At 43.0% G+C, this 144,179-nt stretch overlaps 1 protein-coding gene and 1 non-coding gene across 6 annotated transcripts; one reads left to right on the top strand and one right to left on the bottom strand.

The window, feature by feature from the left end:
• Positions 1-5,456: 5,456 nt before the first annotated feature.
• Positions 5,457-85,358, top strand: Galnt1 (polypeptide N-acetylgalactosaminyltransferase 1). Of its 5 annotated transcripts, none has more exons than XM_039097137.2 (13): positions 5,457-5,597; positions 40,682-40,736; positions 44,717-44,958; positions 51,942-52,116; positions 58,174-58,340; positions 63,337-63,544; positions 66,286-66,456; positions 68,144-68,261; positions 70,419-70,599; positions 71,505-71,644; positions 78,914-79,012; positions 79,842-79,976; positions 83,236-85,358. In XM_039097137.2, the coding sequence occupies exons 3-13, from the start codon at positions 44,820-44,822 to the stop codon at positions 83,380-83,382; spliced, it is 1,680 nt and encodes a 559-aa protein (XP_038953065.1). In that variant the 5' UTR covers positions 5,457-5,597; positions 40,682-40,736; positions 44,717-44,819; the 3' UTR covers positions 83,383-85,358. The 5 variants fall into 5 exon arrangements, with proteins under 5 accessions (XP_038953065.1, XP_038953064.1, XP_063133671.1 ...); XM_039097136.2 differs by lacking the exon at positions 5,457-5,597 and adding an exon at positions 6,004-6,143; XM_063277600.1 differs by lacking the exon at positions 5,457-5,597 and adding an exon at positions 6,698-6,803.
• LOC120098426 (U6 spliceosomal RNA) lies at positions 35,033-35,139 on the bottom strand. The gene has a single exon (XR_005496587.1). It is a non-coding gene; the product is annotated as a U6 spliceosomal RNA (small nuclear RNA).
• Positions 85,359-144,179: the final 58,821 nt, after the last annotated feature.

The following is a 144,179-nucleotide window of genomic DNA, read 5'->3' on the forward strand; positions in this document are numbered from 1 at the left end:
CCTCCTCCTCCTCCTCTTTCTCCTCCTCTTCCTCCTCTTCCTCCTCCTCCTCCTCTTCCTCTTTCTCCTCCTCCTCTTCTTCCTCTTTCTCCTCCTCCTCTTCCTCTTCCTCTTTCTCCTTCTCCTCCTCTTCCTCTTTCTCTTTCTCCTCCTCTTCCTCTTCCTCTTCCTCCTCTTCCTCTTTCTCTTTCTCCTCCTCCTCTTCCTCTTTCTCTTTCTCCTCCTCCTCTTCCTCTTTCTCCTCCTCCTCTTCCTCTTTCTCTTTCTCCTTCTCCTCCTCTTCCTCTTTCTCCTTCTCCTCCTCTTCCTCTTTCTCTTTCTCCTCCTCTTCCACTTCCTCTTTCTCCTCCTCCTCCTCTTTCTCCTCCTCCTCTTCCTCTTTCTCCTCCTCCTCCTCTTCCTCTTTCTCCTCCTCCTCTTCTTCCTCTTCTTCCTCCTCCTCCTCCTCTTGCTCCTCCTCCTCCTCCAGTGTATTGAAGGGACACTGCTGTTCTTCCATATTTTGGTTTAAGAAGGTGTTCCAAGCTAACTGGGCTTTCTGGGTAAATGATTCCCATGGAAGTCCCTTAGTTAAATCCCATCATAGGAAGGAGAGAAAAAGAAATAAGTTTGCAGGTTGGACTCACTTCACCAAGCTTAATGCTTTTGTATGCTACTTACATTTTCCTTCTATTTCAACTATTGCTTTCTTTAAAATATCATATTGATGACTTGTCTGTTTATTTAGTGTGTGTGTGTGTGTGTGTGTGTGTGTGTGTGTGTGTGCATGCACACACGTGCAGGAATAGCATGTTATGTATTTGGAGGTCAGAAGACAAGCTGCAGTAGTTAGTTCTTTCTACCATTCCACGGGACTGAACTCAGGCTTGGTGGTGAGACCTTTACCCTTTGAGTGATCTCAACTGAACTTTCAGTTTCTAGGGTTCACTTTTGCCAGTGACCTTTCTCGCCTTCACTTGTCACCAGACCAGATGTTCTAACTTTATCAGTGCAAGCTCTGATTCCCTAGTGGGGTCTTTGGCTTTTTATTTTCACTGATTGTGCCAAGTTAGCCATTGCTTCATACTTGGGTCTGCAGTCCCTAGTCAAATACCTTCTCTTCCTACTAAAACGGATTGTGCATATTTCCTATAGTAATAACAACTCTCTCTCTCTCTGTGTATTGCACAAAACAACAGCAGTGCACAGTTTATATTACCCAAATACATTTAACTATTTTTTACATATAAAAGGCTAGCCCCAAAGCCTTGGCTATTTCATATAAAATAAACAGAAGATTCAGAAAGGGAGAGAGAGAGGGAGGCAATTGACTACGGATCTTGGGACTTGAGGAAGAACCAACTGTCTGAAAGCTTCTTTTTTGCCTCAGATATTCTGAACTATTACAGGAAAAGCAGACAGATTTCTTTAAAAAGAAAATCTAAGAAGTGCTTGCTTTTGCCAACCAGAGGACCAAGAAAAGGGCAAACACAGATTTCTTTTGGACAATAACTGCCTACCAGGCAAACATTGAAGGAAAAACAAAAAAAAAGTCACTTCATTTCTTCTAGCTCAGTCAACAGAGGTCGAACTGAGAGCCCAGATTCCCACACCTTCACCAGGCACCCTTCTCCCACTCCCTCCTGGTGGTGGGGAGTGTCAGAAAAGACTAACTGGGAAGCCAGGATTTTACAACCTGGGCAGACAGAGTAGATGGCACAAAAGCATACCCAACTATTTTCAGCTGTTTTATTTGTTCTGAATAAAAAGGACAATCTCCAAAGCAGACTATGTCTGCTTTCATTCATGTATATTCTTAGAATGACAAAATTATAGTTAGAGAGCAGGTTAGTGGCTGCTAGGGGTTGGAGATCGTAGAGGGGGTGTCGATAAAAGGCTATTTTGTGGTGATTAAATAGTTCTGTGTCTTGATTCTGGGGGTAGTCACAGGAATCCATAAGCAGTAAAAGGACAGAGGTGCGCATGCACACACGTACGTGCACCCTGTATTAGCCTGCTCGTTCTGCTGTTATAACAACAGTTATACCAGAGGCAGTGGAGCTAGGCAAGGACAGAGCACAACCCCAATTTCACCTCACATAAGTTTAGGACTACCAGGCCATTGATTGTCAACAATAAAAATATCAAATTAAAAAAGATCAAACGGGGGGTTGGGGATCTAGCTCAGTGGTAGAGCGCTTGCCTAGCAACCGCAAGGCCCTGGGTTCGGTCCCCAGCTCCGAAAAAAAGAAAAAAGAAAAAAAAAAAAAGATCAAACGATACTGTGTGTTTGTTCCATATTATGCACTTTGGTCATTTGGCTTTCTGATTATCTCCCCATAGGTACACCTTAAGCCCTTCTGTTTCTCATATTGGATCTTGATAATTTGCTAGGCTGGCCTTGAATTTGCCACCCTCCTGCTTCAGTCTGGAGTAGCTGGGTCTAAAGGCATGCAACAGCAGACCAATTGCTGGCCCTTTACATACAGCAGACCAATTGCTGGCCCTTTACATACAGCAGACCAATTGCTGGCCCTTTACATTCATCCTCCGTGTCATTCCTCCCGACCCACTGGTGCTTGATGCACAACCGGTGTAACCAGTAACATCTCCCTTTCCTCATCACTCTGGTCAAACTTGGGCAGTTTACTTTGCAGCAGGCAGCATCCTTGGAAGTTTTCTAGTTTATGATAAAATGCCTGGTAAAGGTAATTTAAAGCGGGTTTATTAAGGGAGGGTGGGTTTATTTTTGGCCTACAGTGAGATAGGTCAGTTCTTCGTGGTGGAGAAGGCATGGCTGCTGCCATAACCAGAAAGTGGAGATAAGGGCTGGAGAGATGGCTCAGCGGTTAAGAGCACTGACTGCTCTTCCAGAGGTCATGAGTTCAATTCCCAGCAACCACATGGTGGCTCACAACCATCTGTAATGAGATCTGGTGCCCTCTTCTGGCCTGCAGTCACATATGCAGGCAGAATGCTGTACATAAAATAAATAAATCTTAAAAAAAAAAGAAAAAAGAAAGTGGAGATAAACGTTGATGCTCCAGTATTCCTGTTTACTCGGTCTGGGACCTCAGCATGTAGAACAGGGCTGCTCATAGTCAAGGTGTGTCTTCTCATCTTAGTCACTTCTCTCTGGAGAGACTCCCACAGACCAGAAGGGTATCAGTCTTCTAGGAGATTCTGAACACATGTCCACAGGAGCCATTTTCTTGCTTTTTGGGCTGGTTGAGAACAAATGGCTAGGACTAATTTATAGTAGAAATCACATAGATTCACTTGAAACTCCATCAAATTAAGAAAACAAAAGCTGACTTGTATTGTTCTCCAGTCCAAAGGCAGTCCTCCTCCTCAGACTCACCCGGTGTGATGGGGAAATCTGAGTGCTGGTGCCCAGTGTAAATGGGAATTAACGACACAGGAAAACATTGGCTAAAATCATGTGAATTATTCCTGACTTTGGATTCCCTGTCTGTTATTTCAGATAACCTGATATGTGTCTTTTCACATACTCCTTGACAAATTTTGACCTTGGAGCAATATCTAGTTCTTCTTGTTCTTAAATATGTCCCTTTCTACCCCGCTTAAATGATAGAGTCAAGGCACACTGTTGAATGATTAGTATATACTGTGGTGACGAGGGAGTTATATGTACTTGATTGACAACCCGTGGAGGAAAACTACCTTTTACTACACTACACAACGCCAACAAGCACACAGCTTCTTTTTTGACTTCAGGTACTTTTAAAATCATAAACAATTTTGGTAAGGAGATATAAAAGATATTGTTATTTTAGGCTTTTAGAGGACCACAAGAAGTCTAGAAAACTTGTTTTATTGAGGCAATTTGAGACGAACATTCACCCTTGCACGTTCGGTTATTTTTAGCTCATTCACACATGTGTACAGTCATTTCACTCCGTCTTTCTAACACTTCAAAAAGATCTGCACGGCTTACGGTCAGTCCCCACATTTCTACCCCAAGACTTAAGCAACTGCCAATCGCTAACTGTGATTTTCCTAGATATTGAAGTTGAATCACGTCCTCTTTTGCATTGGTCTCTTCCACTTGTTAGTATGCTTTGACACAGGATCTCCTTCGGCCCACATTGATCTCAAACTAGGTATATAACTAGGCTGCTCTAAACTCTTGAACCTCCTGTGCCGTGAGCCCTACTGCTGGTTATTACAAGAAAGGAACCATTAGGCCCAGTTTTGGCTTACTGATTCTGAAGTACCTCAGGGTAGACGCTGAGTACTCTGCTCCTTTTCATGTACATTTTGTCGATCCTTTCTGAAACCTTTGGACATCTGGATAACAGCTATTTTGGCCTTTATGAATAATGGCATTGGGACTATTTATGAACAAGCTAGAAAAACCACTTCTCAATTTTCTGAGGGAAGTATCTATAAGTGGGATTCTAGGGTCCTGTGTTTAACTTTCTAAGAACCCAGAACACTCTTCCAAAGTGGCTCCTGTTTTATAGTTCCATAATAAATGAAGACTGTAATTTGTCTACCTCCTCACCAGCCATTCTTGTCTGGGTTTGTACTTTTTTAATTGCAGCCATTGTAGTGGGTGTGAAGAGTTTTCCTACTGTGGTTTTAATTTGCATTTCCCTAAGTGACTAATGATGCTAAGCGTCACTAGTAATCATCTAAATATTTTCTTATAAAATGTTATTCTTCACTCCACTTGTAAATGAATTATTAGCCTTCTTTACTGAGTTCGAGGAGCGCTTTAACCTAGTCTGAATACAAACCCTATTATGAGATACATGGCTTACAAATCTACCCTTCCAGGCTAGTGAATCTTCTCCTTACATTTTAAAGTCCGCATTTTATTCAAAAAATAGTTTCCTTGTCGACCATTAACAGGCCAATTGCCTTGGTTTCAAAATATTACATTAGTATTTTAAGAACGGCACCTTAGGTCACGCAGGCACTCTCCTGGATTTGCTTTCCAATGAGTACTTGGAATATGTAGATAAGAAGATAGTAAAACTGTAGAGCTGATTTCAAATGTCATTTTCTGAGGAGACTGATCCTAACTCAAGGTCCCACTCACAATCTATTGACAACAGAGATCTAAAAGATTAAGACGGAGTCATTAACACCTATAAGAGACTTCATCGCGTAGTTACAGCTCGTGGTTGGCAAGTAGTAAGACACATGCCTCTCAATGTGAAGCTATTGAGAAGCAAGCAAAGGCGGTTGGTTGGATGCACCTGGATGACTGAGGCCCAGGGTTCTTTCTGTCAGGGAGGCCAAGCTGATTCTGAGAATGAGTAGTGAGGTCTACTTCACCAGGGAAAGGGGTGGAAGGCATGGGAAGGGGGAGGTTGGCAGTATTTTTTTTTTTTTTCTGGTCCCCGAGGTCCGGCGGCCTCTTCCGGCGGTGCGGGCCGGTGGCCTCCCCTCACTGCCCACCACCCTCGGTCGTGCATCCAGTCGCCGGGCTCGACGGAACCACTCATCCCGCCACAGGTGGCTCCGCATCAGGCGTGGCCTTGTGCGGCGCCCCGGGCCTGAGGGCGGCGACGGCGCCTTCGTTTTCAGCAGCCCGCGACCGGCTCCCGGAGGCTTTACTTGCTGCCGCCGTCTTTGTCCGCACACAGGTGGGCACCCTCTCCTGCCCGAGGCCCCTGCCTGGACAACCGGATCCTGCGCCTCTGGGCGGGTGGGACAGGAAGCGACCGCACGGCGGAACCAACCGCGGCGGGGGCCAGGGGGCGCAGCCGGCGGCGGCCGAGGGGCGCCCGCTGCGGGGGAGGGGTCGGGCATCCGGTGAGCGCGGCCCCGGCCTCCCCCGCGCAGCCGCACCGGCCGCCGCGGCCGAGCTCGTCCTGCCAGGACTGCGCCCGGGCCGCCTTGCGCGCGCGCCGCGCTGACGGAGACGCCGGGCGAGCGCGGACCGCGGCTGCATGAGGCACGGCGGGAACTAGCGCGCCGAGCCCGCGAGGCCCGGCACGGAGGCTGGGGGCGGGCGCGGCGGAGGCGGAGCTCGTGCCGGGCCCGCCTGCCCGCGGGGGCGCCGCCGGCAGAGGCCGAGGAGGCGGCGCGGCGGACGGCGGCCCGAGAGGAGCGCCCGCGCTGCGGCCCGCGGGAGCGCGCCGCCACCGCCCGCGCCGGCCTGAAGAGCGCCTGCCGCCGCGCGGGCCGAGGTGAGTGCACGACAAGCCGGCCGGTGACGCCGGAGCGGAGCGGGGCGAGGCGGAGGCCCGGGCGCGCCCGCGTCCTCGGCCCTTTGTGGCCGCGCGGCCGGGGCGCGGAGTCCAGCGGCGGGGACTCCCGGGCAGCCCGGCGCGCGGCGTCTCCCTCTGCCGGGCAGCCGCGCAGAGCTGCGAGTTGGCGTCCTAGTTTGACATTGAGTTAGAAACCGTTTTTCTTCTGAAGACGGAAGTTTGTTTTATTGACAGAGGTAGAGCTAAACATGGCTCCTGGCTTCGGCCGTGTGGGACTTGCTGCTGCGGTACCGGGTTGACCCCGGCTGGTCTGGAGCGATGGGGGAGGGCGCACAGGCCGGGGCCGAGGTCTGTACCTGGGAAGTAGCGGGCTTCAGGCAGTGGGAATGAATGAAGGAGTACAGCACAATGCCGAGAGAGACTGACCAGGAATCGGGATGACTTGCAACCATCACTACCTCTCAGTCAGCCTTGCAGAGAGGACCCCTTCCGACCCCCCACCAAATTTATGACCTTGGCCTATTTCAGAGCCACTGAACCAAACTCGCTTGCCATTTCTGCTATCTGTGGGCAAAAGGTGCTCTTGAATTGTTTCTGGAGGACAGATAATGTCACCTACACCACACTTTGTGTTTAATAGTAAGTACGTTTCTTTACGATCGTATCAAGAACTATGGAAAGTAGGAGATCTTGTACTAATCTTCATAGATGAAGATGAGACCCCCAAGAAGTTCAAAGTTTCCGGGTCACACTTAACCTGCAAAGTTGCGATTCAGAACTAGACTTTGGTTGTCTAAGTGCTCTTTGCTTCGAATTTGTGTCCAGATCTATATCATCCATTAACCACATGTGAAATTGTTTCAATTTAAATTTTAAAAAGTTCAGCTCTTCACTCAGTAGCCACATATCAAACATTTAAGAGTGTTAGAGTTGAATAGAGCTCGTCTTGACCATTTATTTATCTGGCAAATATTTATTGAGTGTTGTCTGTGTGGTGTTAAGTCTTGGGACTATTGTGGTGAATAAAAGACACAAACTGTACTTGCCTTTACGGAGCTTGCATTTTACAAGATAGCTTGAAGATCTTTACATGGTACCTCAGAGTCTTGTTATTTCTTTCAAGTGTAGTTCATAGATTAGAAATATCTCCGTTCTCTGGGGAGTCTCGAAGTACTTTTCAGTCACCCATCCACATCGACTGAATTAGTGTGTGGTTTGAAATCTGAGAAGCCTTTATTCAAAAGTCAATAATAACTGGGTTTAGAGAATATTACATGTTTTATTTTATTATTATTTTAAATGTCTATGGGTATTTTGCCTGCACATTTGTCTCTGCACCTTGTTAGTGCCAGAAGATGACTTCAGATCTCTTGGAATTGGAGTTGCAGATAGTTGTGAGCTGCCATGTGGGTGCTGGGAATCAAACCTGGGTCCTCTGGAAGAGCTGTCAGTGCTGTTCATCACCAAAGCATCTCTCCAGCTCCATTTGTTTTAAGCAGCAAACTGTACAACTTTCAAATCTCATTATCTATGCGAACACTTATGTGTGTGACTTCCTCGATGGAGCTTAAACGTAAGGAGGGCAGAGATTGCCCTAGCTTTCTTTCCTGGTCAGGTGTTCTCATAGACTATTGATAGGCTTTCAGTAGATGTGCTTTGAGCAAATGAATGAGCATAACGAAGATATTTGTAGTTTTTCTTCTGGAAATCCTAGCTACCTGGTAGAGTTTTGCTCCTGGCATGACTTACAGACCTAACTTTCTTACTCCCTGTTTTTGTTTTGTGTTGAGGCAGCAGTTCCCACTCTGGCCTAGCTGGCCTCAGCTCACAGAAGCCTTCAAACCTCACCCTTCCAAAGGCTGGGATTATAACATGAGCCAACAAGCCTGGCTTCATTATGGGGTGGGGCATGGGGTTGATGCAAGGCCTCACTATGTAGCCCCTTTTCAGTGTAGATCATTGACCTCCAACTTGGAGTACTCTTGCTTCATTTCAGCCCACCAAGTGAGATATTATACAGACAGTGTGTTCACCTATCACCTGAGTAACGGACGTCCTGTTAATACATCTAAATTCCAATCATGTTACTCTGTGTGTGTGTGTGTGTGTGTGTGTGTGTGTGTGTGTGTGTGTGTGCGCGCGCATGCACGAGTGTGTGTACATGTACCTGTATATGTGTTTAGATATTTTGTATTTATGTGTGTGGGTGTTTTGTCTTTGTATGTATGTGCCCTTAGTACATACAGTGCCTTGGAGACCAGAGGGTGTCAGAACCCCTGGGACTGAATGAACCCCTGGATCATTCAACAGTCCCAAAGGTTGCAACCCACAGGTTGAGAATCACTGGAGTAGAGGCAAGGACCACTGTGCCAGGCTTTTGCTGCTGCTTGTTTATGGATAACTCCCACAGACCAGGTAGAATCATCCAGTCTTCAGAGTAGACTTCATTCTGTGGAGAATAACAGCACAACAGGCGTAATATTCTTTTTACACTCCTTTCTGTACTACATATGCTTCTCATATGTGGGTAAACTGGAAGAAAGAAATGCATCTGTGTAGGCTAGGACTAAGAGTAGATACTTACTTGCATGCTCATTTATTCAGTTCACATTTATTGGGTGATTACTGTGTGACAGACCCCAAAGTAGAGGACAGGACAGCACTAAACAGTACAGCTGAGTCCAGACTGGCAGCGAGTGCTGTAGAGGATGGTGGAGAGATTGGGTGCTATTCGGGTAAGTAGCTGGAGGGGAATCATTGCGTTTGGTCCCTAGATTAGTAGGGAACTTTTCTCTGAGTGGCAGTTGAATTGTCTTTGGCTTTTGGGTACCCTCCTCAATGACTTCTAGGCTGGCTTATCCCATCTCTGTTACCTCACAACCACATGTATCTTTCTCCAAAGGTACCGTGCTTATTTCTGGCTTTGTACCTTTATATGTTACTTCTTTCCAAGATTACTCTTTAAAGTGCTGCTGCTTGTTCAGAGATCGGATCACATCGCTTGTCCTGTATGAAGCCCTTCCACTGGTGATCTGTTGTGCCTGTCTCTACTGAAGTGTTTGGTGCTTGAGGGTTGGTATGGCATCTGATATTTGTCTCTGTGTGTACTCTGTGTCCAGGGGGAAGGATTGATAAAAGGCTGAGTGAAGCGTGCTCTCTCCCCGCTCTTTTACATTAAACTTTCTTTTAATTTTTAGTTTATTATTTTATGTGTATGGGTGTTTGCCTTCATTTAAGTCTTTACTCTTCTTGGGTGCCTGGTGCCCACAGAGGCCAGAAGGCATGGATTCCCTGGGCCTGGAGTTACAAATAGTCATGAGATGTCATATGGATGCTCAGAATCAAACCTAGGTCCTCTGAGGAGCAGCCAGTGCTTTTAATTGCAGCGCAGTGCCATCTCTTAAGCCCCTTAAACTTTTTTTTTGGGGGGGGGGTTTGTTTTTCAAGACAGGTTTTCTCTTTGTAGCCCTGGCTGTCCTAGAATTCAGTCTTGCCTTACACAAGTCCTGCTTCTTCTTCCTGAAAGCTGGGTTTAAAGGCATGCTCTACTACTGCCCAGCTAAATTAAACTTTTCATTGTGTGATTACTGTAGGTCCACGTGCAAACTAAGAAGCAATTCAGGAAGGTCCCTTGCATCCTTTATCCAGTTATTCCCATTGGTGTTATCTTGTAAACTATAGCACAGTGTTAAACTACAATACACTCTGGGACAGTGACATTTCAGAGGATTTCCACCTCAAAAGATTTCCTTATGCTGCTGTTTTTTACAAAAAGCTTTATTTTAGTGTATGAATGTTTGCCTGCCTGTGTGCTACTACATGTGTATGCATTGCTGGCAGAGACCAGAAGAGGGTGTCAGATTCCCTCTAACTGGAGTAATAGCTGGCTGGTGTGGAGCCTTGTGAGTACAGGGAACCAAACCAAGTTCTCTACAAGGGCAGCAAATCTCTTTAACAGCTGAGCCACCTCTCCAGTTCTTTATATCGCTTTTAAATCATCCTTTTATCCTGCCCCCACTCTTCATAAACTCTGGGATCCATTATTTTGTCATCTCAAGAGAGGTTTATAAATGGAGTTGCTTACTGTAGTAAGTACCTGTGAATTGACTGTTTGCACTAAGCACAGTAGAGATTTACCTAGGCTGTTGACTGTATCAGTAGTTGCCTCCTTATTGGTGAATAGCATTTCATAGTATGAATGAACTCTTAGTCCAGGTTGAGGATTGATGAAGAGCTGACAGTGAGATCTTGGAACTCTAGAAAAGTGTACCAAAATGTGGTATATTTTTATGATTCTTTTAACCATTTAAAAGTTTTGGGCATCTGGTTACTTCTAGTTTTTGATATTACAAATGAAAGCTGATAAATTTTCATGCTCAGGTTCTTGTGTTCTGTTGGGTTCTCTTGTTTTTCTGAAATGAGGTCTTAGTTAGATTAGGCTGGTGTATGTGGGGTGCTAGTTAGTTCCGACTGGCCTGGACCTCTTGATCCTACTGCCTCTACTGCCCAGGCACTGGGATTATGAGCCTCTACCATGTGTTTGGCTTCTCGTACAGGGTCCTACCTGAACGTCATTGGGCTGGCTGGGTTGTGTGGCATCTGTGTTCTAAGGTGACTGTAACAGTCCGCGTTTATTACAGTGGAGCATAGGTGATCAGCTTTTCTGATCCTCGCCACAGTATATGTTGTCGTTGCTCTTTGCACTACCCGTTCTATAGGTTTGCAATAGCTCATTGTGGTCTTAACGTGCTTTCCCTAATGGGTAATGGTGCTGAGTATTGTGTTTGGTTTTAAATGGTCACTGGGATGAAACTCAGCACCTCCCTTGTGATAGGCAAGAGGTCCACCACTGAGCTGCGGCCCTTCAGCATCTTGTAAGGTGTACATTTTCTTTAGGGAAGTGATCTTTGCTTGTTTTCAAACTGGGTTGTATTTTTTAACGACTGTGCTTTGAGAATTCTTTATGTAATTCTAGATACTAATCTTGTCAGAAGATTTATCTCTAGATTGTCTAATCATTCTATTCATCAGATTTTCGTGGAGCAAAGGCTTTTAATTTTGTTGAAATCTGGCCTTTCTATTTTGTGAACCATATTTTTGGTGTCAAGCCCAAGAACTCTTTGCAGAGATCTAGATCTTGAGGATTTCCTCCTGTGTATCTCTGGAAAGTGACGTGTTTTATACGTGATTCACTTTGGGTAAAGCATGAGCCTTGGGTCCTGGTTTATTTACCACGTATGGATGTCCAGTTGCCTCAGTACTATTTGTTGAAAAGATCACCTTTCTTCCTTGAATTGCTTATGTGCTGTCAGGCAGTTATGTATGTTTATATATGCATGTTTCTGAGGTGTTTATTCCGTTAATGTGTGTCTCCACAAGTTACCACACAGTTTGATTATTGAAACTGACCCCATCCAGCGTATCCATTTTCAAAATAATAGTTACTCATGTTTCTTTGCTTTTTCATATAAACTGTAGAATAATTTTTATTTACAAAAACATCTTGTTGAAATTTTGATAGATTTTGATAGACTCCAGTCAGTTTGGAACAAACTGTTATCTTTACTATAGGCCCTGTATCTGTTTATTGAGATCTTTGTTTCATCAGCATTGTGAAGTTTGCCAAATATTCTGTTACTGCATCTGTGTCTTAAATTTTGTTGGGTGTTTTGGTTGGATTTATATAGATATGTGCTTAGCAATGGTAAGTGCTGGTTTTAAGTGTCCCTTTTTTGACTTACTGCGTTGACTGAAGTTTTTGTTGCTGTGTTGAAGAGGATGGTGAGAAAAGGCATCTTTGTAAATGTTCCTTCTTTCTCTTTTGTGTGGAATGCTACCTATATGTTTTCCATGGGTGCTTTGTCAAGCTGAGGAACTTTGTTCTGAGAGTTTTGATGAGTGAATGTTTAATTTGGCCAACTGTTTTATGCATCAGCTAATATATGACCTTCCCTCCCTTTTCTTCTCTCTCTTTCATATCCTTTCTTTTACTTCCTCTCCCCCTTTTTTCCCTCTCCTTTTCTCTTGGAAACTCTTGGAATTCTTACAATTCTTACACATGCTGATTATACCCAGTCATGGAGCTACACATCAGAGCCTCTTAGATATGGGATAGATTCTATTGACTGATTTTTTTTTTTTAAATAATATTGATCCGCTTTCATCCTGGAAGAAACTTCCTTGGTCGTGCTATATAATTTTTTAACCTTTTATTTATTTTTATGAAAAGTAATTTCTTTACAGCTGGATGATGTTGGTGCATGCCTTTAATCCCAACATTTGGGAGGCAGAGGCAGGTGGATCTCTGAGTTTGAGGTCAACCTGTACTACAGAGTGAGTTCTAGGACAGCTAGAACTACACAGAGAAACCTTGTCTTGGAAAAAAACCAAAACCAACCAAACAAACAAACAATAACAACAAAAATAACAAAATTCCGTAAAAGTTTCTCCTCCCACATCCTCCCCGATTGGCCACTCATTCATATCTCTTAAAACAAACAGGCAAAAACCAAAAACTAAGGAACAACACAAATCAATAAATAAAAAGAAGACAAATAAAAAGTAGAAGAAATACACACAAAATCATAAAACCACAAAATTAGAAACCATAATATATAAGCAAATGACCAATAAGATTAAAAAATGACTAAACAAAGCAAGACAGAAAGTCTCTACCAGAATCTCATTGAGTTGCTTTTATGTAGACCAATTACTGGTGGGCATGGGGTTTATTTGGATGTGGTTCTTTTCTTCTGTGGAGATGGGGAGTAGGTGGTGGTTTGAGACAGGAAGCCCAGCCTGGTTTCAAGTAATGAAGTAATTTCTGATCCTTCTGCCCCTACCCAAGTGTTTGGATTATAGGCATGTATCACCATGCTCAATTGTCTGTTACTGATTTTTTTTTAACATTTATTTTATGTATATGAGTACACTGTAGCTGTCTTCAGACACACTAGATCTCATTACAGATGGATTTGAGGTGGTTGCTGGGAATTGAACTCAGGACCTCTGAAAGGGTAGTTAGTACTCTTAATCATTGAGCCATCACTCCAGCCCCTGGCTTATTGTTTTTAATATGTTTGTCTTAATTACTGTTCTGTTACTGTGAAGAGATACCATGACCAAGGGAACTCTTATGGAAAAAAAATTAATTGGAAGCTTGCTTTACATTTTCAGAGGTTTCGTTCATCGTCATCCTGGCAGGCAGCATGGAGACATGCAGACAGGCATCGGAGCAGAAGCTGAGAACTACATCCTCATCTGTAGACAGAGAATGAGGCTTTAGGCTTGGCATGGGCTTTTGTAACTTCAAAGCCCATCCCCAGTGATCCACTTCCTCCCACAAGGCTCCACCTCCTAATCCCTTTAATCCTTTCAAATAGTGCCACTCCCTTGTGGCTAAACATTCAAATATATGAATCCATTTTAGTCAAACCACTAGTGTTATATCTTTATGTTCTCTCAGTTCGGTGTATATTTTTATTTCTCTTGAGTCTTTCTCTTTGACTCATGAGTTATTTTAAAGTGTACTTTGTTAAGTGGTTAGAGGGTTTTTTTTTTTTAATCATTCTGGTTTGGGGTTTATAGTTTAATTCCACTGTAGTTGGAGCACTTACTCTGTGAGTTAAATTCTCGTATATTGTTGGAGTTTGTTTTATGATCCAATGATCCAGATAAATTATGTTGAAATCCCATGGGTTCTGCTGTAGTTGGGTCAAGTATGATCTTAGTTCCTATTTAGATCCTGTTATCGGAGGAATTGTTGACTTAATTTCCTCCCTCCATTCTTTTTTTCCTTGGAAGTTGAACCTAGGTCTTGCTCTTGCTAAGCAAACATTCTCCCACTGGGTTACACACTTCAGTTCCTTGCACAGACTTGAGTTTAACGCGCACACACATGCACAGATTTAGCTGTTGTGACTTCTGGATAGATCTGCTTTTCTGTTTTTTTGTACACGTTTGTCACATATTATTTGATATTATCAGAACTCCTGTAGGGTATGTCCTTTTTTTTTTTTTAAAGATTTATTTATTTGTTTACTCATTTACTTATCATGTGTAAGTACACTGTAGCTGTCTTCAGATGCACCGGAAGAGGGCATCAGATCTCATTACAGTTGGTTATGAGCCACCATCTGGTTGCTGGGATTTGAACTCAGTACCTTTGGCAGAGCAGTCAGTGTTCCTAACCACTGAGCCATCTCTCCAGCCCAGTTATATCCTTTATAATTTTGATATTATCAGAACTCTTGTAGGGTATATCCTTTATAGTTTTGATATTATCAGAACTCCTGTAGGGTATATCCTTTATAGTTTTGATATTATCAGAACTCCTGTAGGGTATATCCTTTATAGTTTTCATATTATCAGAACTCCTGTAGGGTATATCTTTTATAGTTTTGCTTTCAACTTGCCTGTATTGGTTAAATATTTCAAGTAGGTTTCCTGTAAAGAGCATATAGTTACATCATTTTTTTTTCTTTTTTCTTTTTTTCGGAGCTGGGGACTGAACCCAGGGCCTTGTGCTTGCTAGGCAAGCGCTCTACCACTGAGCCAAATCCCCAACCCCTACATCATGTTTTAAAAATCTGTTCAACTAGGTTCCATTTTCATTGCTGTATTTAGGCCATTTATATATAATATAATTATTACTATATTAGGCATACCCTTAGCACTTGACTTTTTTTTTTTGGGGGGGGGGGTTCTTTTTTTCGGAGCTGGGGACCGAACCCAGGGCCTTGCGCTTCCTAGGTAAGCGCTCTACCACTGAGCTAAATCCCCAGCCCCAGCACTTGACTTTTGCTTCCTAATTTTTCTTTTTTCTTTTTTCTTAAAACAAAAATAAACAAAAAAATCCCTCCTGGCTCCAGCTGCATTTGAAGCAAAGAATGGCCTTATCTAGCATCAGTGGGAGAGGAGGCCCTTGGTCTGTGAAGGCTTGATGTCCCAGTGTAGGGGAATACTAGGGCGCTGAGGTGGGAGTGAGTGGGTGGGGGGTGCACCCTCATAAAAGTAGGGGGATAGGGATGGGATAGGGGGGCTTGTGGAGGGGAAACTGGGAAAGGGGATAACATGAAATGTAAATAAATAAAATATCTAATAAAAAAAAACTTTTCTGGGGACAGAGTGGGATAGGACAAGAGCAAGGAGACTCGGGTCTCACTTAGCTCAGAGTGGCCTAGAACTCAGTATGAAGACCAAGCTGACCTTGACCATCCTCTTGCCTCATGCTTGGCCAGGATTTTTTGTCATCATTTTAATGTAGGTCTGTGATTCAAACCCTTTTTTTCTTTGTATGAGAATATCAATTCTCTTTCAGCTTTGTGTAGGTAGAGGTTTTTTTGTTTTTGTTTTTTAAATACTAATAACTTTTTCTTCCAGTTTTTGAAAAAACTGGCTTCCCTTTTGATTCTTGTGGTTTCAGGTAAGAAATTTGCTCTCATTAAAGTCACTTTTCCTTTTTGGGAATGGCTTTTCTCTCATTATGTTTAGAACTGTGTCTTTTGGTTTTACATCTGATGCTTGTGATACTTTGGTGTGGATTTTTTGGGTTTATCTGGTTTGGTGTTTACTCAGCATTCTGAATCTTTAGGTTTATGTCTTTTGCCAAATTAAGTAGTTTTCCACCATTACGTTTTGAATACGTTTTTAGCTTTATGTTTTTTTGTTCCCCTTACTTACAAGACAGACAGCTTGAGTGACAGTTGAAGAATGTTGATTTGAGTTGGTTTTTAGTCTTTCTGGTCTTTGGTTGGACACTTTTTGCTACTATGGCTTCCTGTGTACCTCCTCCATCCTTTTATTTTGCTCTTGAATCTGCCCACCTAGATTTTTCCCCCCAGCTTTTTAAATTTCTGTTTGGGTCTTTATCTGCTACTTACGCTTTTTCACTTTTAACTTGTGTAGAGAGTTCTTGTAATTGTTAAAGTGTTTCTGTCAAGGCTATTGTGAAATGGATAATTTTAACATCTATTGGTGTTATATCAGTTGAATTCTCCATCTTTTGGACGTGTGTGTGTGTGTGTGTGTGTGTGTGTGTGTGTGTGTGTGTGTGTGTGTTTATGTTTAAGACCTTAATATTTCCATGTTCTCCAATGTTTTAGTTCTTTGTTTTGTTTTTTCAGTTAAGCTTTCTGTTTTCAGAAAGTGACTCTTGGTGTTTGGAGGGGCATCACTTCAGCAGTGGAAATGAAGGGAGTACAGTATTAGAACACTCTCAACCCAAGAGAGCTTATTCTGTACTTGGATGGGTGAGGTGGTATGGAAGGAGTGTTGCCTTGTTACAAGCTGATGTGGGTGACAGCTTTGGCCCCTGTTGTGGTTTGAATGTGAAGTGTACCCATAGGTTCATGTGTTTGAGCTTTTGTCTGTAGCTAATGACACTGGGAAAGCTATAGAACTTGAAGGAGGTAAAGCCTCAGTGGGGGAAGTGGGTCACTGGGGCTGAGCCTTGAGACTTCATAGTTCAGCTCCACTACCTGTTCATGTTCTGCCTCTTGAGTTTGGTGCAGTGTGACCAGCTAGCCTATCTGCTTCTTGCCATCCACCATGCCTTCCCTGCCTGTTGCTAAGTGTTCCTCACCACACTAGACTGTAGCCCTCTGGAACTACAAGACAAGGTAAATCCTTTCTCTCATAAGCTGTTTTTTGTCAGGGTTCTTTTTCACAACTGCCTACGTTCACTTCTTAAATGCTGCCCTGGTGTGGAGGACTTAGGATCTTGTTGCAGCTGGTGAGTAAAGTCTACCCTTCTCATCTCAGGTGTTTCGTGTAATTTCTACTTAAAGTCACTGTATTGCTGGAATATCTCTTTCTAGTCTTCTGGATAATCCAGGCAGATTTCGGCTGGGGCTTTATTTATGTCTGTTTGCATTTCCAGTTGTTGGTGTCTTCTACTTCAGACCTGGGGTATATGAAGCAAAAGCAAATCTCGGAAATCATTTGCATTGCTGCCCCTCTCTTGCTGAAGTTCATGGCTTGTCTGCCTTCTTTCCCAAGCCCTACCAGATGAACAAATAACAACAAAATCTTGTCTTCTCATGTTTATGTGTGATATCCCCATTTTTATATATCTACTTCACTGTCAGAAGCAAAATCCCCGAAGAGCCAGTACTTGACATTCCACTTCCCGTGGAGTAATTTTTTTAGTACATGTAAAATATGAATTGCAGGTAAGAGAGAGAGCTGCCATATATAGTTCTTACCTTAAACACTGTTTGATTTTTGTATTTGTTTCTGAGTGTTTACTCTGAGTCTCCTAATGGACCAGGTACCAGGTTCTTGTCTAGGGACTATTGCTTGATGGTAGCTACTTCTTTTGAAAACAGATTTTAATTATTTTAAAATTAGTTCATTGAGAAGTACACTGTGGGACATTTCAGGGCATGAGATGTATAAACACTGTTGGAAAGAACAGCTTCTGACTGAAAGTGCAAAGGGTTACAGAACTGGCAACTTATCAGCTGATTTTTACCCTGTGGTAAACGGACCTCAGAAGGGAAAGGCTGAAGAAGAATTGGCACAACAGTCAATTAGTTTTGACAGATTGGATGGAATGCAGGTTATTGATAATTGAAAATGTGGCAGAAAACCACTGTAGACAGTATTGGCTGTGTATCAGGCATTGTTCTAAGTGATCTACATACAGTAACTTGTCTGGTCTTTATAAGATTAAAGGACGTGGATGGTTTAGTGCAGAACCCTGGTCTCACCTTTTTGTTCTTTTTTTAAAACTTTGTTTGGATGTTTCTTTTGCATGTATATCTTCATATCATTTGCACATCACTGCTAAGGCTAGAAGAAGTTGTTGAAGTTACAGGTGATTATGAGCCACCATGTGGGTGCTGAGAATGGAGCCCCTGATTTCTAACCTCTTGAGTAGCCAGTGCTCTTAACCACTAAACCAACTCTCCAGTCTCCTTTTCATCTCTTTTAACATGTGAGTCTTGCTCCAGAGTTTATAGATTTGACTATCAAACTAGATTGCTTTGCTAAGGTAGTTTAGGCAAGACTGAGAGGGACTGGAAGGGACGCCTGCTTGTTTGACTTTGAACTCCTGGTGTTTCTGTCTCCACATCCTAAGTGCTGGGCTGACAGGTGTGTGCTGCTCCATTGGGTTGGGAGGGCCTTTGAGATCCCAAGTAGAAGAGTATGGGTGTGTGAAGGAACCACTGAAGAGACCGATGAAGACATCGAATGATATGGTTGGAATCCATTTTGAAAGTACGTGAGATAAATATGTATCATTATTTCAAAAGACATGTAAGAGGTGAGGTGCCATGTGCAGGGACATTCAGAAGCATGTTTAGTCTGATTGGTGGTGAAAGAGCATGTTATCACTTGACTTCTGAAGGAAACATATCAACAGCATGGGAACAAAGTAAGAGCATTACAACTAGAGCAATTAGAAAAATCAGATTTTCTTTTTTCCTAAAGGTGATGAGAATCAAACCCGGAAAGTGCTAGGTAAACAGTGTTGTTGAATTACCACCTCAGCACTCAGGGAGTGTCTTGAGACATAGCCAACTGTAGAGCCAGAGAAGGACTCCTATCTGCAGGTGTTGTGGGAAGGATCGGAGGTCAGGTCTGGAGTTTGAAGTTAGAATCTTTAGCCTAGACATAAAAATAGGGAGAGATTGAGAGGGCTAAGGCATAAATCTAAAGGAATACTTGTAGTTGGGGCCCATGAGAATGAAAAGATTGAAAACATTTTTATTTTCTTCTGTGGGCCAAGTGCTATGAATACAGAGTGAACAAAACATGTTTTCTGTCTTTGTTGGTCACATAATCCAATGAAACATACAAAATAAGAAACAAGTAAGTAATAGAAATGGCATCTCAGTGGAGACCCAAAAATCAAAACATTATTATGTGAAGGGTAGTGGTAGGAAGAGAATTCTCAATGGAGGAATAGCATGTGTAGAGGCTGTAGGGCAGGGCAGGGCAGGCATGGTGTGTGAATGGAACTGGAAGATCACTGCGGCTGATACGCTCTGGGGCAAGAGAATGGGGTAAATGGAAGAGTCGTGGCCAGCTATGCAGTACCTCGAGTTCAGGGTTGTTCAGGGTTGTTCAACGTCGGTGAGCAGAAAGACTGAGCTTAAGTGTGTATACTCAGGGTAGTAGAGTTTGTTTTGCTAGAGAAGCCAGAAGGAAAGAAATGAGTAAGGGTCTTGCTTTGTAGTGTAGTCTGACCTTGAGCTTGTGATCCTCCTGCCCCACCTTCTAAGGTCAGGGATTATAGGTAGTGCTACCGAGGCTCAGAAGTCTTGTTTTTTTGAATTTTGCCTTGAGTTTTAAATATTTATAATTTAATCACAAATCTTTTGGGGTGAGAGGGAGGAAGGTGTATTTTTGCACAGATTGACAGTCTGAAATTTGCCTCAAGAAAATGACTTGGTATAGTCAGTTGGTTAGTGTGAGAGGAAAAGAATAATTTGTGGATCTAGGAAGAGAAAGAATGTAATTGTATTCTTGAAAGTCATTCTGAAACCAATGAAAATCAAATCACTTTAATTTTGTTATCGTTTTTTCTTTAAGTACACTGTAGCTGTCTTCAGACACACCAGAAGAGGGCATCAGATCCCATTACAGATAGTTGTGAGCCACCATGTGGCTGCTGGGATTTGAGGTCAGGACCTCTGGAAGAGCAGTTAGTGCGCTTAACCTAACCACTGAGCCATCTCTCCAGCCAGAGCCTTGTAGGTATACAGTTTTGTAATCATAGTATTTGAATGCCAGTGAATAGGACTAGCTATATAATTTGTAAATTCAGAATTACATGAAAAATGAGTCCCTTGGGGGGGGGGGGACCAAATGCTTCAAGACAATAACGGAGAGATTGTTAAACCAAAAGCAGAATCCCTTCTAAGCAGAACCCTGCATAACTAAGCAGAACCCTGGGTAACTATATATTTTATGAGTCCATAAAGTCTGTCCTGAAAGATTCTAGAATTTATATAGAACAGAAATCTTATTTTATAGAAGAGGATGCTATTATATACAATTATATGTTAATAATTATCATATTATTTTTAATGAAATTAACATTAAGCACTACATGCATCTTCGTTTTCCCCCGTGGGGATGCTGAAAGGATAAGTATGTGCGTGCTGTGCCTGCACGTTCGTGACTGTTGCAGGCAGGTGTGTGATGTGTGCATGTTCCTGAGAGTGTGGAGTTTGCCGTCTCTGGTGAGGTGGTCTCTTACTTGAACCCAGGGTAGCCAGCCAGTTTGCTGGAGACCTTTGTGCTTACTATGAGTTTCCCACAGTGCATGTAACAGTAATGACAGATAGGTGGGATAAGTCTTCCCACAGATATTTATACTGATGCTCCTACAAGTTCAGCAGTAGAGACTTTGAGGAGCAGTATCTAACATCAGAATAAACTATCCCATATGTGCTGTCTGCCCTACTATTGAATGTGCTGCTTTGTTCTTATTTCCTTGTAAGTTCTGAGAGTTCAGAATTTATTGGTCCTGTGCACTTATTTGAGAGCTGTCTGTCTGGTCACTGAGAATCACAGAATGAAGACAAGCAGTAGACCTTTGCAGCAGTGGTGATGGACTCTGATTTGACAGCTGAGGGTGGTATCTGTGTTTGTAGACGTACATACACCCTGTTGTCTGTAGGCACATGGAAGAGTAGCCAGGTAGCATGTATGCTGTTAAACACCTGCTGTATACATCCCTGTTTGTACAGGTTTTCCTAGTTTTTAAGTTAATTTTAGCAGCAATTAGGATTTTTTTTCCTGCTAAATAACTTAGGTGAAACTAGTAGTGATCACTGATAGAAATAAATTGAAGAAGCTAGATGATACTCAGTTTTGTTGTATTAGTTGGACTAGTTTGTAGCTGGTCCATTGCATATTAGCCCGTGTCTTTCGGCTCAGGTGAACACATTGAATAAACAATTAAAGAGAAAAGAAAGATGAGGTATTTGGGCAGCAGGAGTGGTTAGCTGTGAATCGAGAGCCAGGTTCTCTCTCTCAAAGGCCTTCACAGAAACTTCTGTGGCTGGCTCCTTTCTTCCCTCATTTCATACACGGCTTCAGAGAAGCCGTTCCTGAACACAGTGAAATAACCAGCTGTGCGGTCACTTGCTGACATGGCAGTTAGAAAATTCTTCGTGGCCTGCTCCTTATCTGTCCCTTTTTTATTTCTCAGCTTTGAATTACAGACAGTTTCATGAGACTGAAAGGAAACTGGTCCTTAAGGAAGCTGCCCTGTGTTTTTGCACCTGTGCTGGGGATCGAGGAGGAGGCAGTCCTTTCTCCTCATTCCTGGCTTAAATTGGAGTTGACAACTCAGGGCAGGAATCTATCGTGTGAGGGTCAGAGAGGTGTTTGAGCATACTATTGGGACTTTATTTCCTCTACTATGCTTTCATTTACAGTGTTTGATTTAGTGGATTTTTAGTATACCATAGCATTGAAATATTGGTATTGATATTTTATCAGTTATTATTCTTTAAATAAGTGATTATTGGTTTGTTTTCACAGGAAAAAAATTGACCATATAACAAAATATGTTAATTTTGTTTCTGAGATTTACTTTTCCAATTTTGTGTATCAGTACTATAATTTTCAACAAGCTTATAGAATTATTTTTTAATTAAATATCTAAACTATACATTTTCTTAAGGTTTTGTTTTGATTTGTTTTTGAGATCAAGGCTAACTATATTGCCTTGGCTGTTGTAGAACTTGCTATGTAGGCCAGGCTGTCCTCAAACTCAGAAATCTCCCCATCTTTTCCTCCAAGTGCTGGGATTAAAGGTGCATGGCACCATACCCAGCCAAAGGAGACTTCTTTTTAATTAAGGGGCAAGGATATGTGCAAGCATATGCAGATGCCAGTAGAGGCCAGAGGCATCAGATCCTGTGGCGCTGGGGTTACAGGCAATTGTGAGTCCTGGAAACCTACCTCTCCAAGAGCAATACACTTTAGTCACCAAGCCATCTCTCTAGCCTCCAGCAGGTATTTAGAAGGATACTTGTTCTGTGAACATCTGAAAGTTTATGAAATTGAGGAAGCGTGAGGAGACAAACTTAGGGAACAGGGAATGCTCGTGGTCTGGACCGGATGAGGGATAGTCTGGCTAGGGCGAGACTACAGCTTGGAGGGGTTTAAGTTCTGGTACTGTTGCTAGTTTTACTACATGTGCTGTGTTAAGATGCTGGTATGTCTGGCTTAGTTTACCTTCAACTTGGTCTGTTTTATTTCTCTGTGAAGGTGTTTCTAATGTTTTTGTTTTAAAAAGGAAATCACAGTAGAAGTTTCCTATAAATTTGCCTTTTTAAAAGGATCTAAATACTTTAGATCCTGTTCTTTGATCTTCTATCTGACAAAAAGTTCCTTTATTATTTTGTCGTCATTAAAAAGTGTTAATGTGTGAGGTTTAGTTTTATTATTTAGATTTTGAAAACGAATCAAAACTTGAAAGATAAAGAGAGAAGAGCATTAAGAGTAGGGGCTGCAGAATTCTGTCTTGGGTCTGGAGTATTTTGGGGTTGGGGAACAGATTATGTGGAGGCCAGAAATTATCATTGAATGTCTTTTTCGTTTTTCATTTCTTTTAAAAAAATTTTTGTGTCTATGGGTGTTTTGTATATATGTACCATATGCATTCCTAGTGCCTGCATGAGACCAGAAGGTGTTGAATTTCTTGACCTGGAGTTGTAGATGGTTGTGAGGCACCATTGTGGGTGCTGCAAATTCAACCTAGTTCTCAGGAGAAGCAGTCTGCACTCAAGAGTCCCCTCCTCTTTTCTCCCTCCTTCCCTCTGTCCCTCCTTCCCTCTCTTTCTTTAAAGTTTATTTTAATACCTTGATATTCTAATGCTATACAGGGAGAAAAGAAGCATGATTCTTTTTAAAGAGTTAATAAGTAATCCTCATAAAAAGTAATGAGAAAATTGGACAAGTTGCCTTGCAAGATGAGAAAACCTTTCAAAGGAACTAATAGTGACCTAATTAAATTCTAATTACCTTTAGAACTATGAAAGTTATTTCTGTTCATTTAACCATTATTTCAATAAATATTAAGTAATTTGATCCTATTATATATTTTATCATTTGTTTTAAAATTTCAGGTACTTGAAATTTTTGGATAGGAAATGTCTTAACTTTTTGAGTGGCATCTCCAAGTGTTCCCATTTGAAAGTGCCCTGATTTCTTTGAGGTGGATGGGAGCCATGCAGTTAGCATTTCTGTGAACCCCCTCCCTCTACTTCATACCAAGAAACAAATTACTTGTAGTCGTTACAATCTTATGTTTAATTTAAAAAATTAGTAGTATGTTAGGAGGAAGTGCTTCAGTAGTAGCTGTTAGTGTAGGGTCACAGTCCTACACTGTCAGTGTGTGTGTGTGTGTGTGTGTGTGTGTGTGTGTGTGTATCAGTTATGAGCATGTGCGCACTCCTGGAGCTTGAACCCAGAGACTTGCACATAATGTTCTGCCATTGAGACTACAGGCTCAATACAAATATGTGATATTGTTTCCTCGTTTGACCACTTGATACTTTTTCCTGTTGTTCTTAACAGCCTTCTATAGTATAGTCCAAGTTCGTTATGAGTTGGTGTTCCGCTTTTATCCGGAAATGTATGAAGTTTTGCTCAATTTACTGATGTATGCCAACTGCCTAGAAGTTTGTTTGGCACATAATTGTTAAACAAACCAGTTTCCTCTGTCTTTTAAGTAGAGTTGATACATTTCTTTTGGGATAAATACTTAGTGATTTAACTGTTAAGAGCTCATAGATGCTTCTGTTTTTTGGCAGTGTGGCAAATGTGAGACTTAAGTTTTTTAATTTTTTTTTTTTAAGATTAAAACTGTTGGGTCAGAGAGATGGCTTGGTATAAAAACATTGGCTGCTCTTCTAGAAGATTTGGATTCAATATCCAGTACCCACATACATGTCTGCTCACCACTTTCTTTAATTCTAGTCCCAATGGATATCAAAGGCTAGTCTAGCCTCCTCAGAGATCAGATAACACAAATGGTATGCTGACATACTTGCAGGCAAAACGCCCATACACTTAAAAATAAATACAAATTAAAAAATATTGGGCTATTTTAAATATTTTGTAAAAGTTCATTGTTGAGCTGACATGTAAGCAAGTAGACTTTTCAGAGCGTCTTGGGAAGAAAACCGTGAGCTCCAGAGGAAGTAAGCACAACAGCCACACTTGTTGTCCTGCTGGTGTTCTGAAGGCCAAAGAAGCCTGGAGTTTTGGTTTTTACAGAGTAGCCATGAAAGGCTGGACAGTCCAAGGGTTGAGTAAGGTGAGAATATCCACGGGACCTTCGCGTAAAGCTGAAATTCCCTAAAAATAATCAGTGAATATACTAGGAAGAAATAGCAAACCTGTTGGAGGATACAAGGATTGGAAGTGAAGTGTGCAGAGAAGAGTGTGTGAAGTCCTTTTCTTGTTCCTGTTAACAACATATCTGACAGAAGGAACTTGAGCAAGGATCATTTGACTCCTAGTTCAATCTGCATAGGACAGAGACAATGTGACTTAGTTCCTTAGTGATGGCTAACTAGAAAGTACAGCACTTGGGCAGGCATTGGAAGAGATACAACTTTTAAGGCCTGCTTTAGCTTCCCACTCAGTTAGGCCACATCCTCTACAGCTGGAGAGCAAGTGTTCAAATACTAGAGCTAGTTGGGAACATTTCAAGACTCAAACCATAACATGTTTGTCTTACCTTGTGTTCACTGGGAGTCTAAAATAGTAGGTCCACTCTACCTGGAGATAGAGCTCATACTATGGGAATGGTACAAAAAACCCAAGATAAAAATTTAGTGGAAAGTGGTCTCAGGTTTTGGTCTTAGGACTAATAACCAATCAAGCCAAACCCTTTGTTCATTCCCTTTCCCCTTTTATTCTTCTCATTTCCTCCTTTTCTTTCCCCAGGCTCCCTCCTTTGCCTCTTTCCCCTTTCCTGAATAGTGTCACATGTATCTCAGGCTAGCCTTAAACTCACTCTGTAGACAAGACTGACATCAAAGACTTGATCCTTTTATCTTCCCTACACTTAGGATTGCATTAATCTAGGTGCTTTCTTCAGGAATGTTGCATTCTAGACTTAAGAGGCTTAGGTGTAGCCTTAGAAAGTAGAGTATGAACTCACGGTCAAAGAAGTAAGAAAAAACTCATCTTCATCAGGGCTTCTATTGCTGCAATGAAACACCGTGACCAAGAAATAAGTTGAGGAAGAAAGGGTTTATTCAGCTTACACTTCCACATTGCTGCTCCTCACCAAAGGAAGTCAGGACTTGAACTCACACAGGAAAGGGACCTGGGGGCAGGAGCTGATGCAGAGGCCATGGAGAGGTGCTGCTTACCGGCTTGCTTCCCCTGGCTTGCTCAGCCTGCTCTCTTAAAGAACCCAGAGCTACTAACCAGCACAGGGGATGGCACCACTCACAACTAAGTGAGAAAATGCCTTATAGCTGGATCTCACGGAGGCATTTCCTAAACTGAGGTCCCTTTCTCTGTGATGTTTCCAGCTTGTGTTAAGTTGACACACAAAACCAGCCAATACAAAACTTGAAGTCAGTGATGTTTGTCAGCAGAGCAATGAAGACTGTAACCAAGCACTCTACAGTTATAGATACGCTGTGTCAGGTATGGCACATGCAATAAGTACATATTTTTTTTTTTTTTGGTTCTTTTTTTCGGAGCTGGGGACCGAACCCAGGGCCTTGCGCTTCCTAGGTAAGCGCTCTACCACTGAGCTAAATCCCCAGCCCCATAAGTACATATTTTTAAAAGACTTGTTTATAGTTACTTGTGTGTGTAGTGGTTGGAATAAGAATGGCCCCTATAGGCTCATATGTTTGAATGCTTGGTCTCCAGTTAGTAGAACTAATTGGGAAGGATTATGAAGTGTGGCCTTGTTGAAGGAGGTATGTCACTGGGCTTTAAAGTTGCAAAAGCCCATGCCATTCTCTACCCCTCCTTCTGTCTTCAACTTGTAGATAACTGATAAAAGCTCCCAGCTACTGTATCAGCACCATGCCTGGTTGACTGCTGCTGTCTTCCTCACCATGTTAATCAGAGACTAACCCTCAGTTAAGTGCTTCCTTTTGTAAGTTGTCTTGGTCATTTAGTTTTATGTCGACTTGACATCAAAGAGAGGAACCTCAATTGAGAAAATGCCTCCATAAGATCAGGCTGTCAAAATTAGATAAGCTGCATTCAGTAAGGTGTAAGGAAATAATTACATTTAAAAAAAGGTTTTAACAGGCAAGTTTGGTTTTGCATTTTAAAAGAATACTAATATAATTATTCACAGAAGCAGTTTAAATGTTATTTCCCTTGCTTTTGGTACCTGGATTGAGCCCAGGGCCTTATACTAGGCAGTGAGTGCTCTGCCACTCAGCTATGTCCTCAGCACATGAAAAATTTAAGAAAAATGGCAGTGCCTTTAAAATGCAGAAAATTAATTTATGAAGTCTAAAAACCTATTACAAACTTAGGACAGAAAGGAGATTATTTGACCTGATAAAAGATATCACTTTAATGATTGTCTTAGTTTGGGGTTTTATTACTGTGCAGAGATACCAGTGACCAAGACAAACATTTAGTTGGGTCTCGGGTCTGACAGTTTCAGAGGTTTAGTCCAGTATCATCATGGCAGGAAGCATGGCAACGTGCAGGCAGACATGGTGCTGGAGAAGGAGCTTAGAGCTCTCTATCTTGATCCAAAGGCAGCCAGGAGAGACTGTTATCCACACTGGATGGAGCCTGAGCTTAGGAGGAGACCTCAAAGCCCACCCCTAACACACTCCCTCCAATAAGGCCACACCTACTTCAACAAGGCCACACCTCCTAATATTGCCACTCCTTATGGTCAAGCATTGAAACTCATGAATCTATGGGGACCAAATCTATTCCAACCACTACATTCCAATCCCTGGCCTCCATAAATTTGAAGCTTTAACATAATGCAAAAATGTATTTAGTCCAACTTCCAAAGTCTATCACAGTCTCAATAATATTTAAAAGTTCAAAGTCTCTTCTGAGAGTCCTGTAATCACTTAATTGTTATAATTACTACAATCTCCTACAAAATCAAAATCCAAAAGCAGCTCACATACTTCCAACATCACAGGATATCCATTATTGTATTGGTCAGGGTTTCTAGAGTTACAGAACGTAAGCAATGTCTCTATATGACGGGAATTTGTTGGGATGACTTACAGTCTGTAGTCAGCTACTCCAATAATGATCAGCTGTGGATGGGAAGTCCAAGAATCCAGTAATTACTCAGTCCCATGAGGCTAGTTGTTTCAGCTGGTCTTCTATGGAAGTAGGTTCCAACAAATAATACTGGCAAGTAAATGCAAGCAGGCAAAGAAGATCGAATCTTCCTTTTTCCCACGACCTTTTGTTAGTCTCCAGCAGAAGGTGTGACCCAGATTAAAGGGGTGTACCACCATGCCTGGATCTGGGTCTTGTTTTGTCCCAGGCTGACCTTGGACTCAGAGGTCTCCTTGCCTCAGTCTCTTGGGGTTAAAGGCATGTACTACCTTGCCTAGGCCTAAGCTTTTCATAGCCACTTTGCCTCAAAATCTCCATGCCAAGATCCAGGTCAGAAATTTGTGTCTTCCAGACTCAAGATCTGGATCACAGGTGAGCCCTCCAGTTCTGGGTTGTAGTTCATTTTAGATAGAGTCAAGTTGACAACCAGGAACATCGGGAACTTGAGGAGGGGGGGTGAAAGAATGGGGGGACAGGAGATTCGAAGAAGGAGAGCAAGTCGTAGTCTGATCAAGCTCTCAAACTTTATTTCAGGGCAGTGGCTTATAAAGACAAGCAAGTGGGAAAGCCACTCAGGGCCCAAGACCCAATTCATCACCATCACCACCCTTCCATTGTTCTTTGGGTTCCTGTGACCATAAACCGCAAGTTGCAGGTGTACTAATAAGAACAGATAGCTGGCTAGGCTTCCCAGAGACAGTGGGCCTGAAACAGTCCTGAGAACAATTCCTGAAACAGAGGGTGTATAAGTGGGCTTGGCTCCCGGCACAATTATTATTCCATATCGTCATAGTGAGGTAATATTGGACCAGAGCATGACCAAAAACCAGCTGGGCAAACTCCAAACTCTGTGTCTTCATGTCTGATGTTCAACTCCTTTCAGCTTTGTTACTATAACACAGTTTTTTCTCTTGGCTGGTTCCACTCCCTGTTGCAGCCTTCTGCAGCAGGTATCCATGACTCTGGCTTCTCTAACATCTTATGGTCTCTAGGACAACTTCAACTTCTCAGTTCTTGTTCCATTGCCTGGGATCCACACATGGTTTTGACAAAGGGCTTGCATCACTTTTCCAGCTCTGTCTTCTGAAGCACTCTAGGCTCTGGCTGACTCCAGGCCATTGTTGCTGGTATTTTTAGTGGCCATTCCTATGATACTGGCATCTCTAAAACACTGGGGTCTTCCACTACAATTAGGCTGTACTTTTACCAGTAGCCTTTGTGGTCCACAGAATGGGTGTGGCCCTCATAGATGCATGTGTTTGACTGCTTGACCCATAGGGAGTGACACTATTAGGGGGTATGGCCTTGTTGGAGTAGGTGTGACCTTGTTAGAGGAAATGCATTACTGTGCTGGTGGGCTTTGAGGTCTCACATATATGATCTAGCTACACCCAGTGCAGAAGATAATCTCCTAGCTGCCTTCAAATCAATATGCAGGACTACCAACTCCTTCTTCAGCATCATGTGTGCCTTGACACTGCTGTTTCTCACCATGATGGTGCTGGACTGAACCTCTGAAACTGTAAGCCAGCCCCAGTTAGATACTGCCCTGAACCTAAGCATCTTTAAAATTTCCTTTTCACAAGATCTTTCTTTGTAAACATGACTACTATTCCTCAAGATCTGGATCAGAAGCCTGTGTCTTCCAGCCTCAAGATCCGGATCACAGGTGTGCCTTCCATTTCTGGATTGTAGCTCATTCCAGGTAAATAATTAGGTTGACAACCAAGAATAGCCATCACAATCCATCCCTTGTCAATTTGACATACAATCATATTTTCTCATGTCCAAATAAAAACAACAACCAGGTCATAATAACACCTAATATGATAATTATCCCTGTTTAACTGCAGACTCAGAAATATGCTTAGCTGGGTGGAATCTTGCCCTGAGGTTACCACTCCCTTAGTCCATTTAATATCCTTGAACATAGGATTTAGCTCCATTTCACTTCCTGCCCCTTTAATCTTTGAACTGTACATTTTGTATTTTTCCTTTCTAAATTTGCTATGTCTGGTCAGAAGGCTCTTCAGAAGAGAGAACCACAGGATGGGCAGAGTCTGTGCTAGGCTGTTCTGAGATTACCTTCATCAATGCAATTAATCTAAATCTCTTCATTTTAGCCTTAGGCAGACTTTTTAGACAAAGGCAAAAAGCAGCCACATTCTTCACCAAAATATCACAAGAACTGCCTCTAGGCCACATGCTAAAATTCTTCTCTGAAACCTCTTGAGCCAGCCCTACAGTTCTAATCACCCTCAGCACCACTGTCTTCCATGTTTTTACGGAGGTCTATTAAGCCCCACTTAAAGCATTCCCCTGCTTTCCAAAGTCCCCAAGTCCACATTCCTCCAAACAAAAGTGTGGTCAGGCTTATCACAGCAATACCCCAGTCCCTTGTACCAACTGCTGTACAAGCTGGAATCCTGAAGAAGTAGGCTTCAGTAGATGTGCTGGCCAATAAGTGCAAGCAGGCAAGGAGAAAAAAAACCTCTTCTTCCATTGTCCTCATATAGGCCTCCAGCAGAAGGTATGGCCCACATTAAAGGTCTGTCTGAAGACCTGGGTTAAAGGTGTGTGTTGATCCAGATTAAGAACGTGTGTCATCTCTTTTCTACTATTGTGACAAAGCATCAAGAGCAATGCAGCTCATAGAGTAGAGTTTATTCGGAGCTTACAGCTCCTCAGGGAGAATCCGTGACCATCATTGCAGGGGATGTGGTACTAGACAGACATGGTGCTGGTGCTATAGCTGAGAATTTACATCCTTATCTGCAATCAAGAGGCGGGGAGGGGCGGGGTAATTTTAACTGGGAATGGTGTGGGCTTTTGAAACCTCAAAGCTCACCCCTAGTGACACACCTACTCCAACAAGACCATCTCTAATCTTTCCCCCAATATTCCACCAACTTCAGACCAACGTTCAAATGAATGAGTCTTTGGTAGTCATTTTCTTTTCTTTTTTTTTTTTTTTTTATTAACTTGAGTATTTCTTATATACATTTCAAGTGTTATTCCCTTTCCCGGTTTCCGGGCAAATATCCCCCTCCCCCCTCCCCTTCCTTATGGGTGTTCCCCTCCCAACCCTCCCCCCATTGCCGCCCTCCCCCCATAGTCTAGTTCACTGGGGGTTCAGTCTTAGCAGGACCCAGGGCTTCCCCTTCCACTGGTGCTCTTACTAGGATATTCATTGCTACCTATGGGGTCAGAGTCCAGGGTCAGTCCATGTATAGTCTTTAGGTAGTGGCTTAGTCCCTGGAAGCTCTGGTTGCTTGACATTGTTGTACTTTTGGGGTCTCGAGCCCCTTCAAGCTCTTCCAGTTCTTTCTCTGATTCCTTCAACGGGGGACCTATTCTCAGTTCAGTGGTTTGCTGCTGGCATTCGCCTCTGTATTTGCTGTATTCTGGCTGTGTCTCTCAGGAGCGATCTACATCCGGCTCCTGTTGGTCTGCACTTCTTTGCTTCATCCATCTTGTCTAATTGGGTGGCTGTATATGTATGGGCCACATGTGGGGCAGGCTTTGAATGGGTGTTCCTTCAGTCTCTGTTTTAATCTTTGCCTCTCCCTTCCCTGCCAAGGGTATTCTTTTTCCTCATTTAAAGAAGCATTCACATTTTGATCATCCGTCTTGAGTTTCGTTTGTTCTAGGGATCTAGGGTAATTCAAGCATTTGGGCTAATAGCCACTTATCAATGAGTGCATACCATATATGTCTTTCTGTGATTGGGTTAGCTCACTCAGGATGATATTTTCCAGTTCCAACCATTTGCCTACGAATTTCATAAAGTCGTTGTTTTTGATAGCTGAGTAATATTCCATTGTGTAGATGTACCACATTTTCTGTATCCATTCCTCTGTTGAAGGGCATCTGGGTTCTTTCCAGTTTCTGGCTATTATAAATAAGGCTGCGATGAACATAGTGGAGCACGTGTCTCTTTTATATGTTGAGGCATCTTTTGGGTATATGCCCAAGAGAGGTATAGCTGGATCCTCAGGCAGTTCAATGTCCAATTTTCTGAGGAACCTCCAGACTGATTTCCAGAATGGTTTTACCAGTCTGCAATCCCACCAACAATGGAGGAGTGTTCCTCTTTCTCCACATCCTCGCCAGCATCTGCTGTCACCTGAGTTTTTGATCTTAGCCATTCTCACTGGTGTGAGGTGAAATCTCAGGGTTGTTTTGATTTGCATTTCCCTTATGACTAAAGATGTTGAACATTTCTTTAGGTGTTTCTCAGCCATTCGGCATTCCTCAGCTGTGAATTCTTTGTTTAGCTCTGAACCCCATTTTTTAATAGGGTTATTTGTTTCCCTGCGGTCTAACTTCTTGAGTTCTTTGTATATTTGGATATAAGGCCTCTATCTGTTGTAGGATTGGTAAAGATCTTTTCCCAATCTGTTGGTTGCCGTTTTGTCCTAACCACAGTGTCCTTTGCCTTACAGAAGCTTTGCAGTTTTATGAGATCCCATTTGTCGATTCTTGATCTTAGAGCATAAGCCATTGGTGTTTTGTTCAGGAAATTTTTTCCAGTGCCCATGTGTTCCAGATGCTTCCCTAGTTTTTCTTCTATTAGTTTGAGTGTGTCTGGTTTGATGTGGAGGTCCTTGATCCACTTGGACTTAAGCTTTGTACAGGGTGATAAGGATGGATCGATCTGCATTCTTCTACATGTTGCCCTCCAGTTGAACCAGCACCATTTGCTGAAAATGCTATCTTTTTTCCATTGGATGGTTTTGGCTCCTTTGTCAAAAATCAAGTGACCATAGGTGTGTGGGTTCATTTCTGGGTCTTCAATTCTATTCCATTGGTCTATCTGTCTGTCTCTGTACCAATACCATGCAGTTTTTATCACTATTGCTCTGTAATACTGCTTGAGTTCAGGGATAGTGATTCCCCCTGAAGTCCTTTTATTGTTGAGGATAGCTTTAGCTATCCTGGGTTTTTTGTTATTCCAGATGAATTTGCAAATTGTTCTGTCTAACTCTTTGAAGAATTGGATTGGTATTTTGATGGGGATTGCATTGAATCTGTAGATTGCTTTTGGTAAAATGGCCATTTTTACTATATTAATCCTGCCAATCCATGAGCATGGGAGATCTTTCCATCTTCTGAGGTCTTCTTCAATTTCTTTCCTCAGTGTCTTGAAGTTCTTATTGTACAGATCTTTTACTTGCTTGGTTAAAGTCACACCGAGGTACTTCATATTATTTGGGTCTATTATGAAGGGTGTCGTTTCCCTAATTTCTTTCTCGGCTTGTTTCTCTTTTGTATAGAGGAAGGCAACTGATTTATTTGAGTTAATTTTATACCCAGCCCCTTTGCTGAAGTTGTTTATCAGCTTTAGTAGTTCTCTGGTGGAACTTTTGGGATCACTTAAATATACTATCATGTCATCTGCAAATAGTGATATTTTGACCTCTTCTTTTCCAATCTGTATCCCCTTGATCTCCTTTTGTTGTCTGATTGCTCTGGCTAGAACTTCAAGAACTATATTGAATAAGTAGGGAGAGAGTGGGCAGCCTTGTCTAGTCCCTGATTTTAGTGGGATTGCTTCAAGTTTCTCTCCATTTAGTTTAATGTTAGCAACTGGTTTGCTGTATATGGCTTTTACTATGTTTAGGTATGGGCCTTGAATTCCTATTCTTTCCAGGACTTTTATCATGAAGGGGTGTTGAATTTTGTCAAATGCTTTCTCAGCATCTAATGAAATGATCATGTGGTTCTGTTCTTTCAGTTTGTTTATATAATGGATCACGTTGATGGTTTTCCGTATATTAAACCATCCCTGCATGCCTGGGATGAAGCCTACTTGATCATGGTGGATGATTGTTTTGATGTGCTCTTGAATTCGGTTTGCCAGAATTTTATTGAGTATTTTTGCGTCGATATTCATAAGGGAAATTGGTCTGAAGTTCTCTTTCTTTGTTGTGTCTTTGTGTGGTTTAGGTATAAGAGTAATTGTGGCTTCGTAGAAGGAATTCGGTAGGGCTCCATCTGTTTCAATTTTGTGGAATAGTTTGGATAATATTGGTATGAGGTCTTCTATGAAGGTTTGATAGAATTCTGCACTAAACCCGTCTGGACCTGGGCTCTTTTTGGTTGGGAGACCTTTAATGACTGCTTCTATTTCCTTAGGAGTTATGGGGTTGTTTAACTGGTTTATCTGTTCCTGATTTAACTTTGATACCTGGTATCTGTCTAGGAAATTGTCCATTTCCTGAAGATTTTCAAGTTTTGTTGAATATAGGTTTTTATAGTAAGATCTGATGATTTTTTGAATTTCCTCTGAATCTGTAGTTATGTCTCCCTTTTCATTTCTGATTTTGTTAATTTGGACGCACTCTCTGTGTCCTCTCGTTAGTCTGGCTAAGGGTTTATCTATCTTGTTGATTTTCTCAAAGAACCAACTTTTGGTTCTGTTGATTCTTTCTATGGTCCTTTTTGTTTCTACTTGGTTGATTTCAGCTCTGAGTTTGATTATTTCCTGCCTTCTACTCCTCCTGGGTGTATGTGCTTCTTTTTGTTCTAGAGCTTTTAGGTGTGCTGTCAAGCTGCTGACATATGCTCTTTCCTGTTTCTTTCTGCAGGCACTCAGAGCTATGAGTTTTCCTCTTAGCACAGCTTTCATTGTGTCCCATAAGTTTGGGTATGTTTTACCTTCATTTTCATTAAATTCTAAAAAGTCTTTCATTTCTTTCTTTATTTCTTCCTTGACCAGGTTATCATTGAGTAGAGCATTGTTCAATTTCCACGTATGTGTGGGCATTCTTCCCTTATTGTTATTGAAGACCAGCTTTAGGCCGTGGTGGTCTGATAGCACGCATGGGATTATTTCTATCTTTCTGTACCTGTTGAGGCCCGTTTTTTGACCAATTATATGGTCAGTTTTGGAGAAAGTACCATGAGGAGCTGAGAAGAAGGTATATCCTTTTGCTTTAGGATAGAATGTTCTATAAATATCCGTTAAGTCCATTTGGCTCATGACTTCTCTTAGTCTGTCGACATCACTGTTTAATTTCTGTTTCCATGATCTGTCCATTGATGAGAGTGGGGTGTTGAAATCTCCCACTATTATTGTGTGAGGTGCAATGTGTGTTTTGAGCTTTAGTAAGGTTTCTTTTACGTATGTAGGTGCCCTTGTATTTGGGGCATAGGTATTTAGGATTGAGAGTTCATCTTGGTGGATTTTTCCTTTGATGAATATGAAGTGTCCTTCCTTATCTTTTTTGATGACTTTTAGTTGGAAATTGATTTTATTTGATATTAGAATGGCTACTCCAGCTTGCTTCTTCTGACCATTTGCTTGGAAAGTTGTTTTCCAGCCTTTCACTCTGAGGTAGTGTCTGTCTTTGTCTCTGAGGTGTGTTTCCTGTAGGCAGCAGAAAGCAGGATCCTCGTTGCGTATCCAGTTTCTTAATCTATGTCTTTTTATTGGGGAGTTGAGGCCATTGATATTGAGAGATATTAAGGAATAGTGATTATTGCTTCCCGTTATATTCATATTTGGATGTGAGGTTATGTTTGTGTGCTTTCATTCTCTTTGTTTTGTTGCCAAGACGATTAGTTTCTTGCTTCTTCTAGGGTATAGCTTGAAAAATATGGAACGCTTCACGAATTTGCGTGTCATCCTTGCGCAGGGGCCATGCTAATCTTCTCTGTATCGTTCCAATTTTAGTATATGTGCTGCCGAAGCGAGCACTTTGGTAGTCATTTTCATTCAAGCCACCACAGGAGTCTATGAAAGGCCTACAGCAAGTGTACTTGATGGCAAGACATTCCTAGTGTTCCTTTAGACCTTAGCAGCAGTAAACACCTACCTTTTCATTTCAGTACATTTCTCTTGAAGACCCTAGGCGGTAGAAGCTACCAGGCTAAAAGAAACAGTGATCATCCTTGAGAGTCAGTGTGGATGTTTTCATAGAAAATTCAAGGGTCTCTAGAGAATTTTCAGATTTATAAGTTTACTAGCTTGCTTTATATACAGTTACAACAGTAAAGTCAGTTTTGTTGCTCTAAACTAGCAACATATAACAAAATTTAGTAATGTCTCAGAATAGCTAAAAATCCACCTAATTGAGTATTTAAAAGAAAATATGTGTCTTTAGGATTGTGTTAAATCAGCTTTTCATGCTGTAACACATTAAGATAAACTGGCTTTAAGAGAGGAAAGATTTACATTGGCTCATGTTATCAGAGGTCTTAGTCCAGAGTTGATTGTTCCTGTATTGTTGCATGTGGAAGCAGAGTTGGGGGCACGATACAGGCAGCCAGTCTACCTCATAACAGCTGAGAAGGAAAAAGAGAAATAGGAAGTCCCAATATCCTCTTCAGAAGCACCTTCTCTCTGTGACCTCCTGCCTTTAACTAGGCACCCATTTTAGAAAGATTCCACCACTTTGTAATAGCATACTGGCTTGTGGTCAAGATTTAAAGTGTGGGGCGTTGTGGGAATGTTTAAAATCCAACAATAGCAGGCAGAGCAATATCTTTAAGTAGGTTCTGAAGTTCAGTCCATTATAATGGCAGGAAGCATGGCAGTTGAGAGTTCTGTATCTTCATCCAAAGGAAGGCAGGAGCAGACTGTTTCCAGGTGGCTAGGAGGAGGGTCTCCAAGCCCACCTCCACAGTGACAGTTTCCTCCAGCAAGGCCACACCTCCTAACAGTGCCACTCCCTGGGCCAAGCATATTCAAACGACCATAAGAACCAAACCCAGGATTTTCACATATGTTAAAACATATGTCACTAAGCTACACATACAGGTTTTATACTAAGTCTTAAAGCTCTCATACAGTAAGCATTGGCTTCTGAAATAGCTTGACAATTCTTGACCTTTTTCCAGATAGATCTGGAATTAACTTGTTAGTTCCACAAAAATGAACTAATCAAAATATACCCTACACAACTATCTAAAATTACCAATAAATTTATACATTAATGGAAGTTCGTTATTTTCAGCTTGTATCTTTTTTTAAAAATATTACCCCATGATTGCTAAGAAAATCCATTTTTGCACAGTTCTTTCAATCATGTCTCAGGCAGCAGGAACACTGTGGGAGTCAGGGTTACAGGGCTGTCCTCCAGTGCCGTCAGGCTCCTCCGCACCCAGCTGGGCAGCCCTGATTTTTCTGAAGGGTAAACCTGCCGCTGCAGTCGCGTAGCAGTTTGATTGGATGAAGAGCAGGAAAGTAAGTGTTGACGAAGTGGGCAGCTGCTAGTCTCCAAAAATTTACATTCTTTGTATAGAAAAAGTTCCAGTATTTTTGAAGCCCTTCTTTCCTCCCTAGCAGTAGTCACTAATGTGTCTTTGGTGTGTAATTCTGTGTTTGTAATATAGTTTGGGGCCTAAGCAGTGTGTCTTGCTTTGACTTGTTAAATGGAATAAGCTATACCTGCACTGAAAATGGTGTCTCTCACTCCTTGTACTCATAGTGACACAGACATAGTTCTGGTTTATTCAGTTTATCTGCTGTCTAGTACTTTGTTATATATGTCATTCATTTTCATGTAAAATAGTTTTATTTAATTTGCATGCTTGCCTGTACGTGTACACCTTTGGAAGCCAGAAGGAATCCAGATTCTTTGGAGCTGGAGTTGTGAGTTAGAACCAAACTAAGTCTTTTGTGCACCCATGTCTGCAGTGTGCCTGCGTCCCCACTCCCATTTTCCTCTGGATGTACCTTCAGGTTGTCACTCTTTACTTGGCCACTATAGACTATCCTGTAGTCCTCATACTCAGTGTAAATACCTTCAGACTGTGAACCTGGGGTTGGATTATGAAGGGCTGTGGGGTGCTTTCTTGAGCTTTACTAGAGATCACCAGTTCCTTTCTTCACTGGTTGTCATCATGTTCCTCCTGCTTTCATTATTCATTCTTCCTCTTATTCTGTTGGTGCTGGGGATTGAACCCGGGGCCTTGCCATCCTAGACCAGTGCTTACCATAAAGCTAAGTTTCCAACTCTGCCTTCTTTCTTCATTTGGAGAAGTTTTTATATGTTCTAATACTAAAATCCATGAGCTGTTCTGTGACATTTTCTCTCTGTCTTTGGCTAATCTTTTAACTTCATACAGTACATTAACGGTTGAGTATTCATTCACTCTTGTGCCTTGTAGCTCACCTAGTTCAGCTCCCTCTTTCCAGGGTCGCCATTTCTCTAGTTTCTTCCTGTTTGTTTGCAGATAATTGTTCTTGTTTCATCCAGAGACCAAAACTGCTCATGGCAGATTCATTTATATAACTTTGCACTTTGTATGCACACATCTACTGTGCTTTTACCAATAGGACCTTGTGGAATCTTTATGGTTTGTCCACATGCCAAGTACATGCCACGTCATTAAACTTCACACCTTTTAATGTACACATTTTGTCTTTTTATCTTTATCGGTTACTCATACTTGGTTTAATTTCTGTCATTTTATACTTTCTATTTTGGCAAATTTTCTGTGATTTTTTTTTTAAATCCCATTCCTAATTCTCTTTTGAATAGATGTTACTTTTTTCTAAAACTTTGATTTTTTTTCCTTCTTTCTCCTCTCCTCCACTTCCCTCTCCTCTCCTTCCTTTTTTTGTAAAGCTATTTGTTGAATATTCTCTCTAACTCTGGGCCGCACTCCACATCTGAACTCAGAGCATTGAGCTTCATGGCAGAATTCAGAGTAGTAAATATTAACCTAGGAAAGGACCACTAAGAAAGTCTAGAGGAATTACTGGCAGAGAGCCATGGACATTGTCCCTACCTCTCCACTTAGATGTTTTAACAATCTCTTTTTACTTGTTTTCAGTGTGATACTTAAATAAAAAGCCCAACATAAATTAAATATCTGTCCATATAAACATGGAGACCTTACATTTTATTTTCAGTTCTCAAGTGTGTTGTCTAGTATTTTTATTCTTGTAATAATTATTGAGTTTCTTTCTCTGTCTTGTGCCAAGAACTGCCAGATACTGTAATGATGATGTTAGACAGAATACAGGCTTTGCAGTTCACATGACAATACGCTTAGTAACTATGTTGACTAGAAAATACTGTGGTGCTCTCATCTGGGGAAGTTCCTGTTGGATTCTTTACTTCCCAGAAACTGCTCCTCAGAGTGATGTTTGATGTTGTTTCCTAGTAGCTTAGGTTTTGGTTAGAGGAAACCGAATATAAAGTCTTTAAAAAAAAATAGGCATTTGTGTTGAAGACATAAAAGTGACAGAAGAAATTAGTAATTTACTCTGAGTATCGCTTAGTACTGAGTGAGGCCTTAGAATGTAGTTAACAATTCCTGTTCACCATGTGCTGTTGACCTGTGAGCTCCTATGCCATTGACAGGCAATCCTGTATTTTCCTGCTTCTGTGTTTTAGCTCAGTTTATGTAAATATATTTTTGGCCTTTTTTTCTATTATAAAACAAGTTGGTCTTTCTCCTCACCAGTTTTTTCCTTGTAATCTCCATCTTCTCATACTTTTGAACCCTTTGCAAAAATACGAAGTCACTTTGTAAGTTATTCTGTGCTCCATCACCTGATCCCATCCAAAGTTAGATTTGTTAAGGCAGGATCTGATAGTTCGTTTTGTGTTTCTACCACAGAGTCTTGAAAAAAATGAATCAAATAAAAGCCATGTATTGTCTGTCCTAGTTTTGGAGGCTAAGAAGTCCAGTGTCAAGTAGTCATCTCTGATGAGGACTTTCTTGCTGTGTTACAACAAGGTGGAGGAGCATCACATGGTGAAAGCCAGCAAAGCAGGCACGGCAAAGGCGCATGCCTTTATTCCTAGCACTAGGGAGGCATTAGGCAGGTGACCCATGAATTTGAGACTAGCTTGGTCTACATAGTGAATGCTCGGTCAACCAAGGTTACATAATGAGACCCTGTCTCAAAAAAAAAGTCAATGGTCTCTCTTCTTTCTGTAAGGACACTGATCTCATCATGAGAGTCCCCATTCTTTATGGCCTCAGATAATATCAGCATTCAAATTTTGGGTTTAAGTTTCTAACATACAGTCTTTGGGAGGAGCACATTCATGCTAACCAGAGCCTAAACTTTTTCATGTTTTAGTTTTCTCTGTTAGCATAGTGTCTGGCATGTAATTGACAGTGTTTGAACGTACTGTGGATATATGATCTTCAGTTGATTAGCTGTAGCCATGTACTACATAACAGGATTCAGACAGAGTTACCAAATATACAGTGATATATACCATAGAACCTAGAGTCATAGTAGGCTTTGCTGCTAGGATTTTATAAGTAACACTTGTAGGTTCACATAATAATGATTGTACCTCATGACATGTTTCTCAGAACACAGTCTTGTTAAATGGCACCTGACAATAATACCATTTCTAAGATGGGTGTGTCACAGCGTACTTTATACTTTATTTTTTCCTTCACAGGATCCATTCTGATCTGAATAATAATTGTGGCTTGCAGGATGTTTGGGGTGGGGTGTTGACTGTAGGAGTACAGTACCTCATTCCTGAAAGGTTAACCTCTCACAGAGAGGTTCATATCATACATGGAAGGAAGTTTCAAGGTTGGTCTGATTTCAGGATGCATCCAAGCTCCACTGCTTTCCACAGTTTCTTTGCCATTCCCGGCATGATGAAGTCTTCCTTAAAGCTTCGAGATAGCTTCAGGACTTGAAATATATGTTGATTCAAAGAGGGAAGAAGATACTATTTTTTCTTTATCATTTTTTTTCCATAAAGAGAAAATGTTCTCCAATGCTTTCTAACATCTTTCCTTACTGGTTTCATTGACCATGACTTAGTTTTGTACTTGTGTAAGATATAATACAGTGACTGTGGTTGTGGTTGGCCTAGGCCAGTCAGGTGTAGGTGGCCTAGTAGAGAATTATCACAGGAATTCTCTGGAGTCTGCTGACACGGTGAAGAATAGTGGGTGTGAAGGAAGGAGTGAACAGTATCTACTGTAGGTGTTGTCTGCTGGTCCCTGGCCTTCTCCTCTGAAAAGTTGAGGCCGTTCTAGGAGGAGAAAAGATGAGGTACACTGTTTCCCCTGAGGTTTTGGTTAGTGACATTTTATTAATTAACTCACTTATTCTTAAAATAGAAATTCAGTGGAGTGCCCATGCCTCTTCTGCCATACTTAGTTTTGGGGAAGCAGCTGAATAATCAGTGGCCCTTGCATTCAGGTGGGCAGCTGGCCTACAGTCTGTGTACAGGTAGTGGAAGTGTGGGGTGAGAAAAGAGTTAACTCTGAAGTTCACTGATTTTAGGCAATTTATTTTTTAACAGATGGTTTGAGACATGTGGATTTGTGATATGAAGTCATTTGAAAAACTCCTTTGGGGTAAGTTGATAATAATTGGGAATTAATGATTTCAAAGTTATATTTCTCTGTAGATATTGAAACTTATACCATTGATTTTATGACTTATGGTCATGTATTAGAAAGGACTTGTTGTTTTAGGTTGTTTTTTTTTTTTTTATAGTCCTGGCTAACCTAAAACTCACAGAAATCCACTTCCCCCTCATTCCCAAGCTGAGATTAAAGCCGTGTGTCACCATGCTCAGCACTAGAATGATTTTGTACTAAGTTCTTACTTTAATAAAATTTGAGAAATATAGCAATCAAGTATAGTCAGTACTACTTTATTAGTATGTTTATTTTTGTTATTAGCAAGTCAGTTTGAAGACCAAGCTCAGAAAAGAACTTTTAGCTAGGACTAAACTTAAATCTTCTTATGTGACCGGAAATCATTGACAGTACCAGTGTAGAAGATACTGGAGTAAAGTTTGTTTTGAGCTTCTGTGTTCCAGAAGGTCATTTCATTGCATCAGTGCGAATGTAAAAGAATCCTGATTGTTTTGTCTAAGAAAGCAGCTTTAGAAATACCACTTACTGTTTACTGAGTGCGTTTTTGCAGTCAGACTGTAAGGGGAGTGTACAATGAGGCCACATGGGTTTTGGTGTTTGTTGCAAATAAAATAACTGACACAGTTATTTTCTGTATAAAGAATTTTACAGAAAGAAAAAGACAGAACACATTATTACCTAGTAGAGTATTGGGGCAGATTTCAGTAGGTATGTGAGAAAAGAAATGGAATGATCCCCGGTTCCAGCAGAGACAGAACACCCAGGACAAAGCTGGGTGTGGTGCTGCACAGATGGACTCCTGGACGGTGGGAGATGAACAGGAGGGTCTGCAGTTGGAGGCTAGCCTAGGTTAGACGGTAATACCCGCTCTCAGCAGACAGACCAGACATGTGGCTACAAATAAAGTCTCCCGTCAACAGAGTTGTTAATGTAAATACAACAAACTTCGGAAAGTATATGTTTCTTCTGACTGGGCACCCAGACTGTGTGTTGGAGATCTGGAATTCTTGTGATGATGACTTAGGAGCCAAGAAGAGTTTTCATATCTTTAAGTGGATTGTTAAATAAAAATTATTTGTAATATGAAATTGAATTTCAGTGTTTGTAAGTAAATGGTTGGGATGTTGCTGGATTCATTTATGGCTGTTTTCTTCCTACAACACCAGAATTCAAAAGAAGTTTACCATCTGACCCTTTGCCAAAACAGTTTGCTAATCACTGCCCAAAGTAATTTCTCTCGTACCCATGCTGAGATCTGGTTGCCACAAAGTGCTCAAAATAACAGAAACAGGTATTGAAGTATGGTCCATCTGTCCTGAATGACTATAAAAATACTTGAGCACTAACAGTGGGATATAGCTCTGATAATAGTTTATGGCAGTCGTGAGATTTTACTTTACAGTGTTTGAAGAGGGTTTTTTTTTTTTTTTTTTTTTTTTTTTAGATTTATTTATTTGTATGTCTGAGTACATATGAGTGCTCTATCTCATGATGCCCAGAAGAGGGCATCAGATCCCATTACAGATGGCTGTGAGCCACCACCTGGTTGCTGGGAATTGAATTCAGGACTTACAGAAGAGCAGCCAGTGCCCTTTACCGCTGAGCCATCTCTTCAGCCTCCCTGAAGAGTTCTTTACATTTAGCATATATCATTTTATAAGTTGAGATATAAATTTTCAAGATAGTTAGAAGCTAAGGCACCTTATCACCTTTAAAAACTGGTAAACTAGTCAGTGTGCTCAACATTGCATGCCCCAAATAGACACACTTGATCTAGTAAGCTCCGTTAAGAGTCTACCCATATTCCAAGTTTGGTTTGTTCTCCTGACCTCTAAACTTGGGATAATAACTTGGAGAAATAGTTTAGTGATCACAATAGTGACTTTTTAAAATTCTTGGTAGTGTTTCTCTCTCTCTCTCTCTCTCTCTCTCTCTCTCTCTCTCTCTCTGTGTGTGTGTGTGTGTGTGTGTGTGTGTGTGTGTGTGTCTGCGTCTGTAAATCTATAATGCTCTCAAGTCTGAAACATTGAATGTAGATGATATACTCAAAATGTTTTAAATTTTGGAATGTTTCAAATTTAGTATTCTGGAGCTCAAAAAATTAGATCTGTGCAGATATTACAAATCTGAAAAGTTCTAAGATCTGGAACTGTTAGTTTCTGAAGCATTTTATTTAAAGGATGCTCAAAGATACTTTAAAAAAAAATTGCAGACAGGTTGTTAGGTAGACCTGCTTTTCTTTCTCCTTAGCTGTCTCAATGTGAAAAGACATGGTTTTTAGATATAAATGAACTGACAATAATATATATTAGTATAATGGTCAGTAGGTCTTAAAGAATGGGTCTGGGGAAGTACTTAGTTGATAAAGGTCTTGCCTAGGATGCATGAGATCCTGTATTTGATTCCTAGCTCCATATAAACCTATTGTGCCCACTTACAATCTCAGCACTAGAGTGTTAGAGGCAGGAGGAGTAGAAGTTTAAGGTCATTCTTGGCTCTTTAGGAGTTAGGCCCTCTTGGTCTACATGAGACCCTGGTTTGTTAGTGTCTTGGGTTTTGCCGTCCCCCAACCCCCAACCTGTGGTCCTCTACTACATTAGCAGTCAGATTCTTGGCCAGATAGTCTTTCATGTGAAATGACTCAAATATAAATCTACATACCTAGCTTCTGTGGGGAGAGCCATTGTTTTGTGACATTGTGTTCTGTAATCCTTTGCTTTTTAAAAGTCACTACTCACTGCATGTGACATAATCAAATGTCATATTGGATAGACATGATGTTAAGGCAGAAAAAGTCTGAAGCACCCTTGATTTCTCTCACCTTGCTGTCAAAAAATGGTGTTCTGATGATGTAGGAGATCAAAGTCCCCAGAGATGTGAGCAGAAGTAATTTTATGTTGCAAGTATCATTTAGTACCTCTTTGGGTGACTGTCTGGCTGTTGTCCAGCAGCCTTGTAAAGAATCACTAGGTGTTTCATAGGTGAACAGCTCACATGCCCGGACTGTTCAGCTCACTCACCTTTGCTGCCACCCTTCCCAGAAGCTGCACAGCACCTGCCAGTCTTGCTTACATGGCTTTCAGTGTGGGTCCATGTACAAAGTTCTCCTCAGTTTTCTTGATTGAATACACTTGATTTGTTTCTGTCCTAGCCAGTGCAACACTAGCTTTTGTGTTAGTTATTCAGTGACATGATTCTCAGACTGCTCCAGGACTCTCCAAGGTAAACATTGACTTGTTAGAAACAATGTAGTCAGGGTATCCCTGTCACTCTCTAATAACAATAGAAGAGTGTGGTGCAATGTAGAAGAGAGGGAAGTGGAGTTTAGGAGTAAGTCAGAGTCCCTCCCCTCCCCTCCCCTCCCCTCCCCTCCCCTCCCCTCCCCTCCCCTCCCCTCCCCTCCCCTCCCCTCCCCTCCCCTCCCCTTCAGTGTGTTCTGGCACTGTTTTCTAGGTGAGTAGTAAACTTGAAGTTTGTACATAGAATTTGGTGGGGGAAAAAGAGGACAGAATTAGCCTGAAAGACTGCAGTACCAGCTGGAGGAGAACTGGATATTCAGATTGGCAGCATTGTTTGCTGCAGATCTTGGCTGATTAATTGTTACTGCTTTTGAGTTGCTTAGGATTCAGTAAAACAGTTGGAGAGGAAGGAAGTTAGGTCCCATGTTTCGATGAAACTGAAGCTTACTGCTGCTTTAGTTTGCATACCCAGCTATAAGAAAATAAGCACAGTTGCACATTTTTATTGGCTATTTAGATTTCTCTTCTGCAAATGCCTGTTTATACCCGTTTGCCCTTTTCCTGTTGGATATTGCTCTGTAAGAGTTACTTATATAATGAATTTTCTTGTTAATGAAATTAATTCATATCTTAATATATAATGTTAAATTAATTATATGGTCCGTTTCCTAGGTATTGAGTTTAAGAGTCTTTTCTCCCTTTTTCTCTTTTTAGGATATGACTGTGATTTCTGATGAAACCAGATTGGAATAATTTTCATGATATTTGTATATTTATATATATATATTTTAAAATTTTACATTTGACTTAAAGTGCCATGAGAAAATTTGCATATTGCAAGGTGGTTCTAGCCACCTCCTTGGTTTGGGTACTCTTGGATATGTTCCTGCTGCTTTACTTCAGTGAATGCAACAAATGTGAAGAGAAGAAGGAGCGAGGGCTTCCTGCTGGGGATGGTGAGTGCCTGTGCAGCTGCTTCCTAAGTGTCTCGGTCGCCTGCACTGTGTTTAAAATCAGATCTGTGAGATGAGCAGTAACCCACCACCCATGTGGTGATTGTATCTCTAACAGTATTGTGGTTGGTTCTTCTGACAGTTGAATGGTAAAAGTGTCAGTTGACCTGCTCAGTTTAGTTTTTTTAATTTGATAATAAATGTAATTTCCTACAAATTACATTTCCAAATGACATAGGGAATCTCATAGTTGGAACTACTAAAATTGTGCTGAAGATGGTCTAATGCCATAATGCAGAGTGAAACATTAAAGTTTGTTTGCAGGTATCAAATCTTCTGCTTGACTCTCATTCTCTAGAGCAGTGGTTCTGAATCGTCTAATGCTGCACCCTTTTAACCCAGTTCCTCCTTCTGTGGTGAACCCCAACTATAAAATTATTTTCATTGCTACTTCATAACTGTAATTTTTATATTGTTACGAATCATAATATAAGTATCTGTGTTTTCCAGTGGTCTTAGATGATCCCTGTGAAAGGATTATTCAGTACTCTCACTTTATTTGTTTGCTTTAGTTTTGTTTGTTTTTTGAGAGAGTTTCTTTGTCCTGGAACTCTCTCTGTAGACCAGGCTGTCCTCAAACTCAAGAGATCCACCTGCTTCTGCCTCCCAAGTGCTGGAAATAAAGGTGTGCACCACCATGCCTGGCTTGGCATTTTACTCTTTGAAGAAATGATACATAGTTATTCTTCCAGTACTAATTTTCTTTGACTCTTTAATTTTTATAAGGAGGAAGTTATTTGGTTCTCCAAAATTTGTGATCTAAAAGCTATTTGTGTTAGGAACTGTGCCTGTTTAGTTGTAATTGTTATAGGTAGGTTTATATAACCAGCTCTGCTTAGTTGCTGGAGCAGGATATTAGTAATACCTAGGTTAGTCCCATCAATCTGCTTATAAGTTCACAAAATGCTACCTTTGTAGTTCTTCTGCTTCACAACATTTCTGAGTTACAAAACACTGCCTTCTTCCCTGGCATTAGAGCCGTGTACCCTGTTCCCTTGAGACCAGAGGGCAAGTGTTACCTCCCACTGGTAAGAGCTGCTGTTCTTTGTGTTTTGTAAAGATGTATTTATTTATTTTATGTGAGTACATTGTCTTTAGAGACCAGAGGATCTCATTACAGATGGTTGTGAGCCACTATGTGATTGCTGGGAATTGAACTCAGGACCTCTGGAAGAGTAGTCAGTTCTCTTAATTGCTGAGCCATTTCGCCAGCCTGAAACTGTTGTTCTTTTCCCAGATTGGCTTTCCCCTCCTTTACCCTACTTTGATGTTCAGTTAGAGTTGGAGCTTCTGGTTTCTGTCTGGAATGCAGAGGCTTAAAAGCAAGAGAAAATAGACTCTGTAGCACATCAAAACTCTCTTGGAGAATGTGTTCAAATTCTCTGATAGGTGCTGGACAAGAACAGAAAAGGTTTGAGCTGGAGAGGTGGCTTGGCAGTTAAGAGCACACTAGAAGCTCCTGCAGAGGACCTGAGTTCAGTTCCCTGCATCTATACCGTGACTCACACCATCTGTAACTCTAGTTCCAGCGGATTTGACACTTACTGTAATGCAAAGCACTCATACATATAAAATAAAATAAATACATCTAAAAATAATTTCTACCTTGAAGAAGCTTGTCAAAGGTGAGCATGGTGCCTACCTAGTAAGCAGAACGGGGGTCTTGTGGCATGCGGCAGATTCTGGCTCATCGGCAGACAGTGGCACACCCTCAAAGGAGTTCAGACAAGATGTTAAGTCTTCTAACAAGACTGGGATTTTTGAATGAATTAGTGGTTGTGTGCTAGAAGAGAACTGTCTAGAAGAGACATGGGTGCATAGACTAGTTGCAGCCTATCATGAAAGTTTGAAAGAAAGAAAAGTTTAAGTTTACCCTCATGTCTCCTTGGTCAAACAGATTGGTGATGCAGACTACCTATTGGAGGAGCAGCTTGGGTGAAACTCTGGGTCTTAGAAGGTTAGGAGTAGGTTTTGTGCAAGTATTAGTGAGGTGCAGTTTGCTTTCCTCTCCCTCCCTTTGCACACATCTGCACACAACGCTGATTTTTCATTCTTTCTTGTTTGTTTCTTTCTTTCTTTCTTTCTTTCTTTTCCCATTTTCTTCTTTGGTCATTTAAATGCTGGGATGTTTGGCAAGATGAATTGTTTGTGATATGTTTGGTAATAAGGTTTCTGATGACCCTTGTAAATGCCATTTCAAAGACTGCAAACATGGATGGCAGTGATTGGGTGCAAACATGGATGGCAGTGATTGGGTGCAAACATGGATGGCAGTGATTGGGTGCAAACATGGATGGCAGTGATTGGGTGCAAACATGGATGGCAGTGATTGTGTGCAAACATGGATGGCAGTGATTGTGTGTAAACATGGATGGCAGTGATTGTGTACTATTGAAAAACAGAAGTTCAGCTTCTTTAGGACACTTCAGCATGAAGGAAGTGGAGTTAAAGAAATATCTGTGCACATCTTTATGTATGTACATTGAGAGAGGATTTTTGTAAAAGGGGGGAAGAGGAAATTATCAACAGGTAGGACAGTGTGGTATTGAAATCACAAAAAAAGGGTTATTCTTGAAGATCCTAAGGTTAATATGGTTTTGAAACATTAGCGACATAGACTTTAAAGAAAAGGAACAACTTTTGTACAAAAATTCAAAGTAATGGAGTAATAGGTTGGAAATAACAGCATGAAACAAGGTGTTAATACCTTCCTTATGGAATAAACACTGAACAATCTCAGAAAAGGTGATGGGGTTCGTGAGCTCTGGAGGAGAGCTGGCTGTGAGTCAGATCCTAAGGGGTATAAGTTTTGTGATGGTGAGGGAGTTAGTGTCAGCATCACTTTGGAGAAACATGCTAGCTTTCTGCCACTGTGGCAATATGAAAGGTAACTCACTGTTCTTTTAGCCATGACGAGGCCAGTGCATCATGACTAGGGTACAGTGTGGAGTTCACTGTGGAAGCTGTTCACCCATGATGGCCAGGAAACAGTGAAGGGGTGGGGTGGGGACAGGATGTGAATATCCCCTTCAAGGATACATACTAGATGCTAGTCTCATCTCTTAAAGGTTCACTTGCTTGGCAGACAATAGTCAGGATTCATTTTTTAAAAAACTATATTATTTGAGACTCCTATGATTTCAAATATTTTAATCTCTATCTTAAAATCACAGCAACAATGAGAAAAAAATTTTTTTTCCTTAGTGAGTTTGTGGATACATTTTCTATTCTTGAGAGCTGTTGGAAACACACTGAATAACTTCATAATTTGCAGCTCTGGTGTTCTTTCTGCTCTTCTGCTCTTAAGATCTCTGCTGAAAGAATTCCAACAGAACAAGCAGACTAGTGTGAACAGTCTGTTACAAAGTGAACTGGGCCACCCTCAAGAGATGAGAAAGTGCAGTGGCCAAAGGGACCGTGGCAGAGTAGGACACTCAGAGTGGCCAGTGAGACCATTGTGCTCACCTACAGATTCTCACGGGCCTTGTACTGTTTTTAAAGTGTCTGTACCATGTTGTTCTTGTCTTCGGGTTACTGACAGACCCATCTTTCAGACAGTTTAGAATGTTACAGTTCTACCCAGAACCAGGGATATAACTCATTCTTATGGATGGTAGTCATTTAATAGAACAAATTGTTTTAAAAAGTGAATTTATAAAAATCACGTTTATAAATGGAGGTGGGAGTAGAGGGAGCACCTTTCCTTCATAAAGCCCTACTATGTCTCATTCTTTCTGTTCCTTTGTGTTTGTGTGTGTGTGTGTGTCCTTTGTGTGTGTCCTTTGTGTGTGTGCGTGTGTGTGCCAAGGTTGTGTGACAAAGTCGGAGGACAACTTTTGGGAGTTGTTTTTAACCTCCCCTGCTCTTGTTTGAGGGTGTTTTTTGTTTGTTTGTTTGGTTGGTTTCTGCTGCTGTGCTCCGTGCTGGCTGACCCTTTACGTGTCTGGGTGATTGTCCTGTCTTTTTTTTCTTCCCAGCTCTCTTTAGGAGGGCTAGTATTGCAGATGTGAGCTACATCTAATGATCCAGGGTTTCAGGGATGGAATTGTGTTATCCAGCTTGTGTGGCAGGCACTTTAAACACCTGACCCTGTACTGTCTTTCAGTGATATTTTAGAATTTAGTAAGGGGAGCTGTGGTCATGTTTCCTTCTTCCACATGAGATTTCAGTTGTGGGGAATCTGGTGCATATGTGTGTGACGTCTGTATGTGACACACAGAAACCCAAGTTGATCTCTGCTGTCTTCCTTTATCACTTAGCATCTTAATTTTATTTTATTTTTTTGGCTTTTGGAGACATGGTTTTTCTGTGTATCCCTGGCTGGCCTGGAACTCACTATGTAGATCAGGCTGGCCTTAAACGCAAGAGATCTTCCTGCTTCTGCCTCCTGAGTGCTGAGATTATAGGCGAGTGACACTACTGGCCCTCAACCAGGGCCCTTATTTTTTGAGACAGGGTCCCTTAACCTGAAGTTCACTTATTGGGCAAAATTATCTGGCCAGCAATGCTCCAGAGCTCCCGTTACCTCCCCAGCACTGAGAGTGCAGCCACATGCGAGCCGCTCCACTTAGCTGACTGGCTGACGTTACCACTTTCATTAACAGTTCAAGGAGAGTCACTGTGATAGTTCTTTCTTATCACTGTTTATCACTCACTAGTGTGCTAAAAGATAGGGAGAGAGTGAACAGGGCTGACTTTTAAGGAAGGATGAACAAACCTCTGCCCTATAGATCCTGTGGTCATAGAACATGTCCAAGGACAAAGACAAGAACAACAAGCCATGGAGCACGTGGTCTTCTGCCCATTGTCCACGGAATCCCTAAGACCAAACACGAATACAGCTCACTAGGAGGACCTTCAGGAACCAGGAACAGTTTTAAGTTTAGTCGTATTTTGCACCAGTGTTGTATGTGTCGTGTGCAGTGTACATGGGAGGTGACTTCCAGGACTGGGTCACTCCCTACTGTTCAGGTTCCAGGCATCAGACTTCCAAGACTGTGAGCTAAGTGGTGAGTGCTTTATCTGCTGAGCTGTTCAGCAGCCATGACAACTGAGAACCTGCGGTTTCAGTCCTTGGTTTTATAAGCTGCTTATTATAAGAGAGGCTCTCTTAGTGATCTGCAGGCCTGCTGCTAACGTCTGCCTGGCTGCTCTACAATGTTGGTTGTTGCCTTGTACTATCCCTCAGGCAGTCCCTGCTGACTGTAGTACGTGGGCAAATGCTGTCAATCCAAGACAATTCTGTTCCCTTAAACTCACCTTTATTGTGTAGACACACTTTCAGAAAACTTAAAAACTTACTGCTAGATGTAAAACTTTTGGGCGTGAAATAAGCAAATGAGCTGGAGAGATGGCTCAGCAGTTAAGAGCATTGCTCTTGTAGAAGACTGGGTTTGAATCTCAGAACACACATAATGGCTCACAACTGTCTGTAACTTCAGTCTCAAGGAATCCGATGGCTTCTTCTGGTTGCCTGGGCACCAGGCATGCTGGTAGTACTCATATATACCTGCAGGCAGAACACTCATACCCATAAAAATAAAAACAATAAACACATCATACCCAAAACTTAATTTTATGCCATTATTGATCTTATGCATTCTCTTATTTATCCTGTGTAGATGAGAAATTTAATACAATAACTTCAAAGTCTAGTGTATGCTACAACCCAGAATTTCTTGAAATATTTTTTATCTTAAAAGCATAGAAGACAGAAGTTTGAGCAAAAGCTCCTGGTCTGGCACTGTCCTTACTCACAGTACATTCACCACCATATCACAGTACTTAAGATTGGTTATTCAAGGTGCTCTCCAACATCTGTTATAAAGTCCAGCATTTTCATTTGAACCTACATATTAGTTAAATCTACATAAAACTCCTGTAAAACACTACTGAACTCTTGTAGAGTATACATGTCTGAGTGATGGTTTACTGGGCTGTGCCTGCATAGAGATTAGTAATCATAAGAGATAGTGGCTGATGAGAGACATGGAAGTCCTGGAAGGGCAAAGTATGTGGCAGTGGAGAGATGATTGTTTGTTCAGAGTCAAACATAAGTGACCATGCCCAAGAACATGGATTCGTGTTGCCCCAATTGACATGTTTCACTGTCACAGTGGTGACATGAGCTTCTCTCAGTCTCAGAACCAACAGAAGTTAGGTCAGCACACTTAGCAGAGTTGTTGGCAAGCAGGTTACCACAGAGTGGGGAGGCTCTGCAGTGCCCCACGAGTCTTAGTTGTTAGTGGTGTGCTTAGATTACGTCTCAAAGATACTGGATAGTCAAAAAGTGACTAAAAATAGCCAAAGATAGTTTGGCTCTGGACCTGCAGCATTCCAACTCCTCATAGTCTGATCAGTCAGACAACATTGTAATCTTCAAAGTAGGTTTGGCTTTTGGGGACTAAAGGTTATAAGAATAACAAATGACTTTTTTAGAAAGGAAAGGGAAGCCATTTCACTTGCCTTTAAAAGGTGGACTAGTAGTTTCCTGTGGTAAAGAAGATAGAACCAGGAAGCGGGATATCTGAGGAGGCAGCCTGCATGAACAACGGCAAGAGAGGCACAGACAGGCACAGATGGAGGGAAGTGGCCGACATTAGGCACATGGAGGGAGTGCTGAGGAGTGGCTAGTAGGCTTGGGAAGTTAGGGTCATTCTAGCAAGTGCAGTGAGGAGCAGTGAGGACTGCTTCAGTCTAGGAAGACGGGAGGAGTGGTCTCCCATACCTGCAAAGTTTAGCACCAAATGAAGAGAATAAGGCTGAGAGGCCAGATGCTTCCTCAGCGTGGGCAGCCATAGATTCTGGGAGCCCAGGTGAGGCTGCTCTGCTTGGTGAGGGCAGTTTTAACTTGAACGTTGTTACTCAGAAGCATGCATTAGTTGTTATGAAGTTGGTTTTCAGCTACGCTTCTTCTTTCTTGTTAGTTCTAGAGCTGGTGCAGAAGCCTCACGAAGGTCCTGGAGAAATGGGAAAACCAGTCGTCATTCCTAAAGAGGATCAGGAAAAGATGAAAGAGATGTTCAAAATCAACCAGTTCAACCTAATGGCGAGTGAGATGATTGCATTCAACAGATCCTTACCAGACGTGAGGCTAGAGGGGTAAGTATGCAGTTGCTGTGGATGGACTCATGCTTGTGTTCCCAACAAGTACTGCCTTAGGCTGGCAGCTCTGTCACCGTTGCATTCTAGTGAAGCCTGAGTTGAGTGCTGATGAAGTAACCCCCTGGTCATTACTGTTCTGCTGACTCAGGAACTAGGAAAGCAGTTACTTTTCTTAATGAATTCGTAGTGGGTCCTGAACACTTTCAAAAATACTTTTACGAAAGATTTTAGGTGTCTGCAACTTGAGGCAGTGAAGTGTATAGTCCCACATGTACATTTTACTGAATTTTTATGTGGATGTACATAGCTGTGTAACATCATCTAAACCAAATAAATACCTCCTCACTTGTTTCTCCCACTTCCAGAGACAGCCTTATAAGTTTTGACCCTTATAAACTGAGATGATACACTTTCTGCATTATGGAAGACAAGAGTCTGACCTCTGCTGGAGAACACGGTGCCTATAGACAGCAGTACCAAATGGCATAAACCTCTGTAAGGGAAGCTGGAAGTGCGGCTCAGGAGCCTGCACTGCTCTTGTGGAGACCACAGTTCACTCCAGGCACCTACAAGGGGCATCAATTCTAGCTCACTTACAATTCTAGCTTCAGGACGATCTAACTCCGAGGCACTCACGTGTACATCACACACACACATACACACACTCTCTCTCTCTCTCTCTCTCTCTCTCTCTCTCTCTCTCACAAAAAAATTTTTTTGTAAAAGAAAAATCTAATAATTTAGATGTTATGTGCCTTTATAAGAAGATATTTTGATGTCTTTAATCCCACAACTTGGCAAGAATATCTGAGTTCAAGGCCAGCATGGTACACATAGTGAGTTATATGAGACTGTTTCAAAAACATAAAAACAACCAAACAAAACCCAGAAAATTTAAATTACCAGTTCCTACAAAATATAACTTGTTGGCTTATTTATTTCTTTTTTTCTTTTTTTCTTTTTCTTTTTCTTTTTTCTTTTTTTCGGAGCTGGGGACCGAACCCAGGGCCTTGTGCTTGCTAGGCAAGTGCTCTACCACTGAGCTAAATCCCCAACCCCTTATTTTTTTTTTTAGTGTATTTTATTTGGGTTCTTTTATCTCCACCTTCTGACCCTGATTCTTTCCAATACCCCAATACCAGGTAGAGAGAGAAGTTTATCGGGGAAAGGCGGCATAGATCTCTTTAAACTATTTCTTGCATTGAGTTCCTTGAGGCAAGTCTGTTTTTATCTAGTCAGGATATCTCCAACTTCTTGTCTCTTTTCTCTCAACCATCAGCAGTAGTAGTAACAGGAGCAGGAACCACCAGGAGAAACAGCCGCACCTTTTTTTCAGAGCATCCCCTCACCCTGTCTGGGGCCTGGCATTTTACCTTCTCCAGAGACCTCAGAATTAAACTGTCTGCAGCTGGCAGAAGCACGACCCTGTCAGAGCAGCGTACAGGAGGCAAATAGTCTGCTGCCTTAGAGAATATGAAGCAGCCCCATATCCCACACCTAGGATTAAATCAAAAACATGTTTACATAACATAGCTGGGTTTTTAAAGAAATCAAAACTCTCACTACAATAACTGGTGTGAGAGCAGAAGCTATGAAGTAGTATACCTATTAAATCTGTACATTATTTAAGGCCTTTATACAGAGACGTACATAAACAGTAACAAACTTCCAGTTATGCAGAGTCTGTCACTGAAATAAATTTTATGTATATCTAAGGAAGAAACAAAGCTAAGCTTTTACTAGAAAAAGAAGGAACATACCAGTGTCCATCATGAAGTCAGAGTGGTCAGTAAAATTAGATGGCAGCATACTAACCAGGAGTGTTAGCCTTACAAGTGAAAAGTTAATTGAACCTAACAGTATGTAAATTCATTCATCAAGCCAAACTGCTATTCATAGAGTGATGATTGAGCCATTTTAAAGTCATTGAAATTCACTACAGGGACCGAAAAAGGATGTGTTGATATGAATATTTCTTTAAATACAAGAAAATATTTTTTAAAATTTATTGCTGTCCTAATATCCTTAGGAACTTCGAAGGGCACTTTTTTAATCTGATCAGTAGGGTATCGGAACAGAGCAGCAGGCAAACCGCTACAACAAATAGCTGTTGAACTTTGCCCGAAAGATGAGGGGCATGCAGAGTGCTTATGTCATTACTCTGTTCAGTGTCACCGGAGGTCTGCCAGGTGTGCTGTACGCCCAGCCCTCAGGAGCCTGAGGCAGGAGGGTTGTGAGGTTGAGAAAGCCTGGAGAGAGATGCATAGACTCTGCCTCAGCCTTCTTCTCAGCCTCCCGTCCTCAGATGGTCACAGTAGAGGATTATAATCCTTACGATTATAATCCATCCAATCCTATCCATCAACGAGGCAGATGGTTGGCACGTGCTGGTTAGGCAGAATCTAGAAGATACTTTAAAATATCTCTTTAGATAGTATTAGAACATAACAAGTGTGTATGTGTGTGTGTGTGTTGTATAATTTGATTAGCTGATTATTGCTTGTTTCACTGGAAATACAAAGAGCCAGGGATTATTGTAAAATTATCAAGATTTCTCTAAAAGCTGTAGTAATCAAGATATCATAAAGTTTTTTATAAGAATAACATAGATCAGTGGAACAAAATAGAGAGTTTATCTCACATCCCATTCATACATGAACATTTCATTGATGACTGCAGATCACTGTGTAACCCTGAAAGGATGATCTTTTAAGCAACAGATACCTTTGAGTAAATCTCTTGTAATTAAGGACAAAAGAGAAATTGTACTTTTGCTTCCAGCATAGAAAACAGTTCGTATTCTGTGTATGATAAATATAAATACAAAGGCAGAGCCGTGAATGATTGCATGTGATACCTCTTTAACCTTCGAAAAGATTTTTTTAAAGATTCATTTTATGTATAAGAGTACAATTAGAGATGAGATAGGGACCAAACCTAAGGATGTGTTCATGCTAGGCCAAGTGCCCTACTATTGATTAGGACAACCAACCCCCTTAAAGAGTTTCTGTTTATTGAATAAGGGGGTATATTAAATCAAGTTATTGCTAAGGAGACTGTTTGTGGAATTTATAGCTAGTAAAGTGCTCAAATCCAGAAGTACAGTTCCTACATATCAATAAGAAAAATAACCTAGTAAAAAGATGTGAGATTTGAGCCAGGTGAAGGCAGGCAGATCTCTTGAGTTCAAGGCCAACTTGGTCTACAAAATGGGTTCTAAGCCAGTCAAGGCTACCCAGAGAAACCTTGTTGTAGGGTGGCTGGGGTGAGAGATTTGAGTATCATTTCACAGAAGGAATTATTCAAATAACTGAGGATATGACAAGTTACTCCAACTTGTAAATAATGATTTTAAAAACCAACTCAGTGGCAAATCATTTGATACTCTCATATACTACTGGAAAGTAATTTGGTATAGCCATATTGAAAATGTGGCCATTTATGCTAAAATTAGCATTTATATCCTTCACAGTTCAATAGATATCTTAGGAATACACACACATACACACACACACAAAGTAGTTGCACATATATATATTACACGCATGTAATAGTTCTACGTCTATATTATATACACACAATAGTTGTATATAATGTATTATATACACACACATATATGCACACATATACACATATTTAAAATCTAAATAGAAATCCAAAAATTAAAATCTCGAACTTCTATTAGTGAAATAGAAGGTCTGTCATGGTGGTGCTTGCCTTTAATGACAGCATTCAGGAAGCAGAGGCAAAAGGATCTGTGAGTTCAAGGCCATCCTGGACTACAGAGTGAGTTCAAAGCCAGTCAGGGTTACACAGTGAGACCCTGTCTTCAACAACAACAGTAAATAGGATGGGATACTTTATAGTAGTAGAAATGAGCAAAAGTCACATGTCTATACCAACATAATAGCAATAACTGTATAATACAGAGAGTACTGTCTGTGAACAAGACAGAACAAACCAAGGAAAGCTCCTGTAGGGTCACCGTAGCTTTTCTTCAAGGACAAATGAGATGGTAGCAGAGCGGTTGGTGGGACGGTGAGTGCTCTTCTCACTTAGTAGCAGTTAGGTGGTCATTGCTCTCTGCCAGTGCATTCTGCTCACAGATACTGAGTGTGTTTGCTTTGTTTTGGCAGTTCCGGGAATTGAGCGCAGCAGATTTGTTTTGTGCACTGTGCCGTATTCCATGGTAGAGTCACCTTGGGGTTGAGTGAGATGGGAAGCCCTGGATAGCAGTGCACGTGAGATAAGGCAGGTGTGCTGAGGTGAGGCCTGTGGGGAGGAGAGGGCAACACTTGATGGACATGACCCAGCTGAGAGGGACACAGTTGTAAACAGTGTAAAAGGCAAAGGTTCTGGACATGAGTAGGTGAGAAGCTGTGGAGACAAGAGTAGATCATGGAAGCCCTCTACAGAGTGAAAAGCAGGTTCTATGGTCTAAACACTGATGGGATGCTGTTGGTGGCATTATAGAAATTCTCTTCTGGAAGCTTTTTATTTCTCTTGTGAAGTTGGAAACAAAGTTGTAAATGAGGAGGGCAAGGGTAGTTTTAGAAATCTGAGGTGTTAGAGTTTGAAGGAGTTGTCTAGGAAAGCTGAACGGCAGCTCGAGTGTGAGGAGAGCCCTCGTGAGGGTTGTACTTAATTTAAATGGAGACCGTCCTGCCCTTGGATTTTGTGAGCTACATTGAATAACCCAAGGGCAGATGCACAACTAGGACAAGGTTGGTCAGAGCGAAGTTTTCATGAAGTCTGACTTCTTCTAGCTTTCTGTTTAATAGAGTTTTTATTCTATTCCCTCCTCTCCTGGGCACAGTCTGAGCGGATACAAATCTCAGCTTCCAGCTGGTGCTTTGGAGCTGTACATTTTGTTTCTGTTCACATAGCACAGCATCTGAGTACGCTGTAATGGGCAGGGTAAACTGACTTAGACTTGTTCATAGCTGTACAGTACTGTTTCGATTGAGCATTCATATTTCTCAGGTACAGCTGGTTCACCATTAGCTCTGGTTTGGTCTTTTGGACCAACTTATATATGATAGTCCCAATCTACCACTGGGGTTGGCATAATGGAATTCGATGCTTCCCTGGGACCTGTAGTAGATGCTGCTCAGTTACAAACATGGCTTTTTGCTCACCCTTAGTTCTCAGTTCTCCTTGTACACATTGCAGATGTGCATAGTAGACACACACAGATTGTATTAATTGTATTAGTCCTTTATCAATAATGACGATAATAATAATAATAATACCACCACCACCACCACCACCACCAAGGCTGGTTACGAGGTTTATTTACTTTAGCGTTTTTGAAGGTTCAAAGTCTACAGCATGGCAAAGGTTCCCCATCAGAGTCCACCATGGCTGGAGTACATGTGAGAGGGATAACTCATGTGCTGAGACAGGAAAGCAGAGGGATTTAGGGTTGTCTCTCCGTTTTATAGTAACCTTGGGACCTCATTCACCTGAGACTGGTGGCTCCAAGTGTCTGCTTTACAGAGTGACTACCAAGATTAAAAACATGATACACAGGAGGCACTTAGTAAAGGCATCTTTTTTTTGGAAAGCCAATTGGTCTTGGGTGCAGTTTGAGCTTTATTTCATTCTTCATTAAAATGAATTAACCTAGCCACATGTGATAAACACCTTTAGCTCCCAGTTCTGGGAAGATCTCTGAGAGTTCCGGGAGATCTTGGTCTGTATATCAGGTCCCAGGCCAGCTAAGGCTGTATAGTGAGACCCTGTTTCAAAAAACAAGCAAACATGAAAAAACGACAAATAAGTAAATAAAATGAATCAAACCAAAAGTCTGTACCAGGAGAACTTATTTTAAGAATATAGGTAATACCTTTAAGATAATTTTTATTTAACTCTATTACTCTATATTAGTCTTACTTATTATGCATGCAACATTAATCAGAACTTAAATGGAAAACCACTTACAGCCTCACCATTAGCACAGACTTTCTGTTGTTTTGTTGATATTCCCAGTACAGAGTCATTTACTGTAGTGTTTTAAGGTCATCTTTATAAAGGCATTTGCTTTGTCTCTAGGTGTAAAACAAAAGTGTACCCAGATAGCCTTCCTACGACAAGCGTGGTGATTGTCTTTCACAATGAGGCATGGAGCACCCTCCTGCGAACAGTCCACAGTGTCATTAACCGCTCACCAAGACACATGATAGAAGAGATTGTTCTTGTAGACGATGCCAGCGAAAGAGGTAAGTCCTGCCTTGTGTGTAATGCCAGTGATGTCAGACTTTGACCACTAACAGCTTGCAAACTATTGCTGTAACTTTATCCTAATAATAATTGTACGTAAACTTACAAGTTATCTAAAAATTCTTGCCATTTAAACTCACTCAGGGAAGTGTACATTGCGAATCATAAAAGTATGATTTAGTGTTGTGCTGCATCCTAGTCTGAGTGGAAAAAGAAACAATGCTTTAAAATGTGGTATTGATGCTGAACAGGAAAAACCCACACAATTTAGTTAGAGTTTTCTCCATGGAAAGCTGCATTTCTGATCATGAGGGGAGAAATTTAGTTCTTAGTGGCAGGAAGAACTTTTGACAGCAAAATGGAGTTCAGACTGGAGTTCTCTGGATTCTGCCTGTTTCCTTTTTTTCTAAATTTCAGGAATGATCTGTAGTTAGGTGCATAAAATAATTAAGCACGATTAGAATGTGGTGTGTACGCTGGCGTTTTTCTCACAAATGCCTGTCACATCTCTTGCTTCGATACCCTTCTGAGAATATCAGGGTTTTTATAGATTTAGAATATCCTAATCTGTTTCATGAGACACTCTGAGGAAAAGCTACACTAATGGAAAAGTAACTTGGAGCACAGCTGTTGATTCTGAATCCTCGGAGATTTCACGTTGTGAACACTGTAGAAAAGATGGAACTTGTTAAAGTCAGAACCCGGTATGTCCCGATTGTCTTTCTTCCCACCTATCTATTTAGCACGCAGTGGTGTCATGTGTTGTGCTAGTATTTCTCTGTTTACATGGGAAAGATTTGGTAAGAACTACAGGAAATAGATTCTCATTGCTCTTCATTCCTTTCTATGTATTTTTTATTTTATTATTTAATTATGTCTGTACTGACTTGTGCGTGTGAGTTAGGTGTCCAGAAGAGGGCATCAGATCCCCTGGAGCGAGAGGTATGGGCAGTCCTTACTCTCCCAGTGTGGGTTCAGAAACTGAACTTGGACCCTCAGAAGAGCAGCAAGTGCTCTCTTAAGCCCTGAACTGTCTCTCCAGATCCTCATAGCTTTCCCAATGAACATTAAGCTTCTTGGCCCATCATTTTCACCTCTTGGATAGAATCAGCCTTTTCCCCTGTTATCCCATTGCATTTGCTGAGATAGTTACAGGTGAATATTGTGCCCTTTCCACTGTGCCATACTATAATTTAAAAGTAGTTCTACTTAAACATACCATATTAGTTATTGGAAATAGTTTATGTTTTAATAATAATTTAAATCTTATTATTTTGCCAGCTTATACAAGTGCAAGTGAAAAATAGGAGTTTTCAAGTGTCCTCATCTTACCTCTTTAATCAAACAAATAATTTGTAAGCACAGATGATATTTAAATATGCAGTATATAATTAAATGTCAAACTGAGAGCTATTACTAATTAAGTAGACCACACTGTAGGCATAATTTCTTGTAACCTTTTAATAAGGGTTCAACCTCTCCTCTCGCCCACACCCAGCAGAGATAGTGGAAGAGAGAAGTTTCTAGGCTATGGATCTGTTTAGCGACAGGTCTTTGGGGGCAGCTCCATGTTCTTTGGCAGCAGTTCAGTCCTGTAGCAAACATCAAATATGACTCAGCAGCTGCTTACCAGTCCTCTAGGCAGGCAGACCCCAGGCACGAACCAGCAGCTACACACCAGTCCTTTCAGCAAGCAGACACCAGGCAGCCATAGTTCAATTCTGAGGAAAGCAGGCTTACCAGCCAGCCTGAGGAGAGGCCACTGAAGCGGCAAGCTGCTACAGGAACCTCACAAACAGTTCTTGGGTGAGTTTCTGTCAATGGCAGCGTTGCCACAAGTTGAACTCAACAGGTCTATGTAAAGTGAACCAATACATGTGTGTCTTTAGCAAAAAGTAATGAGGCGGAGCAAACCAAACCTATGCTCAGTGCCCGTCTCCCACTGTGAGTGTCTGTGAGCTCATAGTTAGACTCCGTCATCAAGCCCCTTTCAGGTGTTTGCTATATCAAAACAGCCTTTCACATGTTTGCTTTAGCAAGACATGCTTTCACCTGTGTGTTCCAGCAAGCTATCATTTGACATAACTTTGTGAAGAACTGTAAGTTTGCACTTCACCACACTTAACTGTTGCCTGGCCAGGCGAGTGCTTGAATTCAGTCTCAGGAACCGTCAGTAGAAGAAGACTGAGTCTCTGTAATTAGAACACAGGGCCTTGTGCATGCTGGGCAAATGCTCTGCCACTGGCCCACATCCCCAGATGAGAACTCACTCTTGAGAGGGGTACCTCAACCTCATGTGTCTGCTGTGGTGTCTGTGTGTCTGCACTCACATCCGCATCCCATATGTTATTAATAATAATAATAAAGTGATAAAATGAAGCTTTTTAAAATGCCAAAATAGAAGAACTGATGACAATGGATGTAAACCATATGTTGATAATTTTTAGTTAGGAGCCAGTTCTTTGAGAAAATTAAGTTAAGGGCTAGTATAATGATATGCATAATGATATGGACAGTTCTGAGAAATTTAATCATTAGAGAATTTTTGTCATTGTACATATCACAGTATAATTAACACAAATTAAGATGGCTTTGATGTCACTAAGCAGTACCATATATGTTCTCTGCCATGGACTGAAATGCCATTCTGCAGCGTGTGACTGTGTGGGAAGACATTGATCTTCCCAATAACTTGTGCTCGGTTTACTTATGTGTGCAGTGATACTTTTCCCAGACAGAATAAGGTTTTTTTGTCCTCACCCTTGAAGGTGTTCTTATTCTGTGAGGGCCCAAGAAGGCTGTAGAATAGGATGTTTTGTAGAATGCGGTTGCGTTAGAAATGTGGACATACCCACAGCTCTGAAGCAACGTAAACTCACACTTAGCAGTTCTCTCTCCCCCTTTCCTAATGTGGGCCTTTCTTAGCACTCTCATGTGTATGGAAACTCCCGTGGCAAATTCCTACTTTGATGCTGAACTGAGGCTCGTTGTTACTGGTGGGGTCTCTTGAGTGCTACCCCAGCTTCCCTGATTAGGGTCTGGGTCTCCTTTATCTTCCTGCCCGGAAAGTCTTGAGAATCCTTTTCACTGTTTCTGGCATCTGGAAGCCACCAGTTACTGCATTCTGCAGTTAAGAGTGAATGCAGGTATCATCCAGAGTTACCGAATGGAGTTTTATTTGGCATCACTGTCTAGAGGATAATTTTGGGTCTCAGTAACCAGAGCAAACTTTTTACTTTTCTGTAACTCTGTGCGTTTGCTTTTCCCTGTTCTAGACACAATATTTCTTACCTGGACTCTAGACCAACCAGTCCTGCCTGTCTGTATTAGCGTTCACTTTCCCCGTCTGTTCTCCATGGAACAGTAGGGCTCAGCAGTTAGGTGCAGTAGCTGTTCTTCTGGAGGACCTGGAAGAATGCCCACGTGGATGCTCACCACCGTTTGTAATTCTATCCTGCAATTCAGGACTCTCCTCTGACCTCCTTAAGTACTCAATATACATAAAATAAAAGTAAATAAGATTTAGAAGACAAAAGTGTGATGTGTGCAGTGCTCTAAGACAAGGATGACCTAGCCCTACTCTAGTCATATGAGCCATACACTGCTCCGTATTCCCATACGCCCACAGTTTCCCTTGATTTTCTTCAACGCGCCATCCTCTTTGCTGCTGCCTAGGCTCTTCCCCTGTGTTCCCATGCCCGGAATACTGTTCTCTAGGAAATGTTCTCCACTATCTTCCCAACTTGGTTACCATCTAATCACCCTCAGTGCTCAGTAACTTATTTCTAGAAGCTTTTTTTGACCTTCTGAGACCTGTACAATCACAGAGACTGCCATGGCCTCACCCTACCCCCACTCCACCCAGCCCCATCCCCCAGCACACCTGGGAACACAGTTCTCACCAGAGTTTCAAAACATCCTATCCATAGTCTCTGGAGAAAGACTCTTCTGTTTGGGCTGCGGCACAGCATTGTGACCAAAGCTGGCTTGGCCTGGCCATCTGGTTTTTCATAGTGTTCTAGCTAATGTTGCTCAGATGGTCCTGAATGGCGCCTCCACCATGGAGTCAGTTGTGCTAATATCGGGCATACTAAGGTCTGGGGCCCTGTTACACCTAGATAGGTTATACGTACTAATAACTCACGTTGGTGAGACAGACATGGTCCTATCAACAGTTTGTAATTCACACTTGTCTGACAAGGATCTTTCTTTACCTTTCAGTTCCTGTCTAGCATTTCTCTTACCAGATTTTTACTTTTTGCCTTCTGCTAAGTCTTTAGTCAGAAACTATGATGATCAGTGAGACACTTTGTTTCTGTCTTGGAAGAAATTTCACAATTTTAAAAAGGAATAGTTGTGACATAGTAGTTCTTTTCTCTGCTCTCTAGATTGAATTTTTTTTCCTTTTCTTTCATGTACATATGCGTGTGTCTGTGCAAGGGAGGGAGGGAGAGAGAGAGTATGTGTGTGTGTGTGAGAGAGAGAGAGAGAGTGTGTGTGTGTCTGTGTGTCTGTGTGTCTGTGTTTGGGGGTATTGGCATTTTAATTTTTGAGATAGGATCTTAAAATTTCCTGTGTAGCCTTACACTGGCCTCAAACTCAAAATCCTGCTGCTCCTGCCTTCCAGATATTGGGATTACAAGTGTGCACTGCGGTGCCTGGCTCAGCTACTTTGGTTCTGTTGCAGATTCTTTAGCATGATTAGGAAGAGAGTTGTGAATCCTGATAGATGAGGCATCTATCCTGACGTGCCTGTCCTGGGCGATAATTGAGCCGTAGATACTGTGTTGGCGTTGAGGTGGCAACTTAGAGGCAGCTAGTTCGCACCTTCGTAAAATTAGCTTCCTTTCGAGACAGTGGTGATGGGACAAGGAGCCTCACCTAGTGCTCTGTCAGTATGTGTATGTCGAAGGAGCTCTGCAGATCAAACTTGCTTTACATTTGGGTGATGCTGGTTCATGCCTTTTCATTTCATTTGTTCTGTTATATTTTCAGACTTTTTGAAAAGACCTCTAGAGAGTTATGTGAAAAAGCTTAAAGTGCCAGTTCATGTAATTCGAATGGAACAACGTTCTGGGTTGATCAGAGCTAGATTAAAAGGAGCTGCTGTGTCCAAAGGCCAAGTGATCACCTTCTTAGATGCTCACTGCGAGTGCACAGTAGGGTGGCTGGAGCCTCTGTTAGCCCGGATCAAACATGACAGGTAATTTTCTGGAATTTGTGGAGTCATTCTTAGTACTTTTATCTTAAACTGTGTGGAACATTGCAAATTTCTGTTTTTAAATAAGTACAAAAATACCATCCTTTCAAGTTGCCTTTAAAACGCCTCCAAGAGTGCTCCAAACAAACACAGACAAGACCATATTCTTAAAGTCTGGCAGGTAACACGTTTGCAAACTGTCCTAATGGGGATGGATTAGGTATCATGTTGTAGAATAATTACTCTGTGCTCTGTTGAGTAGGTCTGGACAGGTAGACAGTGAACTCAGGGAAAGTGTTCTTGTCCCTGCTTTCAAAGGAGACCACTGGGGCAGGCAGATTATCTCATCTTTGTTGATGTCTTCCCAGGAGGGACTGTAGATCTCATCTTGTAGCACAAGGCTGAAAGAGGCACATTGGGTCCTGTAATACTCAGTCGTGTGTGGAACAACTTTGTAATGCTATTTATATAGAGTGAGCAGTGCTGCAGCACATCAGTGGTTGTCAGCCTTCATGTGGCACACTTTGCAAAGAATTGTCTGATTCTGTCTCAGTTCCTAAGGATCATGAAAGAACTAACGTCAGTCTGCCTGACCCCTGTTATTAGTTAAATCTCTATTTGCTATGGCAATTTGACCTTGAAGCTGTTACATCAACTTTAAGGTTTAGGTTTTACAGAGGAGACTTTTACTAGCCCAGTGGAGAGTGGAGGGGGTAAGGCCACCTCATTTATCCTGTTTGTTAGCAAATGGTGGCATACAGCTATCTGTTCTCAGAGACACAAAACCAGCATTGGACCAGAGGACACCCAACAGTTGAAAGAAAGAAACCATTGCCCTCAAGAATCAAAAGAATAGACTCTCTAAATACTTTTCTGTAAGTAAAAGGTTTAAGGAAATACTTGCATAAAGATAATAAATAAACTTTAGAAACATGATCCTGGACCTGTACAGAGAAGGCAGTGTGTGATGTATAAGGAATTGACTAAAACAACAAAATAATTTACAGTTTCGGCTGTATGGTAGATAATATATCCTAAATAGTTTCCAACGGATACTATATATTTTTTTAAATACACTACTGAGTTGTCATAAAGAAAAAAATGTATCACAAAGTGAAAGCAAGCAAGCTATTCATTCACTGAAGGCAGCTGGTATTTGTGGTTTCTGCAATGAATTCTGGGTATTATTTGTCCCTTGATAAATGTAAAGGTTGAGAGTAACAGGAGCAAAGCCTGATCCCAACTCATGGTGAGGCTGTGAGTCTTAACAGGGAATCCCTAAGTAAAGCTGAGGCACTGGAATCTACCCAGTGAGCCTGAGACCTGGATCACACACATCAGAGGAAACCTCGCTGCTTCACCTTTGCTGTGGGAGCGGGTGCTCCCAGAACAATGTTCAAGCAGGACATGCAAAGAATAGGAGAATGGACTGTTTCTGTGAAGCTACGATAATTGTAATTAAAAAAATGAAGACCTATACTTTAATCTTTAAAGTGTGTGTGTGTGTGTGTGTGTGTGTGTGTGTGTGTGTGTGTGTGTGTGTGTGTGTAAGGCCAGAGGACAGCTTGCAGGCATTGGTTTTCTCCTTCCACCATGAGTCCAGCACTTTTAGCTATTGGGACATCTTACTGCCTCAGAAACATGAGAAAAAGATCATGGTGTTCATGGAGAGAGGTCAAGGGACAACCTTCGGAAGTCAGTTTTCTCTTCCTACAGTGTAGATCCGAGGACTGAACTCTGGTGATCAAGTTTCTTTACCCCCTGAGCCATTTCACAAGCCAAAAGATTGCTTTAAACACCAATAAAATGTAATATGGTATCACATTCTGTAAACTATATGTACTAAAGGCTGTACTGGGGACATTTTTCCTTCAAAAAAGCTGTTATTATTTGTTATTGTTTTTAGTTTTAAAAAGAACCAACTGGAAAAAAATTATGAATATATGACCACACAGTCTATACGGAGAAATATAAACCAGAAAGAAAAAAGTTTCCTTTGTAATTAAAATAATAATTTTCATCTGGTGGTAATGGTGTGTACCTTTGGTCTCAGAACTCAGGAGACAGAGGCAAGAGAATCTCTGCGTTTGAGTTCAGCCTGGTCTATGTAGTAAGGTCCTGGACAACCAGGACTATATAGAGAGACCTTGTCTCAAAGAACAAACAAAATTGTGTGTGTGTGTGTGTGTGTGTGTGTGTGTGTGTGTGTGTGTGTGTGTGTCTGCGTCTGTGTCTGTCCTGAGCTATTATTTTTAAAATATAATTGAATTAAAAATGTAAGAAATCGACTTCAAAGTTAATAGCAGTGTGCTACAGCTGTAGGGAGAATGTGTCTGTAACTACATCACACGACTAGAAAGCAGCAGTGAGTGTTGCCAGTGATTGAGTAACAGCAGTGCTGGACAGTTCTTCTGAAAGCAGATTGTGGACTCCCTTTACCACTAACACAAAAATGAAGAATAGGAATGCAAAGAGCTGTTTATAAAGAAAATTTTTGCCTAAAAAGGATTAAGTATGTATCACTAAAATTTAATTTTTGAAATACTTTATAATATTTCCCTGTGGCAGATAGTAAAGAGTGTGTGTAAAAGAGAAAGGTAAAAAGAAGGTTCTCGGCCAAGAAATGATTTCGATGCTGGCTCGGTATGGATCTTAGCATGAATAAACTTTACCATGTCTATTTGTATAGTTGTGACAGTAAGTAAGTACAGGTGAAGGTTTTAAATTTGCTTTTATGATCACAGGAGGACAGTGGTGTGTCCTATCATCGATGTGATCAGTGATGACACTTTTGAGTACATGGCGGGCTCTGATATGACCTATGGTGGATTCAACTGGAAGCTCAATTTCCGTTGGTATCCTGTTCCCCAACGAGAAATGGACAGAAGGAAAGGTGACCGGACTCTTCCTGTCAGGTAATTTGTCAGACGTTTTCTTTATAATACGATGGACAGTTGTGACACTTTATCATGGGGTTAAAGGTGTACTTTGTGAAACAAAGCAATTGTATACTTTGTATGTAGTCAAGAATCGTATTTTATATATTTTTTAAAGAAAGATTTTCCCCTCCAGTTAACAGTTTTTTCCATTTTTAAACTCCTAGTACACATGATAAGTGCTAACATACCTATGTTCTTTCTTTTCCTCATGAAAACTACAGATCTCTAAACTTCAGTCTGTGTGTAAATCAGGCTACTCCTCAGTCAGTTGTGTCCTTACGTTAAACACTCGCTCAGAACTGTGCCTTGCGCTGCAGCATTTTACTAGCACACACCGCCTGGGTGGGACGAACTGACTTTTAAGCTTACAAAAGTTTGGTCCTCATAATGCTAAATGGGGATTATGAGAAACACATTCAATTTAAGGAGTCTAAGATAGAAAGTCCATCAGTACTAAGAATCAAGAAAGGTGCTAAAAAAAATAATGAGAATTAATGGGTATAACAGAATTTCCATTAATGTGTATTTTTTTATTACTGTACTTGATCACATGTAGCTTTATTCAGGAATACATAAAAAGCACACTGGTAGGGACATAACCTGAGACTTAACTGCACAGACAGATACCTTAGTATATATTCTAGGTGCCTCCACCTGCAGCAACACAGTACCACGATTCTGAGAGTCTCTGTTCTCCCCTGTATTCAAATGCTATTCTTGAGAAGTCAAAGAGATTTTTTTTCCACTCATATTCTTTTTCAGCCTGAGTTCTTACCAGTACAAGGAAGATCTTAGTTCACTTCAGTGTTAAATCAAGATCAAGGATTGTTAGGCATTTGAAAACTTTGTAAACTACAGCGCTCATTGGAGAGACACTGCTGCTGCCCTAGAGGGGCCTGGAATGTGGGTGTCAGTGACTTCTGAACTTTGGAGCTTTATCTCTTTGGAGCCAAGAACTTGTATTTTCTCCTGCTCAAGTCAGTTTCTTCCCCTTCACATTCATCCTTCATGGAAACCAATGGTTAACTGAAACCACTGTTACCCATTCATGTAAACTCTCTGCTTAATTCTACATGCTTCTTCCTCTACGCCACCTAGACTTGTCTTCTGCAGAAAACATGCGTGGGTAGTCGGCATGGGTGGTCAGAATGGTAGTCCCTTTGGAAGGGGTGTGCTAATGCTACTCTGTACTGTGCATCCTCTCCTTTAAGAGTTTTGTAAATCTAGGAAAGGGTCTCTTGGGTTTCATCCTGCTCTAACCTGCTGTTTTCTGTAGTATTTGCCACTCTTTAGAACTTGGCCTTTTAACCCTAACCCAAGTCTAGTTGAATAAAATAGTGAACTACCTTTTTACTTGCTAAGATTTTGGAGCCAAGTACCTGGTCAAATGGAGATTATAAGAAATGCATTCATTGTAAGGAGTGTAAGGATCAAGAAAGATGCTAAGGACAGGAAGCATGCTTACGGCTTAAACAGAGCATGCGCAGGTACAGATCATGTCTGACATAGAAAACCCCACAGGCATAAACTTGCAGAAGAGGGTAAGAGTATGCATTGTTCTGTAGGTGTAAACAACTGTAGAAGTATAGTACTTTTAAAAGAATACTGATTATAAATTTTAAATTCTTAAAATTAATGGCATAGTATTATGATTGAATTTCAGAACACCTACAATGGCTGGAGGCCTGTTTTCAATAGACAGAGATTACTTTCAGGAAATTGGAACATATGATGCTGGAATGGATATTTGGGGAGGAGAAAACCTAGAAATTTCCTTTAGGGTAAGTTCCCTTTGACAAAAAATAAAATCGTTTATTTAACTACAAATATGTGTTCATTATTCTTGTTGTTTGTGTAAGAAATAAAATGTAGTGAATTTAATCTGACTCCAGAACCTTCAGCCTGTAACAAGTCTGATGACATTATGGAAGATTTGTTAAAACCAGTCTCAGCCAGTAACGCAGTTATCTTTAACAGTCTAGCTGTTAAGCCTGTGCATGACCCTTCAGTTCTCAGTTTCTGTTATTTTAAGGCAGTGATTCAGATGGCAGCAACTAAATAGAAACAATTGTAATTTAAAGAGGCTGCTTTGATGTGTAACTAGAAACAATTTTATTGTGTTAAATACTTACCTACTTGAAAATTGTTCTCTTATTAAATCTGTTTACCTTACTGGTTTTATATTTTTCAATAAAAGACGACAACAGTTTTGGAGATGGCTCAGTCAGTTAAGTGCTTGCCATGTACACTAGGAGATTTGAACAGGATTAGACTGTGCGGAATTAGAGCTAGAGGGCACTTCCCACAAGCTGTCAGACTTCCCTTTACAAGTGGGCAGTCTTGTAACTCCCACTTTACAAAAAGCTGGACATAGAGCTGCTGAGGTGATGTGATCTGCTCAGTGGGTAAAGACACCTCCTGCAGTCTGAGTCCTGACAGAAGGAGAGAACTGACTCCTACAGGTTGTTCTCTGACATACTAAATAAATTAATTAAAATTTATTTATTTATTAAAATTGCTTAATTTTTTTAAAGGCTTGGCATGACAGTTAATGCATGCTATAATTCCAGTGTGGGGGGCATAGAGACAGTAGACTCTATAGCTAAGTCCGTGAACTCTAGTTTCAGTGAGAGAGCCTGTCCCCCAAAATAAGGTAGAGAGTGATTTAAAGACACCCAGCATTAGCCTCTGACCACCACAAACACCTGCGTACACAGACACCACAAGAAAGAAGAAAAGGGTAAAGCATTCTGGAATTACTCTTCAGTTCATTCAACCTTTCGTTTCGTATTCACGACTGTTAGCATGTTGGATGACAATGTATGCTGCTAATGGCTTCTAACACACAGCACATACACTAGAGACAAATCTGAGTGTGCTGTGGTGGAAGCAGGAAGCCCTTCTACCAAACACTCTGCCCACTTGTAAAGGGAAGTCTGACAACTTGTGGGAAGTGCCCTCTAGCTCTAATTCCGTACAGTCTAATCCTGGGAAACCTGGAGGTAGACACTGAACATTTAACAAAGGCAAGCCTTTCTTCAAAATGTGAGTGTTAATTGCAAGTATGATACTTTTCTTTATGATACAAAAATATATTTTGAAAATAATTGCATTGAATCAAGAATATAAGTCTATTGCTGATTTTCCATTTGTTCCATGTGTTTGTTTACTGGTTGAGCAGAGTAGGATGTTCTCTTTTTCTTGTTAGAGAAATCATGGTGCTGTCTGTTTTATGTTTTGTGTCATTAGTGGCACAAGTTTGGAGAGGCAGAAATAGAAAAAGATTTGCCTGGATACTCCATGCTCATGGGTGTGTATAGTGTAGTGTTAAATTACAAGCCGCATCAAACGTGTTTGAGCATTTCCTGAAATAGGTGACAAGGGCTGATTGTGGTTCAGCAGTTTGAATTTGTGATGCTGTGCATTTAGAGAATTGCTACTATACATCCCACTCTTCTGTGTCTAGTTCATAATGTATCTATTCTGTATTTTAATCTGATTTTGACCAAAATTTTGTAAAGCACTTGATCCTGTTGGCTATTTACCAGAGCAAAATGTCTGAGCCCCGAACTCTGTTGTTTCTTTTGAGATAGTTTCACTGTGTAACACTGGCTGGCTTAGAACTCTACAGTTAGACCAGGCTGGCCTTAACTTACAGAGATCACTGCCTCTCCTTCCTCAGTGTTGGTATTGAATGCATAGCCCACCATGGCTAGGTTTGTGCTCTGAATTTTAAACTGCATGTCCCAACACTGTCTGCTTTGCTCTTTAATTCAGATTTAGTGATTGGAAACCTTTTAGGGAAAATCTACCAGTAACTATAGCTTTTTCCATTCAAGGTTATAAATAAAGGCCAAAGCCCTTTCCATTGAAAAGAAAAATGCAGTGTTACAGGAGCCTTGGTTAGGAAGTCACTAAGCGTGTCCTGATCTTCTCAGATTTGGCAGTGTGGAGGGACTCTGGAAATAGTGACGTGCTCCCACGTTGGCCATGTGTTTCGGAAAGCTACGCCGTACACGTTCCCGGGTGGCACGGGGCAGATCATCAACAAGAATAACAGACGGCTCGCGGAGGTGTGGATGGATGAATTCAAGAATTTCTTCTACATAATTTCTCCAGGTTAGTGTATATTGAATAATACACACAAAAGTGTACTTTGCTTTTTGTATGTATATAATTTTTCTAATCTGAGTGGGGTGGCACTTGTGCCATAGCCCATGTGTGAACTCCAAATTTAACTTGTGGGAGTTGATTCTTGTGCCACCACATGGGTGCCAAGGATTGAGCTCATGTCTTCAGGTTTTGTTAGCAAGAATCTTTATCTATTGTATCATCTCACTGGCTCAAGATTGTATTATTGCAGGACATATTCCCAACTGAGCCATATTACCTCCCCATGAAACAGAGCCACCTCAGCAGTGTGTTGTTAGCAGTCTTCATAAGCGGGCTCTCTGCTGCTGTGTAGGGCTTTCGTGAAACCATCTCGTGTAAAGCCAGCACAGAGCCCATAGCATTCCTCAAGAGGGTTCTCGACAGAACAGTCGGGCTTTTGTGCTTATCTACTTTCTCTTCCTCAGGAATAGGCCTGTCTGAGAGTAGTGCTGTTCTACCTTGGAGTTCAGTTACAGTAGCTCCAGGCTCGGATGGGTGCGAACATAGACCAGTGAGTTAGGAGAGAGAAAGCTCACTGGAAATAGTTGTACTGTTTAATATTTACACCAAATAGATCTTTATAGAAAATTTTTTACCTTAGTGTACATTAAAGATTTTTGATCCTGTGTCGCTTTTTGTTGTTTAATTAGTATGTGTTACATTCTCACATGATTTTTTTTTCTTGGAAAACAGTTAAAATACATGCCTTCTCTTTGCTTTCTCCTCTGGGAGGTGGATCCGTAGCATATCACTTGTAGTTCATGTATCCCTTAATAACTCCCATTTCCCAGTCAGCTGCTTTGTGAGAATGAGCATATACGCAGACGTGCTACCAAACAGAATTCTGAGAAATCAGTCATTTCTTTCAACAGGTGTTACAAAGGTAGATTATGGTGATATATCATCAAGAGTCGGTCTGAGACATAAACTACAGTGCAAGCCTTTCTCTTGGTACCTAGAAAATATTTATCCCGATTCTCAAATTCCTCGTCACTATTTCTCATTGGGAGAGGTAAGCACAAATTTATATATATATTCTGTATAGTTATTATGTCTTTAAGAAGTTACCAACCAATAAGTACCTTCATTATTAAAATGTATTTAACCTCAAGTATGGGTGGTAAGGTCTTGTTAACTAATAGTCTGCCTCATAATATGAAATCTTGTTAAATTTTTGCCCCCCGCCCCCCCCACACTACTAGGACATGGATCTGAGAACTTTGACATGCTAAGTAGTTGCTTCACCACTGAGACTTTCCCAGAAAAGTTTCACTGTTTTTTTGTTTTGTTTTGTTTTTTTCCTTTTTCCTTTTTTCTTTTTTTTTCGGAGCTGGGGACGGAACCCAGGGCCTTGTGCTTGATAGGCAAGCTCTCTACCACTGAGCTAAATCCCCAACCCCAGTTTCACTGTTTTTAATCACATTGTGTTTTATTAAAATAAAATGCTTGGGACTAGAGAGAGCGCCCAGCAGTTGAGAACACTTACTGGTCTTGCACAAGCCAGAGCCACCTCAGAAGCCTGTTGTGAGCAGTCTTCATAAGCGGGCTCACAGCACTCATTCGGTAACCCAGAACCATTTATGTGTAACTCCAGTTACAGGGGATCTAGTGTCCTCTTCTGGCCCCCGAGGGTACTAGGTATATTTATGTACACATGTATACGTGCTGGTAAAACATACACATACATTAAATTAAATAGATTTTTTTAAATAAATGTAGCAGTGCCGTCAGTGTATGTATTTTAACAAGCTAAGCTATTTACTTGAAACCTGTACCTTCTAAAGCTAATACCCTTGAATTAGTCCAGGTCAGAGCCTGAGAAATTTCAGAGTGAAGATAGCTTGACAAGGAGGGTTGAAACATTTTTCTGTGTATGCATTTGGGGTATGTGTTTATTTTCCTTTGGAAATTTTGTTTCATGTTTTAACAGGGAAACAGGGAAAAACATGTTTGTCTTTCGTGATGCCCTATGTTGCTTCTCTTAGAATTCAGCATTATTTTTCTTGAAATAATTGGCTTATTAATCTTATAAATAAGACAAATTGGCAATTAGTTGTACTTTTTAATCCTAGTTCAGGCCTGTACTAAAGGCTCTGAAGAAGGTGTTGCTGTCTGTTATGATGACCTCGACAGTGAACAGTTTCTTGTGTCTTGTTTATATTATGTCAGTTATGTATTTATTAGCTTCTAGCCAGACCACTGTTCTGTGTTTTAAGTTCAAATTGGAACCAGGCATAGCGACACATGCATTTAATCTGAGCACTAGGAGACAGAGGCAGGTGGATCTCTTTGAGTTTGGGCTGTATAATAGAGATTACACCACCACTATCCCCCCACCACCCCAAAATCAGTTTGGTCTTTATTAGTCTAGAATTCTGGTCTTTGTTTAAAAGTTCAGTCTCTAAGTCAGAACTCTCCTCCAAGACTGAGTTATTTCTTTTCTTGGAAGAAAACCAACTACCTTCCATATAGTTTTATTAACTCTTTTCCTCCATTCCAAGAAGGAGTTGTGTGTTTTTGTTTTTGTTTTGGGTTTTTTTTTTTTTATATTCAACTTTACTCTTATCTGTTGACTTCTTGTTAGTGGCAGCCATGTCTTCGTTTCCATGGCCACCCTAGAGATCTTACATGCATCACTGAATTACTACTTAGAGAGTGCTTTAGTTTGGCTACTCCCGCCCCAAGTTTCTGAAGCAAAAACATTGGACTACTCATGCGTTAGAGTAGAATACTCTAGCCTATTAAACCACAAGACTTGAACGGTCTTTTCCTGGTATCTTCTAACTTCCCAAGGTCCTGTTTGTTAGTTTAGGACGCTATTTCCCACAGCCTAGCATAGGTTAGCATCAGTTTGGGTGCCTATCAAGTAATGTAGGAACGAATGTATTGAGAGTATGTTAGAGGGATTTGTTTTTACTGGACTGTGGGGTAAAGGACATTTTATAGTTAATCATGAGTTTGAAAGTTGCTGACTTCGAGGGTCTCCCTTGATAGCATTGTGTTATAGGAGTCACCGAATGTTTTCTGGTTATCGGCCTTCTGTATTGTCTACGTGTCTGTCTGTTGCAGGACTTCTACCTTGTCATACTATAGTTAGTCATTTCCTCCCCTTCCTTCTCCCTCTAATAAACTTCTGTGATTGGGATTTAGCCTGATTTTCTTCTGAGACACTCTTAGAAGTTAGAGTCTCAGAAGGATTTCAGAGAGGGCACAGGGACAGCTCTTTGAGAAGCATAGGCACATGTTGGCTGTCTGTCTGGGATGGGACACTTGCGTCTAGGCTAAGTCCAGTCTCTTTCCATGCCTGTGCTTTATGACTGCCTTGGGTCAGTTTTATACTACTGTACTAGGGTCCAGCGGTTATCCTAGCGACCAGGTTGCTCACAGACTGAAAATATGTATCCTCTGGCCCCTGGGATGTGCAGTTAGGGGCAGTCATTTGTGCTCCTCATCCTCACCAGTTGGTGCAGCCAGTCTTTGAAGCGTTTTCCTTCAGATGACAGAACAGACCTTGTGATACTCACATCCTCCTTTTTACTTGTTAGTGTAATACTATGCTTTCCTCCTCCTCTAAAAATGTTGTTTCCGCTGGGTTGATATGTCAGAAAATACGTCTGTGTTGCCTGTTGCTGCCTTTCTTCCGCTGTCACAGTGGCGCATCGGCCATCTGTAGTTTGCTGCAGATCTCTATGCGCTTTGAATCACAGAACTCATATAGAACCATTACACACGCAAGTACAGGGAAACCCAGCTATTTTGTAATAGACGTCAGTGGGACAGCTTTCCTTTGTAAGTCATAATTGCACATGGATATAAGAGGGCCACAGCCATCTTTGATTTCCGTCTCCCTGACACTCAGAGTATATAATCCCAACTCTGTAAGTTGGGATTTCTTCACTGACTTTATTTATTCAACAATTGTTTGAGTGCCTACATGGCAGAAAATAAAATGAAAATTCCATTCTTGTTGATCTTATACTTGGGGGAAAGTTAATGAATAATATAGGGTATCTCAGATAGGCTAGAGCAGATGAGACAGAGGATGACTGGTGAGTGTGAAAATCATGCTGTGTTATGTAGGGCTGTTGAGGAAAGCACCCCAAGGGGATTTGTGAGCAGAAACCTCTCTGAGGTATAAGTTTCAGGCAATGGAGGCAGGAGTGCAAAGGTCCCTAAAATGAGCGGATATGTGCCAAATTCCAGACACAGTAGGAGGCCACTTGCCTAGAGGAAAGCAAGCAGGCAGGTAATCAAACCATAGTAAGGGAAGCTGGGGCAGGGGGCTCAGTGGGCGTGGCATTTGAGTCACAAACATGAGGACCTGAGTTCAGATCCCATGAACTCATGTAAGGCTGAACACAGGTGTATGTCTCTATAATCCCAGTGTTTCTAGGTGAGATAGGAGAATCCTTGAAGTTCCTGGGTCAGTTACCCAGGTTTATGCAGTGGCAGGTAGCAAAGAGAAAAGGAAGACTCCATTTCAAAAATGAAGACTCGACAACCAAGGTTGTCAGCATTGTAAGTATAAACCCTCACTCATACATACATGTAAACCATATAAAGGATCAGATAATAGAGGACCCAGCCATAGGCAACTGGAACAGTTTGGAAGCCATAGACATTACTAATCCTAGTACTTGGAAGGACAGAGGCAGGATTGCGTGTTTGAGGCCAGCCTGGTCTACATAGTGAGTTCCAAAGGTACATAAGGAGACCCTGTCTCAAAAAGCAAAACAGAAAAGAAGATAGTAAAGTTAAAAGGAGAGCAGGAGAGCGATGTCTCAAAGACTTGAGTGAACACAGAAGTGCTCAGCTAATGTTGAATGCTGCAGAGAAGACCGATAACAAGAGTATGGAGACTTGGTTAGATGCTGTCAATACCTTCTGCCTCAGCGTTGAGAGGGGCCACGAGAGTATTAGGGACTCTGGTGCTTCAAGATGTGGGAGAAACGTAGGTCCTGCATGTGTACTATCATGCAAGGCAAGGTGTTTTGCTGTAAAGTAGTGCAGAGAAGTGAATAATAGGTAGAGAAGAATATGGGAGAGGGGAGAAATTTACTTATTTTTATGAAACTAAAGCAATATGCCAAGTTCTTCCTCATTTTTCAGGGTCTGGTACAGCCTGAGGCCTTGATTGGAGCAGGATTCTTTTAAACTTTATTAAGAATGTCTGGGTCTCCTTGGAACCATGCTATACCTAGGTTACAAGGCAATATATGTAAGATTAGGGTTGATGACCTTCTTCATTAATAAAAATTAGGAGTAATGGTAAAAGAAGTAAAACTTTGGGTGGAGAGTAGGCTTAGTTACAAGCATTCGATGTCTGTACAGAGGACCTAGGCTTGATTTCTAGCACCTACATAGTGGTTCACAACCATCTAGAACTCTAGTCCCAAGAGATCTGATGCCCTCTTCTGACTTACATGGGAAGCAGGCACATACATGGTGTACAGAAATAGAAAACAAATCTTTAAAATGTAAATGCAGCTTTGAGAGGCTCAAGTCTTGATTCTGCTTGCGGCCATCATTAGCTTCCTAAGTCCAGTCAGAATGGCTAAGTCTGCCAACCTATAAACTTAAGCAAGTTATGTTAAGTGGAATGATGGAGCCTTGCTGTGTACTTGTCTAAGTGCTGTTTATAATGTGGTGTCAGTAATTTCATGAGCTGCACTTGTGGGCACTACTCTCTGCGTCTTGAGGAGATCTTTTGTGATCCCACAGGCGCCATCAGAACCGTACTGAGATGCTGGCCTTCCAGCCTGAAGAATGACGAGCCGTCTTTGTTGCCTAAGGGATGGTGGTCTTGGTTAGGTTCTGACTTAAATTCTAATATTGAGTAAATATCTAAGTGGGTTTGCTATTTTAAAAGGAAGGAAAGAAACACCTGTGGTGATGAGAATAACCTAAAAGAGAAAATTTGACCAAGCCAGCCTCCCACGCCTTAAGATAATTTTTGTCAAAAATAGCAGCAGGTATAGGCAGAGATGTGGGAGAGTCAGGACCTCTGTGCACTGTTGGTGGGACAATAAAATGGTACACGTACTCTGGAAAAAAATGCAGAGTTCCTCAGAAAATTAACACTGTATTACTGGGATCTGACTCGGTGATGGTGCTTTTGATCAGCACTGCTCAATGTAAACTATAGCCATACTTAGGGACATACATGTACCATGGCAGCATTGTTAACAAACCTAATGGTCCGGGCGACTTAGATTTCCAGAGACATGAGTGGTAAGCAAAAAGCTACATGTACATAAGTGGAAAATTAGCCTTCAAAGAGATGAATGTCCCGATGTATATTACCTCATAAATGAACTTTGAAGGTATTCTGCTTAAGTGAAGTAGGCTGGTGACAAAAATAATGTGTAATCCCACTTCTGTGAAGTACCTACAGTAGTTGTGTGTGTGGAAACAAAGTAGAGGCTACCAGAAACAGATGAAGGTCGAAAAGATGCTTTGTTTAGTGGCTAAAGTGGTTCAGGCTTGTAAGCTTGAAAGTGCTGAGATCTGTCTCACAACAGTGTGCGTGTGCTTAACCCTTCTGGGCTGTCTGCTAAGACCTGGCTATGGTGATAGATTTTATGTCCCATGAGCAAAAGACCCAGTGTAAGCAGAATGCATTTTAATTGATAGGAAGGGGACCCAGCACCGAGAGGAGAGGAGGAAGGTTCTAATTTAAAGGATGGAGCACAGGCATCCTTGGGACAGAATGGAAAGGAGAGGTGGGGTCAAGTACAGGTCAGATGAGAGTGGTGGAATTTTGTGTCTGTGTTTGAGAAGTCCCCTTGAGGTGACCTCAGGTGAATACGGATTATTGGTTGAGAGTAAGACAGAGGCTCTTAGTGGTATCTTCTTGAAAGAGGGCAGACAAACCTAGGCTGTCGGTGAGCACAGGGGGAGCTGATGCTGCTGAGTAAGCCATGAGCCCCGCCCTCACTCCCCTTCCCTTCACACCTTCCCCTTTCAGTGAGAAGAATCTAGGTTGAGTGATACGTCTCACGCCTTTAGACTGGTGAATGAAAGGTTTTTCTTTCTTTGAACTGACCCAGTGTTGGACAATGCCAAGGCATTAGCTGGGCTGGAGTTGAGGCAGATTAAAAGGTGATACCTGTCCCACCTCATGGGAGGTGGTTATCAAGGCAAGTTGGTCTCTTACCTTCTAGCCTGCTAGCTTCCTAAGCGACAGAGACATTACCATCTGGTCTTCTTAACATTGCCTCAGAAATGTAGCCTGCGGTCTTTTTGTACAAGGTCCCATTCAGATGAAAAGTCTCATTTCTGGGGCAGGACCTTTAGTATGTCTTCAACCAAGTTCCAGAATTTGTATCGTAGGATTTGGAACCAAAATAAATGTTTCATTATAATAGCTAATAGTTATTAATTTATGAATATTGTAAGGACTCACTGAGAGATACAACCCGACCTTTCCTTGTTTAGCTAGTGGGGCAAAGCATTTGATGATTTGAGCAGTTCTAATGGTTCTAACATTTACTTAGCATCTACTTTCTGTTAAACAGCAGGCTGAGTGCCTTACCAGTCTGAGATGACTCAGTCAGATGGCTTTTGTGGAATAGATACCTGTCTAATGCCATGGCTGCTTCCACAAGCCAGTTTCCAAAGCTCTTTTGGCCTGAGAATGCCTGCCTACAGTCTCCTGAGATGTTGTCAGAGGGACTGTGAGATTCCCCATCTTCATGGGATGTCAGCTGGTGTTACGCAGGTCATGTTTAGGCAGCCATGTTGTTCAGATTTCATTGGTGCAACATCTCTGTCATGTATAGAAGACATTATCGTGAAGCAGAAGCCCTGGCCCTCTGGCTAGCACAGTTTTTTTGCTCCTTTCATGATGCTCCCTGAGCTTTTGCAGGGGTTACATTATACCACTTGGGGCTGAACAACCTAGTCTGTATTGATAGTCAGACCAGTTGTGGCTTCAAAGAGACTATTTGCTTCAAAAAGAAGCTTCTGTAATGACAGCCAAGAGCTACCCAGAGAAATATTTAGAATGTAGTTAGAAACTATATTGGTTTAGGAAAATGGCAGTCTCCCTTAGGGTCTGTGACTTTACCAGTTACACGTGAGTGGCTAGGTCTTACTGCCCCAGGTATGAATTCCTTCCCATTGAGTGGGCCCTAAGTCCACTTAGATAGCTCGTGTTTATACTCAAGATATAAATGTCACTAAATAAGAAAGGATTGAGTTTATTGTTTTGTATGTACCTCTCTCTCTCCTCTAGTTAAGCTCCAGCATTCTAACTCTTGATGTTTCCATTGTCCCACAGATACGAAATGTGGAAACAAATCAATGTCTAGATAACATGGCTAGAAAAGAGAATGAAAAGGTTGGAATTTTTAATTGTCATGGTATGGGAGGCAATCAGGTGAGTATGTTAGTAAATTTTCAAAACAACTTTTAGTTTAGTTTACTTTGCTCTTTTAATCCCATAACATTTAGGAATCATTTTTATATCATTAAGGAAAAATGAGTATTAGGTAAAGGGTACTTTCAATATAATGATTGATACATACTTTATTTTTTAGATAGGTCTCACTGTGTGGCCTTGGCTAGCTTATAACTCTAGTATAGACTAGGATGGCTTTGAGTTTGAAATCTATCTGCCTCTTGTAATGATTTCTTCCCACTCCCTACCCTTACCCAGGGTTTTCTTCATGTACCTCCAGAGAAACTCACTCTTTAGACCATGTTGTTCTTGAACTCACAGAGCTCCGTCTGCTTCTGCCTCTCAGAGTACTGAGACTAACGGTGTGCACAACCACACCGATCTTCTAATGATTTAGTAAAACATTTTTAAAGACTTCTATGACAACTGAATTTACATTGCTGAGCACAAAATTTGTTTTGTTCTTTGTAGAAAACAAAACAAAATAGCCTACAGAGAACTAAGGTGGTTTCTACTCCTCTGTAAAATTGGTGTAGCTTTTCTGAAACTTTCCATTACTACTTTAATAATGTACAAAAATCGTGTCTTGAAATAGTTGCAGGTTGTTTTACTATAGCCCAGGGAAAGTTTAAGCTTGAGTTTTATTATGTATCTCTATGCTCAGAGGCTCCTCTGTGTCTGTTGAAGCTAATTCTGATGTTTTTATTCTCTCTCTCTCGGCTACAAAATATAGAAATGTCGGCATCTAAAACACTGAGCACTTTGTCTTTACTACTAAAGCTCATATAGGTTCCTGTTTGTTTTTCAGGTTTTCTCTTACACTGCCAACAAAGAAATTAGAACAGATGACCTTTGTTTGGACGTTTCCAAACTTAATGGCCCAGTTACCATGCTCAAATGCCACCACCTAAAAGGCAACCAGCTCTGGGAGTATGACCCAGTGGTGAGTTACCCAACTGCCTGTAGGAATAGACGTTACAGCATGCCACCGGGTGGGCACATTTACATTTTATAGCTCGTGTGTCAGTAGTGACTCATATTGTTAATATGGCTATTACAAGTGGTCCAGACGTTGTGTGTGTGTGTGCGTGTCTGTATGTGTACTGTTGCCATTACTGGGATAACTGTCTCCCTCCTATAGCTCTGTGCCAGCGGCACAGCCTTTGTGACAACCAACAGTTTCTTTGTTTTTTTGTTTTGGTTTTTTTTGTTTTAAATGAAGAAGCTCCTTATCTTTAGTTTGAAATATAACAAGACATTAATTAGGAAGATACTAATTAGGTAATAACCTACTTACAGCAGCTTCAGTGATTAGACGATACTTTTCTTACATAATCTCTAGGTAAATAGTTTCTGGTATGGATTATGGTCACTCTGATGCCTAAGATAACTGACTTCAGCTCTAAAAGAAGGGAGGATGGGCTGTTTACAGTCAGATCTTTTACCCTTTTTCAAGACATAAACTTTCCTAGAAAGCACTTACCAAATTGTTGTAATTTGTTGGGAATTGTAGATTTGACCCATAGTGACCCCATAGATGTAAGGAAGACAAGGAAAGCAAGTGCTTGGGTTTCTTTACCATGTGAGATGGCCAAGACACAAAGATTGGGAATTGTCTTGGCTAGTCAAGCTGCCCCGTGCCACAGTGGGTATTTGAAAAATGAATGTTCAGTTATAAGTGTAGGAAGCTAGAGATGGCTTCCACGTATTTAAAAAGAACTAGTTCTACATAGAAGTTTTAAAATTTTCAAATCACTTTGCAAAGTCGTTTTCCCTGAGATAAAACTAATAATGGCTTGGGCTTCTCACAGAAGCAGACTCCAAGATAAAGGTGACTGCTGAGGTGTTTGCTAGGGAGGGGAGGGTGGCAAACTGCCTTGCTAGCCCAGTGTCCTGGGCAGATTCCAGAGAGGGAGCTCTGGAGGAGAGCAGACCATCAGAGCTGCCCTGCTTCTGTCTGTCACAGCTTAGCAACCAGGAAAGAATGGAGCGCTGTGTCAGTAGTCCACAGTAAAGCCTCAAATCAGGATACTGTTCTATGGGTAGAAGTTAGTTGTCCCTGGTCACACAATGGTAAATAAACAAATTTGTAATAAATAATAAAGACGGTATAAAGCAGACCTGGGATTCTTGATTCTTGATCCAAGACTCTTTGTTTGATACCCTAATATTTTAATTAAATTTGCATATTTGTGCATGTTTAAGTCTTACCTGTATTACGTACTGTATAAAGTTTATAGTATCACAGTAAGCCTTTGCCTTTGCTGCTTGTTCTGCCTCTTCTGAAACAGAGCCTGTCCATTTACATGTAGAGACCGGAGGCGGGGGTGGGCGCATTTCTCATTACTGTAGGTGGCCGGGCAGTAAGTAATGGACGCATTTGTCCTCTCCTTCATGAGGGTGTGAGGAGGGTGTTGCTGGCCTGCCCAGTGCCCGAGTCGTGTTCTCCCTGGAGACTTGCCAGCATCTTTTAGGTCCTCTGCTGAGTGCTGTGATGACACTGTGTACAGTGCTGGATCCTCGTCTAGAGCGAGGTTCCTCACCAGTGTCCAGGTCTCCTGGGATGCTTACTCCCTGCCGACAGCAAGTCATTCTGGATGTTAAGCGCTTGAGAGAAGGTTTAAAGACTAGAAAATTGGATGTGGTGGCACATTTTGGAATCTCAGCACTCAGAGGCCATGGAGGCCTGGGTTGTACAGCAAAACCTTGTCTGGAAAAAAAAAAAAGGAACCTAAGTAAATGAAATGTGTGTTCTTAGAAATTGGGTGGAAAACAACTGCCCACAATCATAGTTTTGTTGTACTTTGGTTTTCTTCTGCTTTAGTAATACTGACCACGAGCCTGAGTAAGGATACCACCTTGGTAGGGAGTTTGGGATGTCGGATAGGCCCTTAATTGTACACTGGTTTTGTCTCAACTGAACTGAAGACTGAAGTGTGGCACGCATGTAGTGCCTGGCCTTCTTCCTAGCTGCTAGATTATGTCACACCGCAAAGCCCACCCTCAGCCAGGAAGCCATACCCACCTGCTTTAGAAAAGCTAGCACAGTCACAGTGCACAGCTAGAGTGTCGGTGTCCTCTAGATGCAGTTCCCATACATCTGTGAGAATTACAGTTGGTGAGACTGAACCTCAGGTCAGTGTGGTGGGACCATCTGCAGTCATTGCCAGGGCCACTTAGACACAGCACAGCTAAGACAGAACCAGAAGTAAAGAAATGGGCGCCAGCATTAGTTTCTGTTATCTTTTACATTAACAAGACTGTGTAAGAGGTCATGAAAATGAGATGATTCAGGGGCAGAGAGACGACTCAGTGGTTAAGAGCACTAGCTGTTCTTACAGAGGACCTAGGTTCAATTCCTGTCACCCACATAGTGGTCCAGTTCTAAGGGATCTTATACCCTCTTCTGACCTCTGAAGGCACCAGGCCTACACATAGCATATAGATAAACAGACTAACAAAACACCCATACACATAAAGTAAAATAGAATATAAAATTTTAAGTGAAAAGAATCACATTAAAATCAAGACACGAGTAATGAATCAGATAAACGTGTTTGTTATCGTTACTTGACCTGTTGGGTACCACTCAGTGTGTGCACCCTGCACCAGCCCATTGTCCGTCTTTGGTCTAGAACACGTTATCAGATTCATTGGGGATCATGATCACTGTGAATTTATTCTTCAGAAATTACCCTAAAAATCAGCATAATAAAACACTGAGCTAGATAGATTTCTTCTCCCTGACTGTTCACAGTCCCGTTTGTGAGGGAGCCACCGCATAGTTCAACTCTGTTGTTACTGCCTCACAGAGCCTCTTAAAGTATGGGCTGTATTAATAATATTTACTTTAAACGCGAGAAAGCCCAAGTTGCCCAGGCTGGGAACCCAGTCTAGGTTCCGGTGATTTGTGTGCCACAACTCCTCCCTTCACCATAAGGATACGCCTGGGTTTTATATGTAAGCTTAAGATTATTTTTAAATGCTTAAAGTTTAGAATCATAGAGTTAAATAGCCTTTTCACAGAGAAATGAAAAATAAGGGAAACAGTCGTTTGGAAATATGCTGTAAGAACCTAGATTAGTAGTCACTAACCTTGCCTGGAGTTTTCTTTTAAGGAAATTATAAAGTATGGTGGGGGGTGCTGGGAGTTGCTTTTTCCACTTCTAGTTAAGGTGTGTGCTTCCTTCTGCCACTTTCAGAAATTAACCCTGCAGCATGTGAACAGTAACCAGTGCCTGGATAAAGCCACAGAAGAGGACAGCCAGGTGCCCAGCATCAGAGACTGCACTGGAAGCCGGTCCCAGCAGTGGCTTCTTCGAAATGTCACCCTTCCAGAAATATTCTGAGACCAAATTACAACAAAGAAAGGATTGACTGGGCTACCTCAGCATACATTTCTGCCACATTCTTAAGTAGCAAAAAAGGAAAAGTGTTTTCCTCTTCTGTGGGATGTTAAGGTTTATCAGCCATTAAAACTCAGACTCCTCTAGCTTTTCACTTGCTGTGAACCAGCCTTCCTGTCCCAGGACATGAGACTGCAAAGTGGTGAGACTGTGTACACTGATGTTTACAAGACTGGAAGTCTTCATCAAGAGCAGTGGCAAAGCCTTCAGATCCCAAAACAGGCGCACGAGTGCTCTTGGGATAGATGCACTTCCCACAGCCTGCGTGCACGTCAGCCGTTTCTGCTGAATGTGCCTTGTGAAGAAGAGATTTCCTGATTAGAGTCAGTAGCCGGAATATTAAATATTGATAGAAAAGTAAGTGGAAAAGAACTGGAACCAGGTTCAGAATCATGAAAACATTTTTACAACAATAAAAATTATGTCAAACAGGGTTTAAAGGAAATTAAAAAGAATTATGAGAAGTACAATTTGTTATAGTATAGTATGAGATTTCTATATAGATTTTATACCTCAGTGGGGAAAAACTGATTCCAGTGACGTTCATGTTGTTTTCATCTGTGATAGTCATGGATGCTTCTGTTTTCCTTGGGGTGCTCAGAATGAGATAGTGGGTGGGGTGGAGCTCTCTAAACATAGTTTGGATTTCTTTTTACAATATTTTTATTTGATTTGTGGGCTCTTGGAATTGTAAGTTTTAATTGCCTTTTTAAAAAAAAAATGGAAATTTGCTATGCCTGGTCTCAGTTGGAGAGTTATGATGTATGTCTGTTGTTCTTGGGTCAACCGGCGTACAGACTGCCTCACCCTGCCCTCCTCCTCCACACACACCTTCTCACCATGTTTTCAACCTCTTAACTCCGTTGAACTGATTGTGCTTAATGCCCCAGACTCATGCTACTGTACTGCAGGTCTGTTTCCACAGCAATAACTTCTCAGATGCCTGCGAGTCACTTAACAAAGGCTTACAAAGAGCGCTGTGTGTGGACACTTGGAGATCATGCAGTTGATGGGTTCTTGGAAACCTTTTCCACTCACGTACAGGCGTGCTTCACTGTCGGACGCACATTTAGCTTAGTCTTAAGTTGTGGTGTTGATTTGCTGCTTTTTTAAAAAATAAAAATTGACTGAAAATGTTTAATTGGCATTTTTAATGAGTTAGCCAAAGAAGTGCAGCTGTAATTCCACATTACCGCCCTGCATTTCCTCCCTAAATTCCATTTGTTAATCGATTTTCTCTACTCTGGTTTTTAGTAACAGAATTACGTCATTAAAATTTGCTGTTAATTAAAGTTTACTTTTTGATCTCACAAAAATCTCATTGTGACATTTTTCCATAGCAACGCATTGGCCACAATGCATATACTCTGCTTCCTGTCCGTCAGGTTATATTTAATGGAACTCCCCCCCCCCCCCTTTTTTTTTTTTTTGGATTATCAAAGACTTGGCTTCAGGAAGCGCTGTTTCCTGTGCTTAAGAATGTTTCTGGAAGTCACACTCGCCAGTGGCATTTGCCTACTTACGTCCAGTCAGAATCGAATATGTGGATGCTTAGGGTAAGGCTGTCCTCCAGGACGCAGAGACTCCTCATGAGATCTGAAACAAAGCAGGTGTTGTCTGGAATACTTTTTCTCCTCTGTGAGCTATGTTAATTCTATTCCAATGGGCCCAATGTTTGAAAAGTCAGATGTCTAATAAATTATTTTCATGCTCAGAATTTCAGATTTTTGTACCCTAACATAACATGGTTTTATTCCTTACTGTAAAAGTTTAACAACATTGTGATTTAAAATGTGTCTCACTTTTTAAGTGGGGGGATGTGAGTGACTTAATTCATGGGTACTTTTAGAACCTATTAGATAATCTTATTGCCTTTATTTTTCTAATTAAAATATTCCTAAATACTTTGAAAATATAAAGTATTCTGAGTAGTTGTGCCTTACATTGGTTTTCGTGAAGGTGAAATGGCTCCTTTCATCATGGCTGTTTGTGGGCTGAGCAGATGGTCATCTCTATGGGAGTCTGATTGAGAAGGAAAGGATGAGAAAGAAATGAAGAATGAGACTGGGCTCATTTTGGCCAGTGAAATATTCAGAAGGGTGACAGCTGAGGTTGTGTTTTGTTTTATTTTTAAGACAGGGCCTTACTCTGCAGCACAGACTCACATCAGACGCACAGTAGCCCTCCTGCCTGGATCTCCATCCAGTACTGAGTTAAAGGCATGAACCAAACCTGGCCAAGACCATTCGGTCTCGCATCTTTTCACCCCTCATCACTCACGGGCTGTTTGAATGTTTCTCAATCCTATTGGGTTTTTTGATAAATGGCGTTTTGTTCACTGTTTAGCCAGGTCCTCAGTTCCCTGTTCTTTTAGCTGGAAAACAGATTATCTTGTTGGAACTGAAATGGTGTCATAGGTTTACAGAGTGGGAGCTGGAGGGTGGTCAGTGGTTAAGAGAGCGGCATGCTAACCCGACTGCAGACATGAGATCTTCACGCTGATGCACAGCTAATGGAAGAGGTTACTAAGGGCAGAAGTGCACATCAGCCGGAAGCTGCAGTACTGAGGTATAATGTTACCCCGCGGACCTTGAACGGGTCCTGTACAGAGGAGCTGACTTAGCAGAGCTCCTGCTGTTCTTCCAGACCACCCAACCTCCACAACTGCAGTTCCAAGGGATCCAGTGCCCTCTTCTGGCCTCTATGGGCACCTGCACATATGGGGCATCTACACACATACACATAAAAGATTATCCTACAATTTACATGGAAAGGAAAAGAAAAAATAGCTAAGACAGTTTTGATTTTTTTTTTTTTTAAAAAAATGGAGCTGGCTACAGAATTGGCTCAATGGTTAGGAGCATTGGCTGCTCTTCAAGAAGACCCAGGTTCAATTCTCAACACTCACATAACCACAGTTGTCTGTAACTCCAGTTCTAGGGGGTCTGATGCCCTCTTGCCACTGCAGGCACCAGGCATGTGAAAGACCCTCAGAGAGAATCTTCCCTCAGGAGGGAGATCCTCGAGCCCATTGACCAGTCCGAGTCCACAGGCTGCAATCAGCAAGAGGATTTTTATTGATCAAGATACACAGATATCTGTGGGCGTCTCAGTCAATTCGGAAGACTGGCGCGCCTAGCGGAACCAGGGATGGGCTTTTTATAGGGTTCTGGGAAGCAGAAGCAAGCATACATAAGCAGATGCATGTTTACAGGGGTCAGCCCGGGGGCAAGTCCTCTATAGTGTCTTCTTGGAACATAATGGCTGACTCGGCCTCCCACCAGGGTGTGGGACCTCTCCCGGGGCTTTCCACATTTCTTTTTCATTGTCAGGCGCTCAACCGCAATCATCCTGTCGCCAGGCTCTCCACACATATCCTGCGTGGCAGCCGCTGTATACTCAGTGTTCTGACCTTTCCCTGAACCGTCTTCCTAAATACAGCCTTGTAAAATGGCGTTACTACTGCTGGGCTGGGGTCTTTTCGTTACTGCTATTAGGCTGGGATCTTTCATTCCCCTCTTCTTCTACTAAGTAATTCTAATCTTAGAATTTTGATATCAAGTCTCGTATTTGGTTTTACCAGTTGTCCTAACTGACTGGTACTGTTGTCTCAGATGGCCCAGCTATAGCAGAGAGTAGGGTAGTCACCCAGGGAGACCGAGTGAACCAAGACTCAAACCAACCTTGTTGAGCGTCTCTATCTTTTTGTAGGAGTCAAACCTATTAACTAGTTTCTTTAACACACATGGACCTATAATCAGAAGCAGAAGCAAAACTAAGAAGGGTCCCATAAGGGAAGATATCAGAGTAGTCATCCAAGGAGATCTACTAAACCAGCTCTCGAACCATCCCTGATGTGCTTCTCTGTCTGTCTTTTGTCTAATCTTTTTCTAAGTTTATTCATGGAGTCTTTAATTACTCCTGAATGGTCTGTATAGAAGCAACATTCTTTCAGTGTAGCACACAGGCTCCTTCTTTAAGGAATATCAGGTCTAATCTCCTATTTTGAAGGACCACCTCTGAGAGGGAGGTTAGGTATTCTTGGAGGTCAGCTAAAAAGTCTTTTACTCTTTTTATATCTGATTCAATGGCAGTTCTGTATTCTCTATAAGCCTTGTATTGTAGGGCAACAGCACATGTCCTTGTGCTGCCCTTGCAGCACCTAGATAGCCTTAAGTAATTTTTAACTCTTTTTTTTTTTATTAAGTTTTTAGCATCAGGATTCTAATCTGGACACTATCTAAACCTACACACCAAGGTCATGACTAGCTTTTAGAACTTCTAAACTTATTTGTAATAGAAATCAAGCCTATCCTCACACCTATCTTGATAGAACCCAGGGCAAACATGAAATTAAGTCTAGGGAGCTTTTTGAAGATCTGAGTTTCCCTCTAGGTCCCAGCTCTCAGCCCCAACAGCTAGTACACGGCTGGTGAGGGCTGAGAATTGATGGCTGTCAGGGTGGTCAGCAGCACCAGGTACGGTCCTTTCCAGTGAGGCTCAAGTATCTGGGTTCGGTGCCATCGTATGTAGCCAAGTCTCCGACCTGGAACTGATGAGATGTCTCGGGGGTCCCCAGGGCATAGGCTGCTGCCAGCTCTGAGCAGATTTCTTTCTGTATCACCTGTAGGTCTTTTAGCCTGGCATACAAATCATTATTACTATGACATGTTGGTTCAGTAACATCATCTAATACAGTCAGAGGAGTTGAGGCCCCATATAAGATCTCAAAGGGGGTAAGGCTGAATCTGGAAGGGGTATTTCTTGCTCTGAAGAGAGCAAGAGGGAAGGAGTGTCACCCAGTCTGCGCCAGTCTCCATGGTCAATTTAATTTGGTCAGGTTCTCTTTTAGAGTTTTATTTATTTATTCTACCTGTCCTGAACCTTGAGGTCTGTAAATACAATGTAATTTTCAATCGACCTCTAAATACTTGGCCACACCCTGGCTTACCTTGGCAACAAAAGTAGGGCCGTTGTCTGACCAGATTACCTTGGGCATTCCAGACCTGGGGAAGATTTCTTCCAGTATCTTCTTGATGATTGTAGAGGCCGTCTCTCATTTGGTGAGGAAAGCTTCTATCTATTCCTGAAAAAGTATCTACAAGCACTAGGAGATACTTGTGATCATATTTTTATGGTTTTATCTCAGTGAAGTTTACTTTTTACTAAACTCTCTAGGTCTCTTTGTCCTGTTTGCTTGCTAAGCATTCACTACTGACATATCATATATATATATATATATATATATATGTATGTATGTATGTATGTATATATATATATGTATATATATATATATATATATATTTTTTTTTTACTGCCTCTCTGGCTAAAATCTTAAAGTCTATTATATATACCTTAACTACTTGGACAAACTTTTTATCTCTTAAATGAGTCTATTTCTGTATTTGGCAAAGTGAGTCTTTTCTTTGTTCTCTGGGGAGTATAGCTTTCCCATCAAGTGTGCCATTGTCCTTTATCTTGATCTGCTTCGTTATTGCCCCATGCCACTGAATCTCTTCCCTCCTGATATCCTGAGCAATGAATAGTACTCACAGTTGTTGGCTTCACCAGGGCATCCAGGAGATGGTAAAGGCATCTGTGGCACTGATGTGCTGGGGGGTTGAGGTTCAGCCATCCCAGATGACAGACATTATTTTGTCCACCATGGCAGCACCCACTTATCTCTGACCTTCATGAAGAGAACTGTTCCCGTCTGTAGACAAGGTAGCCTCGGCTTTCAGCAGGGGTCAATCAACCAGTCGCAGAGGTCTTTCCTCCACCCATGGGCTTCTGCCAGTGCTTGACACTCATGTTGCAGTGGGTCCAGGTCAGGATTGGGCAGCAAGGTGACCAGATTGTCCCCAACCGGTGGAGAATCTAGTCCATGGCAGCTGACCAGTGGTCCCATCTTTTGGGACGTTCTATTCAAAGGCAAAACATCAGCCACACTATTACAGTTTAAGTCCTGGATTGGGTGATAATTGTTAGTGCCAAGCTGGCAGGAGTGATGTGTTCTAGGCAGAACAGGACTAAGCCACACATCTCCCAGCATCAGGTACTGGTGCACTGAGACAGGTCTTAAGCTCCACATACACAGTCTGTAGATATGCATACACTTGGCCTTACCCAGCCATTTTAGCCCACGCAAGCCATTTTGGAGAGCAATTTTCTCATGAGCAAGGGATAGGGGCAGTCAGGGATGACTATGAACTAGTGGGTTACCCGGCCCACGCCAAGGTCCACTGTTCTTCGGGCAGTCCATAAGTATTGTTCGTTGTCAGTAGCCTCTTGCACTCAAGGTCTTCGGATATTGGCCCACTGGGGGGCATAGAAGCACAGAGCATTGGGTCCCTGTATCCACACTTCTCTTCTATCTCTGTACATAGCCAGCACTCTAGGACCAAGAAGCTCTTCAGTGGCCCCTCTTGTTCTTCTTGGGCAGTCCCTGACCCAGTGTTCTTTTTCTTTGTATTAGGCACACTGATCTTTAGCCAGGAATTCTCTTCTGTTGCCAGGTACTATCTTCTTAGGTTCCCTAACTACTGTGGCCAGTATATGTTCCTCTCTCGTCTTTTATCTCTCTTTAGCTCTCTAACTTCTTTTTTTTTTTAACTTTCTGTCTCTCCTCTTTCCTAGCTTCCTGCTCCTTTTTTTTTTAAACCTTATTTTCTCTGTAACTTATACTAACTCTCAGCAACTTAGCTTAACCTTTTAAATTTCTGTAACTTTTTCTTTATATCTTTTTCTCATCTTAGCCAGATTGGTGGGGCACTTTCTAGCCCCTCAGAGACCCACCCTTGGAGCCTGGCGGCAGACCTGGAGCACTCCCTACCTTTAGGCGTAATGAATCCAACAGGCAGAAGTGAGGGCCTTCTATCCATGTCTGGAACATTCTTTTTGGCCTCCAGTAGGATTCCGTCTTTATCAAGCACAGGATCACAAACATCATCGTCCTTCAAGAGCATCTCAATCTCTTCTTCTGCGAAACTGAAATGGCCATCATCTTCTTCTCCGTCAGAAAACTCCAACAAGGAGTTATCTAACTCATCTTCATCTGAGGAACCCCAAGAAAATGAGGCATTGTCTTTAGGCAGAAAAGAGGTACCAGAAGACTGTTCAGAGGGTAATAGTGAGCACGTCATATCTTGGTTAGAGTCTCCTGGGTCTTCTATATGAGCAATGACTTTGCTGAGATAAAAAACTTCTGTTTTTCTAGATCTGATTGTGAAAACATCCTAGTCCTGGTTTGTAGCACAGAGATGACTTGCCTCTCAAGAGAACCAGCCTCCAAATAACACTCGGCTTCTAACTAATAACAAAAGGATGCTAGATGCCAGGTGGCTGACAAAAGAATCGTAACCAGTTCACCTGGGACGCATTTTGACCACAGGGGCAGGAACTGGCTGCTGTGGAATAGGATCAAAGGCACTCTCCATATTGATGATGACCAACGAGAAAAGTAATTTAAAAAAAAAAAAGTAATTTAATGCTGGAGACTGACTCCTCCCTTGGAATAAGGCCAGCAGATAAGGCAGGCTTCCTTTAAAGAACTTCTCTTAATGAGCGCTCTCCTTCTGTCAGAAATTCCTTTCTTGTTCTTGTTTAAAACACTATGTTTTAAAAATTAACCTTGGCTATCAACCAAAACACCGCCACTAGAGCGGGGTCCACAAAATTAAGTTTCTTATTAAGCATTAAGGGGACCAAGTAAAACTCTTCAGCGAACAAAGCAAACAGTTTCATAATTTTAAACACAGTCGTCAGTCCAAGATTTCAAACATAGTCGTCTGTCCAAAGTCCAAAAACGAAACAAAAGCCAAAAAGATACTGGACAATACCAAAAAAACAAACCAGACAAACAAGACCAAGACAAAGCATCCTATAACCAATTTCCACAGATGTTCAAAGAAAATTAGGACACAAAGAAGACAAACAATTCTAACAGTCAAACAAGCAACAGACAGACACGCCGCGCGGCTTCGGTGTCAAACTGAAACCAAAAGTTCAGTGGATCCGGCTCTCTCCTCTCTCCTCCAACCCAAAACCACGTATCCTTCCAATACGGGCTGAGCCCCAAAAAACCGGGCTCCAGACACCCTTGGAACGTCTTCCAGGGCTGCGGGGGAGAAGTCCGAGCTCGTCAGCTCCTTCTCTGGCCCGCCCAAATACGAACGGTCTAGACCCAAGCCAGGTAACTAAGCATTTACAGAACAAGTCACAAAGCAAGACAAGACAGGACAAGACAAACGCTGGCCAGCTTACCTCCCGGTGGGTGGTCGGCGGTCTCTGGGTAGAGGATCTCCCATCCCGGACGAGCCCCCAAATGAAAACCCCTCAGAGAGAATCTTCCCTTAGGAGGGAGATCCTCGAGCCCATTGACCAGTCCGAGTCCACAGGCTGCAATCAGCAAGAGGATTTTTATTGATCAAGATACACAGATATCTGTGGGCGTCTCAGTCAATTCGGAAGACTGGCGCGCCTAGCGGAACCAGGGATGGGCTTTTTATAGGGTTCTGGGAAGCAGAAGCAAGCATACATAAGCAGATGCATGTTTACAGGGGTCAGCCCGGGGGCAAGTTCTCTATAGTGTCTTCTTGGAACATAACGGCTGACTCCGCCTCCCACCAGGGTGTGGGACCTCTCCCGGGGCTTTCCACATTTCTTTTTCATTGTCAGGCGCTCAACCGCAATCATCCTGTCGCCAGGCTCTCCACACATATCCTGCGTGGCAGCTGCTGTATACTCAGTGTTCTGACCTTTCCCTGAACCAGTCTTCCTAAATACAGCCTTGTAAAATGGCGTTACTACTGCTGGGCTGGGGTCTTTTCGTTACTGCTATTAGGCTGGGATCTTTCACATGCATACATTGCCAAGACATATATGCAAGCAAAACACCCCATGCACATATAAAATGTGAGAACCCTACCTCATTTTGAGATTTATCATACACTTAGGAGGGGGGAAGGGCCGTGTCTTGAAGGACCTTTATCCTACATTATAAGCATATTAAAGGTTCTGAATGAAAGACTTAAAGTTGTAAAGTGCCTCCAGGAATGTACAGGGGATGCATTGTGTAACTTTGGAATTGATGATTTGCCAGATAGGACAGCAGCAGTGTGGACAGCCAGCTGGACATGGGGAATTTCTTCACTTGTAAAGTTGCATTGAAAGAGAGGTAGGTGACCTGCTGGCACATGCCTTTAATCCCAGCATTCTGGAGGCAGAGGCTGAGATTCCTATGAGTTTGAAGCCAGTTGGTCCACACAGTGACTTCCAGGGATATGTGGTGATGCCTTGTCTCAAAAAGTCAGCATCCACATTTTTAAGATTAGTTTTAACTGTGTAGGTATATGCTTGTGTATGTGGGTATGTGCACATGAACGCTGAGGACAAAGGCATTGATCGCATGGAGCTGTGGGTACAGTTGGCTGTGAGCTGCCTGGCATGGCCACTGGAGACCCAACTTGCGACTCTGGCAGAAACAGCTAGTGTTCCTAACTGCTGAGCCATCTTCAACACATTTAAAAGGGATTGAACTGAATCATGTTTATCAGCGAGTTGCTTCCATTTACTCCTGTCATTAGTCATAACCAGTTTTCTGTACATTTAAAGTGATTAGGCAGGAAAAGCTCTAAAGTTAACTTTTAAAAAAAGTTAAACTTGCGTTAACAAGGATGTATTGGACCCTCAGTAAGCCCACAGCCTAAGTTGAGCAGTAGCCTTCCTCTCTATCCAGTAGCAGATTTCACTCCTGTGTGTCAGGAGGGGTAAAGGGAAGGCTGGCTGCCGCAGGTGAGCCTTCCTACCCCTACCCCGCTCTGCTGTGGGGTCAGCTCTCATCATCCTTCAGACCGACATGCTGCCACACTGGCATGGAGAACTTAACACTTCTGAGCTTAGGGAATGACTCCATCAGCAACAGTGCTTGCCATGCAAGCATAAGAGCCCGAGCTTCATCCCCAGGCACGATGTTTTAAAAAATAAAATACAGCGGACGTGATGACATGAATCTAACTTTAGCACTGGGACGGGAGGAATTCGCCAGCCAGCTGCCAGTGAGCTCCTGGCAAACCACACTGTTCAGAAATCAAGCACCTAAAGGTGGAGAACTGAGGTTTCCCTGTGACCTCCACACGGAAAGCAGGAACTGGGGAAGACACGAGAGACGACTTCCCTTTCTGTTCTCAGCTCTGTCTCAGCATTGGACTGTGTTTCCTGAGGGGGTTGTGGGGACAGAGAGTCTCTTCATAACTGCCATTGGAACTGATAGATGAGCAGGTCATTGTGAGAGAAGTTGTCAGTCTGGCTTCAGAGGCAGCACGGGACTTGAAGTCAAGTAGCCATGGTTGCAAAGAACATCGATGAAACAAGTCAGGAGAAAAACATGCATTTGACTGACATGCCTTCTCAGACCGCACCGTGTTGATTTTCCTTGAGACCACAGCCAGCATTATATTTAGCCACAGCCCCTAGAGACCTTGCTATTTGAATCAAGAACAAAGCAAGGATGCCTGTAATCTCCATTATTTCATGGCTGTTCAGGAAGTGTAGCCTGCAGGACACGAAACAGAACGGAGAGGCAAAAATATCAAGCCAATCATTCATTCCTGCTGTTTGAAGGTGGCTGTCATTTATCAACTGGATGTACAGTCTCCTACCATTTAGTATGCTGAACTCCTTGTCCTCATAGAGCTGCTGGGGGTTGAGCCAGGAAGAGACTAGGTTAAAAAAAAAAAACCAAAGGGAGATATGGCTTGATAGTTAAGAACACTTGATCCTCTTCCAGTGTTCAGTTTCCAGCACCCACATGAAGAAAACTCTAGTTCCAGGGGATCCAGTGCCCTCTTCTGGCCTCCACAGGCACTACATGCAAGAATTTTTAAAATTATTTATTTTTACACTTTTTAAAGAAACTTATTATTTTTTAACTAAGTCAGTAACAGACTGAGCCATAGAGACACTAAGCAAGGGACAGTCCACCTGAAGAAGGAGATTTAACCAAAGCACAAAGGATAAGCCGTGGGTGAACTGTGTTCAAGTGGTGAACAGTTGGAGAAAAGGCCCTGACTCTCGTGAGCATTCAGGGACACTAGCACAGTTGCTTGGGCTGGCATAGGGAGTCAGGGAGGACCTGAGGCCTGAGAATCAGGCAGGAGCCAGACTGCAATGGCAAGAACTCAGACTGTAACCTGAGTATACTAGGAAGAATGCTCGTGGGGCAGGAAGTAGGTGAACTGCTCTCCCTGTGCTGCCACTCTGGCCTTTTGTGGAGGACCGCCTATTAGGATAAGCGTTAATGGCAGGAGCCCGAAAGAGCGCTTGCTTCCTTTACACAGCAGCAAATGAGAGGTCTGGGGACAGAGTGGGAACATTTGAGTTGCAGATTTTGAAGATAAAACCAGCACTTGTGAGACTAAAAATGTAGCTTAGTGGTAGAGTGGGCGGCATGTACACAGACACGCACACACGCATGCACGCACATTCACGTGCGCACACCTGTTCTCAGTTCCCACTGGATATGGATATAAGAAAGACAAATGTGCCGAGGACCAAGCTACAGCTTTTGATCTGAGGGATGGGTACTTTAACTAGAGTCCTGTGGGGATCGATCCAGATCATCACTTAAAACATGAAATGGCTTCACTTATGTTCCAGCCCGGCGCTCAGGGGAAACCCGAAATAGCCTCTGTCACTGCACAGGTAGATACTCTTATCCCAGGACGCTTCAGATGTGGAGCATCACCCAGATCTGATTTGCGCAGTCGTCTGGAGAATTGGGGCTGATAAGATGGACGAGGCTTTGGGCGTCTTGGACCTGAGAGGTGCCAATGAGTCTTGTGGAGAATCTAAGGGTGCGCGAGACATGGCAGATGGAATGATGACGATCCCCGCGGCCATGCTTGGGCCCCTGGAACAGTGATTGGAGTTTCAGGTTGAAGTAAGGGTGCTAGTGAGCTGATTTAGAATGGGGAAGTCATTGTAGGTTGGGCAGCTCCAGTGTGATCAGATGTCCTTAACTGTGGAAGGATATCATCTGTCAGAGAGAGGAAAGGCACTAACAGCCCGAAGAGCCAGGGAAAGCAAAGAAAACAAACTGTCCTTTAAAACCCCCAGGAAGGAACATAGCCCTATCGACTTATCTCTGGGACGCTCATTGCAGATTTACGAACTCCAGAACTGGAAGGCAATTCAGGACCATAGACAGGCCAGGAGAAGTCATCGGATCCCCCGGAGCTAGCGTTACAGACCGTTGAGTGCTGGGAACCAAACCCTTCCCGAACGAGCAGGACTGGCCGTAACTGCTCAGTGGTCTCATCTTTTAAAGCTGCTGTTCTGTTTGTTACAGCAGCAGTATGAAGCTAATACAGGGAGACACTACACTGACTGGCTTTCAGATCCTGAATCGGCCCTGTATCCCGGAATGAACCCTGTTTAAGCCTGGTATAGAAGTTTTCTGTGGCTTCCTGGGCTGGGATGACCAGCATGTAGTTAAGAAATGTTTTCATGTTGCGTTTTTATTGTCATACAGATCAGTGTTTTTATTTTAGATTGCCCTGGATGCTTTGCCTGTGGCTCACAAGGGATTCTAGTCTGTGGTTTATCATGTTATGATTTTCATGGGCCATAAGCTAATTCATGCTGACTTCATAAAATGAGAACTTTCTCTCCTTTTCTATTTTCAGATTGAACAGAAATAATTTAGAACTCTTCAGACATTTAATAGAATTCTGAACCTGGAACTATGTGCCTCCCCCTGCCCCAACAGGGTCTCCCTTGGAACTCTCTTTATGGTAATTTCCCTAAGTAGTTACAGGGAAATTAAAATGTTCTATTTCACACTCAGTGTGTTTGGTAGTTGTGCTCTCTGAGGAACTGGTCCACTTTACCTGAGTTGCTGAAGATTTGTCTCTTGGGTTTGTAGTACCCCCTTGCAATCATTTTATTTCTGCAGAGTAAATGGTCTGTGCTTTGGCCTGATATTGCTGCATTTGTTAGCTGGCATGGCGTGTGGTAGGATTATTGATCTCTTCATTGGGTCTGTTTTGACTTCACTGATTTCCTTCTGTTTGTCAGCCTTCGGTTCTGTTGATTTCTAGTTGTTGTTTCTGTCGTTTGGGTTCTACGGGGCTTGCTTTGCTCTGGGGCCCCAGGGTGAGCACTTACATGGTTGCTGTGTGATGCCCCTCATTCTCACAAAGCTCTTGCTGCCATGGGTTCCCCTCTCAGCTCAGGGTTCCTCTTGTGCCCTGCAATGTTGCTTCATTCCGGTTCATCCCCACACTCTTGCTTCTTCAGTTCTCCTTCGTATGCCCTTCACTCCGTGGATCATTTACAAACGTGCCATCCAGTGTCAAGTATCTGGAGATTTTTCCCAGTTATTTTTCTGTATCAATTTCAACTCTGAACCCACTATGGTTGCAGAGCAAATCTGTGTGATAGTTTGTCGGGCTTTGTTTGATCTACGGTGGCTAATGTTCTGTGGGCGTTCAGGAAGACTGTGTACTTGAGCCGTCCTTGGGTAGAGCATCGTCCAAGTGTCTGTAGAGGTTGCCGGACGTGTTCAGCCTTGTTGCTCTGTGGCTTGTCACAGGAAGGATGGTGAGTCTCCTGGTGTGTGTGGATGTCTGGTTCTGTGTCCTGGCCTGTCAGTTTTTGCTTCATAGATTCTGTGCTTCTGTTGTTTGGTGTATTAATATACAGTACAGCTGTGTGCAAGCATGTGCTGTATACCACCCTGACTCCATTCCTTATGGTATATCTGTCTCCAGGAATTTTCCTCGCCCTCAAGTCTTTGGATTTACACAGGATCTCACACTATAGCCCTCCTGTCTCAGCCTTCCAAGTATAGTCATGTGCCCTGAACATAGCTCCCTGACAACACCCGCTGCTCCCTGAAGTCTGCTTATTAGACAGTCGTGCCTTTGGTTCAGTTAGTGTGTCATCTAACACACATCTGCATGGCAGTGTCATCTCCCATCCCTTCTCTCAGCAGCCTTCACGTAGTACATAAAGAAGCAAATTTCTCCTATCACTTCGGATAGTTTGAAATTCAACAAGCCAGTCTTTTCCTTACTGTGTTTGAATCATTTACAGTGAATTTAATTACCAAATTACCAAGTTTAGGTTTAAGCCTGGCTGGTTTGTTTTGTGGTTTCTTTTACTCTTTTTTTTGGTTTTTGTTTTTTTTTTTTTTTGTTTTGGTTTTTGGTTTTTACTTGATTGAAGACAGGGTTTCTTTGCGTAGCCCAGGCTAGCCTTTTAGGCATGCGTTACAACCACCAGGCAGTTTCCTCTGCTTTTAAAGTCTCTCTCCCTTCTAGGTCTGGACTGCCATCTGTGATAACATTTTGTATTTTCAGCTTTTTTTAAAAAAAATGTTTTCTTGTATGCGTCGTGCATGCATATGCACACTTGTACATGTGAGTGTAGATATGTGTGAAGATCAGAAGAGAGCACGAATTACGCGTGGTTATGAGCCACTCGGTGTGGGCGCTGGGTCCTCTAGCCCCCCCCCTTTTTTTCTTTTTAAAGATGTATTTATTTGTGTGAGCACTGGCTCTCTCTACCTGCGTGTCTGTGCAAAGGGCCAAATCTACAACTGAAGTTACCCAATTGTGAGCTGCCATGTGGGTGCCGGGAATTGAACTCAGGACCCCTGGAAGAACAGCCGATGCTCTCAACCACTGAGCCAGTCCTGGAGTTTTACTCTTTTCAATAATGTTTTTGTATGTCCACATAATTACATACAATGCATCGTTCTCTCAGCTTCAGAACATTCCATTACTACAGAAAGAAACTCTGTCCCATTAGCTCTCACACCCTAATCTGCATTTTCTCTTCTGTCCTAGGAAACCACTGATCTAAGTTCTCCCTAAGAAGAGTTGCTGGTTCTCGATGTTTCATTTCAGTGTGATATTACAGTGTGCTAGTCCATATGGCTGGCTTCTTTTAAATAAGAATAGATATGTATGTGTACATATATAATATGCATATATACACATACATAAAGTATAGAATATATACTGTATAGATGTTTTACCTGCATGTAAGACTGCACCGTTTGCATGCCCCATAGAGGCCAGAAGAGGGCGCTGGATCCCTGGTACAGGGGTGACAGTTACAAGCCACCGTGAAGGAGCTAGAAATCGAGCTTGGTCTCTCTTCAACTGCTGAGCTGTGTATCTCCCGGCCTTTGGTTCACTGTCCTCATAACATACTTAGGAATATAAAAGCCTTAACTTGTAATAAAATATGGGTTCTTTTGGTTGTTGTGCCCTGATGTCATAGTCCAGAAACCATCGCCAACACCAGAGTCACAGTGTTTTACCTCCAGCTTTCTTGGAAGGGTTTTATGTTGTGGCTCTTAAATTCTGGTCTTCGGCTGTTGTTTACTTTGCCTTTGTGATGGGATTCTGCCTCTGTGCCCTGCTGGCTTTGAACACCAGGACTCAAGCAGTTCTCATGCATCCTGGCCAGTGCCTGGGACTGTAGGAGGCTGCCACTTGCCTGGCTTTGAGATAATTTTTATATGAAGTCAGGTGTGTGGGGCAGGGGGAATGCCACGGTCCATACATTCCTTGTTTTCTTTGTGTGCCAGTAACTTCTGATGGTCATTCTCATAGGGTAGTTATATGAACCACAAATTCCCATGGTTTCCTTCAGTCTGAATAAACTTTTATCCACCCCGCATTCCTAAGGCATATCTTCACTGGGCACAGAATTCTGAACTGACAGTTCTTTCTTTTGTCACTTGAAAAATGTGGGGCCGTTTCCTCTGGCCTCTGGTTTCAGATGGGAAATTTGCTATCCTTTGAATCATTTTGCCTTTAGAGACAAGATGTCATTTTTCTTTTGCCGATGAGAATTTTTTTTTTATTTGTGTGTTTTTGAAATGTTTTATTTCAATGTGTCTTGATGAAGTTGTTTGTTTGGTCGGGATGCTGTTTTGGTTTGGTTTTAGCTTATTTAGAACGAGGTTTACTCAGCTCCTAAGTCTGTAAGATTCTCTCTTTCGCTAAACGTGAGGTATTTTCAGCCATTTTTCCTTTGAACAATTTTTCAGCCCCCAGTGCTCATCTCACACAACTGCACTGACACGGTGCTGCTCTGCTGATATGGTTGAGGCTCTCCTGAGGCTCTGTGGAGTCTGGGTAATTTCTGTTGCTCTGTGTTCTTCCTGACTGGTCGTTTCCTCTCTGTCCTCTCCAGTGTGCAGCTGAGCCCATTAAGTGAGCCTTGGATACCATCCTTGTAGCTTTTAGTTCAAACATCCCGATCCTCCTCCCTCGTATCTCCTGCATTTCCCACGTGCTTTCTGGTGTTGGCTAAGCCCATTCTTTCTCATAGTTGCTTACTGGAGTGGTTTTATGAGCAGTGTCCTCTAATCCGTGTCACATAATTCCCCAGTATGGATTATGTGGAGTTGGTCTTTGTCTCTCTGCTTCCTAACTGTGCGTGCAACATGACCAGCCTCCTCAGGCTCCTGTTGCCGTGCCTACCTCTCCGCCATGGACTGCATCCTGGAACTGTGAGCCAAAGCCAAATACATCCCTCTCCCCCTTAAGCTGCATTTGCAGGCCAGGTATTTGATCACAGCCACAGAAGTAACTCACGGGATTCTGTAGGGACTCTGGATCTCAGTCTACCCTGCTGTTAGCATGAATTCCTCACTCTGTACATGTGGGTATAGATGTTTCCTTGTTCAGCCTCCACTGATGCCCCAGAGGAGGGCCTGCATTCCTGCTGGGTCCTAGTCAAAGTTGAGATAGCTATGTGACTTTCACCTCCCTGGATGAGGGCGCGAGTGTGACCTGTTCTCCTCAGGCAAGGAGGAAAAGCCCATGCTCCTCACTTGACCTTTACAGACAAGGACAGAGCGGGGTCATGGGCACCCCCAGCCTGTGCTGTGTCACCTGCCTTTTGTTCCTTTATGTGTTTTGACACTCCCCATTGCCTGTCCTGCTCGCCGGCCTGTTCTCTGTCCCCTCACGAAGCTGGTAGTAGAGCACTTTGCTGTACTCGCTGGCCGACTTCTTCAGCTGCCAGTCCACATGCTCAAGACAAAAACAATACAGGACAGAAAATCCCCAGAGGATTCCCCACCACATTTCCTTGTGTTCCCAGTCTGTCACCACCTTTAGAGCCTTCCTGTTTGTTTTATTAGAAGATCTAAGACTTAGAGGGACAGGTTGGGAGGGTGTGCCTGGTCCATCTTACCCAGAGCACTGAGTGTTTGTTAATATGGCAGTGTTCCTGAGGTCGGGGGAGAATGGCTGTTAGGTGTTAGGCAGAGCCTTCCCCTATACCATCTCTTCGTTTTCTACGCCCAGTGTAACAGGTTAGCACAACACAATTTTAAACAGCGCAAACACACAACAATTCTATGGGCTAGGAGTCTGACCTGGGCTAAAAGCCAGGCGCTAGTCCTGCAGAGTTCTGGTGCTTTGGTTTTGTTTTGAGGGGGTCTTCACCTCTTAGCCTTTCATGCTTCTAGAGGCCGCCTGTGTCCTCATTTGTCCCCGTCTTTATGGCTAGCATTGACCAGTAGGTCAGGCTCACATTTTCTTATCCAACTGTTTTCCTCCTCTTTCTCTTCTTCCTCCTCCTTTTCTCTTCCTTCTCTTCTTCCTCTTCCTCATCCTCTTCCTGTTCATCTTCCTCCTCCTTTCCCTCCTCCTCCTCTACCTCCTTCGTCCACCTTGAGGACCTTTCTGGTGATTAGAATGGGCTTCTTGCATAAAGAGGTGGCAGAGACCTGCGTGTCTCACAGTTGGCGTCTGTGTCTGGCTCCTTAGATTTAGATCACGCCTGCCCCGTAGCAGGATTCAGATCACGCCTGCCCTGTAGGATGTGCCCAGTTCCAGGCCTTAACAGGCTGCACAGCTGCAATCTCTTTGCTGTCATGGCCAAGACCTCTTTCTCACTGTTGCCAGTTCAGCCTGCTCTATAATGGGGATCAAAAGCAGGCAAGAAAACAGCACTCACGAGATGCCTTCAAAGCCATGGTTCTCAACCTTCCTAATGCTGCAACCCTTTAATACATTCCTCATGTCGTGGTGATTCCCAACCATAAAAATATTTTTGTTGCTAATTCATAACTAATTTTGCTACTGTTAGGAATCATAAGGTAAATATCTGTGTTTTCTGATAGTCTTAGGTGACTCCTGTGAAAGGGTTGTTTGACCCCCAAAGTCCAGGGGAATGGCTTGTTGAGTTCAGACCTCTAGCACTAAAATAATAAGCTGTAGCATAAGTCTATAACCTCGGCATAGGAAAAAGGCAGACTCCGGGATCTCAGTGGCCAGCCAATCTAGGCAAAGCAGGAAGCTCTGGGTTCTGTGATAGACCATGTCCCAAAGGAAGAATAATAAAGGTGGACACCTGATTGGGCCTCCTGGCCTCTACTACACACCAGCACCACCACCACCACCACCACCACCACACACACACACACACACACACACACACACACACACACACACCAGCACCACCACCACACACACACACACACACACACACACACCAGCACCACCACCACCACACACACACACCACCACAACCACCACACACACACACACCACCACACACACACACACACACACACACACACCAGCACCACCACCACCACCACCACCACCACACACACACACACCACCACAACCACCACACACACACACACACCACCACACACACACACACACACACACACACACCAGTACCACCACCAGCACCACCACCACACACACACCACCACAACCACCACACACACACACACACCAGCACCACCACCACCACCACACACACACACACACACACACACACACACACCACCACCACCACCACCACCATCACACACACACACACACACACACACACACACACACACACACACACCAGCAGCAGCAGCAGCAGCAGCAGCAGCAGCGGCGGCGGCGGCATCAACAACACAGTGTCCTCCAACTGGGTCTCCTCGAGATGCAGACAGCCTACTTAGGTAGCCAGGGCTGTTTGCACCAATCTCAGTAAACCTTCATGCTGATGAAGGAGTGTGTTTTACCCACAAATCACAACAGCCCTGCTGGGTCGCCAGGTGCAATGTTCTTCTGGCCTGGGTGCAAATGGCTGCAGGAAAGTCCACTATGGGATGCTTAAAATAGTCCCAGCTGGGGCCAGACCCTCAGGAGCCAGAGCAAGCACTCTGGTCATCGCGTAGAGACCCCAGAACTGCTGTAGAGTGTTCTGAAGTGTGTTCAAAATGGTCCTTGGACTGGAAGAAGAGCTCCCATAACTGGTTTACCAGGAGTTATTTTTCTTAAGGCAGCAGGGCAACAGCAGAGAATCCAATAGGTGTCAATTAGTCAGTCAAACTGCCTTTTGCTTATTTACAAGAAAATATACAATGAGACGTATTCTTTTTTTTTTTTTTTTTGGTTCTTTTTTTCGGAGCTGGGGACCGAACCCAGGGCCTTGCGCTTCCTAGGTAAGCGCTCCACCACTGAGCTAAATCCCCAGCCCCCGAGACGTATTCTTAAAATGACTCCGTTAACATTAGTAGTGATTTTTACATGGTTGAGTCCTTTTAGGAATCATAACGCTCACCCCATACCCCAAGACAAGGTAGGTCCCCTTTTCTTGTTTCACAGGAGCCAGCGAGGCTCACTCGGATCTCAGCAGTAAAGATAAACAGGATGCATGAAGCCTACTGCCTCAGCTCCAGAGGATGAGGACCCTTGAGTCCAAGCACAATTTACCAGGTGAAAAAGACCTAAGTATCTCCCCAGAGAGGGACCAACGGTAGCAGCTATCTGGCAAGGCAAATGCAAAAGACCCCAGACATTTGACAGCCTGTGGAGTCCCTGTTAACAAAGTGGTCACTGTTAGGGTGCTGGTTTGGGGACATCCTGTCCTCTGGGTCTCAGGCTGGGACAGGAGGGTAGAGGTCAAGCAGGCTAATGTGAGGATTAGGATTCTGACATGATACATCCTGCGTCCTGTGGGCTCTAGAAAGTCTTGATGGAGTCGTGTTATAGGTGTATCCTTTGGGACTTGGCTCCAGACATCTGCATTTTGATCAGTTGTGGTTTTTGGTAATGGTCTCTTGCCGTTACAAAGAGACATTTCCTTGATGAGGAATGAAGACTTCACTTCTCTGTAGGTATAAGGACAAATATTTAGAGTGTAATTAGAATTATTATACTGATTTAAAAAATGATGCTTGTAAAAAAAAACAAAAAAATGTGATTGTTGGTTCTCCTTCAAGATTTATGACTTTATTTGCCACAGGTGCCCCATCTATGTCTCTTCTGCCCAACTATTGGCTGTCGGTATCTTTATTTAACCAATAGTTTAAAATTAAGGAGCAAGATCACATTGTATGTGTGGATTTTCCTGGTTGTTCCTGGGAGCAATCAGGCCAGTATTTATCATTACAATACATATCAAAAGATCAATCCTCAACAGGGTCTCCCTTATGTAGCTCTGGCTGCCCTGGAACTATGTAGACCAGGCTAACCTCAAATTCACAGAGATCTCCTCATTCTGACTCCCAAGTACTGGGATTAAAGGCACAGGACACCATGTTTGTTGAGCCAGTCTGAGGTCCAGTTAGACAGGTGTTGGTTACCACTGTTAGATCAGGATTGATCTAGGCAACATGAGTATAAAAGAAGGGTCACCAACCTCTTCAGAGACAAAGCTATTCTTTAATCAAAACAATCGACATGCTGCAGCCTCACTGAGGGAGTGGGAACTGTGCCACGTGAAGCAGGGGGTAGTTTTATAGGACCTAAAAGGGGACTTTTGGGATGGAAGATTCCATCTGCAGCCTCTTCACCTGAGGTTTCAGAGTGGTCCACATTACCTATGGAGGTTGGTACAGCAGTCTTAGCAGGATCCTAAAGGTCCACCAGTGTTATCAGTTAAGTCAGCTTTTCCAGCTATCGGCCATTGTTTCTCAGCCCACCTGAGACTTTCTGTCACTAACCAGTCACCAAGGGGAAGTCCCTGCTTTAAGAGGACAAGTGGTAGCCATTTGAGTTGAGAGAACACGTTCCAGGTCAACTTGTGCATTGTGGATGTTGTGGAAGGAGAGCGTCTTGGCAGGGGGAAAGTAGCTATTACACCTTCTAGACTCTTTGATCTAAAAGTTACACTGGCATAAAACACACTGACAAAAAATTCCTGGTGGGTTATTACATATTTAAGTGTGAGAGTCCCTCCCACCCCAACAAATAAAAAAACAGAGTCAAAAGAGGGCCCAGATGATGGAGGCTTCCCAAGAGCAGGATGGATATGGGCATGGGCAGAGACCACCATGGGAAGAATTATGGGAAGGGGGAGGGGGGTGGGGGTTGGGAACAAAGGTTGCTTTGTTCTGTAGATGGGTCTTGGCCCTCTTCTGGCACACTGCTGTCCTGAAGTAGCTGACTTCAGACAAGTCCAAGTCTCTGAGGAGAGCACAGGTTTTCAGAACTACTCAGCCTCTGCAGTTCTCAGAATAACCCACCCAAATACACCATAGAATAACCCACCCAAATACACCACAGAATAACCCACCCAAATATACCACAGAATAACCCACCCACACACACCACAGAATAACCCACCCAAATACACCACAAAATAACCCACTCATACACCACAGAATAACCCACCCAAATATACCACAGAATAACCCACCCATACACTACAGAATAACCCACTCATACACCACAGAATAACTCACCCAAATACACCACAAAATAACCCACTCATACACCACAGAATAACCCACTCAAAAACACCACAGAGCTATATTTTGAGGTGACACAGTCTGGTCTCCTATGGTTGTATTTTGAGGCAATGTGTGCCCAGCCTCAACAGCTCTGCTATTCTGCTTCCCCGAGCTGGGCCACCTGGAGTCACTAAGAATAGAATCTCTGTGGGGATCTGGAGGATGGCATCTAGGAGATGCTCTGTGTGAGTCCTGGGGTTTGCCCTTCCATTAATGCAGAGGAATTTTCCTCTCAAAAGAGCCCAGAGCACTCATGGAAGCCCTCAGAATGTTCAGACTTCTCAGAGGGTGAGCCACTGACATGTTAGAGCCCCCACTCAGGGCCCTGCCCCAGACCCAGTGTGGGAGCCTAGGGATACTGAAGTTTCTCTTAAAGAATTGACTTGTGAAGATGTAAACTGAGCACTGGCCAGCATTTCTTAAAAGCTGAACCCAAAGGATGCTTCAGTCCATGGGAAGGAAAACCTACATCTAAAACCTACACCAGCAATATTGATTTAAACGGATTTCCAAATGGCTCCTAACTACCTTCCGCATGAAGCAGAGCTGCCTCCCAGCAGAGGTCATGTCCAAAGCTAAGAGCTTTTTCAATCGCTACCCTGAAACTAGATGACTCCACAGGATAAATAACTCGTGGTTTCTCTACTGAGGCTGTGAGGACAGACCAGGTCTGTCTCTATGGGAAGATGAGGACAAGAAGGCCCCCACCCTATATTCTGGTTGAAGCTTCTCTCCACCTGAGAAGCAGAAATTCCAGCAGAACTAACAGCTGCACGAGGCCTTCTCCTTTCCCAACCACACCCTTCGAGTCTCTGGGAACACCATCAGAAATCCTGTTTACAGGGAAGGGACAAGCACTCAACCCTTGCCCACCCCTAGAGGCACCTGGTTTATATTATCGGGTTATAATTCCATCCATGGAATCCCCAGAGACATGCTACAATAATATCATTTATCTAGAGAAAAGAAGAAACAATGTTTCTTAGCAACCTTTTACAATGTAACCAGTCACCAAAATGTCTTATGCCACTAATACCAAGGCCTTGACGCTCCCTTGGAGAGATGGTACCCACACTTGGGTGTGCTTTACTCCCTGACTGAATGAATGCCTCTCTTTCTCTTAACACTCAAGCTTAGTGTCACTGGAGCTGGCTGAACTCTGACCTTACTGACTCCTCCACCCTGTGGAATTCCCATGCAGGTTTTTCTTTAAACAAGTCATAGACATTGTTAACCTTTGCATGTTTAGGGATGTGCCCACTTTCATGTGATGTTGAGGCTGGTCTGTGCTGATGGTTTCCAGATTTTTTTTTTTTAAAGGGAAGCTAAGGGAGGAGTGAAGGAAGCAGACTTTTGCTTTTCTCAGAAATGCTTGGCGGATTATCTCTGAATTACTCATAGACCCTTCCTTTCCTCTCTCTCTCTCTCTCTCTCCCCCTCTCTCCTCCTCTCCCCCTCTCTCCCTAGCTTGTTCATAGCAGCCTTGCACTCTCGGAGGATGACCAGGTGTTCACCAAAGCAAGAGCATTGGGTCACAGTTTCTTTTTAAGATCCACTTCTTTTACTTCAGTTCTTTTGCATCATGGCTATAATCCAGGCACCTAGGAGTCTGAGAAAGAAAGGATCACTGTGAATTCCAGCCTGGGTTACATAGTGAATTCCAGGCCAGCCTGGGCCAGGGTGGGAATTTGGCTCAAAATGCCACAGAGAATGGCCCAAGGACCATTTGTTCACTAACTGCACTAACTGGACTCTGGGTTAACAGAGATAAAGGAGTAGCTTAAAAAGGGAAACATGGTGTTGGGAAGGAAAGGGAAGGAGAGGGTAGGAGAGGTGGTGGAAGTTGAGGTGATTTGACCAGGATATGTTCTATGCACATATGGAATTTTCAAAGAGTAAAATTTAAAGACTGAAACACTCAAAAAGAAAAGAATTCCCAGTTGAATGAGCCACAACAGGTGCTTGGTAAGTAGAAACCCGCAGGCTCATCCTCCTTCCCAGGAGCGGGAAGAGACCTGGAAGTCCTGGCTGGAGCTCAGATTCCGTAGCTTTGTAGTAACTTACGGGGATGGTTCAGGACCACTAGGAGCAAACAGTTTTCACTGAGAACTCTAATAATCTTTGTTCCCAAAAGAAATAGACTTGCCAGAAACTAAGTAAGCTTTAACTACTAAGAAAGCTTTAATTACTGATTATATAAATCTTCAGAGAAAAGTCAGACAGCCAGACTTGCCTCTAAAACTTCAAAGCGTGATTTTTTTCTTTACTAACGTTGTGTATTTGTGTGTGTGTGTGTGTGTGTGTGTGTGTGTACATGTACACGCGAGTACAACCACCTGTAACCCTAGATCCAGAGGGCATTGGATGCCTCTGGCCTCCTGTGTCAGCTTCATTTCTCTGTCAAATAATTCACTTCCGCAAAGCAGTAGGCCATGGAGTTGAGCAAATTACACAGCGTCTGGCCCATGTAAATACTCAATAATTTATCGCAAGAGTCTTAGAATTCATTGTGCCTCCTCGTGTGGAGACTGGATCCCTTGTTTTTGGAAGTGCTTTAGCCATAGCAGCTGATCTAGACATCAGCCCACCTTCAATGTACAGTAGGTTTTGTCTGTGGAGGGGAAGCCAAACAAATGGTGCCACAAGCTTGTTATCTATTACTGTGCTCATGGGTATCACGTGAAAGAAAAGTGAAAACCTGCGGTGTGACAGACACGTTCCTACCCCCTCCCTGAGAGACTGCAAGGGAGAGCCTGTTGGTACCTCGGGCACACTAGTGACTAGCCCACACTAGGAATGGGCTCACAGGTGGACAGATGACGACCTATCCAGACCACACATACAGCCTCACACTCTTTCCCCACAGAGTTACTGTAGCTCTTTGAAGCTGGAGACAGGGCTCACAGGCAAAGAGCAACTAGCTACTTTTTCAGAGGACCAGGGTTTGACTCGCAGCACCCACATGGCAGCTCACAATTGTCTGTAACTCCAGTCCCAGGGATCCAATGCTGTCTTCTGATATCCTTCATGCACATATAACACAGATATACACGAGGCAAAGCACCCATATGTACAATAAAATAACTTTTTAAAAAGAGAATGCCTTTCAGCACAAGAAAGTCCCCCAGCTCACTTAGCTTTTGTATCAGTTTGAAGTAACTGAACCCACTTTGGCCTTTTCCCTCCCCCAATGTTTCCTGTGCTTTCCTGGGCTCCATCCTCACCTGGGAGGGATGTGCTTTGGCCCAGAGGCCACCAAGATGAATCGGTTTCTGTCCACGCCATGCACAGCCCTCACAGGAGCAGACAGGTGTAGCAGAGGAGTGAAGCTGTGTGGCCTGGGAGGGGCTGGGGGCAAGGCCCAAGCGAGGTGTTGAGTAGCGCGTACAACTCGTGCATTCAGCAACCTACTTTGAGACCTGCTGCATGAAAGGCTCAAAGAGGAAGAAACGAAAAGACAGACACAAATACACAAACAAAAAAAGTCATCCAGGAGGTCCCTCAGGTTCCACGAACTCTTAAAAGATGTTTGGGACAGATGGATGTCCTGGTGCTATAGATCTAGAAACTGGGTTTGTCAAAATGAAAGCTTCCTAGGCAAGGCGAGGAAGCCCGAATTCTGTGAGCAGAGCGCCCTCTGGAGGAAATACCTGAGGATGCAACTTAGCCCTTAGACCACAGCTTCCTTAAAATAGATTGCAATTCCGTGTCCTGTAACTGAATGTGTGTAAGGGTTGGGGTGGGGTGAGGGTATGCCAGGAAATTTGGCAACACTAAATGATTTTTCAACTGGCAGCAGATTAAATTAATTCAAGGGGCAAGAAGTGTTTCCCAATAGTTAACTGCACTGCATGCTGTTGCAGAGGACCTGCATTCTATTCCTAGCATACATACAGTGACCCATAAGCATCTGTAAGTCCAGTCCCAGGGAATCAAACACTCTCTTCTAGACTCTGTAGACACTGAGCTTTAAATAGAGCTGTGGTCCTGGGAGGGACATAGATCTTCCTGCCTCCCGAGACTGTGGGTCTTGGGAAATCAAAGACCTCACTGCAGACTTAGGCATTTTTCAACATGAGCCACTAGGGGGAGCCAGGGTCCCGTTGGGTCCCTCCACAATGCAGTCCTGGCTGCATTAGCCTGCCCTGCACGGCAGGAGGCTTGCGGACAGCAGAACGAACCTATTTTCATCATGAACTATGTCCTCTGAGGGCACAGTGTGAGCGGATTCAGGAGTGGAAGAGTGAAGATGATAGAGGGGCTGCCTGGGGCGGGGGTAGGGGGGTGTCCCATCCATAACATCCCCTCAGCCAGGACTTTAAAGCCGACAGGCCCTCCTCCATTCCTGCCTCTTCCCCGAGTCAGTAGCCCAGAGCCAGCCATGAGCTGGCTAAGTTCAGACTTCTGCTCAAAGCACTGGAAATGGAGATGTTCAATCCTGTTCAGGCCTGGCTCAGTGGTGCTGAGTCCAGACCCCTTCCTCTGACACACCTGATGCGGTGCCGAGGTTGCCGAAAGGGAGCCAGGAAGCCTGGATCACGATAGCCTCAAAAGGTCCCTCAGTGGATCTTCCTGATCCCCAATATATAGCAAGGGCCCCAGTGGGCTTTGCTTCAGAATCTTCAGCCCCACCACTCCTCTAGCTGTAGGTTGGTGGGACCTGTTTAGGAGCTTCTGCTGTTTGTCCATCTTCACCCCCATCCCCACCCCCACCCCACACCCTCTCTTTCACTCCATTTCAGAATCTTCAGGCTAAATCTCAGTTAATCTCAGTTAACACCCTGGCTTCTGTCAAACAACAGAAGATGTGTCCACACACCCTGTCTGAGGAAAGTACACACACACACACACACACACACACACACACACACACACACACACACACACAGTGCTGGACATGAAGCACGCTGTCTCTACAAGGTTGCTGACCAGGTGACTGAAACCAAATTCCCTGAGCAGGGAGCCAGAATCTGGCACGTGCCCTAGATTAGCTCTAATGTCACCCACTGCAAAGTCATGGTCTCCCTTATAAGATTCTGAGGGGTTTTTGTTTGTTTACTTTGTCTGTAACTCAGTTGTGCAGCTGTTGTTTTTAGCCTTGGTAGTTGACAACACACAGAACATAGTGATGTGACAAGGTGGGAACACACCTGAGAGAGGCTGTCCTCTTTGCAGTGTAAGAGAAAAAGGCATAGTGAAAAGATCATTGCTGATAGTAATAGATAGATATAGAGAGATAGAGATAGACAGATGATAGACAGACAGGTAGATGGATGATAGATAAGAACAGCTTCAAAGGGGGAGCTGCAGACTGAGGAGCAGACAAGGTGATCAGAAGGGCTTCCCTGACAAAGTAAGATCTCAGCTGAGAATTGAAAAATGCAAAGACGTAGACAAAGGAAGAATGGAAGACTGCTTTGTGTAGAACGAAGCACAGCTCCTTTAGGGCTCCTCTTGCCATATCCTTCAAGGAGCTGTTTGTGACTGCTGTTCCACAAAGCCCCCCCTGCCTGTCTGGCGCCCCTGTGCTCAGACCAAGCAGTCTGGTGACAGTTTCTTCAGCCTCTCTCCTTTATCTCTCAGGACCCAGTTGATGGGACAGTACAGCAGCAAGAACTTCCTAGCTCCATGCTTAGCCTGCAGCTGGCTGTAACTGACACAACACACCCTCCTCTCCTGTCCTCTTACTGAAGTTAGTCCTGTCACCAGGGGCAGGAAAGGAACTCCCGTCTGCCCCCACAGGGAAGGGAGCAATACTTAGGGCAGACAGGCCCCAGGAAGGAGCTTCAGAATGGGTAAAAGAGACACACTAGCAAATTCATTGATTAAACAGGACCAAGGCACACATGACGAGAGGCATACTGTAACTAAAGGCAACTTAGCAGGACAGGGTTCATTTGAGGGAAGTTGGGGCAGGAACTCAAGTCAAGAACCTGGAGGCTGGACCATGGAGGAAAGCCTTTCACTGGCTCATACTTTGGCTTCTTCAGGTAGCTTTCTGTTTTAATTTTAAGTTTATTTTATGTGGATGGATGTTTTGCCTCCAAGTGTGTCTATAAGCCACATGCCTGCAAGGCCAGTGGATCCCTCGAAACTGGGGTTACAGTCAGTGGTGAGCCTCTGGTGTGGATACTGAAAATTAAACTCAAGCTCTCTGGAAAAGCAGCCAGTGCTCTCCCCAGGTGGCTTTCTCATCCAGCCCAGAGATGGTGCCATCTTGAGTGGGTGGGGCTCCCATTTCAATGATCAATCTAGACAATCTCTCACAGACTTGATGGAGGCAATTATTTAACTGAATTTCTTTCTTCCCAGACAACTCTAGGCTGTGCCAAATTGACAATTTAAAGGAGGAGGGGGGAGAGGGGGAGGGGAAACATGGAGGGGAAGGGGAGATAGGAGGGGGAGGGGGGAGAGGGAGGAAGAACTAGCAAGGACAGAGAGGAATTCATCACCGTGCTTCAGAGTAGCTATTTGTGAGACTGGACAGCTCGAAGCTACTTAATCTACAGATAACTCTAGGCACTACAGAAAACATGTACTGGGAAAGTCATTTTTCTTGTCCATAGAATTCAGTCCTTAAAGGGGTAGGCCTTTCATTTTTATATTTCTCACTAAAATGTTGTTGTTGTTGTAGTTGTTGTTGTGATTGTGTGTATATGCGTGTATACACATGCTTGCATGAGGTGACTGAAATACATGCCATGGCACATGTGTAGAGGACAACTTTATGGAGTTGGACTTTATAGCAACTGAAACCAAGGCCACTTGGTATCATCAGAACCCAGTTCCCCCAACACAGCAAGCCCTGGATACCCAAACACACTGGAAAAGCAATTTTTTGATTTAAAATCACAACTCATGATGATGTTAGAGGACTTTAAGAAGGTCATAAATAATTCCCTTAAAGAAATACAGGACAACACAGACAAACAGGTAGAAACCCTTAAAGAGGAAACAAAAAAATCCTGTAAAGAATTACAGGAAGGGGCTGGGGATTTAGCTCAGTGGTAGAGCGCTTACCTAGGAAGCGCAAGGCCCTGGGTTTGGTCCCCAGCTCCAAAAAAAAAGAACCAAAAAAAAAAAAAAAGAATTACAGGAAAACACAATCAAACAGGTGAAAGCATTGAACAAAATCATCTAGAATCTAAATAGAAACAATAAAGAAATCACAAAGGGAGACAACCCTGGAGATAGAAAACCTAGGAAAGAGATCGGGAGTCATAGACGCAAGCATTATCATCAGAATACAAGAGATAGGAGAGAATCTCAGGGGCAGAAGATACCATAGAAAACATTGACACAACCATCAAAGAAAATGCAAAATGCAAAAAGTTCCTAACCCAAAACATCCAGGAAATCCAGGACACAAAGAGAAGAGCAAAACTAAGGATAATAGGCATAGATGAGAGTGAACACTCCCAACTTAAAGGGCCAATATTACCTTCAACAAAATTATAGAAGAAAACTTCCCTAACCTAAAGAAAGAGATGCCCATAAACATACAAGAAGCCTACAGAACTCCAAATAGATTGGACTAGAAAAGAAAATCCTCCTGTTACATAATAGTCAAAATACCAAATGCACAAAACAAAGAAAGAATATAAAAAGCAGTAAGGGAAAAAGGTCAAGTAACATATAAAGGCAGACCTATCAGAATTACACCAGACTTCTCGCCAGAGACTATGAAAGCCAGAAGATCCTGGACAGATGTCATACAGACCCTAAGAGAACACAAATGCCAGCCCAGGCTACTGTATCCAGCAAAACTCTCAATTAACATAGATGGAGAAACCAAGATATTCTATGACAAAACCAAATTTGCACAATATCTTTTCAGAAATCCATCCATACAAAGGATAATAGATGGAAAACTCCAACACAAGGAGGGAAAATGTAACCTAGAAAAAGCAAGAAAGTAATCTTCTCTCAACAAACCCAAAAGAAGAGAGCCACACAAACATAATTCTACCGCTAACAACAAAAATACAGGAAACAACAATCATTGGTCCCTAATATCTCTCAACATCAATGAACTCAATTTCCCAATAAAAAGACATAGACTAACAGATTGGATATGTAAAGAGGACCCAGCATTTTGCTGCATACAGGAAACACACCTCAGAGACAAAGACAGTTACTACTTCAGAGTAAAAGGCTGGAAAGCAATTTTCCAAGCAAATGGTCCCAAGAAAGAAGCTGGAGTAGCCATTCTAATATTGGATAAAATCGACTTTCAAAAGAGGTTCTATCTTGCCACCACGGTTTCTGAGGATCAAATGTAGGTTGTCTGGCTTCTGTGGGTAAGGCCTCGATCTGTCGAGCTGTTTCACTGGGCCTTGAAAATAAGATATTTTAGGTATGCTATGTGGATGGAGAAGATAGTATCAATGGAGAGAGCATTCACCTAAAGGGTCCTCTACACAGGTTACAAGAGGGAAGGGTGACCTAAGCCACAGCACATCTGCCATTTTAATAATCCTATTTGTGATGTCTGCCACTGAGCAGTTCCACTACAAGTGGCCTGGTTGATTTTGTTGAAATTCCTGAGTGTGGTGAGCTAAAAAGTCAGAAATCAGGACCAGAGGAGGGAGTAGAGCTGAGGGAGCTAGCCATTTTCAGCCCCTTCCGTCTGTCTTTCTGGCTCCTGGTCTGGGTGACATGAAGTAAATCCCCACTAGCTTATCCACTGCATTCATCTCTATTACAGACCCTGGGAGGAATGCTGGGAAAGAAAGCTGTGAGGACTCAGGTGGAAGCCGGAACGTGGGCGTTGGGAGGGGGGAATGACAGTTTTAAGTAGTTCATCACCAGCTCTGTTTTCTTCTATGTGTATATTTATGATTGTGTGTGCGCGTGTGTGTGTGTGTGTGTGTGTGTGTGTGAGAGAGAGAGAGAGAGAGAGAGAGAGAGAGAGAGAGAGAGAGAGAGAATGAGAATGGGACTTCATGTTGGCACTACAGTGTATATGTGGAGGTTAGATGACACCTTTCATGTCACTCTCGGCCTTCTACCTTGTTTGAGTCCCCTGTTCTCCACCATGCACACCAGGCTTTCTGGGTGACAAGCCTGAGGATTCTCCTGTGTTCTCTTCCCATCTTGACGAAGGACACTGGGACTACAGATGTATGTGCTACTCTGTCTGGTTTTACATGAGTCCTGGGCATCCAAACAAGTGCTTTACCCATGAGGTCATCTCCCAGCCCCAAGAAGACCATTCCTGTTTCACAGGATCCTCTTACCTGGGCTCAAGACACCTAGGATTAGACACCTCTCATCCCTGAGGCACATGTCTGAAAAATAACTTAAGGAAGGGAAGGTTTGTCTGTTCCAGAGGGCTGCATGCATCGGGAAGGAGCCATGGGGGCATGAGCAGAACTCTTCCATGGTTACTGAGTGAGAAGGGAAGCTCTGGCCAGAACCTAAGGCCCCTCCCGGTAACTTACTCTTTCTTTTTGGTTACTGTGACATATAACACTGTGACTAAAGGCAGTGTGGGAGGACAGGGTTGATCTGAGGGAAGTCAGGGCAGGAACTCCAGGCAGGAAACTGGAGGTGGGCACCACTGTCCGGGCCCTCTTCCTGTGCTGTGGTCATTTGGATGAGAAATGTCCCCCATATTATGGGACATGTAATCACTTGGTCCTCAGTTCGAGATGCTGTTGGAGAGGTTCAGGAGGTACAGCACTATGGGAGAAAGTATGTCGCTGGAGCGTAGGCTCTGGGATCTGTGGTCTGGACTTGGATGTGGTGCTGGGTAGGCCAGGTTTCAGCATCACAGACTCTCACAGCTCAGGACAGGCTGCACTGAGGCCACATGCAGCATCAGCAATTGAGGCCGTGTGCTGAAATATGCTGGGATCGTTCTTCCTGGCAAATAAGATTTATCCAAAAGGACAATACAATTTCCTCAGGGGGGAATGGATCCTTAAGGAGTCAGGATCCTTACATTAATTTTTAAAATGTTTGGAACTTTGTCCAGCAGGTGGCGGGGGTACACCAGGAAATAGTGTAGCAGCCATTTGTCTTTTGAAGCGACTTTTCTGTGGTTCAATGTCATCTATAGACCCTCTCGGGTATTCAGGGACCCTGGAGAGGTGGGCACACGTGGGGCGCTATGAAATACCGAATGGCTTCGTAGGTGTGACAGATCCTTCTTCATGGATAGGAAAAATGTAACAGCATTCAGAAGAATTTCTAATGTAAGTGATAAGAAAGCCTTTATCCCACCACCCAGAGGCCGAGGCTGGTGGATCTACATGAGTTTGAGGCCAGCCTGATACATAGTGAGTTTCAGACCAGTCAAGGCCACACAGTGATAAATTGTTTCAAAGAACATAAAACAAAAACAGCAACAAAAAGGCAGGAGGAAGGAAAGGACCAGCCAGATTAGGGCAGAGAACACCGAGGAGGGCAGGGAGCACCGAGGAGGGCAGGGAGCACCGAGGAGGGCAGGGAGCACCGAGGAGGGCAGGGAGCACCGAGGAGGGCAGAGAGCACCGAGGAGGGCAGGGAGCACCGAGGAGGGCAGGGAGCACAGGGGATAAGGAGCAAAGAGGAGGACAGAGAGCACAGGGGAGGGGAGGGAGCACCGAGGAGGGCAGGGAGCATTGAGGAGGGCAGAGAGCACTGAGGAGGGCAGAGAGCACAGGGGATAAGGAGCACAGGGGAGGGCAGGGAGCACCGAGGAGGGCAGGGAGCACAGAGGAGGATAAGGAGCACTGAGGAGGGCACCAAACACACATGCAGGCAAAACCCATATATGCATAAACAATTTCTTGTAAAAAGTACATTAGGCTCAGTAGATGGCTCAGTTGGCAAAGTGCCCACCATGTAAGCATGAGAACCCAAATTTAAACCCCCAAAATCTGCATAAAAAGCCAGAATGATAGAATGAGCCACAGCACCGGGGATAAGGGATGAGATCCCTGAAGCTCATTGGCCGGACAGCCTAACCAGATTGATAGGTTTCAGGTTCAATAAGAGGCCTTTCCTTAATAAAAGGATGGATAGGAGGACTCTGACCTCTGGTCTCTGTGCAAAAGTGTACACACACACACACACACACACACACACACACACACAGAGCAGCTCCCTAACAAGTACGTATAGTATATATACAAACGTATTAGAAGCCGAATGTATGTGCTGGTTAATATCTGTAATTCCAGCACTTGGAGGTGGAGGTAGGAGGATCACAAGTTTGAAGCAAGTTGGGACCACATAACAAAATACAGTCTTAAAAATGAAAGACTGTGGAGAGTAAAGAGCTGCTGAGAAAGCACGAGGACTTGGGTTTGGGTCCCCAGAATCCATGTAGAAGGTACAGCCTGCACCTGGGCAGATGGTACAGCCTGCACCTGGGCAGATGGTACAGCCTGCACCTGGGCAGATGGTACAGCCTGCACCTGGGGAGATGGTACAGCCTGCACCTGGGCAGATGGTACAGCCTGCACCTGGGGAGATGGTACAGCCTGCACCTGGGGAGATGGTGATACAGCCTGCACTTGGGAAGGCAGAGACTAGCAGATCTCAGCAGTGAGCTTGCCAGTCAAATCAGCCATTTTCAGATTTAGTGAAAGACCTTGTCTCCAAAAAACAATTAAGTGGACTGGTTGAGGAAGACACCTGATGTTAAGTCTGGTCCCTAGCCACACCTACATATACACATGCACACACATTGTAAAAATGAGGCAAACACTTAATTCAATGAAATTAAAAACAGAAAAATGTTTAAAATTGGTGGAACCAACAGATTAATAAAATTGATGTATCTTTGGGTAGACTCATACATTTTTTAAAGGATTAAGTTACTAAGTCAGGGGCAAAAGAGGAATCCAACAGAACCAGACCCTGCAGATGCTAAGGCAATAATAAAATACTAAATTCTCAAAACCACGAACTATCAAGCTTCCTATAATAAAGCCATCATGCAGAGAGTTCTATGACTACTTTAAGCATTGGATTTGTAATCTAAAACTATATTTTTAAAATCTCCAACCCTGATACGTTCACCATATTCAGTATAAAATATTACTGTGGAATAGCTCACACGCTACAAGTTTCGCAGGCATACAGTGAACATGCTTCATAATTCTTCATGGAGTCAGACTTGTACAACTGTCTCTATGATGACTTTGAGAACGTTTTGTTACTCCACAAAGATACTTGGTATCCAGTATTAGTCATCCCCATTTCCCTCCCACTTCCTGCCCTGTGTGACCGCTAACACGCTTTGTTCATGGACTTGACTATTTCAGGCCTCTCATACCAGTGGAGCTGTGATGTGTGTGGAGTCCCTAATCTTTCTTCACTAATCATGAGATTTTCAGCGTTTCTGTGTTGTCCTATACAGGATGAACTCCACCTCCTCTGATGTTAAGCAGCATTCTGTTGTAGTGCTACATCATATGTTCAAGTTCTGGTAATGTCTTTTGCCAAGAACCATCTAGGAGAAGCTGAAAACTAGCAGGTGATCTTCTGAGATGGTTCTGCCATGGACTATGATGGATTGGCTTCTCTAGGCAAGGCCGAGAAGATTAAATCTGAGGAAATATTCCAGCTACTAATATGCTTTTCCTGTTATTATTAAATATTAACAATCATTAGGTATTGACCCACCCTTCTGAACAGACTTCCACAGACCTGCGAAGATGTACTCTCTTGTAGTGACGCTATACAGACATTAGATAATGATTCTATACAATTCTTTATTTGATTCAAAGTTTAGGAGGAAAATTTTTAGAGATGGTCTTAGTTGATAGAAAGATGTAATAAAGTTAGAATCAAGAATAGAATGTGCTCACTCCTCAGAATAGTAAGTAAATAAGAAATTACAATGAGCTTTCATAATCACACTGAAAAGAGAAATAGAGTTGGGACAATTTTGTGTTAAAGAAAAAACATTTAGGTCCAAGGATAAAGTCACAGGTGTGCACTACGATAAGGCAAGGCCATGTGAAAACTGTTGCTTTGAAATTTTAATGAGTATATTTTAATGAAACACTGCTTTGAACTTAATATCAACATCTTCCTGTAACTCCCATTTTGTGTAACATTTTATCTCTGAGGTAATTTTCATCTACATAGGTATTAAAAGACCAGAGAAAAGAAATAAAGTTGTTGGTTGAATGGTTTGGCTTGGGGAGTTCTGTCCCATCCATCCATCCATCCATCCATCCATCCATCCATCCATCCATCCAAGTGTGTTTGTCTGATTGTGTATTTTTATGTGTAGGTATATGTATTTACGTATAAGCATGCATGAATACTTGTGGAGTTGATTGTAACAGAGGGTCAGGCCTGGTGGGTGTGTGAATGTTTGAATGTATGTTTCTGTGAATATTTGTATAACGCATCTTAGTTCTTTTCATTTCCTTTCTTGTTCACAAAGAGTTAACCAGCTAATCAGCCAGAGAGGCTTTTGGCTGATTCAGAGAAAGGAGCATAGCAATAAATCCTTTGACTTAACCCCCCCCCCCATACACTCTGCTGTTTTCCTTTGAAGCAGGAGACTCCAGTTTCTGGACTCAGAGGAACTCAGGCAGGCCAGCTACCACTACAAAGTAACTTAGACTTAAGACAGGTAAATGTTTTATTATAGAAAAGACAACCCTAAATATCTCACAAGACCAAGTCTCACCCCTGCCAGTGCTCTTTACCCTCACCTTACCTCAAGAGAGAACCAAGAAAGAAGAACCACTGGGGTTGGCCCTGGGCTGTCGTTAAATTAAAATATTGTCAAGTTAATATTCTATGATTCTGGAAAAGAAAAAATAATAAGACTAGACAACAGCTTGGGATTATGAAGAAGATCCACACAGGGGGCTCTGGATAGATGGCTCAGGGGTTAAGAGCACTACTCCAAGAACTCAGGCTCCAAGCAGCCATGTAGTAGCACACAGACATCTACAATTCCAGTTCTGAGAGATATGATGCTCTCTTCTGCCCTCCACAGGCGTCAGGAACACAGGTGGTGCACATACTTGCAGGAGGGCAAAACATTCATACATTTAAAATAAAATAGGTAGAGCTTAAGAAAAGAAAGAAGGAAACCTACAAAAAGTGTGAGGGAGCCAAGCTGTGACAAACTCTTAAGATTCCCTGAAGCTAAGTGGACTTTCTGCAAAGCTAAGGTGAAACTTGTGTTGAAGTGGAGCCACGGATGTTGGCAAGATTAGAAGCATCCTCAGGAATGCTGCAGGTATTAAATAGAGGCAGCCCAAGGCAGTGCACTGGACTCAGATGATGCTACCCTACCCACCACCCTACACCAGCCTACACCAGCCTACACCACCCTACACCAGCCTACACCAGCCTACACCAGCCTACACCAGCCTACACCAGCCTACACCAGCCTACACCACCCTACATCACCCTACACCAGCCTATACCACCCTACACCACCCTACACCACCATACACCACTCTACACCCTGGAGGCCAGATACAGAGCTATCAGAGCTACTGTTTTCCCTGCTGGACTTTGGTTGTTCTGTGGTCTCAGAGAAGGGATGTGTACTATGTATTGGAAATGTGTAACTTGCTTTAGTATTTTACAAAGTTTGATGGCTATTTTTGGTTGTTAGCTTGAACATGTACATCTGAAATGAACTATAATCCAGACATGGAGGGCACGCCTATGAGAAATTATTTTTTGTTGGTTTGAAGCGGGTGAATCTACTTCTCGTCTGGGCCTTTGAAGTAGGAGGACACAATTCTTTGATCCAGATCTTGAGACTGGAAGGCCCGCCTCTAATCTGGGCCACACCTGCTGGAAGCCTATAGAAGGAGGTGGATAAAAGAAGCCTTGCTAACAAGTCCACTCCTTCACTGGCCTTAGAGCACATTTCTCCGGGATTTCAGTGAAAACTGAAGACCAGAAGAGACACCCAGCCTGTGGACTGAAGAACTTCTGGATTCCTGGCCATTTTGTTCACAGTCTACCATTGTCGGACTGGTTGGACTTTAGCCTGTACATGGTTCTAACAAATGATGTATATTCATTCTCAAAGTTCTGCTACTCTAGAGAACCCTGACTTACTACACAAGGGCTCACAGTTAAGAATTTGCTTAAGTCTCAGAGGAGAGTGGGGATTTTGAGCAGTGTTGGCAATGTTGAAAGTCTTTGAAGAATCTTGAAGTTGGACTAAATGTGTTTCGCCTCACATGAGTGCCATGAACCTTTGGTGTCCCAGAATGTTATGGCTTCAATCTGAACCGCTACCCAGAGGCTTATATTGTGAACACATTTCCCCAGCAGGTGGTGACTTTAGGAGGCTGTGGAACTGTCGGGAGCTGGGTCCAGGCTAACAGAAGTAGGTTACTAACACAGCTCTTCAAAGCTTGTTAGCCTAGCTCCTACTCTGCTATGGCTCTGCCAGCACTCAAGAAGTCCTCACCGCCTTTCCAGCTCTGCTGGACAGAGCCAGCTGACACTGATCCTAAGTGACTCTCCCCTCCTTGAAAAAGATCGTCTTCCAACCCATGATTACAGGCCGTGTTCACTTATTCAGCCTTTAATTTCTTCCAGCAAGGTCTGTCAGTTGTAGTATCTAAGTCTTCTATTTCTCTAAACTCATTCCTATTTCTTGCAATCAGGGAGCTAAGAAAACAGTGCCAATATCTATCCCTTTGCCACACTGAGTACTTTGTGCTTCAGAAGCAAACTCTTCCTGACTCCCCACCTCTTCCTTATGATTCTGTAAAGCACAGCTCAGAGATCCCTCTGATGTTCCCTTATCTGCCTGAAGACAGAGACTCCAAAAATGAACACAATTGTCACAAATCTTTTCTTAGGAATCAAATCACTCAGGGAAAGATGAACTGCATATAGGCTATAGTATGAACCATATCAACATAGATTTTTTTTCACACCCTACCATTGCTCATCCTTCTGACAGCCATGAACGCTTCCCTCAAATAAGCTATTCCCATGTTGCTACATCCTGCTCCATTCTCCCGCATAGAAAGGCTATGCAACTTCTTGGTCTCAGGGGACTTTAGGGAAACACCTTTCTCTTCACATGGTCTTGCAGGTAATTAATTTCCTCCTCTCAAACTACTATAAATTTTCTTCTGTCTTAATTCGTTTTCTTTTGCTGTGAAGAGACACTCTGACTAATGCAACTTATATAAGAAAGGATTTAATTTGGCCTTGCTTACAGTCTCACAAGGTTGGTCCTCGGTAGGAACACAGCAGTAAGCAGGCATGGTACTGGAGCAGGAACTGAGAGCGTACATGTTATTAGGGTAGAGGAAGAACGATAGAGACTGATTTTGGCATGGGATTTTGAAACCTCAAAGACACCAGTGACACACCTCCAATCAGGCCACACCTCCTTCAACAAGGCCACACCTCTTAATCCTTTCTAAACAGCTCCACCAACTACTGACGAAGTACTCAAGTATGGAAGCCTAAGCGGGCCATTCTCATTCATACCACCACATTACACTTCCCTGCCCCCACTTTTATGTCTCGTAGACATAAAGAAAAAGTCCAACTTTAGAAGTCCCCATAGTTCTTCAGTCTCGACTCTGTTTAAAACTCCAAAGTCTCTTGAGACTCAAAGCAATCTCTTAATTCTTAATCCCCTATAAAATCAAAAATAAAATTACATACTTCCAATGCAGAATGGCACAGAATATGCATTATTATTCCAAAAGGGGGAAAGGAGGCATGATGAGGAAATACTGAACCAAAGCAAGACTAAACCCTAACAGGGCAAATTCCAATCCTGTATCTCTATGCCTGGTGTGAAAGAACATTTACAGCTCTGCCCTTTTGGCTTTGCTGACTACAAGACAGTATTCTTCCTTGGGTTGGTTTCACCCTGACTTACTTAGTGTTTCCTTCTCTATGAAGAGAAACCATGACCACGGCAATTGTTATAAAACATTTAATTGGGGCTAGCTTACAGTTACAGAAATTTAGTCCATTACCATCATGGTGGGAAACATGGCAGAATGCAGGCAGACTTGATGCTGGAGAAGCCAAGAGATCTACATCTTGATCTGAAGGTAGCAGAAGGAGACTGGATTTATTTCATAATGCATTTAGCACAGAAGACCTCAAAGTCCTGTCCCCATGTGACACACTTTCTCTATCAAGTCCAAACCTCCTCCAATGAGGCCACACCTCCTAACAGTGCCACTCACTGTGGCCAAGCACTCAAACACGTGAGTCCATGGGGGCCACCCTATTCAAACCACCACAGCCCCCACCCCCTGTATGGAGCTCTCCTCAGCAACTATCCCATGGCTCTAGGCAATCCAGGCTTCACTTTCACAGCTTCACACAATGGCCTTTCCAGGACTCTATGCAGGGAATTTCCTGCCACACACATGGCTTTCCTCAACTGCAAAGAAAAATCCCACAACCCCTTCTGGACTTTTGATTCCAGAGCCACATGGGCCAAGCTGCCGAGTTCTGTTTGCTTAAGATGGAGTCTGGTCCCATCCTGGAATTACATTTGCTTAAGATTTCCTTTGTTGTTTTTCTGTAGGAACAGATGATGCCTTAGACCTGCTTTCCCCCCATATTGCAGGGTTAGCAGGGTGGGGTATCACTCTGAGGGCACCACTCCCTTTCATTTTTCCTCACAGCTTTCAGCACAAACCAAGGCATCAACATTAAATTTCCTGGTACTCTTTTTCTTCTTAAACTGTACATTTTATATGCCTCCTCCTTCTCCTCCTCCTCCTCCTCCTTCTCCTCCTCCTTCTCCTCTTCCTCCTCCTCCTCCTCCTCCTCTTCATCCTCCTCCTTCTCCTCCTCCTCCTCCTCCTCCTTCTCCTCCTCCTTCTCCTCTTCCTCCTCCTCCTTCTCCTCCTCCTTCTCCTCTTCCTTCTCCTCCTTCTCCTCCTCCTTCTCTTCTTCCTCCTCCTCCTCCTCCTTCTCCTCTTCATCCTCCTCCTTCTCCTCCTCCTCCTCCTCCTTCTTCTCCTCTTCCTCCTCCTCCTCCTCCTCCTCCTCCTCCTTCTCCTCCTCCTCCTTCTTCTGTCTCCCTCGCTTTATAAACTGTAGACCTGCCCATGAGTGATAATAACCACGAGGCTCACTCCATGGCTGTCTTGAAATCTCTGTGATGTTAGTCCAAAACACTTTAATCAGCCTCCTGCAGATTCTTAGAACAAGGGAAGAAACCAGCCACATTCTTTGCCAAAATCACCAGAATGGTCTCTAGGCCCGTTGCTAATGTTGTTCCCCTCTGAAACTTCTTGGGCTGAGCATCCATTGTCCATATTGCTCTCATCACTGTTGTCTTCTGTGCTACTACTCGGATGGCCCATTAAACTCTGCTTAAGGATTCAACTATTTCCCTAACCCAAAGTCCCAGAGTCTGCACTCCTCCTATGAGCAGCATGGTTATCCTGTCAGAGCAATACTGCAGTTCCCGGTACTACAGCTTCTTAGGACCAATTATTGAGCTTCCAAAGATAATTCTCTCTCTTGTAATATAAGAATAATTTCTTCTTAACTTTATTTTTTGGATTGTTTGCTTTTTGATTGCAAGCTGTGGTGGTTTGGCTCCCTTAGACTCATGTGTTGAATGTTTAGCCCATAGGGAGTGGCCCTATTAGTAGGTGTGGCCTTGTTGGAGGGAGTCTGTTACTGTGGGGGTGGGTTTTGGGGTCTTCCGTGGGCTTAGGTTTTTCAAAACTTACTTTAATAAGGGTTCTTAAATGCTTCAACCTCCCTTCGAGCCCACCACCCACCAGAGGTAGTGGGAAAGAAAGGATAATAGAACACAGGGAGATGTGGACCAGTTTAGAAAGAGTTCTTTGGGGTGATTTCAATCTTCCTTGTCAGAATACCAGCAGTCCAGTCCAATAGCAAAACACCAACATGAATCAGGAGCTGCAGTCCAGTCCACTCGGCAATCACCACTCACAAATCAGCAACAGCAGTTTGATCCAGAAGAAACTGTGAGTCCCCACCAGTAAGCGGAAGCAACAAGAAGCATCCACGATATCACGAGAACTTCTTTGGTGAGTTACTCTCTATGAAGTCATGACAGGTTGAGATCAACAACGCCATGTAAGGCGAACCAATACAAGAACGTCGTCAGTGAAGACCAGCGAGACAGAGCGAGGGAAACCAAAGCAACAGCCTCATCCTACTGTCTGTGGGGTCATATTTAAATTCTTTCTCAGCATCATGTATCCTCTCATGTGTCTGCTTCATCGAAACATCCTTTCACCTGTCTGTTCCAGCAAAAGATTATATGACATAATTGAATTTCTAAAGAAAACAGAAATTTCCATTTCAGTCTCCTATGCTCAAGCTATGCCTACTGTGCACACAGTCTACTTCTGCTGCCTGCACATGAAGATGTAGAATGCTCAGCTTCCTCCCCAGGACCATGCCTGTCTGGATATTGCCATGTGTTTCACCATGATATTGGACTAAACCTCTGAAACTCTAAGTCAGCCCCAATGAAATGTTTTCTTTTATGAGAGTTGCCATGGTCATGGTGTCTCTTTATAGCAATAAAACCCTAAGGCAGAAGTATATACGTGAAGTATATAAATATAATATAATCATATCCACCACAGTTCTTGAGTATTATTATTCTTTCAGTGCATATGTGTGTGGCATATGGGCATATTTGTATGAATGTGTGCATCTGTATACTTGTGTGCATGTAAAGGTAAGCATTGGGTGTCTTTCTTGATAGTCTCTACATTATTATTTTATTATAATTTATATTAAACCCAGAGCCCATAAATGTATCTAGATTGGCCAGCCTATAAGCTGTAGTAAAATGTCTTTCTCCACCAACCTATTGCTGAGGTTCAAGATGAACAGCACCATGTCTGGCTATTAACTAGGTTGTTTTAGTCATTGTTCTATTGCGCTGAAGAGATACCATGACCAGGGCAAAAAATTTTTTAAAGCATTTAATTGGGCTTGCTTACAATTTCTGAGGTTTAGTCCATTATCATCATAGCAGGGAGCACGGCAGATGCTGGCAGATGCTGGCAGATGCTAGAGCAGGAGATGAGAGCTTTACATCCTGATCCCAGGCAGAGAAGCAGAGCCTGGGCCTGGAATGGGCTTTTGAAACTTCAAAGCTCACTCCCAGTGACACACCAACAAGGCCACACCTCCTAATCCTCCTAATCCCTTCAAACACTACTCCATGATGACTACACATTCAAATATATGAGACTTATTGGGCCCATTCTTATTCGAACCAGCACCCAGGTGCTAGGGATCAAAATTTAGGTCTTCTTGCTCTTGTGGCAGTGAAGGAGTGGTTCTGATGCTAAGGTCCTGTTCCCTAGTTGGTTCTTGATCTATCAGTAAATTAGCCATGGGCTAGTTGCTGGGTGGAAGGAATAGGTGGGATTCTTGGGCCCCCACAGACAAACTAGAAGATGTGGAGGAGAAGAGTTTTTGCAAGCTTGGAGGAACAAAATGTGACCAGCCATGTGAAATCTCTGGAGAAGTAGCCATATAGGTTGCTTCTCTGGGTGGGGGGGATGGACTGTTGAGCTGAGACTAAAGGTAAACAACTAAAGTTCAGGACAGATTTAGGGTGCTGAGCTAAGAATTTTAAGGAGAGCATGATAGCCATGGGATATTAATAATACCCAGCAATTGAGCCAATAAGGCAACTTGAAATTGAACAACTGTGTGTCTGTGTTTTTCATCTGCAGAGCCATTATTCTCTGAGTAGGGGCTGGTAGCACAGTCTGTTCCCAGAGCTTAGGCAGGGTAGCAAATGCTACATGCAAGGCAGCAGAATCTTTATTCACTGGGTCGTCTTTCTGGCCAATGAGTATTTTCTGTATCCTTGTCATGAGGTAGTGTATGCCTTTTGATGTGGAGAACTCAGTAGCAATAGCTTGATCCAGGAATCCTTGTATAGTGCTACCTCTTTTCATCCTCCAGAAGGGTCCTGTCCTCAGTGGTCAACACTCTGCAGTCAGCACACGCTGGGCCTTCAAAGAGAAGAGCTTCATGGAAGCTACTTGTGTCTACATCTGTTCATTGTCTTCCATAAATAGCAACCCAAGCCTGTTGGGGGTTGGTCTGATGCTGCTACATATTCAAATGCTAAATATTGGTCCCCAAGATCTCACTGCAGTCCCAGTGAGCAGATTCTCTCAGACACCAAATGATGTTGTATAAACTTTGCTCACCAACCTTCTCTGACTGACTAAATAAAAGTGGCTACAGCCAATTTCTGGGGAGAATAGAGGTAGCCAGGGTTTTGCTTACTGGACTGGAGGTCACAGGTAGGGACAATGAAGAGAGTGAGAAATAGGAGAAAGAGAGAGAGAGAAGGAGAAAGAAGACAGAAGGACAGTAAGCCTTCATTAGATGGAATAGACATGAGCATGTGGCCAAGAGAAGTGCACCCTGAGGACAGACTGATGGAGCAAAAACAGATCCGGCAAGAGTCAAACAGCAAGTAATTGAGGAGCTCAGCTGGAAAACAGCCAGTCTAGCATAAAGAAAATAGATTAGGGGTAATTGCCCAATAATTGTGCTAAGCTGTTTAAATAAATTGATAGGACTCAGTCTTTATTATTGGGGATTTGGCTCAATCATATTAAAAACTAATAGTAATAGCAATTACAACAACATAAGTCCAGTGTTGGACCCTGGATCCAGTGCCTCTCTCTAGACAGAAAGCAATTCCAGTCCTGAACCATGTCCACCCTCCAATGGCATGCCCTAAAATAGAGAAAGATGAGCGGACTGTGAAGGCTTTGCTATTCTTTGTCTCTTCCTTCTAAGTTGGGATCTCTGATGGGAACCATCACAGAAGTAAATTCTTTAAACATGGCACAGGGTAGCCATGGGTAGAGGAGTTCACCATAGCAGTTTCCCTCACACCTAACCCTGAAGGACTCCAAGCAAACGGTTTAGTTGCAGAGGTCAGGCAAGATGACAGAACGTTCTTGTTAGAGATAGCCAACTCCTGCAAAGTCCTCTGACTGCCACAGGCCTGTTCCATGCAAAGGAATAAAATACTTTAAAGAAGCATGGCGATGCTAATTGTACCTGGGAACCTCTATGCTAATATTGCCACATACTGTTTTGTTGTATTTCTGTTGCTATAACAAATCACCCCACACTCACACCCACCATAACTAGCAAAGAGACAAGGTGGAGGATGGCTCACGGCACTAAAGGTCTCTGCACATGCTCTGTTGACCCTTTGCTTTTGGTTCTGTTGGGAGGAAATACACCCCATGAAAGGACAATATAAACCCCATTTGTCCCCATTTATGGACCAGGCCTAATTTTTTTTTTTTTTGTAAAAAAGATTGTAAGTCACCAGCTTCAGGGATAGACTATAAGTCCTGAAAACTAAGTCATAAGACACCAGCTCTAGGAACAGACCATAAAACCCAGAACAAGATTACAAAACCCTCTCCCAAAGAACAGCCTGAGGATAACCACCAAAAATAGGGAAATATCTTACCTCAGAATGGGCCATCTGCACTGGGCAGCCCTATTTCATCACATGGTTGAACATTTGTGACATAGGAATGCAAACCACTGATCACCTGTGACCCCCCTAGCACCCAACAATGAAATTTTAGTTACCTAATCCTTCTAGAGAGTTGCCCCTGTTCCCTATAAGAAGGCCTGGGTGCCTTTGTCTTGGGTCACCATTTTAGAGAATGGTTGATCCCTGCATGCTGGTTGTTTCTGCAGAATAAATGCTCTTCGTTTGTACATACTGAGTCTGGGGTCTTCCTCCGTTGATGTTCGAACCCTTACAGAGGATGTATTGCATAATAAAGCAAGCTGCTCTCCATACCCCAGGAAGAAAAAAATGGTAGTTCTTTCCTTTAAGGACACAAGCTCCTAACAGTCTAAAGCCTCCTATAAGTCTTTTGTCCTAGCAATCCCATCTAAAGCCGACAATGCCAAGCTGGGACCAAGCCTTTAACACACAGTCCTTTGGAGAACATTTCAGTCCAAGCTACAACACCCATGGAACAGATTCTGAAATCTCAACCAATCACCCTCGCTTGGGTCCTGTGACCCCATCCAAGTGGGTGAACTGTGCTCGGTTAGATGGCTTTGCTCATTTTCTGACACAATCCACTGTGAATCAGTCAGATGTTTCTTTGAGTTTTCTGTGGGTTCTTGGGGCTTTAGCATGCAGAGTTCTCTTAATCCAGGGAACAGATTTGGGTAATTTGTAGCCTCAGAGTCAGAAGCTGTGGATGGCCAAGTCAACGAGGTCGGAGAACCTGAGCCTCTGGCTGGTGGGAGTGCCTGTGTAAGTTTTCTCTCCTCTGCACTGTGACTGGAGAAGGAGCATGGATGCAGAGAAGCCTCCAGGAGTTCCTCAGCCCAAGCACTCCCTGGTGGGTGCTAATTGCAAGCACAGGGCACTCATGCCAGCTCTGCCCTCCAGGAGCCCAACACTTCCCTTAGATCCTCTCTGTCCCCAGGTAAATCACCCCAACGGCACCCCAGTAACACAGGGCTTTTCAGAGATTGGAAAAATAACAACTCTATTATGAACAGAGGCTGCTGGAAGGCGAGCTGTAGCATTTTAGAGATGTGTCACTTTCTCTGGGTTCTATGAGACATTTGCATTTAAATAGCCTCTTGATCTCTTTGTCTGAACTTCACAAGAGCACTGCCTTCAAAGAGCTGACTAACTGGGTGGCCCTGCTCAGTTTTGACTTTGTGTGTTGTCTTAGTCTGGCCATCCTAGTTCAGGCGACACTTGCAAACGCAATGCTTAAATTAGCTTTTTTGTTCTTACTGGGTAAAACCCATGCAGTTCCGGGACTGCTGTCCTTCCTGTCATATCTCTGAGTGTCTCTCCATGGGAACAGGCCTCACCTTGTGGGATTCTTCTGTGGCCAGGGCTGGAAGCAGGTTAGACTCGGTCCTGGACCAGCCAAGGGTTGCTGGGATTGGTTCTTACATTTTCAGGCATTTTGCAAGCCACTTCCTCAACAGTAACCATTACAGAGTAAAAGACTGCGCCTGTAACAAGTTACATTCAAAAGAGCATAAATGTTCAAAGCTCACTATTTTCATTATCTAATGGCATGGCATGCCAGTGCCATGAGGTCATTCACACTAATGTGTCTCTGATGTGAGGGTATGTGATGGAATTCAGTGAGCTTATGCTTCAAACAAGTTACAGTGGCACAATTTACAAGGCAGTAGCCTCCTTTTCTTTAATTCAAAGAGCTGTTTATTCACTGTTTAACACTATACACACAATGTTAACAATGGACAAAACAGAGTAACTGCTGGGTTTCTTCACCAAGAAGCCTAGCACATCTTCATCTGTCCTGAAGCATTCTGAGTCCCCCTTTCTTTGTTCCTCGGTAGTCCTATGTGTAGAGTATCTATCAGCTTGAGATGGGATAGTATAAGGGACAAAAAAATTGTTCTACTTCTTTAGTTTCCTTGGCTGGTCTGTTTTCTGTTGCTACAACAAAATGCCTAAGTCTAGATGCCTTATAAAGAAAAGAGGTTTACCTAAATCACAGTTGTGTAGTTCAACTGATCATGGCACCAATATTTCTACATGGTGAGATTTTACATGGTGGCATATGTGTATACACACAAACACTCTACATTAAATAATGTAAAAAGTAAGTCTCTCTCTGTCTGTCTCTGTCTCTGTCTCTCTCTCTTTCTCTCTGTGTGCGTGTGTGTGCATGTGTGTGTGTGTGTGTGTGTGTGTGTGTGCAAAACTCAAGAAAGTAGCTGAAGAGTGAGACATATAAAATGTGCTGTAGTGTAAAGAACAGAGCTTGTGGACTTCTAAAGGGCATTGGAGACAAATTATGGCATATAAAAATCAATATTGTCTTAGTATACAGATAAAAATTGTCCTCTAGTAGCATTTTAAGTTTTGTTGCTTCTCTAATGGAAATTTTCTTTAAAAAAAGGAAATTTCGTATCTCACTGGAGGTAGTTAAGGAGCGAATAGAGTCTTTTCTGCACTGGCTAGTTTTACATGTATTTTTAGCTCAACATAATCAACATGCTAAAGAGAAATATTTGGAGATGACATATTTTAACCCTATCAGATAAACTCTTCCTACAGAAGGACTGCTCTACACTTCAAGTAGGGCTGCTAGTCCCAAGGGATTTTATGATGCTTTTATCAATGCCACCCAAAGAGCCAAAGAAGACCAATTGAATGAAGAATCCTGTAAGAGGGTCCACTATTGCTTTGTATCTTCTTCCTCTATGGCTCTGAGTATAATTCTAAAGGGACCTTGCTATAGTTTAGATGCTTAAAGTTTCCCAGAGACCCACATACCAAAGGCTCAATCCCTGGAGTGGTGCTACTAGGAAGTGGTGGAGTTTCAACAGGTAGGGTCTCATGGAAGGTTTTCAGGTCACTGGAGGTATGCCTTAAAGGGGAGTGTCCGGCATCCTGTCTATGACATAAATTGTCTTCTTCTCAATGTGTTCCCACAGTGGTGAACCTCTCTCAACCTCTAGAAGCCCCATATGTGGATCTACTTGACTTTAGACTAGAGATTTCAAAACTGTAAGCCAAAACCAAACTTTTTTCTCTGCATAGGCATATTTTATTATACTGACTAAAAGCTAATTACCTCCTCTCTTTTGGTGTAAAAAAGAAAAAAATATACATTTAATATACATGCTATATATTTATATGTTATATAAATATATTTATATATTTTATGTATGTATATTTATTTTAAAATATATTTAAAAGTAATACACACACACACACACACACACACACACACACACACACACACACCTGCCCAGACATCCCTCTGCCAGGGTTCTACATCCCTATTGTGACTATTTCACAGGTTGATCTCTATGAGTAAAGGAATGCAGCGCTGCTGTTGTAGGTCAGATGAAGACTGACCACAATCTTCCTTGGATCTGCTGGGGCCACAAAGCTGCCTTTGTCTAGACACACCATCTGACTGGAGGCTTTTAGACAAGCAGGCAATGAAGTCCACAGACGATAGCCTTGGGTTCCTCTATCAACAGATGAACTCTCTTGCCTTTGTCTAGACACACCATCTGACTGGAGACTTTTAGACAAGCAGGCAATGAAGTCCACAGACGATAGCCTTGGTTTCCTCTATCAACAGATGAACTCTCTTGCCAGGGCCTAATGACTGCCAAACTTGAGAGGACCTACATAGTAGTGATAAAAAATATTATGTCCATGTAAATGAAACAATGTTGTTTAAGAACAATGTTTATGCCCTCAAAAACTCTGTACAGTCTTGCTTTGAGGGTTGAATGACCTTTTCACAAGGGTCACATAACAGATATTTACAGTATGATTCACAACAGTATCAAAATTACAGTTATGAAGTAGCAACAGAAATAATTGGGGGTCACCACAGTTTGAGGAACTGTATGAAAGGGTCATAACATTAGGAAGGCTGAAATCCTCACCACGTCCCTACTGCCTGCTACATTCATTGCCAACTGGTTTTCAGAACCCAATCACTGTACCTGATGATCCATTTACTTCTTTTTTTTTCAAAGATAGATACCATATTTTTAATTGGATATTTTATTTATTTGCATTTCAAATGTTAATTTCTTTCCCAGTTTCCCCTCTGGGAACACCCTATCCCATTCTCCCTCTCCCTGCTTCTATGAGAGTGCTCCCACACCCACCCACACATTCCTGACTCCCTGCTCTGGCATTTCCCTACATTGGAGCATGGAGCCTTCCCAGGACCAAGGACCTCTCCTCCCATTGGTGCCTGACAAGGCTATCCTCTGCTACATATGCAGCTGGGCCATAGGTCCCTCCATGTGCACTCTTTGGATGGTGGTTTAGTCTCTGAGAGCTCTGGGGGTTCTGGCTGTTGATATTGTTGTTCTTTCTATGGGTTGCAAACCCCTTCAGCTCCTTCAGTCCTTCCTCTAACTCTTACTTTGGGGACCCTATGCTCAGCCCAATAGTTGGTTGTGAGCATCCTCCTCTGTATTTGTCAGACTCTGGCAAAGCCTCTCAGAAGACAGCTATACCAGGTTTCTGTCAACAAGCACTTCTTGGCATCCTCAATAGTACCTGGGTTTGGGGTCTGTGTATGGGCTGGATCCCCAGGTGGGGAAGTCTCTGGATGGCCTTTCCTTCAATGTCTGCTCCAAACTTTGTATTGTATTTCCTCCCTTGGGTATTTTGTTCCCTCTTCTAAGAAGTACTCAAGCATCCAGGCTTTGGTTTTCCTTCTCCAAAGCCTGGATGCTTGAGTACTTCTTAGAAGAGGGAACAAAATACCCAAGGGAGGAAATACAATAAGACTATCAGAATTACACAAGACTTCTCAACAGAGACTAGGAAAGCCAGAAGATCCTGGGCAGATGTCATACAGACCCTAAGAGAACACAAATGCCAGCCCAGGCTACTATACCCAGTAAAACTCTCAATTACCATAGATGGAGAAACCAAGATATCCCATGACAAAACTAAATTTACACAATATCTTTTCACAAATCCAGCCCTACAAAGGATAATAGATGGAAAACTCCAACACAAGGAGGGAAACTACACCCTAGACAAAGCAAGAAAGTCATCTAATTTCAAGTAACCCAAAAGAAGAGAGCCACACAAACAGCATTCCACCTCTAACAACAAAAATGATAGGAAACAGCACTCATTGGACCATAACATCTCTTAACATCAATGAACTCAATTTCCTAATAAAAAGACACAGATGAACAGACTGAATACACAAACAGGACCCAGCATTTTGCTGCATACAGGAAACACACCTCAGTGACAAAGACAAACATTCCAACAGAGCAAAAGGCTAGAAAACAATTTTTCAAGAAAATGGTCCAAAGAAACAAGCTGGAGTAGCCATTCTAATATCCAATAAAATTGACTTTCAACCAAAAGTTATCAAAAAAGATAAGGTAGGACACTTCATACTCACCAAAGGAAAAGTCTACCAAGAGGAACTCTCAATTCTGAACATCTATGCTCCAAATGTAAGGGTATCCACATTCATAAAAGGAACTTTGCTTAAAGCTCAATGCACATACTGCACCTCACACAATAATAGTGGGAGACTTAAACACCCCACTCTCATCAATGGAAATAGCATAGAAATGTCTGCCTTTATATATTACTTGACCTTTTCTCTTTAGTGCTTTTAATATTCTTTCTTTGTTCTATGCATTTGGTGTTTTGACTAGTATGTGATGGGAGGAATTTCTTTTCTGGTCCAGTCTCTTTGGACTTCTGTAGCCTTCATGGGCATCTCTTTCTTTAGGTTAGTTTTCTTCTATAATTTTGTTGAAAATATTCAGTGGACCTTTAAGTTGGGAATTTTAACTGTGTTGTCCTGTATTTCTTTAAGGAAGTTATTTATGTCCTTCTTAAAGTCCTCTATCATCATCATGAGATACGACTTTAAAGCAGAATCTCGCTTTTCCAGTGTGTTGGGGTATCCAGGACTTGCTGCAGTGGGGGAACTGGGTTCTGATGATGCCAAGTAGCCTTGGTTTCTGTTGCTTAGTTTCTTGCACTTGCCTCTTGCCATCTTGTTATCTCTGGTGTTAGTTGCTCTTGTTGTTTCTGACTGGAGTCTCTCCCTCCCATGGGTCTGTGAGCCTGTGATCTTAGGTGAGTCAGCACTCCTGGGAGACCAGATCTCTCAGGGGTGGGGGTGGGGTATTTGGATCTGGAGAGCTGTGCAACAAGGTTAATTCTAGGGCACAGGTCGAGATCAGTAGGATCCTTTCTCCAGTTGCTCCATGGTTCCTGAGTCCTGTGGTCTCCTGGCAGGTCCCTCTTTGACCAGGTATTGGAGGAAAAATTTTAGTCTCACCTTCGACTTAGGAGTGACAGCACTCCTGGAAGACCAGTTCTCTCTAGGTGGGATTTGGGTCCAGAGCGCCGTGCCACAGGGCTAGCTCCTGGGTGCAGATGGAAACAAACCCATATACTCCTTAGAACAAGCTTCCAAGATAGAGAGGGGAGAGTGTCTTTGCTCATGTTAGCTAGTTATGAAAAAAAGGAACATGTGGTTGTTCTGAGTTGGCCAAGGTAAAGCATCCTTTCTGTCAAAGAGGCAGTCATCAAAAATGGCCAGATGCCAAGTACCACCACTCTTCCACTCCATGATCTCCTATTTCTGTGTCCTGTGGATCCTACCTGGTCTGCTGGGTCCTCTATTGTTACTAGACTTAGTTTAAGGTCACAGTCTGTGCACAGCAAGCCAGGTTTGGTCACCTGTCCTCAATAAACCCAATAAAACAATGAAAATATAGTGAAAAGGAACAGAAAAACAAAGATTTATTCAATGTGGCTATGTTGAAAAGAAAGACAAAGAGATCCTGCCCCGTCCTAGTGAAGGATACTATTCTTGTGATGAAGCACCATGACCAAAGCCAGTTGGGGAGCAAACGGTTTATTTGACTTATGCTTATACACCCCAGTTCATCAGTGACGGACGTCAGGACAGGAACCCAAACAGGGCAGGACTGTGGAGGCAGGAGCTGATCCACAGGCCATGGAGGAGTGCTGCTTACTGGCTTGCTCCCTATGGCTTGCTCAGCCTGCTTTCTTATAGAACACAAACCTCTTCCCCCATGGGTGGCATCACCCACAATGGGCTGGGCCTCCCCCATCAATAACTAATTAAGAAAATGCCCTACATGTCTGTCTACAGCCGTATCTTATGGAGTCATTTTCTTAACTAAAGGTTCCTTCTCTCAGGTGACTCTAACTTGTATCGAGTTGACTAAAAACCTACCCAGCACAGCCCCTTATGTTCTGAAGTGAGGTTAGGTTAAGTAGAGGGCCAGAACGAAGCACAGCTAAGCAGCCTAGGACAAGGTGTGGTGCCCACTGCTAACCCCCACTACTATCTCCCCTTAAGGTGGTCTAGAAAGCCAATCTTCTCTTAGGAGAGAAGTTTCCCTTTGGCTGGTCTAGGCTTCAAGCTTTCTCTTCTCCTGGTGTGAGGTTCCTAGGGGGGAATTCCAGTTTCTTGGAGTCTGTCCCTTGTGTCAGTAGACTGATAGCCAGAGCAAGGGACACTGTCTCTCTGGAATGCCTTCATTGCTGTGCCAAGCCGGTGACACTTTGAGCCTGATCTTTTCCAGGATTCCTATAAGGCCATCTTTTTCTCCAGTTTCTTGTCTCTTTAAAAATTAAATGTCATCCATACATGCATGGCACCTGTGTAGACACATGTGCAAACACTCATATATAAATAAATATTTATATATGCAGATGTATATAAGTAAAAATAAGTTTGTTTTATAAATTAACCCAACAGGGAAGGCTGAGATGGTTCACTGGGTCTAAAGGCCCTTGCTCCTGAGCTTGACAACATGAGTTGGACCCCCAGAACCCACGAGGTGGGAAGAGAGAAACAACTCATGAAACAACTCTCTGACCTCCGCACATGTGAAAGTGTAATCCCACATACAAACAAACATACATATATACATACATACATATACATTAGTGTTTAAGCAAAGATAATCTAGTGGATGATGTGAATACTTTAAAAAGTATGGAAAATCTGTTTACACACATTTTGCATACACATTCCCAGGGTTGTGAACTCAAGAACATCAAGGAGGAGGAGGAAGAGGAGGAGGAGGGGGAGGGGGAGGAGGAGGAAGAGGGAGAGGAAGAGGAGGAGGAAGTGGGGGAGGAGGAGGAAGAAGAGGAGGAGGAGGAGGAGGAGGAGGAGGAGGAGGAGGAGGAGGAGGAGGAGGAGGAGGAGGGGAAGGAGGAGAGGAGGGAGGAAATGGTGGATCATTTCCACTCTGCTCTAAGTAGGGTTGATTTGCTGTGGGGTCCAAAATGCCTTCTGTTGAATTTTGGTTTGTTTATTTGATTTGCAAATTCCTGTGAGAATTTATATCCTAGACACTGTTTTAATCAGTTCATATACATTCCCTGTACACAGTTCTCCACAAAACAACAAATTGTTAAAACAAATATTGGCTGCACCTTCTCTGTGCCATGCTGCAGAGCCTGGGTGATTCTGGATTCTGGAGAGCTTGTGGGCATGTGAGGCTCCTTCTGTGTCTTTAGCACCTGAGTTCTCTGAGGCTCCAGCAAATAAAGAAGAAGGAAACCAAGCAAAACGTGATGAAAAGAGAACTCAGTGCTGTAATGGTGACCAAAGGAGGAGAGAGGGAAAGAGGGAGGGAGGGAGGGTCAGAAGGGAGAAGGTAGAGAAGGAGGAGGAAGGGGGATGAAGGGAAGGAGGGAGAGCACTCCTCAGATGTAGGAGGGGTCAGGGAAGATGTCCTCATGGTGGTCAGAGGACAACTTTCTCTCTGGTGGCATGTGGGCTGCTGGGATAAAAATCGCGAAGGTCGGGATTGGTGGGAAGGATCCTTATCATCTGAGCCTTTGCACCTGCCCCTAGTGCAGTCTTTACTTTCTTAAGATTTTCTCCTATTGCTATTTGTGTACATGGGGCGGGGTTGGGGGAGAGGAAGAGGGAGAGGGATGGGGAGAATGTCTGCCATGGATTTATGGGTGCCTGAGAAGGCTGGAAGAGGGTAACCGATCTCAGATCCCAGCAACTGTTCCTCCATGTGGGTGCTTGGATCCAAACTCACGTACAGATTCTCAACTGCTGAGCCGTCTCCCCAGCACAGTTCCCTGCCCTCATCATTAGAGTCTCAAGGAACCCACTGCTTTACAAAGATCGGGTGTCATGGCTCTCCCCCCCCTTTTGATGTAGCCCTTAGTTGGTGAAGCAAACATTGATAATTACCTATTTTCAGGAGGGAGCTCTTCATTAGCCACAAGCTTCCATGTCCCCTTCGTTAAGTGAGTCAGGAGCTGAGCCTGTGTGCTCAGTGACAATCCTTGTTTATAAAAGCTTTCTAAGATAGAGACAGAAAAAAATATTTTCCCACTGTACTTCAAAGGGGCTGAAAGCAGCAAGCCTCATAAAAACACGAAATGCTGAGGCTCTACTCCAAGGGTGGGGGTGCTTGAAAATTTTCTATTTGAGAGAAAGGCTCTCAGCTTCAAGCTGCCCCTAGGTCTCACAGCTCAACATTAGATGAAGGGCTTCTGCCTCCAAGATTACCATTGCAGAGGAAGTTTCAGAAGCCATAGTCTGTAAACTGAATCCCTGGGGACATTCTCAGAGCTCCAGCTCCTGCATCTAGAGCGGAAACCCTCCCCACCTCCACACCCGTCTCAGGTCAGCAACTCCGTACCCCAGTTACAGCAATTCCTTTCTATTCTTTCCCTTGAGTCAAAGGCCGGCACCAGCTCTATCCTGCACTCCATAGTGGCTGGTGCTGCTTGCTGGTCTGTTCCTCAGCTAGCCCAGGCTACTACTCCCAGTGATTCTTTAGAAAGACAAGTAGCTGTCACTCCTGCCCCAAAATACACAGCTTGAGAACTGACTGCCCTTAAATGCTCTCTTCTGGGGTTGACTGAGCTTATGGAACTGGGTCATCTTTCTATCCCACCCTTTTTGTCTACCCTAAAACAAAGTATAGGGAGGAACAGAGGGAAGGAAGAGGCGGGAGAAAGAGGTCTGGAGTCTACTCAGGACCAAATTGAGCTACCTCCCTTCCCTACCCAAGGGTCATTCCTGAGCCCAAAGGAGAGATGGCTCAGTGGTTAGGAACATATGCTGACCTTGCAGAGGTCTTGGTTTCATTCCTTAGGCTCCCAACTGAGCTGTCCAGCTGGATGCTCCCTAAGTGCTGAGTCAGACCCATTGGCAGGAGCCAGAATAGCAAAGGATAAGGAAAGCAGCAGAAGACAGGTGGGAGAGCTGGAACTGTCCCTTTCCACTTGCTTTCTGATCCTGGCTAGGGTTGTAACATCTCGAAGGGTTTCTGAAGCTTTCTTTTTTATTGCCACACTTGGACTTTGGGCATCAGTGTTCATGTCTCCCAAGTTTCAGGGTCTAGGACAGGTTTGGAGGAACCTAGCAGGTTATCTTGCATAGGCTTTAGGGTTAAAAGTGTATTCCCACTGTTGGTGAGATAGTTCAGAGGGGAAAGGCACTTGTGCCCAAGCTTGAAGACTTGAACCCATGGTGGGAGGAGAGAACTGACTCCCAAAAGTTTCCCTCTGACCTCCACACACTCCATGGCACATGAATGCCTTAACATACATGCATGCGTGTGCACGTGCGCGCGTGTGTGTGCACGCACACACACACAAGCATGAACATGCATACGTATGATATGGATTTGAATGAGAATGACACCCCATAAGACTCATATATTTTAGTGTTTGGTCCCCAGTTAGTGGAACTGTTAGAGAAGGATTGGAGGCGTGGCCTTGTTGGAGGAGGTGTGTCACTGAGGTATCTTTGAGCTTTAAAAGTCCACAACAGGCCCAGTCCTTCTGTGCCTGTGGCTACAGATCAGGATGTAAGCTCTCAGCAGCTCATGTGTTCCTACCTGCTGCCACACTCCACACCAAGATGGCCATGGACTCACCCTCTGAAACTGTAAGCAAGTCCCCAACTAAATTCTTCCTTCTTATAAGTTGTCTTGGTCATGGTGTCTCTTCACAGCAGTAGCAGAGTGATGAAGACATACCCTGATGATTTTAACAAGTAGCATAAAATGAAGTTATGTTTTCAGAATATTTGTTTTGTCTTTGGTGGCACAGGACACTCAGATCAGTTTGGTCTCAGGTATCAGCATGTGCCCCAACCTCACACCACAACCCGACATCATCATGGTGTCAGGCAACAGCCCAGGCTACTAACATCCGGGTGGTCTTCTATGGCAACATGGACCACAGATATCAGCACAGACCCCAGCTGTGGTGAGCTAAAGACCCGGAGAGGTTAACATGGTCTCAGTGGTTGTGCAGGCTCCCGTTCCTCACCACCACCAAGTCTCCAGTTCCACCTTTCTCCAGTGTACTAACCCCCCAGCTTCACTGTCTTTTCCATCTCCCCAGTGATTACTACACCTTTCCCATCTCTCCGTCACACATTGGTTCTGTAGTGGTTCCCAAGGCAGGCGTCGGCCACCCTAGCACCCAGCGAGTTACCTAAACATTTTTAAAATGTATTTTTATTAGTTAATTTTTATTGAAAAAAAAACTTCTTTTACACAATACATTCTAGTCACAGGTTCTTTTCCTCTAGCAACTCCCAGCTCCTCCCCCCTGACCCCGTGCCCTTTCTCCCCCTTTCTCTGTAGAAAGCAGGGGTTTCCTTAAGTGTGGTTTAAGGGTGGCCCTTGAGTCTTTATACCTCGTGAGACTCCATCGTGGAAATCTAAAATTTCCTATGCCAGCAGACGCCAGTTGGAGATAGCTTCTTGGCTGGGAGTAGAAGTTAGTGTTCACATCCTCTCTCTGTGGCTCAGACTTTTTCAGTCCGTGTGCATGCGGCTTATATGTTTTTTTTACAAGATCTAACAGAAGGACAAGCTCTCTCTGCCCCACCCACCTTTGACAGCTATGCTGTGTCAACAATTCAGCTCATCTCTATTGCCCTGCAAAGGATCATTTTGAAGCAATTTCTGGAGTTCATAATATCTAATCCATAAACAACACATATGTTTCATGAAACATCAGTGATCTTTCATGCAGCACAACCAGGAAGCAGCAAGGGCATCTAGAATGTTCTGACAATTCCCTTCTAAGGTCAAGTGTACGTGGTAGCCTCTCTCCCCTGGCTGCGGTTCACACTCTGTGGCTTGTTTAAATCAGACTCTGGGTAAGAGCAACTTCACTGCTGCTTCAAGCTCTGTATTTGAACACTTCCAGATTCCGTGTATTTCTTTTTGGAGAATTTTATTCCACTTCAGACTCTTGTCTGTTTCTTGTCACTGACTCTGCCTTTTTTGTTAATCCTGTGTTTATTTTGCTTCACCTCTGTCCTCTTAAGTGAGAGGACAAGAGGGGAGGAGGGAAAGAACAGGAGTTCCATAGAGAAGACGTTGTGAGGTCAGAAAGTTGTACTCCCAGTGAGGCTCCCTTACACCGGATGTGGTATATAGCTTTGGCTTTTGGGTTTTCTCCAAGACAAGTGAAGAAGAATCTGGGAATTTCCTATCATGTCCTCATCCATTTAATCTCCTTGCTTTGGAGAAGGTAGCCCTCCCTTAGAAGGCCTTGCTCCTCCCCAGACCGCTTTCTCAAGACATTCAGCTCCTGTGACAGGGACCTTATCCCAATCTGTTGAATGCTGTCCAGACAGAATTCCTGAGACAGGGTCATGCACAAAGAGAATTTATTTCTCACAGTTCTGGAGACCAAAATGTTTAAAGCCAGCAGGCTCCATGTGGACAATGGCTGTTCTCTGAGTCAGAGAGTAGCACACAGTGAGGAAGCAGGACTTTGTGAGATGGGATGGGGTTGGGGGAAGAAGTGGGTTCCATAGTGAGGAAGTGGGGCACTAGGAGGACTGAGACTAGGAGAGAAAGTAGGACACTGGGGAGGAAATGGGACCCTGGGGAGGAAGTGGGAGCCACAGAACAGAAGTGGGGCTCTGGGAAGAAAGTGGGACCCACAGGGAGGAAGTGGGACCTAATGAATCAGCCTGCCTCCATCGTTGGCTTAAAAGCTATCTTATAGTGAAGACGAACTAGGTCCATTCCTGTTAATAATTAAACTTCTGTTTCTCAAGGATTGGGCTATGCCCCACCTGTGACCTCAACTACAAATGCTTCTATGCTGCCTGTTCCAGGAAACAGAATCATGTCTTTGTTTCAAAAAGTTATTATAACTGTCTTGTAACCTTACCTTTGCTTCAAATGGTTGTTATGGTTACTTGTTGTGATTACCTTGCTACGACCAACTGGCAATCATGTCTTTGTTTCAGGAGGTCGTTATTATTAACTTGTTATGATGTTCTGCTGCCGTAACCCCATTTATTTTGCCCACCAAATCCCCCATTTGGAAACCCCCTACCCATGAACTGTAAAAACCTCACTTCCTCATGTCCAAGGCTGACCTCTTGAATCCTGCCTTAGGAAGAGGCAGCCCGTGTACATAAATAATAAATCTTGCTTTAATCAATTGCTTGCTTTGATTAATTTGGTGATGATGATTTGTGTCAGTGGCCTTTCTCCTTGCATCTTCAGGGTTAACAGACCCTCGGGGGAAAGTGGGATCCACAAGAAGAGAGATCATGCATTTTTAACACTATAAGATTAATAATCTTAAGTGACCCATCCTCATGACTTTATTTAACCCTAATTATCTCCTCCAAAATTCCAACTCCAAATGCATTCATCATGTAGATTTATGGGTTCTACTTGTTGACATATGAACTTTGGGGAGATATATCTAGACCATGGCTGTACCGGTCACCTCTGGGAGTTGTTAAGGAAGCTTTGTCGGTCGTTAGTCAAAGGCCACCAGGAACACTGAGGGAGTTCAACATCATGGGGATTCATGGATGGCTTAGCAAGCATCAGGAAAGTTCGAGAATTGCCCTTGAATTTTCTGGATGGGGGTTGAGAAGTGGGGGACTGGCCCTGTGACTGAGGAAGAAGGAAGGCAGGAGTTGTACACAGTAAAGAGCCAAGCCACTGTCATTCACAGAAAAGAGGCTATACTTCAGGTGTGAACAGCTTTCTACTTTGTGCCAGTCCTCAGCCATGAGCCTATTTTTATCTTCTGCCATGGTTGCAGAGTGGCCTTGTCTGATGTAGAGAGTCTGTGAAATTATTGTTCCAGAGGAGACAGCCGAGGATCTCTGTGGGTGTCCAGCCAGCTCCTAGCTCCAGGCTAGAACAGTCCATGTCAGCTCTTGATAGCACTTGTTCTTTCAGCTCCACAGTCTGGCATGGAGCCCCTCAAGCTGTCGACTCACAAGGCCGGCCAACCAGTTTTCACTGGCAGCCCTCCGCTTAAGCTTTCTCTACCTGCAGGCTTGGTTAGTGACCACTTAGAGATTGTGTGTGTGTGTGTGTGTGTGTGTTGTGTGTGTGTGTGTGTGTGTTGTGTGTGTGTGTGTGTGTGTGTGTGTACACAAGCATTTGTTGTGGAGGATGTTCATGAAAGTTCAGGTGCACATATGGGCTGTGTGCACACGTTGTACATCCTAGTTGTTTTGTCTACAGTAAGTCCCAGGAATCCCCCAGTCTCCTCCCCAGCTCTGGACTTACAAGGTTTAACACCACGCCCTGGCTTTTACCAGGGTTTTGGGAATCAAACTCAGGTCCCTGTGTCTGAGTGGCAAGCATACTCTTGGAGCTGTTTTCTGGCTTCCGAATTTTTCTTTCTTTGTTGAACATTCTTTCGATCCCCATCTTTCCATCCTTCTCCCTCCTTCCCTCTCACTTCAGGGAGGGAGCAGAGGTGGGTGGCTGTGCTGCCCAGCATGCTTTGCTGAAGTCTGATCCTGCTTTCAGCTCTGCTGACTTCTCAGGAAATTGCTCCTCCGTGAGGTCCTCCTGTCCCCAGGAAGAGACGCCTGATTCTTTTTTTTTTTTTTTTGGTTCTTTTTTTCGGAGCTGGGGACCGAACCCAGGGCCTTGCGCTTCCTAGGTAAGCGCTCTACCACTGAGCTAAATCCCCAGCCCCGAGACGCCTGATTCTTGAGTTCAGTGCATCCCTTTCCTGATGAGATGGAGGAACCGTGCGGCCACAGGCTGGTCAACGTGATGAAACTTCTGGCTCCTCGTTAAATAAGAACCGTGCTTTTCTGAAGGCTTTCTGCCTTATCATCAGGCTGGCCGCCGAGGCTGTGGCGTCCTGGTGGAGTCGCATGGATCCATTTGCTTTCCAAGGCAGATTTCCCATGGTTAAAGAGACTTTGTTCCTTTCTGTCTGGCTCACTAGACACATTTGCTTCCTGCAGACTGTCCAGGGAGCAAATGGACAGTTGAATGAGAACCACGTTTCTCATCTGTGGGGTTCAGCATCTTTAATTAGCTCACCGGACAGCTACCCATCTCCTTTAGACTATGCATTATTAATGGTCACAGGGAGGAGACATCCGTTTCATGTAATGATGAGCCTACACTGTCTGTTTCAGCAATTGGCTTCACTCAGTTGTACTCTGTGGAGAAATAATGGCAAGATTGCAGAGGAATCATCATTAGGAGTACGTCCTGGGGAGCCCAGGCTACCCCACCACATCCCTGATAATGTGAATAAAACAGCATTTCTTGAACCCTCAGGAAGGCAGATGCCACTGAAGTTGAAAAATCTGGGTTTGGTTCTGCACATACACAGGCACACAAATGTTCACACATATACTTACACACACACATATGCACACACACACACACATATATATATACATACACTTATGCATAGGCACATACACATACATGCTCACACATGCACTCATTCTCACAAACACACATACCCATGCACTCACACATACACATACATGCACACATGTGCAAACATATGCTTATGTACTCAAATAAAGCATACATGCATGCACTCTCAACAGATATACATTCACGTGCACACACACACACACACGCACGCACACACACACGCACACACACATCACGTTTATGGGATTGCAGCTGACTAGTTTGGAGGAGACAGAGACAGGTGCTACAGAGGCACCAAATTCATCCATGACACCTTAAAAAAAAACCCTTCCATGCTTTTGGTATTTGCTCTGTTTCCATTGTGCCTTGGTGTGAGCCTCTGTCGCACCCGTCCCACTGTAACGGGCCGAACAGTCCCAACCCTCAGCAAGAGGAGTCATCATGTCGAGCTTCAGTTCCTTTTACCAGCTGGTCTAGTCTGGCTTGTGTTCCACCGAGGTACACATGCACAGTAAGAATAAAGACTCCAAAGTTCATGTTATGACCCTGGGAATAAAAGACAACCATTGTTCCAAGAACCGAAGGGCGACATCACAAAACCCTGCTAATGGCTGACTCATGAGCTCTCCTGTACTTCTGTGAGGAAGCAATCTCATGTTCCCTGCTCCTACAGTTTCACTGGATGCCTGTTAAAAGGAAAGTCTGGGGTTCGGGTAGAAGGTGTGCTGGGTAAAAGCAGTTACTGCACAAACATGAGGATGTACGTTTGGATCCCTAGAACCCATGTAAAACCTTG

The sequence above is a fragment of the Rattus norvegicus genome, chromosome 18 (assembly GCF_036323735.1).
Source record: "Rattus norvegicus strain BN/NHsdMcwi chromosome 18, GRCr8, whole genome shotgun sequence".
In the NCBI taxonomy this organism is placed as follows: Eukaryota; Metazoa; Chordata; class Mammalia; order Rodentia; family Muridae; genus Rattus; species Rattus norvegicus.

Bases quoted from the DNA above. Each gene is read 5' to 3' on its own strand.
- Galnt1 (XM_039097137.2), top strand. From the start codon at position 44,820: ATGAGAAAATTTGCATATTGCAAGGTGGTTCTAGCCACCTCCTTGGTT. The intron at 79,013-79,841 runs GTGAGTATGTTA...TTTGTTTTTCAG, and splicing joins ATGGTATGGGAGGCAATCAG to GTTTTCTCTTACACTGCCAA. The intron at 79,977-83,235 runs GTGAGTTACCCA...TGCCACTTTCAG, and splicing joins TCTGGGAGTATGACCCAGTG to AAATTAACCCTGCAGCATGT.